This window comes from Brachypodium distachyon, chromosome 2 (assembly GCF_000005505.3).
Source record: "Brachypodium distachyon strain Bd21 chromosome 2, Brachypodium_distachyon_v3.0, whole genome shotgun sequence".
NCBI lineage: Eukaryota > Viridiplantae > Streptophyta > Magnoliopsida > Poales > Poaceae > Brachypodium > Brachypodium distachyon.
Window position 1 is genome coordinate 46,700,848 of NC_016132.3, and position 117,757 is coordinate 46,818,604.

General features: G+C 43.7%; 14 protein-coding genes and 2 long non-coding RNA genes across 23 annotated transcripts; 11 read left to right on the top strand and 5 right to left on the bottom strand.

Moving 5' to 3' along the window:
* The first annotated feature begins 5,087 nt into the window (after nt 1–5,087).
* Nucleotides 5,088–7,622, top strand: LOC100836152. Of its 2 annotated transcripts, none has more exons than XM_014898984.2 (9): nt 5,088–5,392; nt 5,576–5,652; nt 5,892–6,120; nt 6,319–6,473; nt 6,569–6,614; nt 6,716–6,807; nt 6,899–6,995; nt 7,105–7,161; nt 7,246–7,622. In XM_014898984.2, exons 1-9 carry the CDS (start codon nt 5,249–5,251, stop codon nt 7,354–7,356), a joined length of 1,008 nt encoding a protein of 335 aa, XP_014754470.1. In that variant the 5' UTR covers nt 5,088–5,248; the 3' UTR covers nt 7,357–7,622. The 2 variants fall into 2 exon arrangements, with proteins under 2 accessions (XP_014754470.1, XP_010232137.1); XM_010233835.3 differs by having other exon boundaries at nt 5,089–5,392; nt 7,261–7,622.
* Nucleotides 7,623–8,953: 1,331 nt separating this feature from the next.
* On the top strand, nt 8,954–10,661 carry LOC112270824. Its single transcript, XM_024459149.1, has 5 exons — nt 8,954–9,267; nt 9,605–9,779; nt 10,037–10,133; nt 10,238–10,294; nt 10,394–10,661. Exons 2-5 carry the CDS (start codon nt 9,694–9,696, stop codon nt 10,499–10,501), a joined length of 348 nt encoding a protein of 115 aa, XP_024314917.1. The 5' UTR covers nt 8,954–9,267; nt 9,605–9,693; the 3' UTR covers nt 10,502–10,661.
* Nucleotides 10,662–12,282: 1,621 nt separating this feature from the next.
* LOC100836458 lies at nt 12,283–15,706 on the top strand. Its single transcript, XM_003569509.4, has one exon. It carries the CDS (start codon nt 12,662–12,664, stop codon nt 15,410–15,412), a length of 2,751 nt encoding a protein of 916 aa, XP_003569557.1. The 5' UTR covers nt 12,283–12,661; the 3' UTR covers nt 15,413–15,706.
* Nucleotides 15,707–15,977: 271 nt separating this feature from the next.
* On the bottom strand, nt 15,978–33,402 carry LOC100836769 (two pore calcium channel protein 1). Of its 3 annotated transcripts, XR_002963315.1 has the most exons (26): nt 32,889–33,402; nt 31,821–31,964; nt 31,206–31,313; nt 30,716–30,811; nt 30,046–30,155; nt 29,720–29,780; nt 29,176–29,342; nt 28,981–29,086; nt 28,794–28,871; nt 26,731–26,792; nt 25,634–25,706; nt 24,880–24,945; nt 24,352–24,495; nt 23,695–23,752; nt 22,088–22,195; nt 20,285–20,348; nt 19,630–19,798; nt 19,088–19,152; nt 18,325–18,415; nt 18,080–18,166; nt 17,795–17,866; nt 17,680–17,720; nt 17,500–17,599; nt 16,643–16,955; nt 16,374–16,525; nt 15,978–16,262 (listed from the first exon to the last, which is right to left on the bottom strand). XR_002963315.1 is itself a non-coding variant. In XM_003569510.4 (24 exons), exons 1-23 carry the CDS (start codon nt 33,060–33,062, stop codon nt 17,515–17,517), a joined length of 2,229 nt encoding a protein of 742 aa, XP_003569558.1. In that variant the 5' UTR covers nt 33,063–33,400; the 3' UTR covers nt 16,842–17,246; nt 17,500–17,514. The 3 variants fall into 3 exon arrangements, 2 of the variants coding, with proteins under 2 accessions (XP_003569558.1, XP_024314916.1); XM_003569510.4 differs by lacking the exons at nt 15,978–16,262; nt 16,374–16,525 and having other exon boundaries at nt 16,842–17,246; nt 32,889–33,400; XM_024459148.1 differs by lacking the exons at nt 15,978–16,262; nt 16,374–16,525; nt 32,889–33,402 and adding an exon at nt 31,396–31,730 and having other exon boundaries at nt 16,847–17,246; nt 31,821–32,862.
* LOC112270825 lies at nt 30,111–31,452 on the top strand. The gene is made up of 2 exons (XR_002963316.1): nt 30,111–30,236; nt 31,079–31,452. It is a non-coding gene; the product is annotated as an uncharacterized LOC112270825 (long non-coding RNA).
* A 1,801-nt stretch (nt 33,403–35,203) lies between the features above and the next one.
* On the top strand, nt 35,204–36,871 carry LOC100837078 (30S ribosomal protein S20, chloroplastic). Its single transcript, XM_003569511.4, has 3 exons — nt 35,204–35,466; nt 35,541–35,719; nt 36,269–36,871. Exons 1-3 carry the CDS (start codon nt 35,322–35,324, stop codon nt 36,503–36,505), a joined length of 561 nt encoding a protein of 186 aa, XP_003569559.1. The 5' UTR covers nt 35,204–35,321; the 3' UTR covers nt 36,506–36,871.
* A 2,754-nt stretch (nt 36,872–39,625) lies between these two features.
* LOC100837384 (transcription factor-like protein DPB) lies at nt 39,626–43,080 on the bottom strand. Of its 2 annotated transcripts, none has more exons than XM_024459545.1 (9): nt 42,880–43,080; nt 42,669–42,778; nt 41,761–41,804; nt 41,215–41,268; nt 40,981–41,121; nt 40,827–40,891; nt 40,619–40,714; nt 40,104–40,174; nt 39,626–40,014 (listed from the first exon to the last, which is right to left on the bottom strand). In XM_024459545.1, the coding sequence occupies exons 1-9, from the start codon at nt 42,981–42,983 to the stop codon at nt 39,968–39,970; spliced, it is 732 nt and encodes a 243-aa protein (XP_024315313.1). In that variant the 5' UTR covers nt 42,984–43,080; the 3' UTR covers nt 39,626–39,967. The 2 variants fall into 2 exon arrangements, with proteins under 2 accessions (XP_024315313.1, XP_014754350.1); XM_014898864.2 differs by having other exon boundaries at nt 40,827–40,895; nt 42,880–43,078.
* Nucleotides 43,081–45,482: 2,402 nt separating this feature from the next.
* Nucleotides 45,483–46,531, bottom strand: LOC100837684 (heavy metal-associated isoprenylated plant protein 4). The gene is made up of 3 exons (XM_003569513.4): nt 46,356–46,531; nt 46,201–46,273; nt 45,483–46,110 (listed from the first exon to the last, which is right to left on the bottom strand). Exons 1-3 carry the CDS (start codon nt 46,359–46,361, stop codon nt 45,803–45,805), a joined length of 387 nt encoding a protein of 128 aa, XP_003569561.1. The 5' UTR covers nt 46,362–46,531; the 3' UTR covers nt 45,483–45,802.
* A 4,533-nt stretch (nt 46,532–51,064) lies between these two features.
* On the top strand, nt 51,065–62,412 carry LOC100837993 (DNA-directed RNA polymerase III subunit RPC3). Its single transcript, XM_003569514.3, has 15 exons — nt 51,065–51,239; nt 51,348–51,492; nt 51,577–51,680; nt 54,300–54,387; nt 54,538–54,686; nt 55,789–55,935; nt 56,158–56,268; nt 58,086–58,185; nt 58,919–59,059; nt 59,429–59,466; nt 59,581–59,673; nt 59,866–59,949; nt 60,933–61,082; nt 61,760–62,108; nt 62,187–62,412. The coding sequence occupies exons 1-14, from the start codon at nt 51,171–51,173 to the stop codon at nt 61,856–61,858; spliced, it is 1,518 nt and encodes a 505-aa protein (XP_003569562.1). The 5' UTR covers nt 51,065–51,170; the 3' UTR covers nt 61,859–62,108; nt 62,187–62,412.
* A 7,076-nt stretch (nt 62,413–69,488) lies between these two features.
* LOC100831027 (aspartic proteinase NANA, chloroplast) lies at nt 69,489–74,174 on the top strand. 2 transcript variants are annotated; one of them, XM_003566944.4, is made up of 2 exons: nt 69,489–70,349; nt 73,033–74,174. In XM_003566944.4, the coding sequence occupies exons 1-2, from the start codon at nt 69,784–69,786 to the stop codon at nt 73,904–73,906; spliced, it is 1,440 nt and encodes a 479-aa protein (XP_003566992.1). In that variant the 5' UTR covers nt 69,489–69,783; the 3' UTR covers nt 73,907–74,174. The 2 variants fall into 2 exon arrangements, with proteins under 2 accessions (XP_003566992.1, XP_014753587.1); XM_014898101.1 differs by lacking the exon at nt 69,489–70,349 and adding an exon at nt 70,356–72,923.
* Nucleotides 74,175–74,464: 290 nt separating this feature from the next.
* Nucleotides 74,465–78,512, top strand: LOC100831333 (UPF0678 fatty acid-binding protein-like protein At1g79260). 3 transcript variants are annotated; one of them, XM_024459195.1, is made up of 5 exons: nt 74,465–74,754; nt 74,854–74,994; nt 75,397–75,465; nt 75,943–76,006; nt 78,145–78,284. In XM_024459195.1, the coding sequence occupies exons 1-4, from the start codon at nt 74,482–74,484 to the stop codon at nt 75,976–75,978; spliced, it is 519 nt and encodes a 172-aa protein (XP_024314963.1). In that variant the 5' UTR covers nt 74,465–74,481; the 3' UTR covers nt 75,979–76,006; nt 78,145–78,284. The 3 variants fall into 3 exon arrangements, with proteins under 3 accessions (XP_024314963.1, XP_024314962.1, XP_010232141.1); XM_010233839.3 differs by lacking the exon at nt 75,943–76,006 and having other exon boundaries at nt 74,475–74,754; nt 78,145–78,512; XM_024459194.1 differs by lacking the exons at nt 75,397–75,465; nt 75,943–76,006 and having other exon boundaries at nt 74,467–74,754; nt 78,145–78,498.
* Nucleotides 78,513–78,638: 126 nt separating this feature from the next.
* LOC100838292 (60S ribosomal protein L37a-1) lies at nt 78,639–81,136 on the bottom strand. Its single transcript, XM_003569515.4, has 5 exons — nt 81,012–81,136; nt 79,911–79,950; nt 79,751–79,839; nt 79,019–79,101; nt 78,639–78,931 (listed from the first exon to the last, which is right to left on the bottom strand). The coding sequence occupies exons 1-5, from the start codon at nt 81,012–81,014 to the stop codon at nt 78,868–78,870; spliced, it is 279 nt and encodes a 92-aa protein (XP_003569563.1). The 5' UTR covers nt 81,015–81,136; the 3' UTR covers nt 78,639–78,867.
* Nucleotides 81,137–84,042: 2,906 nt separating this feature from the next.
* Nucleotides 84,043–90,018, top strand: LOC100831633. Its single transcript, XM_010233840.3, has 9 exons — nt 84,043–84,361; nt 85,461–85,525; nt 85,687–85,831; nt 85,906–85,973; nt 86,660–87,112; nt 87,197–87,706; nt 88,152–88,364; nt 88,611–88,763; nt 89,186–90,018. Exons 1-9 carry the CDS (start codon nt 84,331–84,333, stop codon nt 89,486–89,488), a joined length of 1,941 nt encoding a protein of 646 aa, XP_010232142.1. The 5' UTR covers nt 84,043–84,330; the 3' UTR covers nt 89,489–90,018.
* Nucleotides 90,019–95,050: 5,032 nt separating this feature from the next.
* Nucleotides 95,051–96,600, top strand: LOC100831942 (probable purine permease 4). Its single transcript, XM_003566947.4, has one exon. It carries the CDS (start codon nt 95,123–95,125, stop codon nt 96,329–96,331), a length of 1,209 nt encoding a protein of 402 aa, XP_003566995.2. The 5' UTR covers nt 95,051–95,122; the 3' UTR covers nt 96,332–96,600.
* A 9,081-nt stretch (nt 96,601–105,681) lies between these two features.
* Nucleotides 105,682–108,581, top strand: LOC100838901 (transcription initiation factor TFIID subunit 11). Its single transcript, XM_003569517.4, has 4 exons — nt 105,682–106,091; nt 106,663–106,750; nt 107,686–107,785; nt 108,215–108,581. Exons 1-4 carry the CDS (start codon nt 105,757–105,759, stop codon nt 108,340–108,342), a joined length of 651 nt encoding a protein of 216 aa, XP_003569565.1. The 5' UTR covers nt 105,682–105,756; the 3' UTR covers nt 108,343–108,581.
* Nucleotides 108,582–108,598: 17 nt separating this feature from the next.
* On the bottom strand, nt 108,599–110,015 carry LOC112271174. The gene is made up of 2 exons (XR_002964143.1): nt 108,741–110,015; nt 108,599–108,641 (listed from the first exon to the last, which is right to left on the bottom strand). It is a non-coding gene; the product is annotated as an uncharacterized LOC112271174 (long non-coding RNA).
* Nucleotides 110,016–117,757: the final 7,742 nt, after the last annotated feature.

The following is a 117,757-nucleotide window of genomic DNA, read 5'->3' on the forward strand; positions in this document are numbered from 1 at the left end:
TACACATCATCCCAACTATTTTCAGTCGTTGGATATGAGATTAAGAGTCCTAAAGAACGTTACATATGTTAGGCCATCTTAGTACGTTACAAACATGTTACGTGTTACGATGGAAAAAAAAATCAGTGGCTAAAATTTAATGCAATGATTTGATCCGATGGAATAAGCCGAATAGCCTTTGCACTCCACGGGATACCATGAAAAATTTGTTCCTCCCGTTTTTATCTCGCCGGCCGGCCGGCTACCACACCAGCACGGCAGCACCCATCCACCCCTGCCAACCTGCCTCTCAAATCTCAATCTTCCTTGCCGCCAGCTAAACGAGATTGGCCTGCCACATAGTCGTCAAAAAAAAAAAGATTGGCCTGCCACATATATCATGGGGTTCGGGTTGTAGCGGCATGCACTTCTTAGCAGTTACCCGTCGTGGGAGGGTCCCATTGGTGCCCAGAACTCTAGATTGATCGATGGGTACAACAGGCGATGTAAAATTGATGGGTAAAATTAATTTGTAGAGGAGCTATTCTATGATACCCTAAAATTAATTTAGACAATCTATTTATTTTGATGTAAGGGCTCAGATGAGTTGGTATTCCTTGATACTCCAATTTGGATGCGTGGAGTATCTAGATGGAGTATCCATACATAGGGTAAAAACGTAATCCCACGAGTACGCAGAAATAAACGTCGGCGGTATCTAAATGGAGTATCCATACATAGGCAATTATTGATCTTACATATATCATATACAAGCAAAGCATCGAAAATGGCAGTGGGTATTCCTTCTAAAACTGCGGGTTGTCGTGTTCTCCACAGGGACTAGGCAATCTACAATTGAGTTAGGACTAAAGCTAGGTGAATCAATCACAGGGGTAAATAAGCTAACCGAAAATAAAGGGTAACGAACAAGCACTAAACCATATTTTTGTGATTTTCGTTAATAGAATTAACAGTAGACAAAACTATCAGACACCCAAATTAATCACAAGCAAACATATAAAAAAGGGACAGAAGCAAGTTGTTTGAGAAAGGGATAGAGTACATAACATGGCAGTACAAACATATATATTATGACAGAAAATTAAACCACACTCACTAGTACAAAGCACACACAGATCTCAGAACAAAGGACAATTATATAGTTATAATCTCAGATGATGATGCAATAGCTCACACAATTCAAGAATTAGACAAAATTAGCAGAGAAGTAGACAGGAACAGAGTGAAATTCGTAGCACATCCATGTGAGCATTAAATCGAACACTTGGCTTGCAGTGAACAAGTTCTCAAATCAGTTCACAGAAATAGCAAACTACAGGGGGAAAGGGAGAGATTTAGAGGGGAATTAACCCAAGGAGAAGGAGCAGCAGGAGTTGGAGAAGGGGAAGAGGTCACGGGTGATCGCCGGAGTCGCCGTTCTTTCAGTTGTAGCACCTAGATGGAGCGTGGAGGAGCAGCAGCAGCTTCCTGGAGACGAGGAGGAGCAGCAGCAGGTTGCTGGCCGGTGGAGTAGAGGATGGGCAGCAGAAGGTCGAGAAGGTCGAGCCGGTGGTGGAGAATGCCAGGCCTGCCTTCGTATGTGAGAAAGCTAGGGAATTAACCCCCATGTCGATTTTGCATTCCGACCCTTCTCCTTTTCTCCCTCTCACACAAGTTGGTCCTTTTCTCTTCATATGAGCCCTTGCTTTCTTGTACTCCCTCCAGAATATTGCTTCATTTGCAGCATGTCCAAAATGAGAGGAAATTGTGCCTAAATGCACAGGTCTGCAAAAAAATAATACACGTGGTGTGAAATTGTTCATTTGGTCAATATTGTACTTATAATATTCAGATTTGAGGCAAAATTAGCTCTAAATGATACAAAACGATCAACAAACTGAGGCAAAAATCATACAAATATGACTCTGATCAGCAGGCATTATAATCAGGTCACCATGGCTTGCTCGCTGATGACCGCGACACCAATATTCAAATCAGAGAAGTGAGGCTCGGGGCAACCGGAGAGTTCGGTACGGTATGGCAAGAGCTGGGAGGACGATGGCCACACAAACGCTTGGAAAGAAGTAGGATAGCATCGCGGGCTAGGAGAAGGGTGGCGACGCTCTATGAGGAGGGAGCAGGGCGGTGGGATGTTAGGTACCAAGCGTTGCCAGTGACTTTAGTACCACCTCGCTAGTGGGAGGGGGCTACGGCCAGCATATAAGGGAGAGTATCCACACTCTCATCAGTCCAGGCTTTTGGGATGAGGGGCTCTTTGCTTATATCGTTGCGTCGGATGCGCATGAACGCCTGAACATGTACAACACGAGTGGAGCTGGGCCTGTGACGCTGCCCACTGTGAGGAAGGAGGAGGGTGGCCGCGCTATGTGAGAGGAGAGAGGGAGGACATCGGCGTGGGCTGGGAGAAGGGCGGTGGCCCGCTGCGAGGATGGTGGCCGCGCTATGTGAGGGAGGCGGGCGGCGGCGCTTTGTAATTAGGAGGAGAAGGTTCGAGAAGGGCAGAGGATTTGCAAGTTTTTTTTACTTTTTACTAATGCGTAATTGTGAGAAGTCGAAAATACCCTTCCCTAATTACTCCGTTGAAGCTAGGTGGAGTATTGGGTACGGTAGAATTTGCCTCGTAGAATTAGTGATAATTAGAGGTATATTTGATGGATTATAATAAACCTTAAAATCATTTTGGCCAAATATATTTAGTGGTAATTAAGTTAAATTTGCTTTTGCTACAAACAATCAATCAGTCTGATGCGAAAGTTGATCAACCATCTGACATGGTCTAACATTTAGTTCTAGATTTTAATACAAAGTCACGTAAAAACCATTGTCTCATGTCAAATAGATTCGACTCAATATTATTTCCGAGTTCTAGGGGTTCTGAGATTAATTAGTTCTACTTTTCAAGATATATCAAGGTTGAATTCTTTTTTCTAACGACCTATCATATAAATAGTAGAACAACACATCTATTGAGTTCAAAAATAAGATGATTAAAATTGTTTCCCGTGAAACCATGCAAGTTTTAATACACTAATATTATTGTGTATATTTTACGAGTCAAATTGATAGAATTCTTTTTTTGCAGGAAAATGATAGAGATCACCTTAAGCTTAGTAGGAAGTACGCTATCTATTATATAGCGAGGCTGCGAAGTTAGAAAAAAGAAGACCCGTGCATGCCCTAGCTGCCACCCAGCGCCTGCCTCCAGATCGGTCTCGTGTCCCGGTCCGGCCGGCCGGCAAGAAACGACTCCCTGCCGCTTCTACGTTTGGTGCAGGTCTTCAAAAATTAGGTTTTGGTCAACCGGCAGCGGATCTATGGTGGTGATGGCGCCAATACGCGGATCAAGAATAAGGTTTTTCTGACTCCTCATCCACATCGTTGGCGGCGATCCTACCGGTGGCATTGAGGAATGCGGGATGCTTTTTTTGGAGTGGTGGATCTGGTTTTGTGTTTTGCATGTCGTCTACGTGAAACAGTTAGTGGTGGATCTGATTTTGTGTTTTGCAGATCGTCTATGTGAATCAATTTATTGGTTTCTTTTCCGATCGATGAGATTCGGCCAGCTTCGACTTCATCGTGGAGTCAGTGTGGCCCGATCTTCTCGGATCTGTTTGGCCGGATCTGGGATGGCCATCCAACCCTCGTCGTCGTTTTCTTCCCCTGGACGGTGGTCTGTTTCTCAGAGCACTATTGCCGGCATCTTCTGGCTCCGACTGACGACTTCCCGACAACAACGTTAACAACGGTTTCCTGATTCCGACGTGCTTCGGAGGTCCAAAGGAAGCATCGCTTCGCTCACGGCATGCCACCGGCGAGTGCAAGAGGAAAGCAAAGGCGTTTACATAGAAAAACTTGCGTGTAATTTTCTTTTTTACTTTAAAGATGGTTCTCTAAGGGTTGGTTGATTTTAATATATGGCCGTGGCCTTGTCACAATAAAATATATAGCGAGGCTGCGAGGGAATATCATTTTGCGTCATTTTAGTTTGGAGATGGATACATAGCAAAAAGACAAAGCCGTGGCCGGTCAATCTCGTACGTGGAGCAGCAATTTTTGCTGGTCGATCGACGTCGTCGTTGTTACGCTCGCAGCTAGCGGCGGTGCCGTGCGGCGTAATGATCTTCAATTCGTCGCAGGGAGTGAGGGGTTGGTTTACCTAATGCTCTAAGCTAATTCGCACCTAAATCTCAAACTCCCGATCCATCTCCTCCTCCCGTACACCTGTTCCCCCCCAGTCAAAGCGGGCTTCTTTGAGATGTGGAATCAGTAGAGATCAGGCTGCCACTGCAACAACTGCCCTCAAATCGGCTTTGACCCTGCCCAGGCCCTCCACACTTGCACGTACGCGTGCTCTCTGCTACGTGTCGACTTGTTTCAGATCCTTCTAGCAACCGGCCGGAAGACAGGAAAGGATACGAGACAAGTTAATTATGTGTTGGCCCAGAGTTAACCTATGTGAAACTTGCATGATATTACAGCATCAGTTAATTTCTCCAATGGGGATGTGATATGGAAGGCAAAACGATGCTGCGTGCCTTGCCAGTTCTTTAGCATTTGGGTTCCTTTCCGACAATGGGTTCTTTAACATTTCGAGCCCTACAAACTCGTGACATGATCTTTCTTCTGTGGTAGCTGTACAGGCTTGAACTTTTTTTAGGGGTTACATCCGTACAACGTGGTATTAAGTTCTGTTTCTACCTACCATTACGATCTCGTATAATATCTTACTGTCTGCCGATATACTGATGGTCACAAGAAGAATTAACCCGGTTAATTAATTACTCATATATACTGGTCCTGTCACCCGTGTGCATCCTTGGGCCACAGGAATGCGTGCGTGCGTGCGTGCGTATGCATAGAGTATGTTTTATCGACCCAAGCACAAAACAACTCAACAAGAACACAAAGAGGCTAAATTAACCACGAATAGAGCCGTTGCCTTTTAGTTTTTTTCCCTCCAATAAGCAACCAACCCTAACTACTCCTACACTCCCATAACGCTTCTGGTGAGAAAAAAAGGGGCGCACGTACGTACTCCCCCCAAAACGCCCAAACCCAATACCACCGTCGCCATGATAAAATCAAATCAAAGCCCTGCAGTGTCTATTTATGTATGCACACACCACACAGTACTGCTACTCTATAATCCTGTGATCCCTTCCCATCATCACCAAGATCGATCTTTCTCCTTCTTGCTCTTGTTTCCGTGCATTGCAAGGAGTTGGTTTTATACCTGTGCAAGAAGAGGATGCAAGAGGCTTCTTCGTCTTCACTTCCGGCGCTGAGCACCGCCTACCAGCCTCTACCGTCTCTCTACTTGGGGTTCGTGGCCATATGGGCGGCGTCGGGACTCTCCTGGGCCTTCAGCTCCTGGAGGAATCGGCACTTCCAGGTCCCTTACATTTCAAATCCGGCTGTTCAATTTCGAGAATTCTAAAGTTCTCCTGAACTTGCATGAGTTTTAAGCAGAGTTTTTTCACTATGTAACTCCTGTTTCAGCGTCTGACTAAACTTGAAAGAGACTATTACACTCTTTTTTAATTAGTTTTATAATTTAGTTTCTTTTTTTCTACAGGCAAATAACCTGCAGTGGATTCTGGCTTTGGTCCCCTTGATCAAAGCTCTGCAAATGGCACTCTCATTTCTCTTCTGGTGAGCAATCTGTCCCTTTTTTTTTCTCTTGCAGAAAAGGCAGTCTGACACTCTGAATGGCTGATGCCTTTCAGTATAAAGTTAGATCCTTGATCCCTGAAAATTTTGTAAACAAATCCCAGAATTCGTATAAGAAGTTGTTTTAACCAAACTGTTTGTAGCGACACATCCCAGCAATTGCTTCCAAGAGCCACCCAGAAAGGAATGACTGAATTTGGGTACTGTACGTGCACATGCAGGTACTCTTGTGTAAACCTTCAGACATGCTCGCTGTGGATGTCGTTCGGTGTGTACGTGACGGGGATTCTCTTCCAGACTGCCTCCTTCGTGTCCTTCATGCTCATCTCGCACGGCTACTGCATCATGTACGAGCGCCTCTCAATCAAGGAGAGGCGCACAACTGCGGGTCTCGGATGCCTCCTGTACCTCAGCCTCATCGGCTACAAGGCAGCAGTTCCTTATTTCACTGTAAGTACTCCTCCGTTTCTCCTCTTTTGATTTTTGCACAGGATGTTTTATCTTCTTCTGTCATGCTGTAACATTTCTTTCGGTTTTATATTATACAGTGGAATTCTATTTTAGGCAATTATATAGAAGAATTGTAGAATTAGCTATCTAAGTCCTGTTCTGTTTATCTTAACTGTCTATGTTCTGATTTTGGAACAGGTGTTTCTTTTGATCAACTACTTCGCGTCATTTTACATCATATTCCGAAGGACGTCCCAATGCCTGCTGGTCCTACGTGAACAGCTGAATTTCGTGGAGGAGGAAGACATCCATTCACTGCACGGGACACTCAACACGAAGTACACAATGTTCAAGTATGTTGCTACTCCTTATTCCTAACGAACTCTTCATAGTGTTTACTCTTAAAACATTCATTCATGTGCTTGGCTCCTCCTCTTCTTCTCTTCAGGAGATTTCAGGGTACAATGCAGGTGGCAGCAGTGGCATTCATCATGGTACAGAATACAAATTGGGCATCGGCCGGCATTTTCTTATAGGCCATCCTCAGCTGTGTATGCCAATGTTTACTGAATTCTGATACATGTTGTGATTTCAGGTGTACATGAGGGCTGATGATACGCCAGATAACTACTGGTTCCGGGTGTTGGTGCGTGAGTGGGTGCAGTTCTGCATCTTCATGTATATCGGGTGAGTCAAAATTATCTCAGATGGAGTTAAGAGCAAGTGAAACACCCAACAACTATTGAGCTGAATTCAGCTAGCTTCCCAATTTTTTCAGGTGGAACTTCAGAATCCCTGAGGCATCGCTCAATCTGCCGGTCATGCCCTTGATGAAATCAAACTGGGAGATCACAATGCCTCCCATTTACAGCGTGGTAAGTACGTTTGGTCCTGTGTTCTATGCGAGGTTTCTTTAGCATCTTGCATTCTTGTGGTCTGGAAAGTTGACTGAATCGTACCATGATTGCTACTAAAACGACACAGGAAATGGATGCAGCTGATTTCAGAGGCCTCGTCTCAGATCAATGGCATGTGGGAGTGGTAAGGCACCACCAAAATTACAATTATTCGCGTGTTAGTTCTAAAACATTATGATCCCAGAATTACTGCATCCAAATCTAACAGCTCGCGACACTGCAGAGGAGTGCTCATGATGACTCATGTTGTTCTTCACAACCGCTGCTGGTGCTAGTTCAGAATCCTAGCCCAAAGATTTCTGGTGCCACCACAGCTTGAGGTTTCAGTTGAACGAGGACAAATCAGGTTCATTTCAGAGACCGGGAGATCCAGAGGATGACATCAACCAACTGCCTGAGCCGGAAACCGGCGCAGGAATAGTTTACTCGAAACAAAGAAATGTTGGACAGATATAGTAGCTTCAGTGCTTCACCCCATTTGGGCAAATTGTTAGCACTAGGAAAGAATCTGCAGTTTTCTGTGGATTGACAAACAGAGATGTGTCCATTCATACAGCAGTGAATCTACCTTTTTTGATCTCAGACTATCCTTCTATTTCAAAGTACACGAAGATTTTCCTTCAAATAATGAATAATTAATAAAAATGACCATCATCTCAGCCGTTTGTAACAAATCTAACGGCTCGCATCAAGAAGATTGGTATCAAACGACCGCCACCAATTGACAGCTATATAAGAGTAAAATACTCCCTCTAATCCTAAATTGTTGTCGAATGTATCTAGACGTTTTTTAAGAATAGATACATCCATATTTGGGCAAATTTGAGTCAAGAATTTAGGATCAGAGGAAGTACTTTTTATTGTCGGATCTCGACGATTGTCGTCTGGAAAGTTGGCACTCCAAGTGTGCATCTTCGTGGAATCATGAATGCTTTGTTTTTTGAATACCGAAGACATGTCTTGGGTCGTTGATGTTCAATGGGTTAGTGGAAATCAGGAAGAGCAGCGCCCTGCTGCTCTTTTCTCCAAGAACAAAAAAATAAATTCTAAACGTGCAACTAGAAGACGTGTCGTAAGGATTGAAATTAGAAAAATTACCCCCAAAGTGCCGGTCGATATCGATATCCCACAGCATCTGTCTGTCTCGTATCCTCAGTCTCTCACCGTCTCTTGTACGTCAGGGAAGCACCGGAGTTGGGTGGTCTTTCGGTGGCTAGGACAAAGACTCTTGGACTCTACGGTGATTTCCCTCGTCGTCGTTGCGACCACGACCTCACTTCGGGCGTGCCCACCGCGTCAGGACACTCATGACAAAAACTATTCTTTTTAACTATAACACTGATGAGCGAGACAGTGTTAGTTTTATCGTCAGTGAAAACGATGGTTATTTTATTTCAGAAATGCAAACGAAAGGGTTGACCGTTGACGTTTACTTTGAAACCCAGGACAGGACATACGTGAGCAGGACCTTATCATCAGCCATTATACTTGCCATTTGCTCTTCTTTGTTGTCCATCAAATTTCTTCGCTTACTGCTTTGCTTCATCTTCTCTGCCAGACACTTGTGGCAACAGAATACATCCTTCCGTTTTCTTCGATGAACAGGACATTACAAGGAAGTTGCCAGGAAAAAGAACGAGTAGAAAATTTCCAAAAAATAAATCGATGGAGTACTTATATTGGAAGAAAAGAGATATGTTGGGTGTTTCCCCATTCTGTACTGTACATCAACAGGTACTAGCAGCAAACGTGCATGCCATGCCGGTGGTCAATTTGTTTCATCTAGTCTAGACGCTAGATCGGACAGTTCCGTCAAAAAGTCTAAAATCTGACAGCTATGAGCTATCAAAGGTTTCAGAAAATTCAAGACAATCCACAGATTTCCGACCTCACTCGCAGCAGTCGAGTCTCCGCTCTCCAGTCCACCCAGCTACTGCTATGAACGCATCAAGCAGGTGCACTGCATCCTTGATCTTCCTTCTTCACCGGCTAAACCCAAAAACCGATCGAAATGGCGCAAACACCCAAGAATCTCAAGCTGTCCACTTGCCACCTCTGCTTCCTTCTCCTTGTGTTCACCGCCACCCTCTCCGCCGCTGTCTCCACCTCCCCCCAGCAATCGATCTGCTCCTCACTGACACCCGCTGCCGCCGGCCGTACCGACGCCGACGACGCCCTTTCACTCACCCGGCTGTTTAAAGTCCGGTTGTTTAATGTCGAGAATTCTCAGGTTTTTCTGAACTTACATGATTTTTAAGGGTCATCTGAAGAATTATTCACTAATACATATACTTACTATAGAAAGATGAACCCATTACAAGAGAGGTGACGTCATAGCCTTTTTTTTGGCTTCGTCCTGTTTAGTCCATGTGGGCCTCAAACCATTTTGATGATATTGTTGCTAGCCAACCAAATATAATCCTCTCATTAATCTTGACTGGAGTATTAAATATAACATCTAATAATGGTCTAAATAATTTGGATAATGTGCATAACCTGTTGTTCCCCCTCAGATAATGTTATCAGTATATAATAGATTAATTTATAATTTAGTTTCTTTTCTACAGGTGAATAGCCTCCAGTGGATCCTGGATTTGGTCCCCTTGATCAAAGCCCTGCAAATGGCATTCTCAGTTCTCTTCTGGTGAGCAACTACATGAGGGTCGATGATGAACCAGACAACTACTGGTTCCACGTGTTGGTGCGTGAGTGGGGGCAGTTATGCATCTTCATGTATATCGGGTGAGTCAAAATTATCGGAGCCGTAGAAACCAGGCAGATGGTGCGCATGTGGGCGCTCTGCTTAGTTGCCTCAATTTCTCTCTTGTAATGAACACTGTAATCGAGTAGGGGTGATGAAGTAATGAAGCTCTTTCCCGTTCAAAACAAAAAAATACCGTAAGATGAACTTGTTCAAAGCAAGTAAAACAAGTTCGAAATCTGCATTCTGATATACAACCTGCTCTTGAGCTGAATCCAGCTTGGTTTTCAATTTTCAGGTGGAACTTCAGGATCCCCGAGGCATCGCTCCATCTGCCGGTTACGCCCCTGATGAAATCAAACTGGGAGATCACCATGCCTCCCATTTACAGTGTGGTGCGTACGGTTGGTCCCGTGTTCTATGTGAGATTTCTGCGGCATCTTGAATTCTTGCTAAAAAGGTAGACTGAAATGTGTCATTGTTGCTACTAACGACACAGGAAATGGACGCAGCCGATTTCAGAGGCCTCGTCTCAGATCAATGGCATGTGGGGGTGGTACGGCACCACCAAAGTTTCAGTTATTCTTGTGTTAGTTCTAAAAAGTTATGATCCTCGAATTACCACATTCAAGTCTAACATCTCGGAACATTGCAGAGGACTTCCCATGACAACTTATGTTGTTCTTCGCAGCCGTTGCTGGTGCAAGTTCAGAATCATATCCCAAAGGTTTCTCGTACCACCATAGCTTCAGGTTTCAGTTGAACAATGACAAATCAGGTTCATTTCTGAGACCGGGAGACGCCGAGGGTGACATCGACCTACTGCCTGATCCGTAAACCGGGGCAGGAACAGACGAACAGTTGACTCGAAACGGAGAAATACTTGATGTGTGTAGTAACTACAGTGCTTCCCCCCCCCCCCCCCCCCCCCCCCATTTTGGAAAAATGAGCACTAGAAAAGAATCTGCAGTTTTCTGTGGATAGACAAACAGAGATGTGTCCATTCCTTCATTTTTTTTAATAAAGGATGATGTGTCCATTCCTACAACAATGATCTCGAGTATTTTCTCTCTTCGAAGTACAGGAAGATTTTACCCGCAAAAAAAAAGTACAGGAAGATTTGTCATATTGGAAGCATAGGCTTCAAAATGGATGAGCAGCAGTGCAGCACTAACATCCTCCAGATACGGTACATAATATTTGGATCATCAGATATTATATTTAATGGTCAGGATTTAACGAGGGGATATATTTGATCAGGTCGCAATAAAATATCAGGTAGTTTAAGGTTCACATAGGCCAAATATATTGCTCATCTTAAGAATCAAACAATTTTCATAAGAAAAATTTCTATTAATTGAAACAGCAAACAAATGTATAAACTTAACTTCTTTGAATCAAATAAGCACTGGTACAGCCAACTCTGTATTCCACAAGGGCAAGTAACATCGGGTTCGGTACTTTGGCACTTCAAGTGTACCGAAGGACTCGCCCCTTTTTGGGGAAAAAAATCTAGCTTCGTCGAACCATCAATGCTTTGTTTTTTAATAGCGAAGACTTGTCTCGGGTCGTTGATTTTCATGGGTTAGTGGAAATCAGGAAGAGCAGCAGGCCTACTGCCCCTTTCTCCAAGAATAAAAATCTACAAATGTGTAATTAGAAGACGTGCTTGTATGGGTTGTACTTGTACATAGACGGCAAAACACTGTCAATTGTCAAATACGGGGAAGAACGCTGTCACAAAACTAGCTCCCCAAGGTGAGCGTCGATACCACGTAATCTGTCTGTCTCATGTATGCTCTTGTCGTCTCACGTACGTCAGGGAAGCACCGAAGTTGGATGGATGGTGAGAAACAACCTTCTCCCTCCGTCCAACGAAATATGTCTTAAGTTAAATTTGTATGTATCTAGACATGACTTAATATATAAATGTCTAGATGAATTCAAATTTAATCAAAATTGTGACATCATTTATTGTTGGACTGAGAAAATACCATTTTTAAACATTTTAAAGACGAGAAGGACTCTACGGTGATTTTATCGTAGTCGTCGTTGCGAAAACGACCTGCCACTCCAGGCCTGCACGCCGCGCCAGGACGGTCATGACAAATCTTTTTTTTTTCTGAATCACCCAGGCATCCAATGTATTTCTGGACGAGTCTGGACGTCGGGCATTGTTAGCTTTTTTATTTCTGGCGACGTGGGGCATGTTCTTTTTGTTACTCTGATAGAGCTAGACATTGTTAGTTGCTGCATCGTTCCCTAATTAATTTGCATAGGCTGTTTTTAAGAGCACGCGGAAGTTTCGTCATTGAAAACGAAGGTTATTTTATTTTTTATATGCAAACGAAAGGGTTTGACCGTTGACGTTTACTTTGAAACCAAGGGCATGACATGTGTGTAGGACCCATCATTAGCCATTATGCTGGCCCTTCGCTTTTCTTCCTTGTCCATCAGATTTCTTCGCTCATTGCTTTTTCTTCCCTGCCAGACACTTGTGGCCACAAAATCATTTCTTCCATTTTCTTCCATGAACAGGACACCACAAGCAAGTTGCGCAAATAAAAAACTTGTAAATTTTCAAGAAAAAATGAATGATCGAAACTTACGAGAGACGTGTTGGTTGTTTCCCCATTCTATGCTGTGCATCAACTTGAATTGTATAAGAGTCCATAGAGATACACATCATTTATTTTGGGACGGAGGCCACGCCAGTGGTCAATTCGTTCCATGCCGTCTAGATCGGGCAGCTATCAAAAGATTTCAGAAAAGTCGAGCCAATCCACAGATTTCCACCTCAGTACAGTGCAGCAGTCGAGTCTCCGCTCTCCAGTCCACCCAGCTACTGCTATAAACGCATCGCACAGGTGCGCTGCATCCTGGATCTTCCTTCTTCACCAGCTAAACCAACCAACCGATCAAAATGGCGCCACCACCCAGCAATCCCAAGCTCTTCACTTGGCACCTCTGCTTCCTTCTCCTTGTGTTCACCGCCACCCTCTCCGCCGCTGCCTCCCCCTACCAATCCGTCTGCTCCTCCCTGACACCCCCTGCCAACCGCCGTACCGACTCCGACGACGCCCTTTCACTCACCCGCTCCTTCCAGATCTCCACCGGCCACTTCACCGGCGGGGACAACCTGTTCTCCCCAGATGATGATGATGACCTCTACAACTACCGGTCATTCTCCCTTTTTCCCCACGGAGCCTTCCGCACAAACGACCCGGCTCTCGTGCACCTCACCGCTACCCTCACCGTCACCGGCCCACGCAATGCCAGCAGCACCTACCGGAGCCCTGGCCGTCGGCACCGCTATAATTACACCATGTCCCAATCCATTTCCTTCGTCCTTGACGGCTACTACTCCAACACCTCACACCAACTCTGCATGGTCGGGTCGGGCACTGAGCTCGCCGCCGACGGCTCTCTCAAGCACTACTCCGATGTCGTCCTCCGCCTCCGTGTCCCTAGCCCTCCCAAACTCAACGACCCCTTGGTGTCCGGCAGTCTAGAGGGATCCAGTGACTTTGGGACCGTCAACCTCCTCGCGTATGCCGAAGGCGACAACTACAAATACGCCGCCGAGCGCGCGCCCTGTGGCAGCCCACCGACTACGCCGGTGAGGGGCACGCTCCAGGCGCTCGGAGGCGGCTTCTCGTGCGCCCACCTGAAAGAGCAGCTCATGACCTCGTATAAGCTGGAGCATGGCGGCGTCGCAGACACGTCGACGAGCGCCTCATCCCCGCTTCTGCGGATGCTGCCGCGCATGCACATCAACCAGATGCAGTGCACCGCGGATGGCGCAGTGCGCGCATACATGGTGTTCTCCAACAACACCGGGTCCGAGAGCCGTCAACGTAGGGTTTTCCACCACTACGGTCAACACCGCGTCTTAGTCGATGAGGAGGCTGTCGTGGCCGACGGGCACTGGAACTCGACTCGTGGCGTGCTTTGCCTTAGGGCGTGCCCGGTGGTGCGCTCGGCCGTGACATCTGCTCGCAAAGTGAGCGAGTGCGGGATCGGGATTAGCTTCTGGTTCCCGGCCGCGTGGACCATGCGGGACAGGAGCCTCGTGGCCGGGATGCTTTGGAACTCAAGTCAGGCTGGGAACGGCAACCACGGTGACGCTGGACAGATCTCCGGTGTGATATCAGCGTCGAGCATCGACACCGACAACCAAAGAAGCAGCAACCTCTCAGATGTGAAGTACAACTACAACGACACCATGATTGAGGAGGCGAAGAAGCATTATATGAAGATCAAGAAGAAGCAACAGTTCAATGGGTTGTTCCCGGGTAACCTTACTTACAATGACTTCGAGCTTCGTTTCTACTCACGAGGTGGAATGGGCAGTGGAGAAGCCTATCCAGTCACGATTGGTTCGGTGATGGTCCAAGGGGATAGGCTGGCCGCCGACAATTCCGTGTCGGTGGTTGACACGAAGCAAGACCTCCTGAACGTCAGCTATGATATACGCCACTTTGTTCCATCTGATGATTGGGTACGTCCTCCGAATGTGTCGTTGTACTCATATACCATGCAGGAAAGACGGATCTCGGCAGAGGGTGTTTATGATCCCAAGAGGGGCATCATGAGCATGGTCGGTTGCCGAGAGCTGAACGTCTCGACGGACTGTCAGATACTGGTAACATTGATGTTTGCCCCCCTGGACGCCAGGGCACAGGAGTACGGCAGGGGAGCAATCAGCAGCCTGAGAGACAACAAGAACGACCCCCTTTTCTTCGAGAAGATCGACATCCATTTGTACGGGATGTACATGGAACAAGTGTCCGAGGCGATATCGAGGATGGACTTGGAGAGCATCATGCTGGTGGCCTCCACAACGCTGTCATGCGTCTTCACCGTCCTGCAGATCCTCCACACCAAGAAGAACCCCGAGGCGGCTCCGGCCACGTCCATCACCATGCTTGCCATTCTCACCCTGGGGTACCTGACCCCTCTCGTGCTTAACTTCGAGGCCCTGTTCGTAAGCAGGAGGACCCAGTACTATACGTTCTCGAGATACGCCGTGCTCGAGCTGAAAGAAGTGATGATGAGGGCACCTATGCTGATCGCCTTCGTGCTGCAGCTACGCCTTATTCAGCTGGTGTGGTCCGGCCGCCGGGGATCGGCCGACCAGAGCAAATCCGCGACGGCGCCGCCGTCCGCGTCGGAGAGGATAGTGCTGCAGATATGCCTGCCTCTGTACCTGCTCGGAGGAGTCCTTGCCGGGATCGTCCACGTGGTCAACGTCCGCGCAGCACGGGAGGACTCGCTGGTGGTTCGCATCGGCGGAGAGCCGGCCACGATCTGGGAGGACCTCGTGTCGTACGCGGGGCTTATACTGGACGGCTTCCTGCTCCCTCAGATCATCCTGAACGCGTCCTTGGCAGGCTCTGGAGTTCGAGCGATTTCGCCATGGTTTTACATGGGGGGCACCATGATCCGTGCGATGCCTCACGTGTATGATGTGGTTCGGGCTCGGGTCTACGAACCGAGCATCAGCCCCTCCGACGTATATGCGAGCCCTCGCAGCGACCTCTTCGGCGTTGCGTGGGACATCGTTATACCGTGCGGAGCAGCGCTGCTGGCCTTGCTGTTGTTCTTGCAGCAGCGACTTGGAGGCTCGCAGAGGAGGAGATCAGGTGGGTATGAGATGGTCTCTAACCTCTAGCCTAACACAGGGCAGTTGTGGACTTGTGGTACGACCATGTGGGATAAGTATTGGAGTAGAGAAAAATGTGTTGCCTGACAGCAAAGAAGAAAGTATACCTCATATATACGCGAACTAAATGGAATCTCGGATTATAGGTGCTGGTCTAGCCCATTTGCTCTCCATTATTGTTCTGGATACAGTACTATACTGAATGCTCTTAAGAAAAACATGGATTGGATGGATAAAGGGTTTGAACTATAAAATATTTTGAATTTGCATTTTTTTTTCATGTAACATTATTAACTACTTCAATCATGATTCAATCGGAAAGCACAGGTTATGACGCATTGGTGGCTTAGACCATCAAATTCACCCGAAGAAAAGAAAATCCCCTAACGCTCTTGCTCTTTGTTGAAATGTTCCCATGTAAGCCCAATGATTCTTACTATTTCTAATGATTCTTACCATCAAATTAACCCCAAGAAAAAAATCCCCTAACGCTCTTGCTCATGCTCGAAATGTACACATTTAAAAACTTATGTGCAGAATTAGGTTGAGAAATGTGCATATTACTATTTCTAAATTGATGACCCTGAAAAATGATTCTTTATTGAAATGGATTGGTTAGTTAGACACTTAAGAATTTGTGTGCATCATAGGTTTACAAATTTGCAACTTGCTAAATCTCAATTTTTCTTACAACTCCATAGCTTTTTGATGTCATAGAATTGGTAGTTTTGTGAAACTTACTTGTTAAGGTCTGGTGCATTTGATTCACAGTGAAGTCCTTTAGTGATTACTTGAATTGACCCTTTCTTACTGCCTTTTCCACGGGATGACAGGAACAGTTGAATGTCATCGCCAAACTCTGGAAATGGCCAACACAGAAAAAACATAGGAATTAACGTTTCAATGAGAATAGCAAAACATAGGGATAATGGCGGAGAGAAGCAAAGGACTAAATATACTTTAGCATCACCTTTACAGATAGGACCCAGCTAGCAGCTAGGATTTCTCTTCGTTTAGTTCTCACATAGGTAATGATCGGGTTCAACGTCCACGGTGTGAGTACGCAATGAAAGTTACAAAATAAAGACTGAGTCCAACCATATGTTTATTTTCCTCTGAAATCTGGAGAAATGTGAATAATGTTACAAAATAAAGTCTGAGTCCAACCATATGTTTAAATTTTGCATAGTCAAGATATGCTAGATAAACAATAAGGAAAAGTGCGGCATTTAAACTGACCTTCAAAACTTCAAGGATTTCTCGGTGGTGGTCATCCGGCGTATAGCTAATGAGGTTGCCCAGTGGCAAAAGTCGTTGCAGGAACAAGAAAGTTACCACTTGGTTTAGTTTCCCTCTAGGGTGCATCTTGAACTTGTTGGACCAAGATGTACCCGCAGTGGTGCCTCAATATATGAGCAATGGACTGTCTCAAAAAAAGTGAAATAGCAAGCAAGAAAAATCTACCACAACCTGCAGTATCATATCAATTTCCAGTACTGTTCCTCTTGTTTTATCCAAACTGCTAATTACACTTTGGAGTGATACAACATAACTAAACATAAGAAAATAAGATAATGTCAGGTATCTCGACTGGGATAGTGTATACAGAAATTTTTACAACATAGTAACCGTATTGAAGCGATACAATATGCCTATTCAATGTGTTTCTTGACACATCAAGTTCATTGCCAGCACTACTCAAAAGTTTCACATCTGTTACATACAACAGATCACCCATGCTCGGAAAATTACTGACTGTAATGTATATTTTTTGACCTGGAATCTTGTGTATTATGTTCTTTTCTTGCTTTCATCCTTGCAGAACCAAAATAAATAACCGAAGCTGTAACAATTTAAGCATAAGAAAGGCAACATTAATTGAACGTAATTGTGCAAATGATGCGGGTGCGATCTAGTGCCAAGTAACCTATCCAGTAAGCAGAAGACATCAACAAATAACAGAAACTAGAAATGAGTTAGTAGTGTCGACATGGATCCTAGTATCATAAAAGTACACAGAAGAACTAAGTTTATTAATTCCAATTCTTTTAGCACAATTATGTGGGAGTTCAGTGGAGTGAGAAGCGAGATAGTACCTTGAAGATGGGCTATCAATCAGAGTTCTGAGATCCATCAAGTTCATTGCTCAACATATGGTGGAGCAGAATATCAACCATGGTACCCTTTGACCTCACACTACAACACGTAAACGATAAGGCTGCAAGCCTGTAACAGTATGTTATTACATAATAGTAAATAATAATGATGTGCATTACCGCATAGATCGGCGTTTGTTTCTTCCTCCAGATGTAGGATCCTGCAAGGATGAGGAGTGCCCTCAAACATGAGCTACTCAATCCAGATATGAAGTAGCAGAAATATTTATCTCACATGGATATCAGCTTCTCCAGCTTTCTCCAGTTCCATCTCAGCGAAAAATGCCTCCAACACAAATGCTACAATCTGACAAGACAAAGCGATAACAATTTATTTAATCAGTAACTAAAAATTTATTAACAAATAATAAGGTTTAATTCCTGGAAATATCCACTTCTCAACGAAGTTCTGACCATGCACAGATCAGTCATTCATCATCTAATATTATGCAAAGTTAGAACCTTATATTATGGATGTTGCTGGATGAACAAAAAAGTGAAAAGCTACTTGAGACCTTACCAGATTAAGCAGCAGTAATATTGAAATAAGGTAAAAGCTGACAAAATAAATCAGGCTCCAAGAACTTCCAGTCAGTTGTTTGTAGCTCTGAAAATATGAGAAAGGATAAAGAAACACATGTTAACAATTACAAAAAAATAGTTCAATATCTTTACACAGTGGTCTTCAAAAAAATTGTTGTAAGCTAATGGCAGGAAATCTTGACCCTATTAGCTCATTTTATAGAAACAGAGCAATATTCTTACCTCCATCCACACGTGCCAATTGCCCATCACTAACAAATTGAACAGAGTTACCATACCACTTGGATAATCATTGAAGTTAAAAAGCAGATAGCTGAACACGTCAAGGTATAAAAAGTGAGAATTATCTGAAACAATTATAGCTTAGCTTAGAGTCTCTTTTCTTGTTTTGCTTTCTTTTGTAGATTAACTTGTTTTAGTTTTCTTTGGTAGGCTAGCTTGCAGTTTTATTGGCTTTCCCTTTGTAAGATTTCACGACGTCTCAGCGTTCCCCTTCTAATACAAAATGACACGCATTCTGATGCGTGTTCGAGAAACAAAAATCTGAAACAAATATCTCGAAAACATGGTTAAGGTTTTACTGTTTTAGCATAGCAGTTATGTGGGCCTCGACCAAGGATCAAAAAAGGGATTTCAAATGTCACCATAGCAAGGCTGGTAGCCACCTAGTAAGTAACTGGGTGTTTACCAGCAAATCAATAACTCATTTTGATCTATTCCCTCTTGCTATTTCATTTTAAAAATTCCTTCCTTAAATTATTGCGTTTGTTTGGTGTTCTGTGTTCTATGAGCATTAAATCTTTGTTTCATGTAAATAGTATGAAAGTATCTCTTGTCAGACTGATATTAATTTGCTTATCCTGGCCGGTACAGCTAGTAACCGCCGGTTACAGCATTACCACCAATACATCTGAATCCTTGGCCACAACAAACTGTAAAATTCTCAGTGGAATCCCAACAAAGGAGCAAGAACAAAGAAGGATACTCGTTATCGAAGAGACTGGTTTCTTCCAGTGTAGGGTTGCCTGCATACACAATGCCACCAAAAATCTGCAAACAGAGGAACCTCAATTATCAGCTCAGAAATAGTAAGATGACAAAATTACCAATGGTATTTCAACAATGAAGGCACCCAGTTCAGATCAGGAAAAGCTCAAACAACAATACCAACTAGTACATGGGTAAATCTGTGGACAAAGAAAAAAGAGCGATTACTGGCATAAATAATGGGTTTCTGTATATAGGCGGATAATCGTTCCACTAAATAAATTGACAACCAACTTGAATATTTTTTTTCACATCATACTTAATCAAGCAAGCATGTGAAATGAATAATAAGCACAAGGCTTATGTTTCTCTAACAACACAAGCTTTGAGGTGAATTAGTTAGTACTCCCTTCGATCCATAATAAGTGTCTCAGATTTTGTACTAACTTAGTGCAAAGTTGTATTAAATCCGAGACACTTATTATGGATCGGAGGGAGTACTTAGTTAGGGCATAAAACTTAATATGGAAATATTCCAACCTGCAACCCTAGGGAGCAGTACATGCAAAGAACACAGAATACGATCCCCAGATATGGCATCAAACTAGACATCAGAGTAAGGAATGTCGCAACAAATGCTCTGAAACGGCGAACTTGCAACAAAATTCTTGTTAGGCGCAACACCCTTCCAAGGAGAAGATATCGAATCCTGGCGAGCAAACATCAAAGGAAAGTAAGTTACATATTTGACCGTGAGCTAGAGCAAGCGAACAAGAAATAGTTAGATTTTTTCAGATCCGATATCTCGTTGGAATGTTTTTTTAGTAGATAAATGTTGAATTGGTAATTCCAATAACTATAGCTTAGGACATCACTTCATGTATCTCAACATGATATTTTGTGTTGCAGTTTCTTGTATTACAGAGGAGCCAAACTACATGCTCCCTAAATCACCATCGTATTAAGAATCTTATTGTAGTTTGTTTAGCTGCCTGATTCTAACCTGGTGGGCCTTTTCAAAGAGCATGCAGTTTACGGTTGGGTTTTGACCCCAATACCACTACTCATATAGCACATGGAGGTCATTTATTTTGGTTCAAGAAATCAAATAAGAATAGCATACTAGAAAGATTGATCTGTATTTATGACATGACTAAATTTTGTAAGTAATGGATCATAAACACAGTGAACTTACCATTCTCCATTTGAAAGAAATGGAAGCTTTGATGGGAAGGCGAATGTTAGAGTCTCTCCAATAACTAACAAGGAAAACAGATGTTAGGTACTACAGAATTTCATTTTGACACGAATATAATGCAAGACATACAAGGTTCCATTCAAAAGGAGCTCTCACGGATATGAAAGGAGGTATCAAATCAAACAATAGTACATAGTAGTTGTTAACTTATTTTCTGTGAGAACTGCACAGAAAAAAGAGAAGGGCTGTGGTCAGGATGCTGGTGGGTATCAGTTGCCCGTTACCTTAACCATACCCGTTTAAATGGGTACAGAATTTTTCGCTCATATGATGATGGCTCGGATATGGGCAATTACCCACTAGGCTGGAGGGGAAAACAGGTAAATCAGTCGATCCCCATTCTTCATCCCCGATCCCATCTCATACGGCCGACCGGCGGCAGCCGACCGCCGAGGCGCCGACGGGGCTGCAAGGCAGGGTCACGGGAGGCGGCCACGGTGGTTCGCCACCACGCGCTCCGGCGGCAGCCGCGTCGCGCTTCTGCCTTCCTCTTGGTGCTCATCACCTTCGCCGTCTTCTCATCCCCCAACCTCGTTGCCCACCACTGCCGGCGGAGGAGAGACCGACTCCGGCAGCGCCGAGTCCGTCGAGGAATCCGGCGGCGGCGGCAGCTCCACGCGCTCCCGCGCCCGCCGCGACCTCAGGTGATTAGATTGAATCAGCAAAGGTTTCACACCTCTCTCTCTGGATTCGCTTCGATCTGCTCTGCTTCGAGCGCGCGCAGTGGACGGAGGTCATCTCCTGGGGTTTGGGGAACTCGAGCATGGGGTTTGGGATTCTTTGTTTTCAGTACCAGCTTGTTCTGGAACCTGCTTGGTTTCAGTTAATCAGTCCGCCTGAGGAGCCTCTCTCAACCCCTCCTCTTCTCTCTTCTCTTTGTTATCTGCACTGTAATTAGTCTCCTCTGCTGCTGTTCTCCCCTTGCTCCATGACGACATTTGTATTCCACGCTTTCTTAATTAATGAATCACAGCGCTGTTCTTGTTCAAATATTGGTTACTTTGTACTTTGGAGAACCATTTGTGTTGCCAGTGCAAAATCATGCTCAATTTATGTGCCTTTCTCAATTCTAGCTATTCCGTATTTGTTTTGCCAGTGTTGCTCTTCATCTAGAAGAGATGCAACCAGTAACAAAAAGAATTGTTGTTTAGCCTGGGATTTTGCTGCCATGCCTGACGCCATGCGGGCTCTCCCACGAAAACTAAGCTCATGCCCAAATTGCCCATTATCCAATGGATATGGGTAAAGTGGTTAATGGATAATTTGGGGAGGGTAAATATAGGGATTTCATTCTATGGGTACGGGGAGGGCAACAGCCGGGTTAGGCCATACCCTCCCCAACGGCATCCTGAGCTGTGGGATAGACAAAAGCTTAGATTTGACAAGCACCATGCATCATTGTTTGTGTGTGTGGAAAGTATGGCTTTATATGTTGATTATCCAATGATCCTGATCAGCGAATAATCAGTTATGTCCTATAATATATGCCCGTAATCTTTTTCTTTTCCGCAAATATATGCCTGTAATCATGCATTCGCCTACACCAGCCATGCAGGTTTCTATCCTTTTTATACATTCTGTAGAGTTGTGAACACAAAACTTCTCTTTCTAATCAATGTTTTTCAGATCAGATGGATTTTCCTTAATAATGCAAGATGACAGGTACCGGTGGAAAAAGAAAAAAAATCATGGCAGAAGTGAGATTAAACTCAACCAACAAAAGAAATGTGATAAACTTACATATAGTCCAAGTAAGCACAAAATCAAACTTGTTTTGGCCTTCCATCCAATAAGCGCCAAATCCTAATGAAAATATTTTCAGCGCCATCTCGGCAACATAAATCCATCCTGCAAAATATTGTTTCATGTAACATATGATTAAAATCTCCAGGAATCAAGCCTTTGAGGATGAAAAGGCATCAATAAAATATTTCAACTGATTGGTTAGGTGCCAATAGGAAAGACGAGGGGACAAGGATGAAAAAAGTTTACAAACTGCAGTTTAAGATGATAATAAAGTTCCAGGTTATTCGCTAAGCAAACCCATCTAGGAGTCTGGAAATGAGAAAATAAAAAATGTACCTTTATGATTCATTTATACAATCTTCACTAAATATATAACGAATGTACAGAGTAACGACAGTACCCTGGCCATTTACCACATGATAGGAAAGAGAACCCTCGAATCCACTGTTCATGTTATACTCAACACTTACCAGATATACTAGTCACTGTAGAATGTAAACCGATAATGTGAAGTCCAAGTGTTGGCATACACCGAAGGCACCAAGTGAATGTGGTGGGCAAGTGTGATTCTGCATAATGCAGACTAAGGCTAACATGTAGAATCTGGACCAACATTTAGGCCAATGCTGGCATAGTGTTGGGCATTAAGGCACTAAAATTCTACTCCCTCCGATCCAAAGTTGTACTAAATCAGCGACACTTATTATGGATAAAATAGGTAGCATCTAGAACCAACCAGTTCATCTTTTATAATTGTAATTTACTTCTGAGAACACATTACTGCAATTTATGATGTAATTATAATACTGATTCATATCATCTTGGTACTTCAAATATGTATGTTGCTCGTGTTCTGTTCTTTTTAAACCTTCCACCCATTGTGATCTGTCAAGCTTCATGCGCTAGCCAACACAACCAAAAAACCGATCTGATAGGAAGGGCAAGGCAATTCACTTATACGCTTCATGGACGGAGGGGGTAACAACAATTTTAAGATAAATTGTGAAAGCCAGGACTTGAACTTGAGACCTTTGGCTCTGATACCATGTCAAGCTTCATGTGCTAGCCAACGCAACCAAAAGAGCAATCTGAAGGAAAGGGCTAGGCAATTCACTTATACACTTCAACAAAACATGATTCCTTATGACTTACGCAGTACCATGAGAGCCTAAAACAGGAGTAACACAAAGATGCTATAAAAGGCCATTCTACCTGAGAAAAAACTACTAGCAAAGGAAGAAAAAAAATGAAATGCTTGGTAGCTATCAAGGTCAAGATAATGTACTCCCTCCATTCGGAAATAGATGACTTTTTGGACAAAGACGTGGTCTCCAACATGCAACTTTCACATTCATTTTCATAAAAAATATGCTAGTGCAAAATAAGAAAATTAAGATATGACAAAAAATAATAATGACAGATCTAATTGTACTATTTTTTACCTAAACACTTTGAATATATTAATAGTCAAAGTTTGACTACATGCTTTCTAGGGCATCACCTGCTTCCGAATGAAGGTATTATTAGGTAGAAGTAAATCCAAGATAATTAACATATTGCATACATCGTAGTTGAAACAAAGTTCACCACAAGATGCTTACCCAGGAAAAACTCAACTTCTTGCCACACTTCCTGTGAGGAGCTGTTCTCTATATCCAGCTGCAAAGATTACATTCAACTGTTCAAGATATTTCGCTGGTTTGTCAAAGAAAGTTTGCAATTGCAAGTTTAATAGTTCCAATTCTTAGTTGCACTTATATTTGAATATATAATGTTTTAACCAAAATAAGATTAAAGAATTATATGCCATTTAGTGGAATCACAAATTAATCTAATATAATGGCTTTATCAGTTAACCACCATATACTTCAGCATATTTGCTCCAAATGATAATGACATCTTGGGTTCCTTGAAAAATGTTCGAATTTTTAAGAATTGGGATTCTTTCTGAGTTATAAAACTGTACCGGAAACATATGTCAGGAAGTACATGTTAGAGTAATGTTAGAGGCGTATATAGTCATATGTGAGCCATGTAATATCCTCGTTGTATAAGGGGTTTTATGCATATTTACCAAACCAGTACGTGTATATATACTGTTAGCCGACTTTTAAGAGGACATCTTTTGAAACAGACAGAGTATCATTTATTGGTCAAATCATCACTTTACTCCCACCATGTATAGCATTTATAACACAGTTGTTGATTTAAAATTGTGTAAAATATAAAAGATGAACTATAAGAAATAATGCACATACCGTTGTTTCAATAATGACGGCAACAAGGTTCATCAGAAGAACAAAAACAATTATGTACTCAAACTGGCGGCTCCGCACAAAAGATTTCAACCTTTCACATAGTGGTGCATGGTAAAAAGATGGAAACTTTTCCAGATAAGAAGGCTGCAAACATGTGTACAACAATAAGTCAAATAATTCAAAATGCTGTTTACAGACACAAGATTAACATTTAATATTATAAGTTCAAACTTCAAAGTTTTTCTATCCCTGGTAAAATAAAATTGCATCTGTATCCATGGCAACCAAACGATTCCAGCAATGACCGTTGATACATTTGCACGCAGCGCATTATCATAAAATAAACGACGTTCTTACAGTTACAGTTCTCGAACTTTTACTAAAATATAAACTACAAGTTAACAGGCAAAGGTGTAAATTGGAGACAACATCAATTAAAAGATGACATGTATTTTAGAAGGGAGAGGACATAATTCTCATAACATAGCAAGGTGCAGAATCATGATCATCAAAGTAAGTGCAACATACTGGTGGTTCTTTCTGGAACTTTATTGCAATAGTATTGCATAGGTCAGCAAATTCTTCAGAGGTAACCTGGGCAAGAATAAATAAATTAGAATGATCTGATATGTAATATCATAAAATGCTGATATAAGTTAATTTCCAAATTAAAATATCACTGAGGTAGAAGTGCATCACTGGCACTCTAGCAGCATCTTTAAATCACTAGCACTGAGCACGCTAGCAGCATTTTGATTGGTTGAATCAGTCTTACCATGTAATTATTTCTTCAGAGGTTGAGATCACTAGCACTCTAGCAGCATAGTTAAGTGTCTGATTTGGTATGGCCATTCTTTGTAATTTTTACAATGATTTTCTTCTCGAAAAGAGCATATACTTGCAAATATTATCCAAGATAGACTAGATTGCCTAGGGAGGATCTAGGTAACTTCTCATTGGTAGAAGAAATAGGCACCCAAATTCGAGCTGAAGAGGACTCAAATCTGGGTGGTGGGGGTGTACAGACACACATCCCACCAGCTAAGCTAGGCTGGGTTCCTTGCAAATATTGCATTTTGAAAATCCAATTCATGAGGTCCAGCAGAAACTCCAAATTTCAGATCCACAAATATTTATGCACCATCTCTGGTATATGTACCACCAGCTGGAGCAAGCAACATTATGAGTTTATCACTAAGCATACTTTTCTTCAATGGAACTAAAATTATTGCTGACTTCATAAAACGAAAACATGCCAATTGAAGATAAGTTGAGCACATACCTTGAAATCACCACTCCGATCAAGCTCAGTAAAAATTAATTCAAAATCTTCCCTCGAGGTTTTAGGTAAGGACCTACAAAAGTGAGATACATTTAGTTGTAAGGGAGAAAATTGACTCCAATCAGGGGTTCCAATCTCAAGGCGATGTACCAGTAAGAGTGCCAGAAGAAGAGAGAATATAGAAGCATGAAAAAGAAAGTCAAAGAAAGAATAGGGTTTCCCTCACCCTTGTATTCCTAATCCATAGACCAAGTTTGTTCTTTTTACCCTTACTTTTCCTCCCACACAAGGGTCACTTGTAACTCATCCGTCGTATGAAGAAAGAGCTCTCCCTTGGGTGAGACCCAGGCTTCTTGAGGTGATCACTCACGCCCAACGATCATTCCCACATGTAGGCATGGAGAGGAAAAGTCCAGAAGGAAGTCTGCTTTGTGGCAATGGATTTTCCGATGGCACTGGCACTAAGTAACTCATGCTCAAGGTTGCAACTCTTAACAGGATTACGCCCCTCTCACTTAGGTGGTCATGGCCAAACCTGGTTAGAAAATATCGTTCTCTATCTCTCGCAAGGCCATGGTACATGCTCATTTTTACCTTCCCTACTATAATCCCGATGCTCGATAGCACCGCAACACATTGGCCTAACCAACACTCAACCGACACCCCCTCTCTTATGTTTTTTTTACTATGGCAGCCATACTTGATCTAGGAGCTATCAAGAATATGACAATTTCTCAATACAAGGAACTAGCTTGAACTGGATACTTTGGATACCCCAGTGGCATGGAGTTAATTTATTTTGGACCTGAGTTGGGTCAAGTTTTTTTCGCAATGTTTGTGCTGTTCCCTGAAGGATCTCAAGTTTACCAAACACGTAGCTAACAGATTCAGGTATGAATATTCCTAGAAGTTTCCTGGATAAGAAAAAAAATGCAACACATATGTTGATTATGCATGACTGTACGTCTGCTTGTAAAATAGATGGACAGACTACCCCACAACAGGGATCGTCAAAAAGACTTACTAATGAACAATACAATGTAAGAGGGTGCTTTGATAAGGATATGCAGTGTAACGTATGAGGCCACTTTGGTTACCTGTACTTGTTGAGCTCATTAAGTAATGATATGCACTGTTCCTTGTTGAGATAACCCTCACCCTGATGTAAAAAAACAAGCAAGATCAACAACCAACAAGAAATTATATCTCATGAATGAATGCAACGACAACTTGGTACTCCTGCTATGTGAAACTGTTGAAAGTGTGAATATATAACCCACCTTTCCTTCCCAGTATAGAATTTTAGATGAACTAATTAGTTGGTGCATGAAACAAGACGCACATTAGATATATCTTGATTTTTATTGTAGCTTTACAATTTACCTGTCATAGCTTGTTTTCATTCCATGGGTCATTTTGTTTCACCAGTGATTTTGTATTATTCCACAGAGGTAAATACACCCGCAGTCCTACTTTTATTGACGCGGTGTCAGTTTAGTCCTAAAACTATGAAACTGAACACTTTAGTCCTAATTTTATGATAAGTGGTGCACCCGAGGTCCTAAGTTCGTTCGGGCGCGTCTGACTCGCCTACATGGCACGTTGACCGCGTACACATCGGCTCAGGGGCGTTTGGCAGGAGTTTTTCCACCGCGACGGTTGGGAATTTTTGCAGAAAACCCCCTGGCGGAGGAGGCATCCTTTTTATTTCTTCCCGCTCCGTTCCTCTCCCTTCTCTCCTTCGTACCCGACGGCGATTCTAAGGCGAAGTAGTGGCAACTCAGTGGCGACCGGCGGCGGTATAGGTGACGAGCCGGTGGGGACACGCTGGTCGTGATGGCCCCTACACGGAGGAGCTGGCCATCGACCTCGTTGTCATGGCGGCGGCGACTGAGAAAAGAGGACAAGGAAATAGAGAGATCGAACAGAAAACATAGAGGACGAGGAAATAGAGAGATGAAGATGGCCCGGTTTTTATACGGGTTTTTTTGCAAAATTTCCCAATGGCAAAACTCCCGCCAAACGCCCCTGAACCGACGCGTACGCGGTTAACATGCCACGTAGCCGAGTCAGACGCGACTGAACGAGCTTAGGACCTCGTGCGCACCACTTATCATAAAATTAGGACTAAAGTGTTCAGTTTCATAGTTTTAGGACTAAACTGACACCGCGACAATAAAAGTAGGACCGCGGGTGTATTTACCTCTATTCCACATGACAAAATGAGTTACACAAAAAGCAAGCTTGTCAGGAGTTTCAGTGCCAGAACATTTTTCTCAAATTGGTAAAACAACAGATATGAACTGACAGCTCATTTTCTTCGAATTAGTGGAATATCTGCTATCTCGTTTTTAATAATAGCTTTACAATTTAGTTAACATAGTAGCTTGTTTTCATTCCATTAGTCATTTGGTTTCACTAGTGATTTTGTATTGTTCCACACAATAAAATGAGTTACACAAAAAGCAAACTTGTCACGAGTTTCAGTGCCAGAACATTTTTGTCAAATTGGTAAAACAACAGATATGAACTGACATCATATTTTCTTCGAATTAGTGGAATATTTGCTATGAACGATGGACTTTCTCTATGAATTGCTATGACATCGTAACAACACTTGGGAACATTTCTTATTAATTACTCCCTCCAATCCGATCCAAGACACTTATTATGGATCGGAGGGAGTACAAGAACACCAGATATAAACTGTTGGAAATTCACACAAAAATAGTATCATTTTGTTTTGACTTTTTGCTGAAAAAGTATTTTAATAAACTATTTTTTACAAAAAATGGATTTGTTTAGAAATAGAAAAATAAAATGCAATTGTGAAAGCCCACCAAGCAGTCATCGTGATAGACGGAAGGAAGCTCCGAGGCTGACACGGTTCAGGTGGCATATATAGAGCCGCGAGTCGCCCCTCCCTCGTTGACACGATTCCCTCACTAAATCGGTTACCTCGAAAAGATTAGCCTTACTACCCCACTATTTGTCTAACTCAGCTTCTTTGATTCCCCCAGATGAAAAGTGAAGAACTATATTCTGGTGAAGGATTACTTGAACTCCACAGGCCAATCTAAAAAGTAAATAGGAAGTTTACCAAAATACATTTGTTAAAGTATAGCACATCAGTTCCAGGAAAACATAACAAAACACTCACATTTGTGTCGATAAGATCAAATGCCTTCTGTAATATACTTTTCCTTAAAAAGTCCACCTGACCAAGTTGCTTTGCTAGCTGGATCACAGATAATGCCATGTTAGCGCTCCACTTAGTAAGAATGCGTCAGAATTCAGAAGTAAAGAAGTAAGGATCAAGCTACTAGGGAATAGGTAAAAAAAAGTACCTGCTCTTTAAAGCTTTCATAAATGACAGCAAGAATCAAATTTGTAAGGAAGTAAACTCCCAAAAGCACATAGACGATAAAAAATAGGGAATACCAGCGAGATATCCTGCTCCAAAATGTGCAAGGTCAACTTCTGTGCATGTAGACTGCATGAATTATCATAAAAACGTCAGATATCAGTGATGGTCGTCTTACTTGTAAGCAGGGACCCATACGTCAGGATTATTGGAGGTGGTGAAGAGGACAAACATCTGATATAGTGTTGCGCCATATGATTTAAAAATGATCTTTCCTTGTGGAGTGTCCTCAAATGTTACATAAGCTAACCAGCTTGCAAATAAGAGGAACAACAAAGAGAGCGCCTACATAACGCAGATAACCCAAAGTTATACATCAAAAAGACCGGTACTTAATGCAAACATTAATGTGAACAACTGAACATGCAGAAGCACAAGAAGTGGTGCATGGTAAAGTGAATAGATATAACTATAAGAGAAGAACACATTAGCGTCCATGACTAGACTACGAAAACTATACTCACAAACTGAATATGCTATCGGGAAGCACAAAGGACTACAAAGAAAGTTATGCAATTAACCCCCCACCCCTATTTATCAGTCAGTGTCATCCCACAGTCCAACAGCATGTGCCACATATCCTTTACTATCTAAGGACTTATAACCTTGTATGTCTTGCAGTGCATTGGAGTGTGGAAGTTTGTGTATACATAAAACCTTACCAAAACATTAAGGTATGTCCCAATAATTCCGGCGAGTGTAATAGCACACATTCGCAGTTCCCTATTGCAAACAGAAAACATTAGTAACCGATCTGTCAAACACATAACTATGACCTTTCTTAGAAAAAATAGTATGTATCTTAGCAACAACAAAATATAATTTTGCCCGCTATTGAACAAAGAACACGGTTAGCATGCACACCAACTATGTATCCTGTATATTTTTCTCTGCTTCTAAACAGTACGACTATTTTTTGGATATTTGTTGCAAATCACTAACCTACCAATGTTCCACAGTTTGGAACAGATAAAAAAACACAGCATACCTGATAGTCATGATCAAAAATGCTACACGGATGTAAGGAGCTACTCTGAAAGGCAGGGGACTAAAGGCAAACACCAGTATGTCACATGCTAAAATGAAGAGGAGGAGAACCTACAAGGTAATGCAGAAAAATTGGTGAGCCATGGTGAGCAAGAAGGAAAAGACAGTAATACACGCGTCTAATACAGCAAGGTAATCTAATAAAACAGAAAATTTCATGTTTGAAGACACTGTCAGAATTTGGAAGAACTTGAAGTGTGAAAAGTGAGTAAAGAATATAGGAAGTGTATCTAAAAAGGGAGAACATAATTTTCTTAAAGAAAATAACTTTAGCTCATTCTTACCAACATATAGTTTCTTTATTAAAATTTGGTAAATCTGCACACACGTAACCATCATATCAAATAAGTAATAACTATTTTTTCTTGTGCCATACGGTGTTAAGAAAGAAGGGACAGAAATATTCAGCATCACTTTGCTGCCAGTTATCTTTCTGATAAACCCTGGGCCCCTAGAAAATTAAATATTGGCCTCTATTTCACCTTGGGCCCCTTTGATGATGCATAGAAAATTAGAAACTACATTCAAATAAGTCAACTTCTGTGAATTATCAGATGCTCTAAGTTCTCTCATATTTGCAGAGATAATATAAAAAAATAATGCTTTGTTACCTTCAATTTATTCATGTTGCTCTTCCAGAAAATATTTAGACCTTCATAAGAAAGTGGATAAAAGATATCCAGTACAAGAATAACAAGTGTAAGCCCCTGAAGTCCAAAACAAACATGTACAGATCAGTACGTCTGATTCAGGTTTTCAGTCCTCCATATAGATCACTACATATTCTTTGATGAAGACGTGTGTATTTTCATATTATGAAGAATTCATGATAGATCCAACCATATGATTTCTAGGATAATAGAATTTAGGTAGCTGAATGTACTAAAATACAAATGGTCTGGCGTAACTAGCTCTGCAAGACAACTAAAAATTCATCACAGTTTTTAAGCCAAGATTACTTTGCTAATTTTCAGGTGATGAGGGCCTGACTTCAACTGCCTCCTAATCTACTATCGATTGTACTGCTTCAAGATTTCTACAATTAAGGTTTAGACTCCAGACACTGCATATAAGCACTACCCTTATAAGGAAAGCCCCTACCTCATATATCAGAGATTCAGTTTTGCTGAAGTATGGCAACTGCCCAAGAAAGTAAAGATCCCTTTGATCACAAGCATCCTGAGCATCTTTCCAGCACCAGAGAGGCTTCTGAAAACACAAACAAAACAAATTCATGATCATTACCATAAGGGAATCATGACATTGTGTGTACTTTCTTCTATATTTTCACCGTGGCAAGCGTTTCGTTGAGAGAATGAAGTGGAATATAATGGAATGGTTCTACTTTTGGAGGTGATTCTTGCATTTGGTTCCTGAAATATAGAAAAGTGGAACGGAACCACATGGTTCCTCGAAAGGGAATATTCCCCTAATATGCCTAACCATCCCATTCCTCAAAAAATGTAGGAATGAGTTGGTTCCAGGTGGAGCAATGATTCCAAGTGTTTGGTTCTTGAAATATGCAAAACTAGAACCGTTCCATTACATTCCATTCCTAAAGGAACAGAACTGTTCCATTCCATTCCACCTCACTCATTCCATTCCACCTCACTCTGCAACCAAACACTACCGACAACGCCTAGTTATTTACAATGTCAACCTTTAGTCCTTTACCTAAAAAATATAATGGATAGGTTCCACTTTCTGAGAACTAACCTCGAGAAAATTCAAAAGAATCAAAGCAAAGAGGTTAAGTGACCATAACCAGTCCAGCCGGAGATACACAAAATAGAACCTCATAGCCCTCTCAAACTTTGTGTCATTCAAGACATCCTCAGGGATGCCAACACCATCTTCTGCCTGCAAGGTATGGTAATTAGACTCTCGAGCAACTCAACAATTGCAATGAAAAACACAGATGAAGGGTTAGTTCCAGATCACAAAAGAAGCCAGAACACATATTCTTCCAAAAAGAAGATTTTGCAGCACAAAAGAAGCCACAACACAATTGCCCCATAATGTCTTGCAGAAGGAAATGGCACTTGCTACACTAAGGCCCTTATTCTAATGTTGTCTAGGAGATATGTTAAACTCAAAGCTTCAAACAAAATGGCATAATAGATCGTGATCAATTACTAAAATTTTTGGCACTTCATCAGATACCACTCGTGAAACACAAGCACACTACCTAACAAGTGGAACAAATCATACCACATAGATAGATCAACAGCCTCAACTTCGCATGAACTCTAACCAAGCAGAAAATATATGAAACCACTCAAATCAGCACTCCACTCCAGAGGCAATTAAAACTTCAAGTCACTAAAAAAATCACTTGCTGACATCTAATATTCTGGTTGAATTGATGAGCTTCTCGAATTGAAGTCTAGAACACCATAACACATTAGCTCAAAAGAAGAAGAGGACATCTAGAACCACATGAATATCGGCATTGGGCCGTGAACGATGCCCAAAATTACTTAAACGGCACATCAAGCAGTGCCACTGCTTCCTATCGTCACACCGAATAGAGCGCAAGCTCCAAACCGTCTACGCGCAACAACCACAAGAGCTCTGCGCCAAATCTCAGCATGCCGAGCTTGGGCAGACAATTCATCAAGCACTTCTCCTACGCATTCTCACTCGCCAGTCACCAGCCAGTAGAGCCAACGCCCCACGAACATCTCGATTGTCGATTCCCGACTACGCTATGCTATTCGCTTAATGAAACAGAGAAAGTAGAGCAGAGGATGGAGGTGCGCGAGAGAGAGAGTGGGAACCGACGAGGTCGACGAGAGCGGCAGCCTTCTGGTAACGGTCGCCGTACGCTAGGGCGTCAGACCGCCGGCGGTACTCCCTCGAGCTCCGCCCGCCGCCGGCTACGAGGTGGCTGATGGAGGACGACGAGCCGCGCTCCGCCTCCTCCTCGGCGATGAGAGGCGCCTCCGCTCCCCACATCTCTCTCTCTCTCTCTCTCTCCCGCGCCTAGACTCGGATGCAAGTGAAGATCTGAAGCTAAGAGCAAATTTGGAAACGGAACTGGAAGCGGATTAGTTTAAACGAGTGTTGCGAGGAACTGGAGTGCGATTAGAAGCGATTGGAATGGATCGTGCTGAGGTAGTAGTCAGCCACGTTGCAGGCAGCTCCTCTAGGCTCTCTGGCTGCCGCATATGGAATGGAACACACGTCGTCCGGGATCTCGTGGCGATTGACGCGCGAGCCAATAGCGCACAACAGGGAGATGGGACACCAGCGAGGCAGCGCGAGGAACTCGGCTTGCACGCGTGCAGCGCTCTGTAAAGTAGCCCATTGGTGGAAACCGCTGTTCGGTGTCAGATCTAGTATTGTGTGGCTTTCGGCACCGTTGGGGATCGGATCGGATATTATTCGGAATTTCGGATGTCGGGATGGGGGATAAACAATGAGCGGAATTTGCGCGATCTTCCACGTGGTTAGCTAAAAAATATGCAAAAATCGTTTGTACTACTAGGTACGTCTGAAAGCAAAGGGCTGTGGGTTGCAGCCTTGTAGGTGTTGAAGAGCTTGTGCAGTTTTCCTGATTTCATGTTTGCTCCAAACGACTTGATTTGAAGCTCGACTTTGCAAGTTAGATCTAATAAAGCTCGACTTGTAATTTTCCATGCTCGACAACCGTCTCAACATGCCATTACACGCGACACCCATGAAGATTTCCAACGGAAATTGTACAAGTATCTACAGGCATAATCTTTTATATCTAAACATGAGAAACTCACTAATTGATTTCTCTCAATATGCAAGCATGCCACATTATCACACTTATTTGATTTCTCTCAACAAGTAAGCATGTCACGGCATCACACCATTAATTTGTTCACACCTATTTAGTGGAAAACTCATATGTTTTTCACATACATACATGCTATTTTTTTCATCAAACTATTTACACCAAGTGAATAATCTATAATCTATCTACAATTTCATTATACATTTTCGATACTCTTTTGTTGCTACTTTTCACTCATGTATGTTAACTAAAAATTTCCTCAACAACTCACGTATGTTAACCAAAAATGTCTGCAACAACGTGCGGGGCATCATCTAGTATATAAAATATATGGGGGAGCGATGCAGAGAAACGAAAAAATACACGCGATCTACCGTTATTGTTCTATTGCATCAATAATACATGGATCTTAGAAAATTTGTGCTTTCTCAGGTGTATCTGTGTGGGTAAGCAAAAGTGAAAAAGGACACGACACATTTTGTATTTAATAAATGAGAAACAATGTAACTACTCTTTCAATTTTTTTTCATATACTTTTCGTCCTCCAGCTATAGAAACTGGGCATCTATGATCCTTCGCTCATGCAAGGCTTTGTAGAAAACAAATTGACTTGGTGGATAAAAAGAAAAATGATGAGCGAAGATGCAATTTCAAGACCAAAATTGTGATATGTCGACATTGTGGCCTCTTTTTTATGGGGTGAGCTATGGAGGGACCCACTGGCGTCGACAGTGAAAGGAACAGAAAAGGTTAAGTGATTATTTACATAAATTATTCAAGAGTTGGAAAATGAAAAATCTAGGTTACGTAGTATTTTTGGATACTTGATAAGTCGTCACACACATTGCACATTTGTCAGCCTCGGGAAATGGCATGCACGCCTGAGAAAGGACAAAATCATTTTGTCTCGCAAAGAGAGTTGCACATGTTGACTTCTAAAAAAATCTATAACCTCTAATTTTAGTAGGGATTTGATTGTTATTTTTGTTCACTCGGTTTCAATCTCTTGCATTTTGTTTGCTGAATCAAAAGGCCATATTGTCATTCTAAATTATATTGAGGGTCATTTCTTTTTGACTTCCTGGACCGTCTTTTCTGAGAAGCTGTCCTCATCCAGCTTTCTGGAGAAGTCGCCACCTAAATTTAATTAGACTATCAAAATACCAAACTAGTTTGGCCTAAAATACTTTGAAGGTCTAGCTAAATCTGTGATGCAACTTCTTCAGACGAGAGCAGAAGCCGGGAAGCCGAGAACAGCATGATACTCCTGTCAAAACTCCAAAGATAACTGCGCCTTCATAGTTGAGTTCCCGTCTTAGCGTGAAACTGGAGTATGCCAACCTTCCGTCCACCGCCCAGAGCAATCTATAGTTCTATACCCCCGGATAAGATAACATCACCGGCACAAGCGCGGGCAGCAACTCGAGCTCCTCCCATCTGGGTCTCCAGCCATGGCCACCGCCACCTCCTCGCTCTTTTCCCTCTCATCTCTCTCTGCCTCCCTCCCTTCCCCCTCACGGGCGCCTGCCTCCCTCTCCCTCCGCGCCATCTCCCCCCAGGCCCGCTTGTCGACCTCCTACGCCGCCTTCCCCATCGGTACGCCACTTCTCTCGGCTTTCCTCGAGAAAGTTTCTGTTTATTCGTCAGTGACTGAGGATTCTTTTCGTCAGGTGGGTTCGGGGCCTGGGCGTCAACGGGGAGGAGGAGAGGGCTGGAAGTGGTGTGCGCCGCCGAGCCGCCCAAGACTGGGAGACAGCCGGACTCGGTCAAGAAGAGGGAGCGCCAGAATGACAGGCACCGCATCCGCAACCACGCCCGCAAGGCCGAGATGCGCACCAGGATGAAGAAGGTATATAATGACTGATGGAGGGCGCTTTCTTTTCTCCTTGCTTACGGTTTCTTCCACTTGAAGTGTATTTCAAATTGAGGAGCCACCGCTTCCTTTTTTTGGCAGTCTAGTACCCCTTATTGTCAATGTATATGTATTTGATGCAATGTTAAGCTATAAATGGATTCTCTTTGGTTGGACGGTGGGTGATTAATTGGATAGCGCAAGTGGGTTTACTACGGAATATCGTCAACAGAATAGTCTGAAAAGGGACAGAAGTAATAGATCAACAGATTTAATCTCCTTGGAATCTTTCATATAGAATTATAGTTATGTTAATAAATCTTATGGCATGAAAAAAAATCTGGTTGCGTGTATGAAAGTGGTTTCATTTGTACAAACATCCTTTTATTTACTCCCTCCGATCCTAAATTCTTGCCGTTGTTTTAGTTCAAATTTGTACTAAAATAACGACAAGAATTTAGGATCGGAGGAATATTTATGAAGCTCTATATCAGAAGCTTCTTTTTGTACGAAATCAAATTTCATAATTATTTGCTCTTTGATTAGGTTTTCAGAGCCCTTGAAAAGCTCAGGAAGAAAGCTGATGCCCAACCTGAAGAAATCATTGAAATAGAGAAAATGATTTCTGAAGCATACAAAGCCATCGATAAGACAGTGAAGGTTGGGGCCATGCACAGAAATACTGGAGACCATCGCAAGTCCAGGCTGGCAAGGAGGAAGAAGGCCATCGAGATACTCCGCGGTTGGTATGTTCCAAACGCTGAACCTACTGCCGCTGCCTAGGTTCTGGGGAAATCACCATCCGGAATTTGCATCAACTTTGTTTTCATCACATCTTACCAATTTGGACAGCATATGGAACGAGCTCAATAGCTTGCCAAGTTTTCTCCATGTCAAGTATTCTGTTTATATCTTTTGGTACTGACTACTATGTTTATGTGCTTGCTATTCACTAGAAGCCTTGACACAAGGGCCATCGCTTGTCTTGCATTCCTGTTGTTGTTCACATCAGTGTTGTAAACCTTCAAACCAAAATTTACTTGTTGTATGTGTATCCAGATATCTTCAGCTAGACTCAAATGTTCAGTACCAATGTTCTCTCTTGTTACTGCCACCATTTTGAAAATACATTTGTATCTAAGGCGGTTATTTTCTGTGGCACTCGAATGGGAAAACACGACCGTGGAAAGACATTCCTTCATGAATGATGTATTGCTGTAAGCCTGTTACTACGAAAGCTTGATGTAGATGGTTTTAAGGTTTCCTTGGCTCGGTACCTTGACGTCTTTATCAATATGATTTTAGATACAGTACATTGTACTCCCTCCGATCCACATTAATTGTCTCGAATTTGCCCAAATATGGATGTATCTATGCCCAAAATGTGTCTAGATACATGTAATATTTCGACAATTAATTAGGATCAGAGGGAGTACGTTGTTTAAGCAGTCACAAAAGCTTGTTTGTCAACAGATGCCATTTCTCTGAACTGCAGCCACCTGAGACTTGTTCAAAGTTCAAACTAATACGTATGCAAATTCATCCACTTCCAAAAACAACATTAATAGTACGGTGGTAATAACAGTATCAATGCCAACACCTCACATCAAACAGGATATTGCATATTACTATTATACTAGGTAGCTTGATATCCATGACCCATTCTCTTCCAGATTGTAGACCTTGACTTTGGACAAGCCAATCCAAGAGACATCCCAGTTTTGCCTCAAAGACTCCAAGTCATCCATTTGCAGTATGGGACATCTACCACATGGTGTGAAACACTGGAAGGGTCCCTACAAGTCTGTTAAGCAACTATCACAGCACTGAACCATCCGGCAAGCTTGACTGATGACTCGTATTATATAGGCCTCCCTTCTACGCCTATAATTCAGTTAACAATTCCAATAATATGGGTATGCTTATACAAGTTATCTTCCTTCTGCTGCTCAGTCGAACTGGGCCTGCAAAGGCCGTCGTCTCTGTCGGTGAGACTGACCGGAGGCGTTGCTAGCATCATTTTGACGGGGCGCGTTACCAGACAACGTCTTGCAGGCTGTCGACCCGGTTATGCGGCTGTTGCTTATCGGCCGTGCTAAGAGTTGGCGTCTCTGCTCGAAGCATTTGCCATCGGAGAGGATGAGCATCGGCAATGCTGCTCTTGAGCTGCGCGCTGTTAGAGACGCTTACCTCAGCAGTCTTTTTTTTTTATCGAAAGCAGTCTTCGCTGAGGCAAGGCAGAAAGCAGAACAACGGATCTGAAGAAACGACATATATGCCCAATTGTGATCTTAAGATGATTTACCCGATCTGTGTTCGGACCTACTTCTTCCATTTCACAAAGGTAGGCGTATTTTGTTTCGTTAAGACAAGACTTTGAGCAATGATAACTCTATTAATATGTGTTTTTTCATACATAAAATTTATATCAATAGATTCGTCTCTAAAAGTTCTCGTTAATAATCATGATTTCGTATCATAAAAGTTACATATTAATAGAGTAATTCTTGGTCAAAACCTTGTCTTAACGAACCAAAATATGCCAACTTTTGTGAAATGGAAGGAGTATTATACAAATCCACGTCACTTATTTTGGGACGGAAAGAGTACTTGAACCAGTTTGACAATTATATCACCCAGTTGAGTTCCTTGGTCAACGATAGGGATGGCACCCGCAGGGTATAGGTACAGGTGGTGCATTCCCATACCCTTACCCGCTTATTTTGATCTTACCCGTTACCCGTACCCGCCAACGGGTACAACTTTTTTCCATACCCGTTACCCGTCAGGATAGACGGGTACCCGCGGGTAAAAATACCCATGTAAAAATTTGATCACGTAGTCGTAAACAACAATATATTCGTTAGAAGCAATAATATTTTTCTCAAAAAAAACAATAATCTTGTCATAAACAAAACTACACTAGCACAATATAAACAACAAGAACACATAGAAAAACAATGTATCATTAAAAATAGCAACACATCATGACAAAAACTGCAGCACATCATTGTGAGCCCCTCTTCTTCTCTGTGAAGATCACACTCACAGGCTAGTTACTATATGGGTAAACGGGTACATGGGTATGGGTTACGCATTCCCATACCCGTACCCGCTCTACCCGACGGGTACGGAATTTTTCCCATTTACGTACCAGTGGGTAAAGATTTTTGGCCCAAACCCATACCCTAATGGGGATTTACCCGCCGGGTAAGCGGGTAATGGATATCCATTGCCATCCCTAGTCAACGATTCCGATATAAGAATACTTCTGTCTTCCTTATGACAGATCTATCATCATCCAGGCTTCATTATATAATGTAAGACAGAAATAACAACGAATTTGTGTTTTGTATGGTCGGAACTCTGGCAGCAGCTCCTGTCCGTTCGAAAAAAACAAAAGTTCTAAATCCTAGTGCAAAACTTCATGGTTTCCGTATGAGTCGATCCTACCCAAAAAAACAAACGGAAAAGGATGTTAAACTTTTGGTCTCTGCATCAAAATGATGCACACATCTATTTTTATTAATTTATTTAACAAGTCTACCAAAACGAATACTCCATCGATCGAACAACCCAAACCACAATTCTAGACCTACTAGATTGACGAAGGATGTGGTCAAACCAGGTAAGCTTAGATGGAAGAACTAGGAAGTATGGATTAATGATTATCTTTTCTATCTTAAAAACGAAGATCTTGCTACCGACTACCTGACTACCCAGGAAAGGCTCGAGCAATTTGCACACCTTCATGAGATTTATCATGGATGCGGCACTGAAAAGAGCACTGGACATCACTCACACGTTAAGTGCTACTCCCTCCGATCCATAAAAAGTGTCGCGCATTTTTTATGGATGCGAGGGAGTACTAGAAAAATAAATAACTTGCAAGGAGGAAAAGCATCAGGACAAATTGATCATCAATGATAATCAACGAAGCTTGTGTGCAGGCTTCGGAATTAAAGCTGTTCTCAAGTTTATACATAGCAGCATATATGATAAGAATCATCTATCTTAGACCTAATAACCTGCTAGACCAAAAAGGAGACAAAATTTGCAGGTTAAAATCTTCTCAAGCCTGAGAGATTGGCCTATAAACTAGGTCAAGTTTTCATAGTAAAGATAGCTATATCTAACTATGCAAGAGAAATTGGTTATGCCAGTTCTGACACTTCAATTGCTCTATCACAAGCTCGAGTCTCTAATGAAGGGTGCCGAGGTCAGCTCTTGCTATGCTGTTATGCCTCATCCCTTCAAGTATTGACAAATCGTCATGCAACGTGAATGGTGCACTGAAAACAGAGTTGCGGACATTTGGTTAGGAGCCAGGTCTGCTAATCTGGAGGTAGTATGTATAAATTGGTAGCAAACAGAGACATACCCGGTGACCTCGAAACGGGCAAACTTTGAGTCTTCTGAAATCTCAATTTCCACACTAGCTTTTCTAGACGTCTGCTTAAAGATAAATGGTATCAATAACTAGACTGTCTAAAATCCCTTACTTCTCTATCAACAGCATATGAATCACTTGTACAGACTTCTTTTGCGCGTGATCTTTCCATATGACAGCATTTATGTCATTACATATCTAAGTGCAAGGCATTCCAAGCATTACATACCAATACCATACTGTCTAAAGCAGTCACTATTCACTAGCACTTGTCGGAATCTACATTGCTACGTGGATGGCTGGTTGTGCCTCAAGTCAGCAGTTACAAACATGGGAATGCTTGTTGACCAGCAAAAACATTGTCCTAACAAGGCCATCTGAGATAACCAAAATTGATTGAACATACAGGGCAATCTAGAATTCTAGATACGGAGAAAGGTTGCACTTAGTTGCAAATGCCTGGGTTAAGGATCTCCTACAGTTGTGGAACAAGAGAAAAATAATACCTTGACCAATAAGAATGGAAGTTGGATACCATTAGCATTCTCTGCTGAGCTCTGCAGTGTCTGGTTACGTAACTTGATATTCTGGAGGTCATCAAACTTTGAATGAACAAGAAAGAATCAGCAAGCCATATCAGACACACCATTATATATAATAGTAAGATACATACAAAACCCAAGAGAAGATCCTGCATACTTGCAAACAACTGACCTGTTTTCCAATTTCCTTGAGGAGTTTCTTCTTGTTCTTAATCCTGTTGTTGAGTTCTTTGCGAACTTCCTTTGGAACAGAACATGGCAGCAATTAAGTCATAATCGTATTCAATTATTGTCCGTATAACCTGCAAATAAACACAAATACTTACCTCCAACTTCTTTATTGTTTCATATCTGTAATTTGAAAGGCCCATCCATTTTATCTCCTTTTTTTCTTTTGCAATAACACGAAGTGCAATGAGAACGTTGAAAGCATCATACACTCTCCGCCTAACATTCTTCTCCTCAAACTACAAGGATAAGTTTATTTCCTTTAGCACATATGTTCTCCGGAGAGTGAAAAAAGAGGTTCGTATAAATACGATGTAATAATAGGAACAAACCCCTTGACCAATATGTGCCATGGACTTCAGCTCTGAATAAACTTCGTCTGCGACCTGGAACAGACAGTAGCTAGTTGAGGTAGCTGACAGCCAAAGGGGGAGAAAACAGATCATTTCTCAAACATATAACATGGCAGCAATGTAATTGAACTACTGTTTTTTATGCCTTTCAGCATTTGGATGACAGGATAATTATTTTGCATTTGGCATTCAGGGCTATCTTTGTGCCTCATAAGCTCTCCTGAGCTTACCTGGCCTCGCTGTGGTTACTGATTAGATGAAGCAATCCAAGGCAGAGTAACATGGCACACGGAAGTGATTTATTTTTTTCTCGAGCACGCCGAGCGGCGTGTCTTTTCCATTAAGAAGAAAGCGCAAGTACAGGCAACAACAAAAAACCTAGCAGGGGCAATACAGAAAACAAAGAAAACAGAAAAAGAAGAAACGGAGAAGAAGAAAAAGCCTTTGGCAACTATACAAGGAAAGAAAGCGGAAGGAAGTGATTTATCATGTCCAATCAGTGAAGGGTACACGCATTGGAGATACCTCATTGTATGTCGTTCTCCCTTTGGCCTCAACTTTCTCACAAACTGCAAAGTCATGTAATGCTCATTAGATCACAGTACCAGTGTTTATGTTTAAGACTGAATCACCAGGTTAGCAACTTGAGTTTACACTCATGACAGGAAAACTACCTCCTCAAAACAACAAAATGGCAGATAAACATTTATAACAAGGGCATGACATCTCCATTGCACATGTTTGACCTTACGGAATTTCTATCAACACAACTTCCTCTGACTTCGACCAGTGTAAACCAAAAGGTTTAGTTTCTTCTTCTTTATGGGGTTTTGGTTGTTTTGGCTGCAAGACCCGCTCGTGTGTCTTCGAGAGAAAAAAAGTGTAAACCAAAAGTTAACCGCAATGAATTGTGATTTGTGAATATCTCTATATACTCAAAACATTATCTGTAGTGTACCGATGGATGACAACCCATATCAGGCTACATACATGCGCTAAATACCTACATGGCATCTAGATCTAATCTGATATAAATTTCCTATGTTTCAGACCAAATCCACAAGAAAGCAGTCAAACCACCTATAACTATGCTGTGAATTCCTCAGACATCCCCTGCAGCTTGTAGCCTAAAATGGGGTTTGTACAATTCAATCAACAGTAACCAAACCAACATTCATCTCTGGACCATCCTTCAACAAACGGAAGCTAAAAGAAGTTCATAGCCTGCTGCAGCACAGCCAAACCAAAGAAAGAACTGTTCACCACCGGTTCTCCCACACATCCTCCCTGAAGAACACACCAAACTACGCATCAAATCGCCCAAACTGGTTCTTACGGAATCGTTCCATCAACATCCAAGCTGAATACGCACGATTAACCATGCCAGTTAATTACTAAAAGCTCGAGCCTTAAGCATGGAGTATTCATCTGACCTATCTTGCTGTACTCGCGGAGCCCCCAACCGGTGATCCGCTGTGTCTCGGCCTTCTCCTTCTTCCTATTCTTATCACCCTCCTCCTTCCTTTCAGCCGCATTGCCGCCGCTGCATGAAGAAACCCAGAAGGATCCCCAAGCCTAAAGCCTCAATACAAGGTTTTGATCAAGGAATCGAAATCAAGGACAGGGTCGTGAACTGGTGATTACCATTCGGGAAGCGGAGGGGGCATGGAAGCTTCGAGAATGTGCACGCCGGTCAGGTCTAGTGAGGCGGAAGCAGCCGCAGCAGTATCTCCGCGGGGAGGCGCCATTGCGGTTCGAGTGGTGTTCGGCCGTCTAGAGAGGGAGGGAGAGAGAGAAGAGACAGAGGGGGAGGGAGAGAGGGAGGAGCGAGAGAGGGAGGAGAGAGAGATTGTGTAAAAGTTGCTTTCTTTACCGAAGTAAAAGGATTCTTGAAAATATTTGCTGTTCACGCCGTTGATTTCTGTATAAATTTATTGTATAATTATTATAATACATGTCCATTTTAGTCGAATTGTAATTTTCATCCTTAAATACTCATACTCGTGATTCTCTAAAAAATAATATACTCGTGCCTCCTCTTCGGAGAACAGATGTTTCTCATGAGTCACAAAATATATCTATTTGTGCGTTTATACCGAGTATGCCGATCTTTCGCATTTAGTAGATATCATTCCACACAGCTAGGAGTATAAAGATTGACTATATTCGTGCGCAGGAGGGTACGGAAGAATTTAAACTCTTTTACTGGTTACAGCTCATGACTCGTAAGTTAGCACACGTAAACTTCATTCTTGTTTTTTTTTTAAACTAACTTCATTTTTGCTGGTTACAACTCATGACTCATGCTCCGGCAGCCATGCACACCGAAAATACGTGTTTGTTGGTTACACCTCATTACTCATGAGGCAGCACAAAAACTACATCCCATTATGCAAAATCATGTATGTGATCAGTCACAAACTAGATTCGGGAGAGGAGCGCATAATTTTTGTGCTAGATGAAATGTATTAACATCAAAGATGTGCGCCGCTAAGTATTGCAAGTTCTACTCAGGAAAAAAAAACTATGATTAAATCTTTGTTGTTTGGGGAATAATAATTCTCTTATATGGGTTCGAGCATATAATTAAACGTGGCAAAGACTAAGCAACAACGAGTCTTCATCTGGTCAAGAGAAAGACCCAAACGTAAGAAGAATAATATGGGTCACTTAGTAGTTTAGAAAATCTTATACTTCTATCCTCCCACCAAAGTCATATGTGGTCATTTGTCGTGGACCTTGGGCTATAAATATCTCGCTAAGGGGTGTGTGTGACTCTTTCATACCGTCTTGAATCCATTCAAGGAAGAGCTCCTTCACAGCCCACTAGGTTTTGGGAAGGAATCCTTTGAGAAATTTTGCCTAATAGGAACACCACCAGGTTCCAAGGAGTTGAGAGTCAAGCCTGTATTCGGTGTTGAAAAACATTTGTGGACATGGTGACCCTTGAGTAAAATACACCACTAGTCCATGAACTCGGTAAAAATGAACACTTTAGTTCACGCACGCTTAAATCCCTAAACTGAGACTATTGTGTCACTTTAGTCCAAACACATTTTGACAAGGCTTAAACACGCCACGTGGCCGCCACGTCTGCTTCGGCCAGGACCGCGGGATGCTACTCGATTTTCTCTATGCCAGAGCCGCCCGCGAGGGGAAAGTCCACAATGCTCAATTTTGACGAGAGGATGCCGGTGAATGGATCGCCGAAGCTGACGTGGCAGACACGTGGTATGTTTAAACCTCGCCAAACCTGTTTTGGACTAGAGTGACACAGTAGGTCCAGTTTAGGGGTTTAAGTGTGCGTTTTTCGAGTTCGTGGACTAAAGTGTTCATTTTTGTCGAGTTCATGGACTAATAGTGTATTTTATAAGTGTCCCTTCTTGTGAACTGTGAACCAATGAAGGAATATGGCTCTTGCAAGTCTGGTTCTAGATACGTATACTCATGCCGTGTATTAATCTATTTGAATAGTTGTGACCATGGTCATGGTCAAGTTTGGCAATATGCCTGAATATAAATTTATATGGAAACGGAGTCACGAACGGCATTACTTGAGTTGAGTCAATACCACAACATAGTGTTGCGGGCATTGCTTATGAATGTTGTATGAGGTGTGACATGTATGTACGATTGTGAATTGACATGTTACAATGACGGATGTAGGGGAGACATGTTGTCTACCTATGATATTTTAGATATATCTTATCTGACAATTTGATTATTACAACTCATATGTTCAAAAGAAATGATAAAATTTGATTATTACGACTGAAATATTAAACCTGAGAGTTGACCATTGTATCATGTAGCTTCATTCCAATAGATATACCTCGAATGGAAGTACACCTATTGACTTGGACATTTTCCAACTCTCAACCTCGGTCAAATGTTTAGAAAGGAGTGAGTTTTGTTATTCATTCTTGAGTTATGAAATTTTTTTACCCTGTAAGATCCTAAAGTTATATATGCACGCTCAATTCCAAATTACCTATAGCCTTCGTATGTTTTGGTTATCCTGCATTTCTATCTTCACCTTGTTCTAAAAGTAGCCTAATTGACTTCTAGGCGTGAATCATTATATTGCAGAAATCATTTGTTTCAGAGATAAAACCAATTATCGGTAAGTGCATATGGAAGTTCTAGTATCAATAGCGTATAACAACAGGTCCAGTTTGTCAATGCCGACAGGTAGCATCACCTACTTGCAGCATTAGGTGAAGTTGTGAACCCCACACCACTATAACTTATACAAGTCGATTTGTCATGAACCCAACGATTGCAGCTGGTACGCGAGTGGTCGAGCAAAGAAAGTTGAGACATATCATTCTTGCCCACAGAAATCGCGAAAGATTCAGGAAAGAGAATAATGTGCACGAAAGCGCGCTGAATCTAGCTAGCTTTCTGCTTCTTTTTGAAGTAAGATAAGGAACCGAATCTGTTGAACGGATGAACACGATTTACACACGAAGTTGATGTGCCTGGCGGGAGGAGTGGCTTAATTTGCAGTGGTATATATATGGTGGTGGTGCTGGGAGCCTGCTGTTGACGATCGATGACCTTGAATTCAGACGATGGTGCAGGAGCCGGGTTGGTCGTCGACGATGCAGTAGGGTGGCTGGTACGCCTTGCTGCAGTGATGCATCAGCTCGAAGCACTCTTTCTTCTTCTTCTCCTCCGCCTCCTTCTCTTTCTTCTTCTTCTCCTCTTCCTCCTTCTTCTTCTTCTCCTCCGCCTCCTTCTTCTCGTCCCCCACCGTCACCACAGTCGCCGGGTGCTTCGCCTTGCGCAGCGCGTCCACGATCACAACCACGTCCACCTCCCCGATCACCGTCAGCGTGTTCTTCTCCTCGTCGTACGCTAGCGACTTCACCCCTGCCATCATCCATGGAGATGACTAGTCAGTACCAAGACAAGAGACACTAGCAAACCATGGCCTCACAGACAGACAGACAGAATACAGACCTCTGATCTTTGACACAACCTGCAGGATGCAGGATTTGCACTTCCTGCAGACCATCGGCACCTTCAGCACCATCTGGTTTCAGAACAATTAAATCATGAACACTAACCCATAGTTACTAGCTATGGAGGAAAGAACATGCGAAAGAAATGCTAACCTTCATCGTCGCGGCAAGATTAAAGTAACTAGGATACTGGCTTGACGAAGATTAATTGGCACTATACTGATACGTGCCTGCAGTAAGCTCTCCCAAAAGCCCCCTTTCCGATAGCTAGCTTTATACACAGATATGTGAGGATACTCTACTACATAATGCCACTGCCACAGTCTGGATTTTGGACTTGGTCGATGGTAACAATCATTGCGGTAGTGTGAGATAATTAATTTAAGCAAAATTAATAATACTATTGGAATCGTTTCTTTCCTGCAAGGAGATTTGAAATTAATTTAAGTCAAGTACTTAGTCAGAGTAATAGGTGCAGCTCACATATTCAGCAGCCGAACTCGGTGGTTCATCGACATGGTTAGATTTATTTTGAGGTCCTACGATTTTCAGCACCTTAATTATCTTAATTAGGCCTCCGAACCACTTAGATTAATTGGCGTGTTCTTGGAACCAAATGTGGCGGCAGTTAAGCATGTACTCTAACAGCTTGTTTACAGTTGAATTAGTATATGGCTAATCATCAAATGGATCACTAATAATACGGCTACGACCGGGTTGCTGTCTCGTTAGCTATGGTCTTATTTTTTTTATTACTACTTGACTGACCAGCAACCTGGGGATCGAGCCGACTTGGTGGCACGTAGGTACGTAGGAAAGGTCAGCAACTATAAAATACCGCTGCGGACAAGCAGAACCGGCATGGGTACTGTACTTAGCAGTATATGCTCGTATATGCAGGTTATTCTATTGGCGCAATGTCTGGTGAGAGTTGTTGATCTCTTCTCTCCTTCACTGGTCCCTGGGTGTTCATCTTTTTTCTTGGGTCCTGAAGTTTCTTGCAACCAAAGGTTCTTGCATGATGCGTTGGGAACGAGGATCTCACTGAGCAAAAATAGTTCAAAGATTGCCAACGTACTCTGGCATACTACTAGTCCCGGTATTCTTTTCCAAGGCCATTTACAGTGAGTCGTATCTTAACGTTGTTTCTTATTGCATGATGTAGGTTTAGATACAGTTTTTCAGTGCATGTTTGTACCTTAAGCTTTTTGCCTAAGGCTTTGGAACACTGATTTTTTATAATACAGCTAAGATACGATCAATCTTGAAACATTAGAATGTCTAATTGTTCGGATGGGGATTCCGTTTGGTTGGGTTTGGTATAAACACGGTTGGCAATTAATTTCAGGTACTTTCTGCGAAACTTGTTGGCATGTATATTAACTAGCCGGTCCGTGACGAACCGTAGAAAGTATATCAATTATCAAAGTACTCGTAGGAGTACCATTTTTGCGGTGACGATGAAGTACCATGATCCTATTTATACGGATTCAAGCACGGAACATGGTACAAAGGACGAATACGTACGCTCTCTAGGAACTAGGATCAGATGAAGAAGAAACCTTGAACAACAAAAGAAAACAAGGAAGATGACAAGGACGAATACGTACGCTCTCTAGGTCAGGCTGGGTCGAGATCGTTTGTTTATCCTGGCCAGTTTTGTCCTGGATATTTTAGTACCGCGCGTTTGATTGCTAGCGTAAGATCAGGACTCAGGATTGGCTTGGCTGGCTCATCTCTGCTTATCTTAACAGTTGATCGCTAGACGGACAATGAGAGAACGGCGCTCTTGCGATTCGAGTCTCGAACTGTCGAAACGGTAACTGACTCGAGTGAGAAACGTACAGTGAGCTAGGAAATCAAATATGGTTCTGTAGACGACCGACACCCACACAGCTGCAGGTACCGTAATGCTAAAAACTCCTCCCTCTTATTTTGTAGTCGTACTACCTGTCACGAACAAGCACATATCTGAGTATTAAAAGAAGTGATAGTTGCCGTTGCCGTCCTGGTCACCGATTTATCAAATCTTTCGGCTTAGCTCTCTTGAACGGGAGTTTTACTGCTGGTCTGCACTGTAGATTGCGCCGCGGGAACGGTGTTAATTACATGTCCAAGTGGACAACACCGGCCGGCGACGTCAGGCCACAAGGCTGAAATCTTTGTAGCCTGCCTGACGTCCGTGCGCAACGAGACGGTGGTTGGGAGGAGGTCGGTAGAGTAGAGACGAGGGAGTAGATTGAACCGCAGGAACATCCGTAGTAGAGGTTGGACGTACGGCGGTTGCAATTTGCAAATCATGCAAATGCAACACCAGCTTCTCCATGCTAGCACTCGATGTAATCGATTTCTCATTGATCACTGATCAGTGCGTGCTTGCTCACTACATCGGCTGGCCAACGAGCACGTTTCGTTTACAAACTACCGGTCTACAGTATACATTGCGCTTGTTCTAAGAATCAACAACCGGTGCATCTTGTTGCTCCCCGCCGTTTTTTCCCACCTCCCGATCCGCCACGGCCACCCCTCCGTCGCAGACCGGTCACGCGACGAATCCAAGGAAACTGCGTCCACGACAACACAATTCCAGCTAAGTAAATCAATGCCCCGAAACTGAAAAAAAAAACAGAACGAACACGAGCACGCGCGATCCGTGCCAGGAAGGAAATATTCACCTGATGGGCCGCGCGACGACGGCGTGGCGCCCGAAGAGCGCGCGGAGGAAGAGGCTGGCGCCGTGGAGGAACAGCACCACGCTGCTGCATCCGACCAGCAGTTCCAGCATGGTTGCTTGATCGCGGCTTGGCAACGACCAAGGGGTGTCGCCGCGCGGGATGGGATGATCTCGTTTCGTTGATGACTTGGTGACTTGTGTTGCGTCGCGGGAGGGGAGAGGTTACTTTGAAGCGAATAAATGGCCTGGGAACGACGTGAGGTTGCTTGCTGCTTGGAATCCCTGTGGTTTAGTTTGGTTTAAAGAGGGATCGTGGTCGTGGGAGAGATGGACGGGGAAAGCAGAGCGTCTCCTCTCCTTTTTTTTTCACCCCTGTTCTACATTTTGTTGCCGTTGCTTTCAGGGATTTTATTATGTGTACTAGTATTTTATTCGTTTCGTGCTGTTTGGAGCAGACCTGTCCGTCCATAAATAAACAAACAAGAGAAGGGGATAATGATAGGAACGAAAGGGTTAATCCTTCTTCCAAGAGAAAGAAGTCAGGTCAATAGGTCATCATCATCCTCATCACGGCTATACTACTCCTAACCGATGAGATTTTTTTTGTTAATCATCCCCAAAAGAGTCTACAGCAAATGAATGGACGGTCCTTGTGCGGATGAACGTGTGGTGGAAGCAGCCACTGCGGTTTAGTAATCACTCTGATCCATAACTAAATTAACCTGAGACGTGTATTGTGGATTACTTTTGACATGAAGCTCCCTACGTCTGTTTTTCCTTTTCTTTTTGTTGCAGGGAGCCTCGTACGTCTGTTGAAGTGAAAGAGGATGTAAATTCAAGGAAGTGCTAATCGGACGATCAGTAATTTTACGTTGGATTGGGATCATTCAGTGAGCACAGTTGTACTTCCTCTGTCCCATATTAAATGACTCAAATTTGTCCAAATATGGATGTATTTATATCCAAGAAGTGTATAGATACATGTACTCCTTCCGTCCAACAAAAGATGTCTCAAGTTTGTCAAAATTTAGATGTATTTAGACATGACTTAGTGTATAGATGCATTCAGATTTAGTCAAAGTTGAGACATCTCCTTTGTTGGACGAAGGGAGTAATATTTTATCACTTAATATGGGATGGACGGAGAGAGTATTTGATACCCCGTGTTACGGTAGATTTATGGCTATGGTGTTCGAAAAAAGGTTTGGACTCAAAGCCTGCTAACCAGTTATTCCATCTGTCCAGGTTTCGAAGGCCTCCGAACATGATTCACAGATCATCTAAGCCCGCTCTCAAATGCCTCTCTCTTAACTATGTGTATTAGTTTCTTTTATTTTCACTTTAATATTAATTCCTTTGCTTGAATTGAGACATTTTTGCTTTGGTATACTAGTGTTATATTTCATCTTTGTACTAGTGTTTTTGACATTAAATCTATATTTATTTTTCCCTTTGTTTTCTATGACTTGGTTATACCATTTTTCAAGAGGCCACTTCTAAACCCGGTTGGAGAGAGTATTCATTATTTTGTACTACATCGTCGCTGAGTTTTCAATTTGTGAAGAAAATTGAACAGATAGTAGTTGTAATGGCTGATTCAATCTTACAGCAATAATTAGCTAGTAGTTGTAGTTCTGAAAAAAAGGTAGCAAGTTGCTATTTTATCCATCCTTTTACAATAGACACATATATTTCAACATTCAACTTTTACAACCAAGTAGACTAATAAATGTCGTTTGGGTACCATAAGGACTATATTTGTATTCGAAAAGAATGAACGATGTAATTTGTATATCACATAAAAGATACTCTCTCCTGTCCATAATAAATCAGCGACTGAATCAGCGACACCTATTATGAATCGAGGAAGTACAATATATTACTAATGCAACTAGTGGTTGAAGTAAAAATTTAAAATGTGTGCACGGGGTCACTGTTATGGACGGAGATTGTATATTTTGTATAAGGCACCAATGTAAACATTTATTCAGTGCATTAAACGTTGCAGGCCATCAAATCAAGAATGTATAAATTCATATCAAAAAATGAAAACACCAACCAGGTTAACACACAAACAAGGGCACTGAGTCAAATTGGACCGTTCCGTAGCGCGAAACCGAGCCGTTGGACCCAAAAATGGACGCCCAGGATCGCGTACGGCCCTTATTCCGAAGGCTGCAAGCCTGCAACCGCGCCTCCCTCAGGTAGCGAGGGTTTAGCAGGTGCTCTGAAGCTACCGCCGACACCCGAAAATCTGAAGCCAAAAAGGGAAGGCTCCCTCGCCGACGACGACCATGGTGTCGCAGCACGGCATCCTCCTTGCCGTCGGTATCATCTCCGACCACTTCGGCCCCCTCGTAGCTGTAAGGCTCCCGCCCACCTCTTCCCCTCCTGTCATTCCCTGCCTACTTCCGTGTGTCTTCGTGCGTCCGCGTGTTGCCCTAACGCCGCCGTCCGACCCCCTCTCGCAGAAGGTGTGCGACTGCCTCCTCCGCCACGGGGAGCTATCGCTGCAGGAGATCGTGCGCCGCCTCGAGCTCTCGCCGGGACAGGTGAAGAACTCTCTCCTTGTCCTCATCCAGCACAACTGCGTCCAGGCCTTCTCGGCCCCCAAAGGCAAGCTCGTATGCAAATCCATTGATTATATGATCTGATTCGATGCCTTCACTAGTCTGTGACTCCATTTTTCCGTGGTTGTAGGGCGCGATAGGACTGTGACTCTTTACTTGGCCATCTTCGATAATGTCCTGCACCGGCTGCGCTTCTCAAAGTTCCTCTCTGTCATCCGTGCGGACATTCCGGAGGTCCTTACTTGGATTTAGTTTCAGTTCAAGCTTTATTACACTTGCATGTTAAAAACTGGGATAGATTCAAACAGCAACCGACGTTCTCTGAACACTGAAATCAATGTGGAGAGAAGATGGGTACTTTAGAATTTTCAACCTATGAATTTTGCCTTGTGATTCTCTTGGGTAGATGCATCTTGACCTCAATTAATGGTCCAGTTGATGACATGGTGTAATTGAAATATCTCTGAACCCATCCAAAGATTATTAAAACGTGCTAAACCAATCCTAGGCATGCGAACAATTTAGATCGGTGTCCCTAGGATTTCTTCTACTCCCTGACGCTGGCAATGGACTCAATTCATGCATGATATTTAGACACACTGGAACCACTGTTGGCATATAGCAGTTTGTTAATTCTTTCTATCTGGAGTTTAGTATCGAGCATACTCGAACTATTATAGTGGTGAACTCCCAAACATATTCTTACTCCTTCAAAGATCATAGGGGCTACCATATTTTTATCGCTTAACCCTTTCTTTGTAATGCAACATGGCCCGTTTCATATCCTTACTCTTTCAGCTTGAGCATTCCAATTTTAATCTAGTGCTCTGTTTGCAGTTCTTCAAGGAGTGTATATCCATGCTATGAACCCTTCCTACCTGGCTTTGTTTTTAGTCTAGGTGGTTATTATGTGCTATGTTTCTTAGCATTGCTCTGTTTCTCTCCTTTTCACAGGCTTATGCTCTGATAGGCATGTGTTTGCTGGCTTGTAAGCTACTAAACCTGTATATCCTATGGTTTCTCTTAATAGAAATCGGAGGGAATCCCCCTCATTTAAAAAAAAAGAAGGTTCTGTATTTGCATTCTCAATCCATCATCTGAGTTGAGCACTAAGCTTTTTATGCTGTTGGGCATGGCTGTGTGTATTCCTGTTTCCAATGATCCCCGCACTTACTGGAACTAGAATCGATCCTGATGCCAGCTAATGATGTCCACCGGATCCAATTTATCCATATTATTTGAGCAATGTATTTATAAGATGCAAATATAGTTATGATTTTCCTGAACGATTGACGTTTTATCCTATATTTGTATTTGTATTCAGATTCATCTAGAATATATGGGTACACATGGGATTAGATTTCTGAGTTCATATGCACCCATTAGGGTAATACTTTACTTTACGAGGGCTTAGGATTTGAGTATATGACCCCCCCCCCCCTTCCCTATATTAGCACACAAAAATTTCTGTGCAAAGAGATCATCCTATGTGCATTGTACAAAAAGGATTAAAAATAGACTTACCTTAATGAAGAATAGTGCAATGATAATATCTCACGTTTTTGTAGTGTACATATGATGATATGAACATAATTTTGCACAAATTTTTGCTCGTACACACACTTTTAACATGTTCTGACACTATAATCTTTTGATCTTTGTTTGAAGTACACAAGTGTACTATCACACAATAAGGGGTGCATATGGACATGGGTTTATATTGAACTTTTCTGGATACACATGTGGTATAGACTTTTGTCATCTGAACCGTATTTTATCTGAACTATTTGTATTCTATTCAATTTGCTAAATTAATATATGTGTTTCATTGTAGTACAGTGTTATAATGGCCGCTACTCCCTCCGTTCCTTTTTATAAGATGTTGTAGCTTTGTCCTAAGTCAAATTTCTTAAAGTTTGACCAAGTTTATAGAAAAATCCAAACATCTGCAACTTTAAATTAGTTTTATTAAATCCAGGACAATAGAACGTCTTATAAAAAGGAACAGGGGGAGTAGCTTCTAGGCTTGATTCTTCTGACGATGTTGTGCCCATTGCGCATTCTCCGGCCATGGTAACAGAGGTGGGATGACTGGCAGAGGGAAGAGTGCTGTTGGCCGTGGAGATGAGAATGCCAGAAGGAGGAGGGTGGAGAGCAATGGTTTGGATCGGAACATGAGCTAAAGACTACTCTGAAGAAAAATAGCATAATTTCCCATGCAAACATCTGCTGAATCCAGTGTTCTTTATAGAGCACATGCACAAGCTTTTAGTGAGAAAGAATAAACCACCAGAGGACTATGCAGTTGGCATGGAGACTGATTCTAGGGTTCGCAAGTGCAGGATCATTCAAGATATGTGCATGGAAGTACCATGCACAATGGCCTAACAACTTACTGCTTAACCCAGGAGGCTGAGTCTTACATTGCTTAATATTAACAATGATAACTGGTAGAGACATTATAGGTTGTTGTAAAACAGGGTTTTATGCACCATATCATTGCTAAATGCTAAGTCGATTGATTAATGCTTAGTTTGTTGGTTGTTTAATAAAATGAAAGCTATGTTCCTTATTTAAGTTCTTGCTTTGTTGTTTGACTTCTTTTGGTGTTTGACAAGTACAATAGCAACTATTGGTTTGTGGTGGTTGGTAAGAGAAACTGAGAAAACATACTGGTCTGAACTTACCTTCTAATAGTTGCAGTGCTATTTTTGCCACAAAAAATTGTCATCCTTTCGGGGTCGTTCTCAATCCGAAAAAAAACTTCATTTTAACATTATGGCTAAAATCATTCGGTGCCTGTAACATTCTTTCACTTTTTGACCTTATGTGTGAAGCTTATTTATCTTGCAGTCAGAAGTTCTTATTGAGGGATTACTTCAGAACGGCAGGCTAACATTTGACCAGCTTGTTGGGCGCACCATATCTAAAGTACCAGAAGGTAGTTCCTTTTAATCTGCCAAAGGTTTTTATTGAATCATCCTTTGTTCTTTTTATGATAATGTTTTCTTCCCTTCTCTTTCGCTTTTTCAGTGATCATGACTATTACTAAAGTTTGTTCCCCTGATATTGGGTTATTACTATTTTTCAGGCAGCATACGACCAGCACGGGAAGAAATACGAATGAACTTGAACAAACTTGTGCATGCACATTTTGTGGAACGTTGCCCAAAACCTGAACCCTTTATCGACCCACTTGTAGTTCAACAACCTACATCTTCAAGGAGAAGAGCCCCAAAAGTATGTAAAGCTATTATGTGTGTATTACCTCCTTTTGCAATTTTGGTCATGTAACAAGGCTGCTCTTTACTTTTTTTTATATAGGTTTTTCTTTGTGAACTAACGCACACAGTGATTAGTAGAAATGGACTAGACTGGTTAGCATAATTTTGAACAGGCAACTGAACCGGTGAGTGTCTTTGTTCAGCGGTTCAATTGTTGGTTCACTGTTTCGACTGGCGGTTCACTAAATCATTATTAGTGGTATGACAAAGAAATTATGGGTTAAGTAGACCTGATTCCAAGGATAGATTAACAAACTAACTTGGTCCAGTTGATTTCAAGGATAGATTACAACAAAAGAATCCTGGAAGTCCCGGCTCAAGGCAGATCTCCAACTCCTTAGCTACAGGATCACAAAAGAGGGCCAGAAAATTAAACTTACCAGCATCTTAGCTACCCTGTAATTTTTTTCCTTTTCTTTTTAGGGGACCCGCGCCCCATCTCTTTTTCCTTATGTACATATCTAAAGCTGTAACTATATTTCATTAATACAAACACAGTAGGAGCCTCTCCTGCTGTTTTCCCCGGTCAGAAAAAAAGTTGATTTCATGGACGCGGTGTCTCACGTGTGAGGCTTGAGGTCCCAGGATCGGCACCTGTTGAGGCGATTTTTTTTATCACGTGTACACTTCTGAGTGGCTGGACCGGGGTGTGTTTAAAGCAGAACCAGCCAGTTTGACTTGTGTTCTCCTGTTCTTACCGGCTGAGCTGCACAGGCAATTTTCTAACTGAGCCAGACTGGATGAGGCTCCGGTTAAACTGCCGTTCTGATCTTGTTTTTAAAACTATGCTGCTTAGTTTAGTACTTCAGTCTTGTAATTAGATCACTTCGCAAATGGAATACGTTAGCTCAGTGATTAAGGAGTTCCGGATCCTTCTTTTTATGCCAGGCTGTTGATGAAAAAACATCCTACACTTAACTCCGAAGTCATAACTTATAACACTATTGAAAACTGGTCATTTACTAGTACTAAGATTTTGATAATTTAATATATTACTGTTCTATGTATGATGATAATCTGTTTCATGACCTGACAGATGTATCTTTGGTTTGGTACAGAATTTCGAGAAGGTTATTTCACTTGAGCAGAAAATTGTCAATACTGCAGACCTTTCTGATGCAGAAAGATTTTCTGAGATCCCATACATCATCGAAGATGCATCAGATGTAAATGGTTGTTCTCGTGACCCTGTGGATAGTGCTAAGGTGCCGTACTCCTTTTACTTATTTCCATTGCCATGTTATTACACAGTGACTTCATGCTTTTATCAAAATAATGCTACTGTTTTGCATCATGTTAAATTAGAAAAAGGAAGTTTGTTAATGACAATGCATTGTCTGAAGTATTAGTGGGGACTGACAAATGAAGCAACTAAATGAAATGCGCTACTTATATCTTCTTGTAAATCTTTATTGTTATTTCAACAGCGGAAACGCGGGGCCTTTGAGGTAGATGAAGAGCTCAATTCAACAATTGCAGAAAATGAAGTACTTTGGCGGGCAAATTTTGAACAATTTACATTCTGTCTAAAGAAGAAGGTATGATGCTGTTATCATAACACTACGTTAGATAGCCTATTTATGTAGGCTCACATATTCGTTTCTTTTAAGCACTGATGTTCTTTTTCCCTTGTTTGCATCGGGACTTCTGAAAGTAAAATTCCTGTTCACCAAGGAAGCTAATCTATTCTGCACAATGTCAATTCATTATATGTAAATGTTGTAAATAAAACTAGAAAATAATTGTACATCTGAAAATGAAAAAAATTTATTCAGTAAAAGGAGGACACCTCTAAAAAATGATATATGTTCAAGCTACCTCAGGGGGTGCCTAAGTTCTAAATGTACGTTCTTTGTAAACATATAAGAACATTTGCAGTGTACTGAAGCAACATTGGTTTATAACCATGCCACCTTAAATAGAACTGAGCGCTTTTTGGCCCAATGCAAGCCGGTGTTGCTTTAGAGTGAAATCCAGTACATAGAAAAAGGTCATTAGCCCCCGTTCATCTCTACCCTCTACCCAGTGTTCATCTCTCTCCTAAAGTACTACTGCCTCTGGGGTATCTCCTGAAAACAAGCAGATTGGGAGCAATGGAAGCACAACGAGCAGAACGGGGGGTAGTTGAGCTTTGTGGCAGGGGCGATGCTAAGTGGCATGCAGTCTGGACAAGTGCCAGCTGCTCTGTGGAGACGAGTGGGGCAGCAGGGAATGACAGAGATTAGCAGCATGGACGCCGGCAGCTACAGCGGCCATGCTGACATGTGTGGCCATGGGAGTTTTTTTGTGCGCTGTGTTTTGCTTAAGCTTAGAGTTTGATGCTATGGTTTTATTCATCTTGAATTGATGTTTCATCATATAAGATGGACTCACTCAATAGATTCTCTCTCATCTATTGAACCTGCTTAAAATATACATCAGACATGCCCTAAAGGTTTACCTATGATGTAGTACAAGTCTTTGTTTGAGAAAAGAGAAACTTTATTACCCAGCCTCCGCACCACCTAAGGGTACACACAACCAACTTATTACAAGAAAGAAACAGAAATTGTGCAGAAAGGCCTGTGAGAAGCGGCAAGTTACATATAGCATGAAAAACAATCATAGCCTGCAAGGCTGCAACTATCAATTCCTGCACAAGAAAAGGCTCGTGCCAGAACCCTTCGAGCTAGTAAGCCGCCTCTGATGCTGTCGCGTAAACAGCTCAAGGCGCTGCCAGTCTGCCTGTAACGCCACAATTCACCAATAGACCATCACCCCCAAATACAGTGTCTCCAGGAAGCCCCCGGCACCAAAGTGCCTCCGCTGCCTGGTCCAACAAATTGGACCTAGGATTTTCACTCGGGTTCATCGATGTAGTTTCTGCCAATCATCAACCAGACGTAGCTTTCGCCTTGTCCACATCTTCACGTGCCTACCAGCCGCAGTGCCAGAACCAGCATTCTGGAGGCCACCACGGATTTTTGTCCAGACAAAAATTCTCAGATCACATGCTGCTAACCGTCAGCTTCCCACCGTCAACTCTCAGATCAGGGGCATGGTTGCCATCATCATCAGTCAGACAACCACCCCGGGTGGAGCTCGGCGAGAGTTCCTGCCGCTGTCGTCCACTGCATGGTCTTTGGCCATGTCATCCTCCGGCAGCATGGGGGGTGGGGGCGGGGGGATGGAGGAAGCTATGGTTTGGAGGGGGTGGAGGAGACAGTTAGATTTCCATAAGTTCAGTAAACAGTGCCAATTACTCATTTATATATGGGCTGATATAATTATTTGCGTGTGCATGAATGATGCAGCCAAAGAAAGCATGCAATTTGACTTTGTTAATACCAACATTTTTCTTCTTCTTGTATTCAAGTTTTGTGCAGACAGAAAGAAGCTAAAGCTGAAAGTTGGCACACATCCTATTTGGGAGTCATTTTGCGAGGCTAACTTAACTGAAAAGGATACCGACTCTGGTATTACCAATATCAATAGCTCAAGTATCCTTTCAGTATCAGAACCAGAAACATGTCAATTTTATTTTATGGCTTTACCTTCTCATATTTTTTTTATGAACATAATTATTTTGATCAATATCCCAGTTTTGAATATCAGTTCTGGTCTTGCCTTTTGGTTTTGAGCATTACTAATGGTTTTGAGCATTACTAAACAATTAACCAAAAAACGCTAGTCGTCTGTTTGATCTATCTATTTTAGATTTATAGCTTCGCAATGTTCTTCTATGAGCCAGAATACTGGGAGAATGACATGTAGCAGTTTATTCCTGTACTGGCATATGCTCTTAAAATAACTTTGTTTTATCATTGGCTTCAGTTTTCTATTCTCTGTTCCATTTGAAGCAGAAATAACAGTTAAGAAATATAAGAGGATAAAACAATCTGTCCAATTAAGTTAATTTCATACACACTTCAGAATCAGTACCAGCATAGTGACTCCTGACTCCTGAGATACCAAATAGGCAAGTAACCAACTGAAGTACAAGTGTACCATGACTCCTCACTGAAGTTAGATGACTTAAATTTAACTAATAGTTGTCCATGCTATTTTCATTAGTGTTTCTGCAAAAATTCTCAGTACCTTCTTTGAAAACATAATATAATTAGAGGGGAGGAACACCATCCTCTCAAGCACTGAGTCTTCTTCGTAGTTTTGTTTGTCAAAAAATATGAGAGGGTTCACTTTTTGCAGTGACATCACCAATAAATGGTATTTTGGAGAGACTAAGACAAAAGGAAGGAGGTGCATCAATGACACTGGATCAGGTAACCAGAGTTCTGGAGGATTTACAGTGTACTACTTCCAATGAGAACCCAGAAGCCTATACTTTTGGTAAGAGTTATTGAAAAAGTATTGTTGATATTCTTACCGTGCATAAGCCTGATACATGAAAGTTATGTTGGTGAATTGCTCTAGCTTGCAGAAATTGTCTGCATGCTATGTTTTGTTTGTCATACTTGGCATTGTATGGTTGTTACCACAAAGAAACTGGTTCTGATTCAGTCCAATTCCTGTATTAATAAAAAGGTCAGCTTATGTCATGAAAAAGGATATAAAAACTGCTGGAAATCATGTTATAGAAACCTAGTCTCCTAATTACCTGTCTTCCATTCTAATAAGCACTTGATGTAATGTTCAAATTTGCTACGTGAGCCTTGAGTTTTTTTTTTAAGTTGTCTGACAGTGGTACTGCTTTTGTAGATTTACGCAAAATGGTTGAATCATGTAGAAATGAGGAGGTACAAGATTGCTTTACTGTTTCATACTTTATTTTATTTTAAAAGGTGCTCCCGTATTCATTACCTACCAACATCCAACATTGGACATGCATATCTTCTATCTGTGCATTATAGATAGAGTCGCTTGTGAAGAAGAAATACGGACAAGCAGCTTTTACAATCTTTAGGCTGTTGGTCACACAAGGCGGTCCAGTTGAGACAGATCAAGTAAGCACTCTTCTACAATGAGGAAATTTTAGTACTATGCTCTGTTATTGCTTTAATATATTTCTCTCAATAAAGCCCATGTTATGCTTCAATCTTAGTTATGTGCTGATGTATTCCTATTTTATGATTGTTTACTTGATGACATGGTTTCCTGTTGCAATGCACAACTCTAAACTTGATAGCAAAATGCAGATTATTGACACGACGATTCTTGACAAGCAGATTGTTCATTCAACTTTGTACAAACTATGGAAAGACGACTACGTAGATACAGAGGTCTGTTCCATAATTTCATAAGAAAGTAGCACTGGTTTAGCCTCCTTGCTTTACATGTTCCTGGTGCCTTTTGTCCAACAGATAACTTCACTGCTTTGATTATCATACCTGGCAGGCGACCCTTTAATGCATAATGATATAATGATATACTGTAATACTTTCAGCATACATTTTTTAAAATATTTATAGGCATTAACAAAAAAGAAAAGGGCAATTTGAGCATTTAGGCAAAAGCTTGGAACTTCTCACAATCTTGATCAGAATTTTAGATACAAGAGTAAGTATAGTAAACTCTGATCGACATGCTAAGTACTTAAGCGCAATGAATATCCAGTTCTATATTCTGGAAGGATTGCTAGTACTTCACACCCTACCCTGGGCAGTGCTTCATTGGAGGGCGTGACCGCACCCTTCCCTGGGGTACGTGATGCTCTGGGCGAAAGCTTTTTGAGTTGACGGGTGTCATTGGGTTGACTCCGGTGACGTCAGTGCCCACTGGTGTCGCTCTCCTTTGCAGGCATCGCCAAAGAGCTAGTTTGATAGTTTTTCACCCTACCCTGGATGAAAGCCTTGAGCTGATGGGGGTCGATGCCGCTGATGTCGGCGCCCAGGGGTGCCCTTCTCCTTCGGAGGCGTTGCTGAAGAGCTAGTTTCTCACCCTACCCTGGGCGGATGTTGTATTTTGGTGGTGGAGGCTAGCTGCATGGCTGGTGGTTGCGACATCGAGGGGCGCGGGTGCTGCCATCGGGCAGGCGGTGCCAGGGTTTTGTATGGTTGTCCTCTAATCAACCGCGCTCTTGTATGGTTTTCGTCCTAGTTTTCCTTATAAACGGCAAGTCTTCTATTCGAATCAGCAGGAATTCCCATAGTCTCATTTTCGTGCTTCTGTTCACAATATATATTGATGCATTTTAAGTTTATATGACGACAAAAAGATATGCTTATTTTTGTGCTTCTGTGCACAATATTCCCTATCTCTGCAGAAAATCTCTTCTGTAGCGGGAACAGGATATGCACAGTTTTATGTATGGAGAGCGAAAAGTACATTTCGGGAACAGTTCATCGATAATCTCTATCATGCTGCATTAAACTTGCGCCAGATGGTGAATTACATAGCTGAACTTCTACTCGAGGTTATCTTCTGATGATCTTCCACCGTTACAGTTCTCTAGCTGTAGGCTTACCTTGCCTAAATTAAACGTTTTTCCTTTTATTCATACATATCACGAATTCATGATGCACTTCAGGGTTTGTTGATATATACCTCATATGTACATCATCATAGCTCATACTACATCACTGAATAATGTATGAAATATCGTAGCTGCAGTTTCTTTACTGAATCATATGTTCATAAGCTTGTCTGATTGGGACCAGGTTGTGCCTTCCATCAGTTTACCCCAAATGCACAGGAAGATGATTTAATTTGAAGTCAATAATTTCCTTTGCTCCCCTATAGAAAGTCTTCATTAGAAATAATCCATGACGGGTATTAATCGGAAAGTGACATTTCAATGCATATTCTTACTCCAATTGGCCAAGATCAATTTAGAATTTGTATCACTGAATTTGGACTCTTGTTAGTTGATACACAATACATATTGGCATGAAAAAGAATATGGTCTGTCTGTAACATTGGAATTTGCAGGAACAGGGCCTAGTTGCTGCTGACGCAAAATCAGATGCCGTAACATCACATTATGAATTTTTACCATGTTGACATTAAATTCGTTGTCCTCGAGCATATTTTACTTGCACTGATGTGTGCGACCTCACCTAATGAATTGCCCCTAAACTTCAAGCATTGCAGGGTTCAAAGGATGACACAAAGCTGCGGAACAGAAAGAACATTTTGATCCTGGCCCTCACGAGACATGATGACTCTCTCATGCTGTTCCATGATTTTTGAAAGCACTGGAATCCGTGTTGCCAGCATTTCTAGTAATACTATAAAATGTAAAAAAAAGTGACCATGTTAAGTTGGAGACTAAATTGACTAAACATTTCTGAGCATCTTTCAGCTTTGGCACCTTTATTTATGTACTATTGGTGAAAATGTTCTTATTGCATCTTAGTGAGTTCTACAAGGAATCTACCCAGGCAAGGTGGGTAGCTTGTCTGACGAGTTATTGACCAGACTGGATGCTCAACTTAGGAAGGTATGCATACGAGCTCGCCCTTTGATATCTTTCATCCAAACAAGTTAATTAGGTCATGTTATGCATCTTTTGCTCCAGGGTTCTTTAGGCCAAAAGGATGGTAATATTAGTTCATCTCCAAAAGGATGGTAATATTAGTTCATCTCCAAAGCTGAGTTCCATCCTTTGACATGATATTCTATAGATTTATGAAGTCCTTCAGTAGGTTAACATCGTAGGTTCTATAATACTTGTCCATAAAAAGTATAAAATTGAAGTTCCCTAGTTTTATCGGACGCTAATGTATGATATTATTCTGCGTTAACCATCCTTGATGTCTTGTTGACTGACGACGTTCTTGCTGTACGTTTGGTAATGCCACTTCATTTGAGTTTTGGTTGATTCACATCACTAGCTGATGCTAATGTTGAGATTGGAAATTCATACCTGCGGTTGTTTTTATGTTCATCTTCATTATTTAGTGGACTGCCCTAGACCAGCACATTCCATTTCTCCCTTGCGTCACGTAGCCAAGGTTCTACTCCCTGCGTTCGACAAGAATTTAGGAACGGAGGGAGTACATTGGATGGGACTGTGTTTTTTCTGTCAATTTTTGTGGCAGTTTCATGTTCAAAAATCCACCCACTGCATTTTTTTTTCCTGTTAATCTTTTGCGGCAATATCAGGCTCGAAAATCCTAGTTTGGTTATTTTCGTGATATTCGACATTCACTGGTAAGCAAACCCACATTTCCACCGACCTCATTGTTTTCCACTCGTTATCCGGGATGTCAGGTTATCCAACCGTCAGCAAAGGTGCCCAATTGCCACTCCTACCGGCAGGTCACCGATGATTGCAGCGGATAATCCCAATAATTCGCAAGTTGCAGGGAACCCTGATACTGCGCCACTTGGAACGACTGCCACGACAGGTCGCGAACGCGTCGTCATGCACGTATACATGACCATGGACTTTTGCAAGCCATGCACTAGCACCGTATCACACCCATGTGCATACATGAAAGAAGCCTACTGCGCTAAATGCATAATACGGCGAGGTCAACTGCTGCAGTTAGCTGGAAACAAATACTGGAACTAGTTACAATAATAATCCACCACTGACTCGCCTTGTTCCATGGGGAATGTTCGGCGGCGTACCAACCACCATAAAGAACAGTGGGAGGAAGAAAGGCTGTACACAAGGGATCCGCGTACAGATAAAAATTGTACTTGCCCATGATTGTGTTGTACGTATCTGCACCAAGGGAATAAGTACTGCTGGTAGTGTGTCTAGTACTCTAGTACTGGTAGCGTGTATAGCTTTGGCTCATCACGCGTCTCTCCATTTCTAGGGTGTCTTCGTTTTTGTGTAGTCCAGCTGGTGACATTTGCGCATGCTGTTTCCAAGTGGCTTCTGAAAGTTCCGAGCTGTGTCGTTCCTGATCTACGGCCGTGGGCATGGACCCATTTTTTCCTCTCGTCTCCATGTACCTTTGTACTTTCTCCTTTTCTTTTGAAACCTTACTTCTATTGCACGATATATTGCCTTCCTAGCGTGAACAGAACTTTCCCAATTAGGCATTGCAGAAATGTGTGGATGCAGACACATGCCACGTTTGCCATTAGGGCAGATTCGGAGTCACGAAGTGGCATGCAACTGTAAAAATAAGCCCTTTACAAACAGCTCTTTTCTGAACCTGAATTCGCAGCGCTCGGCCAAGTTTTATGTCGCTTGAAGGGAAGGCTCCATTGCTGTGGCTGAGTGCTGCTGATCCTAGCTAGGCCTGCTACAACAACCCATTTTGGGTTTGCAATGCAAGCAATCCGTTCTGGTCCTGTATGCCCTGCGAAAGATGAGTATTGTCAGCTCCAGTAGAATACCATCACGCTCCTTATCAGACCTGGGATTGCGGGGTTTGTACATATTTTACACCCGGACACTGCATGATGATAAGACTACTGATCGCGCGCCTACCATGCAGTGAGATCCGGGATACGCGTGCGACATAGTGGCCACACGAAGGCAGACATCCTCCTGTAACATGGACGACTCTCATCAACTCAAACCTATCTAGTAGAAGAAATCTGATCACGGAATCCATTTATTGCTAATCAACCGAACAGAAACACGCGCACGTCAGCCGTTGAAATGACCTTGCCCTGTGGATCAGATTGCAGCCAAGCTGTAGTAAGTTGGAGCCAGGACAATTTTAAACTCCCGCGCTGCTGTACAAAACACATGTAGCGGTGTCCGGTGTGTGATGGTGTGGTCAAATGGACGGTGAGCTGGAGCTGAGACACCAATGGGGTAGCAGCATGTGCCCGCCACAGAATATTTGCCTCATTGGCATGTGGCCTTGCTCTCCCCTCCCCCATGGCATCCATATTCGCCGATAGTCACGGACAAATTTGGAGCCGGCGGCGTCGCTTTTGGGCTGATGAGCTGTGGGAGTGGGATTCGGGGTGGAAGCCGCTTGCTTTGTTCGTGCTGACCCCCGCCGTAACACGGAGCTGTGTGTTGATCGAAATTGGCAGAAAGACGGGATGTTGTAAAGGAGAAAAGGCAGATCGGTGGCACTGCACGTTGATTTCTCTGATGAATAAGAGATCTCGATGAATAATCGTGCTACTACGTGAGAGCAAGCAACGTCGTGGAACTGCTACAAATCACTACGTACAACAAGCCCCCTGACAAAAACAACAAAAACAGTACTGGTATCATACAGTATCTGTCGTGTCTGACAGGAGCTGTACAAGTACTTAGAGCACGAGTCCCGAGGACCAAATGTCCGGCGATGATTCGTGAGAGCCGAGACGGGCGGTGTCTGATCGCGTCTTGGATGTGGTGGTGATTCTGGCCGGAGAAATATACAAAAGGCCTATTTTTGGCGTGGCGCTGGATGATCCCATGTGACCATGACTAGGACACGAATTTGTTCGTTTGTTAACCAAAGTTAATTCAGCATTATGTTTTTGTTTCGGTGATTTTGTACTCTGAGTACTTTCGGGTTGGTACCTTCTGCCTCCCTCTCTGGCTGTGCTCCGTCCGGGCTGATGACTCTGCATGCGTAATCAATCGCTTCCTAGCTGGCAAATCTGATTTTCAGAGGGACATCAAATCTGGATATCTATACCAATATATTAAATTAGAGTTGGTGGTGATGGTACGTCACTTCACCGATACGGATCTGCCACCGTTGTCCCACGCGCCTTTTAATCCCGGCTCCCGCGGTTCTCAAGCGCAGAAAAAACACGTACCGTTCAAAAAAAAAAAAGAAAAAACAGAACCCTCCTCGCTCCTCCTCTCCTACGAATCTCACCCCCACCCGATCCGGATCTCACCAGGCCCGCCGCCGCTCTTGGTCGCCTCCACCAACTTGTGAGCGTCGGCGGCGTCCATATGTGGAAGGCGGCTGCGGACCCGCGGCTCCGTCGCGCGCCCCGACCGCCGCCTCCACCGGCTTGTGTGCGCCGGTGGCTCCCCGCGGGACTTGGACGGCGATGGGATGAGCCTGAGGCCGGGATGGCGGTGGCCTCATGCAAGGCAGCAGGGACCCGGTCGGTGCGAGCCATCAGTGGCCCTCCCGACGGACAGCGGCGCGCGGGCACGGCGAACGGGCAGACAAGGCTGTGAAAGGGCGCACAGGCGTACCGGGCGGCAAGTGGGAGCAGGCGGCGCACGGGAGTGGACGGGCAGCAGGAATCTATGGGTGGAGGCGGTGCGCACAAGCGGACGGCCGCACAATGTTCGGTGGCGGGATAAATCGGGACGGGGAGAGAAGCGGGCGGCCGCGCAATGTTCGGTGGCGGGATGAATCGGGACGGGGAGAAGAGGAGTTTGCACTCAGGGTGAATGGAGAGAATAATCAGAGGGAGAGCGAGAGAAATTGAGAGAAGTTATTTGAGAAGCAAAATAGAGAGTAGGAGTAATAGAAGAGCAGAAACGCTGTTTTATACTGCCGGTTGCTTTACATGATGGCTGCTGCTTGCTGTCTTGATACCGATGCTTGCTGTTTAAATTTTAATGAAATTGCGGTTAGATTTTATGCGCAACCAACGGAGCTACCAGTGTGTTTCGTCAAGAGTACTGCCTCGATCAGGAACTTCTAGAGGTTGGGCGTACAAGACCTGCGACTGCGAGGAGGACGTACGCGGATCAAGGTCAAGTTATATGCGCAGGATAAAGATTTTGGGTTGGGCACTTGGGCCCAAGGTCAAGTTATATGCGCAGGATAAAGATTTGTGAACGAACGCGAGCGGCGAGACTATGAGAGAGAGTCAACGTGTCTACAAAAATGATTAAATCCAAATTGAGAGATCAAGCCTCTCTAAGCGCTGTCATGCATAACAATCCATCCCTGTGAACTACTACCATATCCTAATGATAAACTATTAGAATTAATTCCTTGAGACGCACAAGGAGATGGAATGGAGACAACCATGCCCGGTGCGCTCCTAATTCGTCCTTACATGCATGTGAGAATCCCAAAAGCGTTGATTGGGCGTGCAATTATCGCCATGATGCACGTACCCGCCGCTCGCAACGAATGGAGGCCGGATGCCTTGTGCTGAACGGAAGAAGAAGAAGAAGGAGAAGACGCCTTCTTCAGTTTCTTGTGCGACTTTTGCTGTTGGTTGCGGTCTCGCAGCTCGATAATGCATTGCAGCTTCGGCGCTGCCGAATTCAGCGCCGGACGTTACGGGCCGGCACCAGCTGGCCCAACATATAGGAGTACGTACGTACACACCGGTAGCTAGCTAACTAGGGCCGGGCGGCGGCGGCTGTACAGCGCAGAGGCACGAGGCATATATGGGATCAGCGCGCCGCGGTGCCAAGCCCGATGATATCGCGAGGCACGGCTGGCGCGCGAACGGCGAGATTCCAAAACCAGCCGAGGTGGATGTCTATAGTGCACCGAACCACCGAACGAGTAGACGGATTGATTAGCTGCAGGCCGATTGGAACTTTCGCCGTTCGGTGCATCTATCGACCATTCACCGTGACCAATGCACAATTAAGACCCGGAGAAACCAATTTTTTTCTTTTTCTTTTTGGAAACAGTTTTTTTTTCACAGATACGTACATACTCACCCATGAATCCTCACGCACGCATGTAATCCTATGAACACCTTTGACTTTGAGTCACTGAGTCAACGGATCTTGAGGTCGGTGAATTCATCATGTGTGTCTCGTTGTTAATGAGTACGTTACTTATTACTGAAAGAATAGCGTCAGTAAAATCTTGTGATAAATTCAGGTAAATGTGAGTTGCCAAGCCTAAGACAAGGGTTGTCTGTCTCTAGTGATTTGAGGCTCCAGGAAAAAATGGTAAAATAAGATCTAGAATTTTAAATGAATCCATATGATCACTATAGTTAGCATACTTTCATTGCAAAATCTATAATACATGGCATGATGCACCGATGGTTTAGGACTTTGGGAGTCGGAGGACGCTAGCGAACGACGATATACGACAGAAAGGGCGGGCGCATTTAGCCAAACAACAACAGAGATCAGGAGATGATAAGGTCGAGATTTGGAAGACGAGTAGACGAACAATACAAGTCTCCTGCACGACTCACGAGAAAATGAATAGATGCGAGTCCGCGACAGAATACAGATCGATCGATAGACTCACTGAAAACCGAGCGGATTGATCCGGTCCGACTAGGAGGGTACACGTTGTGCACAGGCCAACAAGGTGAGCATAGAAGGCCTGGACAGGGACATGGGTTGTTGTATTTTTTTTTTCTAATTAAATATGCACATCATGATTCATAAGTGTAATTTGGGGCCCTATGCAGGCGCTCACCTCACACACCCCGCCAACGGCCCCATCCATGACTTGAACTCGGTGGGCTACTTTCACCACAAGAAACCTAACCAACTGAGCATAAGTCTTGCTCCTGCACTCGTCGCCGCTGTGAGCGAGGCTTGATGTTTCCTATGGACCTTCGAACCATGTCATGGCCAGAAAGACGTTGTTGACGTAGAAGCCGAGAATTAGCTAGGTGCAGCAACAAAATGCCGATGACAGTGACCTGAGAAACATGTTGTTATTATCTCGAAGAAGAAGGCGACAAAAGAGCTAGATGACCACTCCAAATCTAGCCAAACAAATCTGGAGAGACCTGGCCTCAATAGATCTGCGATTAGGTCAAATGTGACCAAGTTTTGCCGATCGGAGAAACAAAATGTGACAATGAAAACTAAAAAGTATATCCCCACCCCCCGTCCATGGCTACAGTGGCCATGGTTTTAGCGGGGGAGGGGGATTGCAATGTGGCGCAAAATGGTGTTGGCCTGTGCCGATTGTTTCTGACATGCCGGGCCCGCCTAAGAGCTGGTTTTGTCACATACATTGTTGCGTTCTTATTTGCTTTTAGCTCTGAGCGTGGATCGTACCTTGTACTACATAGCAATTTTGCCCGTATACACCGGTGTGGGTAGTGTTGCTCTTATCCGGAGAATAAATAGGACGACGTACACTTATTATTGCGTAGCCGCGCTGCAAATATAGCTCGAAGTAGCGAAACAGAGCGACGAAAGCGAAGGACGAAGGAAAACACAAAACGGCTGCAGTTGAGTGTCGACATACGGCAGGGTCGTTGCCGTGAGGTTGCGTGGAAGCTTGGGTCAAGAAGCACAATCTGGGTTTTGGAATAGGAACGTGATCAGCTCGAACCACAAAATTGTTTTGACCTCCAGTGTGCGAAATGTATATGAAAATCGAGATTTGACACGACGCAGTGTCACGGGGGACGCATCAACTGTTTTTTGCATGGGCACCATCTCGTGACATCCAATCCCCAAACATGGACAGGGACGATGCTCAAGAAGCTGCTAGCAGCAACTCACAAGCAATTGGGGCCGGAACTATAACAACTTGGTACCCTGTTCAATGCAGGTGATCAGTGGCCACGGAGCAAATGCTCTAGTGTTGCTATGAGTACAGTCGAGGATCCGGATCTTTCACGAGGAATTAGCGTATCACATACCAAAAAAAAAACGCTCGAAAGAATCAACGTTGCACCTCCAAATGCAACCGGAGTCAACATTTCAAAATCAGAAGCGGAAACAAAACACCAGCATGAAGGTTACTTGCGGCCGAAAGAAGAAGGTTTTTCAGCCTTTCTCACCGGTGGCCAGGCCCACGGTGACCCACTAGTACGGGGCGCACCCGTGATAACGGAAACGGACCCCCAAACTGATATCCGGCGTAACGGGGGAAACTTTGACCTGACCCGCGGCGAGCAGCCAGCAAGGCGCGCACAACGGCACAAGCGCAAGTGCCGAAGCGCGTCGCGTCGCACCACCCAGCTCTGCGGCCAGGCCAGCCAACAATGCCAAGCGCGGCAGGTGCCGCCCGGTCTACGCACGGCGCCACCCTAAACTTAAAAACTCTAAAGCTGCGTCCCCCCACGCAAGAGCGCAAGATAAATACGCACTCCAAAGCGGCACACACACGCACGAGGCCCGAAACGCGAGCGCAAACAAACGCACCACCGCCGCGGCGCTTGCAAGTTGCAGCGGCAGCAGCAGCTCGACTTGTCTAGGCTGCCTGGAGCCAAGAGACATCAGACGCGCGCATTATTACATTGGCGCGTACCGTCGCCGGCCGCTGCGGTGGCGTGACAAGCTAAGAAGGGGATCAAGATTCAAGAAGCGAGCGCGCGGCGGGCGCCGGCCGTCGTCAATGGCGGGTCGCCGCCTGACGCTGCTGCTGCTGATGGCGGTGGCCGCGCTCTCGGCGGGCGCGAGCGGCAAGTCGGCGCGGTTCGAGCTGATCCGCAGCGGGCCGGCGTCCTTCCAGGAGATGGCGCTCCACGACCGCGACCGGGTGGCGTCCTTCGCCGCCGCGCGCGGGCGGCGGCACGGGCGTCGCGGCGCCCGGGAGACCGCGGCCGGATCGGCGTCGTCGTCGGAGTCTGCCTTCGCGATGCCGCTCACGTCCGCCGCGTACACGGGCATCGGGCAGTACTTCGTGCGGTTCCGCGTGGGCACCCCGGCGCAGCCGTTCCTGCTCGTTGCCGACACCGGCAGCGACCTCACCTGGGTCAAGTGCCGCCCCGCCAAGGCCGCGGCCGCCTCCACGAACTCGTCATCGTCGGCATCGGCTTCGTCCCCGCGGCGCGCGTTCCGGCCGGAGAAATCCAAGACGTGGGCGCCCATCCCGTGCGCGTCCGACACCTGCAGCAAGTCCCTCCCCTTCTCCCTCTCCACCTGCCCCACGCCCGGCAGCCCCTGCGCCTACGACTACCGGTCAGCCTTCTCACTGCTCATCATTCGCATTACGCACAAAGATTGATTTAGCACCAGTAGCACGAGGATTGGAATGGCGATCGGTCTGGGCGGGGCATGGTTTGGTTTGGTTCCCCGCATTGATGAGACGCGAGCAGCGGGAGCGACCATTAGTGGTTGGTTGGTGGGCGAGTCGGATGAATCTCGCTCGCATTGCAGAGCTCTCCTCCGGTCCGGGCAACGCGATGCAGGAGGGGGCCCCGGCCAGGGCCGCGTTTAATGTGCTGCCATTGATGATGCACGCAGCTCTGCTCCGGGCAGCCCCGGCCTGCCTCGCCTTACTGATACTGTCTACTAGTACCAGGCTACCAGCACCCAGTTGTACTACGAGTCTACTAGTGGCAGAGCACGGCATTGATGACTTCGGCCATATAGGTCGACGGTGTCCCTCTTCGTATGTGGACACTAGCACTTCGTATATGGAACTCCCTCCCCCATCTTTGAATCGCTCATCATCAATATGCCGCTGGTCTCAGGCGGCGGCGAAGTAGTCTTTGATCCATCTGATCGTCGCTTTCCCGGGGAGCATATTGAATGCGTCTTGCTCACACTCCATCACACCCAAGGACTCCCCTGTCGCACACACTGACATAGGATAGCCATCGTCCCTCTGCTCAGGAAGGCCATAATTAAACGGGAAAGAAAGAAAGAAAGAAAAATGGCATCCTAAAACCTATCCAAATGTTCTATTCGGTGGATATGGACATTTTGCATCCAAAATCATCTTTCAATGGCATCCCCTAAACGGACAAAATGACATGTTTGTCTGGACACATCCCCAAACTTGTCCCAAATTTGGAGGAGGTTTGGGGTGTCTGGACATTGTCCGGTGCTCTTTTTTGTCCGTCCGGACCCACAACAAGAGATGGGAAAAGTGAAAAGTAAAAGAGAAAGTATAAAGAGAAGAAAAAACTAATTTGGAAAAGAAAATTGGGGATGCGGTTGGGTGATGATGGTGGACATGGGAAAACATATGTCCCCTTGCTACTCCAAATTGCTACTCCAAATGACAAAAAGGTACATTTTGGGACAAAATACGGGTTTCATTGCAGCGGCTCTTATATCTCCCGATCGAGCTCGCGAAAGCGGATGGGCCCGACCGATCACATTAGCTGCTGCTGCTGCTGCATCAACATGCGCGCATATGCATTGGATCCCAACAGCGCCGGCCAGGGAGGGGCCGCTTCTCTTCTCCCATGCCGCGCAGGACATCTAGTTTTTTTTGTGTGTATTTCATATCGGTGTGGGTTCGCTTGCCGCATGTGCACGTTGCCGGGTGTTCATATCTAGGACTGGCAATCTGTTGTTTAAACAAGAGAACGGCAGCCGCCGCGCTCCTTTCGTTTCGACTCAGGCAGCTAGCGGCGAGCAGCAGCCGCGGTACTTTTAATACTCGTATATAGTACTGCTCGACTTTGCTTGCGGCGTCATGTGCACGATGGATTGGGTTATACTCCATCACCATCAGTGTCCGTGTCACGGTGTCAGGACAGTGAACATATTCCTTAGGAAAGGAGACACCGGAAAGGGAGTTTTTAAAACATCAAGACCGTATACGGTTGCAGATTAGTCTAGGGATTCCACGACAGTTAGGTGTACGTACGATATATGGAGGTCGTGAGGGATAGTGGGCACATAACATGGCGTCTCGCTGAAGGTCCAAAGAAAGAACAAACAGCGAGCACGCACACCCATACTGTCATGGACTGGGGTTAATAACATGCGTGTCGCCAACATGCAGCGCTTGTAGACTGTTCTTGTACTGGCCTACAGGGAAATCTTGTTGCCTGCCTGTTTGTGAAAGCAAGACATGTGGAGCGCCCCACTCTCTCCTCTCCCTGCCTACTACTACTCTGTATCAAAGGATATGGAGTAATACCAGGCTCTGTTTCTTCAAAGAAACCATGTTTCCTGCAGAGATTTTGCTATCCAACGTCAAAAGTCAAGTTTCCTACCAAAGCATATGTGTATCTGATCAATCAGTTCATGGGAGTGCAAAGAAAGGGCAACTACCTCAACCGGTAAAGCTAATAAATTATTCCGTGGGAGACTTGGACCATACCTGGGCCACGTTCTGTTTGGTCAAAACTGTTTTTTTTTTGCGGGGGTCTTTTGACCAACATAAATTAGCAATCCTCCGGTTCAAATGCGCTGTACTGTAGTACTGCTCAATCAGGTAGTGGTAAAACAGATGAACTATGCGGCGCTGCTCACCAATCAGGTCGGCATGCAGCGCCATTGACGCTGGTGAAGAGTGAAGACATGACATAGTGTCCGTGTTAGGTCCACCTTGTTGGGATCCTTTGCGATCAGTTCATGGAAAGGCATCACCCTTTCCACCTGTTTAATGATTGTGCTGGAGACTGGAGAGGAGAGGATCGCTTGCAAGCGAGTCCTTTGTACTGGTGCACAAGCATACTCACCGAGTATATCCTAGTGGGAATTGCACGGTTTCAGACAGGCGGTCACCCGGTCAAACCTGGTGTTTCAGGAGATGTTTTGATGAGATTACGATCAAGTAGCTGCACTTTACGAGTAACATAACATAGAGTATTTTGTTCGAGCGAGTGATGAGATCCTCGAATCGCGGCATGTGCCCGTGCACGTCAGATCGCAGTCGCTTATTCTACTGGATGTGTTGCAGGTACAAGGATGGGTCGGCGGCGCGCGGCACGGTGGGCACGGAGTCGGCGACCATCGCGCTGTCGTCGTCGTCGTCGTCGTCCAAGAACAAGGTGAAGAAGGCCAAGCTCCAGGGCCTGGTCCTGGGCTGCACGGGCTCCTACACCGGCCCAAGCTTCGAGGCCTCGGACGGCGTCCTGAGCCTGGGCTACAGCAACGTCTCCTTCGCGTCCCACGCCGCCTCGCGCTTCGGCGGCCGCTTCTCCTACTGCCTCGTCGACCATCTCTCCCCCCGCAACGCCACCAGCTACCTCACCTTCGGCCCAAACTCCGCCCTCTCCGGCCCGTGCCCCGCCGCCGCCGGGCCCGGGGCGCGTCAGACGCCGTTGGTGCTCGACAGCCGGATGCGCCCCTTCTACGACGTCAGCATCAAGGCCATCTCCGTGGACGGGGAGTTGCTCAAGATCCCGCGCGACGTCTGGGAGGTCGACGGCGGCGGCGGCGTCATCGTCGACTCCGGCACCAGCCTCACGGTGCTGGCCAAGCCGGCCTACCGCGCCGTCGTGGCCGCGCTCGGCAAGAAGCTCGCCCGCTTCCCGCGCGTCGCCATGGACCCCTTCGAGTACTGCTACAACTGGACCTCGCCGTCGCGCAAGGACGAAGGCGACGACCTGCCAAAGCTGGCCGTGCACTTCGCCGGGTCGGCGCGGCTGGAGCCGCCGTCCAAGAGCTACGTGATCGACGCGGCGCCCGGCGTCAAGTGCATCGGCGTGCAGGAGGGGCCATGGCCCGGGATCTCCGTCATCGGCAACATCTTGCAGCAGGAGCACCTCTGGGAGTTCGACCTCAAGAACCGACGGCTCAGATTCAAGAGGTCGCGGTGCACGCACTCGTGATTATGGGCGTGCAGCGCGGATCGCTCCAACCACTAGTTCTGTTTTTTTTTTTCTCCTTGTGGTGGTGGTGGTCTGCTCTCGCTGATTAATTATATTTTTTTGTCCCGTGTTCAGGTGCTACTGCTAATGCGATGAGAAATGTGCTTCGCAGAAATGATAGTAGTAGTAAGCTGTAAAATAAGTTTTATGTTCTTTTTTTCTGCCCATTTGGTGTTGTTCATCTCGGTGAATATAATGTCTAGAGCTCGATCGTTAATTTGTTTCATCATTGTGCATTGTGTCAGCCGTAATCCTTTCAGTCTACATTTCTACACGCCACGCCTCCTCGGAGGCCCTTTCAAAACATTTGACTCTATCAAATCTGACGTGTGTTGAGTGTTGACACGATGGAACGTGACCAAACGATGGTCTGTCAATCCATGAATCTGGTGCCGATGGATTAAGTTCTAGATATATTCTGAAAATATGGGGCAGATTGCAGTAGAACCAAATTCGGGTTTTGTCTAAAAAAACATTTGTAAAGCTGAACATCACAGCCCAATAAAATAGCCCAGATTGGGATCGGGGCTTTGGCAATGTCATTCCAGCAATCCAGCACCAAAGTGCCCCGAGAACAGAGAGTCCCAAAGTCCCGAGTTCCTGACCAAGAGAAAAACAGAAAATCCGGCCGGAGACCCCGAGAAATGGCAGCCGCCGGCCCACCCACGCAGCCGCCGGCACCGCACCCGTCGGTGGCGCCGCTGCTGTTCCTGCTGGGCAAGTGGCGCGGGGAAGGCGAGGGAACCTTTCCCACCATCAACCCCTTCCGCTACGGCGAGGAGATCCTCTTCTCCCACAACCCCTCCAAGGTACGGTACGCCATACCTGGCCATTGGTGTCCCTTCGATGGCGAACTTTTTGCCTTTGGTTAGCTGATTCTGGGAACATGTCGACGTTGGTGCACCCAGCCGGTGATCTCGTACACGCAGAAGACGTGGAAGGCGGCGTCCGGCGAGCCGATGCACGCCGAGAGTGGGTACTGGCGGCCCACACCCGACGGCTCCGTCGAGGTGGTCATCGCCCAGAGCACGGGCCTCGTCGAGGTCCAGGTGCGTTCGTACTGCCTGCCCACTGGATTATTTTAAGCATAGTTTTGCTCATGCTAGATTGAGCATCATATGCATTTTGATTCCTACTTTATCATTTGTAACTTGTAAGGTAGGCTGCCCATGCTCAGTTTGATGTCTGCATAGGGCAGTTTATTTGGTTCATATCTGAAGATTCTGAACTGGCTACTGAACAACAACTTTTAGTTGCTTGCACAAGTAGATTTAGATATGTGAATTACCTGACCTGTTAAACTGTGCTAAGAAGACATTGAAACCGTTGTCATTACTGGTGTGGAGTTGTGGTCAATGCACATTTGTGGACCCTTTTGGGTGTGAAAGGAGTCCTATGTTTGTTAAACTTTGGTTTTAGTTTCTTCTACAACTTCGCTTCTAAAATTGCAGAAGGGTTCATATGATGCTGAAAACAAAACGGTGACGCTCCAAAGCGAACTTGTTGGCAATGCATCAAAGGTACTTCTCTCGTATTACCATCATCCATTTAGGGTGTCTATTACCACACCACAGGATGTTCAAATGGTTAACTTTGACTTGACTTGCTTCTAGTATGCTGAGACATGGCTAACTGCAAAGTTTAAGTTCAGGGTTTTCTTTTTTGCTTTCACCCTCCGAGGCAAATATAACAATTTTGCTCTTCGGGGATCAACTCTGTGCTTACACCGTGTGATCAATCTGTCCAAAAGAGGTAATCATCTTTAGTTAGTCAACGACTCAACGCTGAGTAGGACGGGATCATATTGTTCATCTGTTCAGGTTTAAACTGACAATATTTTAATCTTCTACACAGACTTATAAGTTGTGAGTAGCTAATACTGAAATTTTGCACCCAGAAATCCACATTTGAAAGGAATGAATATAGTTGCAGATTTGCTAACTCTTAAAGCAATGCCCTACTATCCTTTACAGTCGTCTCATTTGTTTAAAGTACAGAACTATGACATTCAGATCTGCTGTGGTCGTGAATAGAAGTACCCCCTCTTCTAAATATCTACTAGTAAGTCCGCACGTGCACGCACGTCCCTCAAGTTTATGCACTATTTTGTTCTCTGATAAAGTTTATGCAATCAACAATGCCTCGTAAAATTTCAAGTACAATTAACCTGCAAGATCATATACTATATTGGTAAAAATCAAATAATCCACCATATACAGGTTAAAGTACCAATCCTTGGTCTACAGCAACACACATGTATCCACCTTGATGAACCCACTGATCACAAGCGCCTCCTTGTGTCTAATCCAGATGAATATACACGAATTGATTCTATAAGCATGCAAAAGCTACATGTTCGAGATTGAATTCTGAGTACCATTTGTTGATAAAACAGAGAAAGAGAACAAATGGTTAGCATAAGCAAAATCTTCGTTCCCAGAAAGCTTATACGGAGTATAATAAGATGGTGCATGAAAATGCACACAATAAAGGACTTTCAGTGTCGCAAAAATCCTGTATCCATGGGAACTGAAGTTGGAACTTAGAATTGTGATGATTTTTCCAAGATAATCCATCAGGTATTGTTCTAGCAGATGCGAAATGAATCATGGAGAATGCTAAGTAGTAACTGTTAATGTATTTCATACACAGCTTAGCCCCAGCCTTCAGATACATCATGTGAGCTATCTACCATTGCACACTAAGCGTGTTATCACAACTTTCTTTCCTACCATCACTACCAACGCTTTTATTTTAACACTTAATCAAGGGTTAGCTTACTACCAAAAACCACTGTATGGCAGACTGCATAATATACATGATTTTGTAAAAGGCAAATAACATAATCCTACTCCTAAAAAGGGGAAATCAATGAGCATTCTGCAACAATCAATTCCCTAGTTGCTGCAAAGCTAAAATCCTCATATTTTCTCTGCTCCACAATACAATAACCGTCATACTCATGCATATGATGAACTGCAGCCGCACAACTGTGTCAGACCTCGCGTTTTTTGCTGCCTCCCTGAGCTCTGCAAATCCTCCTGCAAGCACACGAATTATCCTCATCTGGCCATTGGCTTTGGTACCTCACATGGGAGAGTGCAGGCCACCGTTGACAACCACAAAGCAATTAGCTCGCTCGGTCGCTCCCCTGTGCTTCTTCTCCCGTTCGTCCACTCTGCACGATGGAAAATGAGATCGCTCGGTGGCTGCGAACGGGATCTGCAAACCTGGGTGTCAGGCCGGTTATTGGAAAGGAGGAGTATGACGGGGGGGATACAAGGACTCGATGGCGGGCGCAGCGCGGCTCCATGACTCCATCCATTGGGGACCCAGGTCGGGGGCCCTACCGCGGGATCGGTCCCATCACTGCGAGCGGCGCGTGGGGAGGGGGTCTGGCGGCAGCAGGCGCGGGCGAGCACGGCGGCGGGCCAGGCTGGCGGCGCCAAGGCAAGGCAGCGGCGGGCCTCCTTGTCCTATCAAGAGGTTGCATTGTTCGTGGACAACAATAGGAAGAGGTCACGTGATTAGCGCGCGGAGCAGCGTTGGAGAGAGGGTCGGGAGAACAGAAGAAAGTGGGCCGTTTGATTAGCGCGTATGGATGATTCAGATTTTATTTTCCTGCCAAGTTGGTGCCTTTATAAGTATATAAGTAGACATTCGTTTGGGGTTGTTTTAAGTCAAACTTTGTCAACTTTGACCGACTTGTAGAAAAAACCAAAACACCAAGCTATTATCATTAGGACTACTATTAAGTATATTTTCATATTGCATTGGTTCGGTATTACATATGTTGGTATTTTTATCTATAAGATCGGTCAAAATTGACGAAGTTTGAATTAGGACAAACCCAAATGTGCAGATATTTAGAAACGGGCTTCAATTTTGTGGCAGTTTTCATTACTTCACAGCATTTCAGACCAAATGTAAACATTCAAGTCTATCTTGAAGACACTACGATATGAAACTTCATAGGAGATGACGTCAGTGTGTTGCTAGTGTTTTGGAACTCTGCTCTATGCCCATATGGTTTGAATATTGTAGTGTCCTAATAAGGTGTCTACAACGAACCTCCTGTGCGCCTGTATAATTGGACTGTACACTAAGCGAATAACTCCAGCCATCTACAGAGCTGAAAGATACATTTGGTGTATACGTGCCATATATTATGGAAAAATAATATTGCGTAATTTTGCCAGGTAAAGCAGATCACCAGGGCCTTTAAGATGGTGGATGGGGAGCTCTCGTACGTTGTTCAGATGGCAACAATCACAAACAGTCTACAGCCACATCTGAAAGCCCTTCTCAAGAGGATTTGAGATATCTCCTCGAGTCCAGTGGAATCTATGTTTTGAAGAATGATATTTGAGTATTTCTTAGTAAGTTTGGTACTTAAAAGTCAAATTTGACTTAACTAGAAATACCCTTCTTCCAAACTTACATTACGGGAACCTGCTCGTAGGAGCATGATATGTACGAAAACAAATGACATTCATTTCTGACCTGTAGTAAGAGATATTACAGGGCTCTTAACTTGTATACATTTTCTTGGAGATGTTGCTATGTAGACAAATGCTTTAGGAAATTTTCATTCAGTGCGTCCGTGGGGTAGAGATTACAACGCATTTGCTGTGACCCGTGTTATTGTATTATAGATGATAAATCACGAGTTAAGGTACCACAAAAACAACAGTAAGTAAAAGACCAAGTAGGTAACACAAAACGAGCACAGCATAACAGATCCACCAACGAAGGTTGCAATATCGACCAAGTACAAACTGTAGCATCATGCTTTCAAAGACCCTAAAGCAGAAACAAAACATACTAAAGATATCCTTGGTTAAATAGCCAAAATACAGAAACTCGATGTCTTTAACTCTACTACAAAACCCCCAGGATTTCTGAAGATACCAGCAGCGCCATCAAGCTTCAGTCTGCTCCCTCAAGCGACGGATTGTGCTCCTGACAGTGACCGCACTAGCAGTGCTGCAAATACATATTACAGCATTAGCATCAGAAAATACAACGATAACAGGCTTTTAGAATGAAAAGGTGCAAGCAACGATAACGTACTTCATTGTGTAGGCGCCGCCAGCCTTGACCTTCCCGCAGTCCTTGCATCCCCAAATTCCAACTGCTTTCCTCTTCACTGCGAACTGGTAATAATACGAACCAATAGATTTAGTTGAGACAAATGAATATGCATTTCCTTTTCTGAAGGAATACATGCCTACAGCAACCATGTAGAAAAACAAATGTGACAACTGAAGATTAGCAAAACAGACGGGAACATATTTAAGGAAGCTTCTTTCATGTGCTCCATGTATTCTAAAGTTCAAGAAGGCTGTTCGTGCAAATGACAATGCACAACAACAAACATGCTTGCCAAAATGAAAATGCCAGAAACATAGAAATGACAAAACGAAGTTAGACATAACTGCTTGCCAAAAGATGATACAATGGGTTAATGGATAGAGATACTACAAGTATGAGACCATATATTACAATCAATCATCAGTCAGTACTTCAATAACACTAGTAAACTATATCAGTTCAATGGGTTAATGGATAGAGATACTACAAGTATGAGACCATATATTACAATCAATCATCAGTCAGTACTTCAATAACACTAGTAAACTATATCAGTTCAATGGGTTAATGGATAGAGATACTACAAGTATGAGACCATATATTACAATCAATCATCACTCAGTACTTCTATAACACTAGTAAACTATATCAGTTCATAGAGAGCAGAAAGCATTCACACAAATGCATAACCAGGTAGATGAAGAGACATACCTTCCCACAGAATTCACAGAAGTACTTAGAGTGCTGAGACACCTCCATCTTCTTGATCTGCTTACGCAAACTGGCACCATACCTAGTACCTAGAACGTTACGGTTGCTTAGTTTCAGAAACTATCAGAGACAGATGAAGTGAAATGTAATAAGTTTATACCATATTTGCCAACAATTCCGGCCTTCTTGGTGCGCTTCGTCTGAGTAGACAATGTAAGACAGCAAATTACACAACAGCTTAATAAAAAAGAACAGTATGATAGGTGCAAGTGATACTGGCTAGTAACGTCTAAATTTAAAACAGAATACACAAGACTTATAGGCAACAAGAGGAACATATAACCTCAAAATATTGCAGTGAAATAACATTGCAGGCCTCCTGGAACTAGTGTAGATATAGGAAACAATTTCATTTGCTACAAAACTTTGGTGATGCACACATGATTTTGGTACATCATTAGTTGGGCTACATTGTTTAACAAACGTACCAATACCAATGGTTCCCTTTTCAGATTTTGTTTGCAAAATATGGTCACAAACCAGCACCAAAAATCACGTCATTTACCTCCATCAGGGTCACATATTTTGACTTAGGCTAACATTTAGTATACTGAGTAAGCCTCGCTGTGCAAACCTTAACATCAAGTAAACTCCTAAAACAATAGGATAGATGATGATGAAGTTCTGAGTAGTGCTACAGGCTAACTTCAATTTAGTGGGTCTGTGAGAGCTCTGAACATGAACAAGTCAACATCCACCACGTATCATGCCCAATTCCCTGGGAAATACCTCCAATCCGGTCAGTAATGTTCTTTGAATTCTAAGCACAAATCCTCAATACCGACAATATGGGGTAGATGGCTAACACAATCTTCCCCTTGAGCAGAAGCTAGCTTTCCCACAACTAATGCAATTTTTGTCCCCCTGAGGGCCTGCTTGGATACTAGTAAGCATTCTACACACCTAATTTTCATCAAACTGAACACGTCGATTGGCCCGAAGCAAGTTCGCATACACGAAGCACAACTCAGGGGGTTAACAAAGATTAGAGAAAAGGGAAGTCGAGAAACATATGACATAAAATTAGTTACGGATGTAGGACCTGCAAACACTTCGATTTCACGAGATATGTCCCAAGAGATATATCAAACAAACAAGAATTCGCTTGATACGCCCTATGACATCGAAACGTGGCAATATCGCCCAGATCTACGAAAACCAACTGCGAAGGAAGAATGGGCGAGGGGAACAAGGGCCGTACCATCTCGGCGGTGGGTAGCGGGAGGCGTCTGCTGCGGCGTAGACGGCGAGATGGCGGCGCGAGTGCGAGGGCTCGGGTGGGAGGCGCTAGAGCGACTTTATATACCGCAGGTTAGGGTTTCGGGTGGAAGTGTGACTTGGGCTGTTGGGCTATTAGATGGGCTTACCGGACGGTTTGGGCTCGGGAAAAGTGTTTTTGTTTCCTTTTTCCCTCTAAACAAAGTAGCATTCGCTAAAAAAAAAAAAGTAGCAGTTCAAGAAGAACTCATCTGGCCCAGATCTTTTGTCTCGAAAAAAAATGCCAACATTCTGTACCAATGCAGGTTGATATGCGGGAAAAGTCAAAAGTCAAAAACCTTGGATATCAAGCAAAGAGAACACAACATGGTGGTCTGCATGAAGAAGTGCGACATATCTAGTGAAACTCACGTACGGTACACAATATTATTCTAACTAGGACCAAAGGTGAAAATCCCACCGACCACTTTAACACACTTTTGCACATAACACATCCTCCCCACCATTGAGTTTAAATTGTTGGCGTGACCTCCTTTGATCAGAAAGTTGCGTGTTTGATCCAATGGGCTACAAGAATAGTTTACAAATTTGTACGGAATGTCTTTTTTCGATGGATATGTTGCCATGAGGATGGAGATATTCAAGCGGACACCTGGAATGGGAAGTACGCAAACCATGTAGGGTTCTTTTAGTTGCACGACCACCACCACGTGTACAGACCATGTTTTTGGCCTGGTTAACTAAGGTCCGAATTTTCATATGGAACAACGACCGTCAAGACAATGGGTCAACTGGTAAAGACCACAAGGAAATGGAAGTGAAATTGGACTATATGGCGTAAGAATGCTCGGGCTCACAACGAGAACTGGCCCGGGTGGGTGGTGTAGAGAGATCAATCGAATGGGTCGCGACAATAGGATCGTCAGATTGGTCAGTGGACAAATAGATGGTATGAGACTAAGAGAGCTCGAAGTAGTTATGTTTTGTTGTTGTTGTTTTTGTGCGCAAGTTGCTCTTGATAATAACATGAAACAAAAGATTTAGGAAATGGTAGCAGGCTTTTTTTTTGTCCCCTGTTTTTTTTGGACGTGTGAAATGAAAAAGAAGAAAACGACCAATATGACACCTCGCTTTATTTTTATTCCCCCTCCACCACCTTTTTCCTTTTCTAGGCAAGTGGAGCATCACATAAAATAAAGTGCTTCTCCTTGTACGTGTCAACTAGTAACCAGTATACTAGATGTCCTTCTTAAGAAAAAGAAAAAAGAAAAAAAATAAGGCGGCCTTTACGACGGATGAGTGTGGTACTGTTGCACCTTTTCATTTCTCCTTATGTCTAGAGATAGAGAAGAAAAATATATAGTTTCTTCATTCGATATTGAGTGAATCAAATTTACCCAAATATGAATATATATCCCTAAAACGAGTCTAGATACTTGTAGTATCTCATCACTTAATATGGGACGGAGTAGTACTACATATGCATGAAGGTCCGGTGCCCGTGGAGAAACACACGTCATTGCTTACCTTAGCAGGCCCTAGGCTCCTACTTTGGCGCCCACGAGCCTGAGCCGGTACAAGTGTGCCCGCCAAGAAGCATCCTCAGGACTGCGCGACTGCGGTGTGACGATCGTCGTAGAGGACTGCAGGCTGGGGTGCGTCAGGCTCGCCTTTACCTTTTGACCAGCTAGCTTCCATCCCGCTCTAAGGCTATCACCATTTTGGCCAGACAGGGCCAAAAGCTTCTCTGCGCCTCGGACCGGGTACAGATCACTTTGGACAGAGCCACAAAGCAGGTGGGCAGTTTCATATTCGTTTTGTAGCGATGATGTTCTCCTGCAGCAGCATGCTCGGCGCGTGCCCTTGTCCGCCACTGTGGTGTCTTCTTGGACTATAAAAGGAGGCCATTGACTTTCACCCAAAAAAGGTTGGCATTAGAGTTAGGCTAGGCATAGAGAGCTCGAGGTAGGAGAAGGGTTGGGGTTCCGGCCGCCGGAGAAGAGCAGTGTCGACTTCTCCCTCCTCCCCGGGCTACCGTAATATAGTCTAGAACTCGCCCCTCCGGCCACTCCTTGTAATCTTTCTTGATCCATCCACCATAGTCAATACAAACTGAAAGCAAGACGTAGAGTGTTGCACCTCCGGGTGGTCCGAATCTAAGTAAACGATCGGAGTTGAAGTCCTACCGGTGAAGTTCGGGATGCTTCTCGTGCCACTCCACTTAAACAAAAAAGGGGTGCTCGCATTTCCGGTGTCCGTGCTCGCACACACGACAGTACTATACGAGGAACAAAGATATAACTTACTGAATATAATAAATGACTAAACTTTTTTGAAAAACACGCCTATAGTAGAAACAGATTTTATTCAAATAAAGAGCAGATATTCATAGGCTTTTTTTTAGAAACAGATACTCCTCACGTTGGAGGGCTGAAAAGAGACTAAAAAGCGTAACCTCTTCTGTTCCGTCCGGCCAGCATTCTCATCCCCTGTGAGCCCAAGCACCCCCAATCATCGTGTACACCGACACTACTCCTGTTTGGTGCAGATCAGATTAGTTGTTCAAATAAAGAAAAACTCTTCGCCTTAAGTCTTACTCCGTACTAGCATGGTGTCTAGGTTTTTTGGTTGTCAGTAACGTAAACACCAAACCAAGAGTAGTCGTTTGACATTTCCATTTTTCTTTTTCTTCAAATTTCTTAGCATTTTGCATTTTTTTGGATGCGTATTACAATCTCGTCCCGAGTGCATTGTTAGTTCGTTTTCACGTGTTAGAGACAGTCGACCACCAATCTTTGCTTGCTTCTTTCTTCTTAAACGATACGCTACGCTTTGTTTTTTTGTTATTACACTCTGGAATTTGACCGAAGTGAAATGCTATGATTAACTACTCCTGACGCCTCTCTTTTTTTTCGAAACCTGATATCTCCTTTTTTGAGTTGAAGAGAAAAAGGCAAGGCCTATAGTGAAAGGCTACAAATATTCGGCCGCATTAGGCGAAGCGGCTTTGCCTTGCTTTGTTTGCCCCCCACTAGATTTCAGGAGCCCGCTTCGGCCGCGTCGCTGCTCCGCCCCCACAACGCGCAACCCCTTCCCACCCGTCCGATCGCGCACGACCCCCCAACGTGGCCGCGCCCCCCGCCGTATAACCACACGCGGCCCCGCCCACGCCTCCTTTCCTCCTCCGGCAGCGGCGGCCGGAGCAGCCTAGGGTTCCGGCGAGCCCCTGGCCCGATTCCCCGGTCGAGCTGGAGGACACGCGTAGCACCGGCTTCTTCTGCGGCGACCTGTGGTGCGGCCTCATGGAGCCCAAAGGCGCGCCGGGACACAACCGTATCCTTCTCGCCTCCAAACCTACTATTCGCTTCCTTGTCCATCAGCCATGCACCGAGTTGTGGATCTGATGGATGTTTTTTCTTTTGTGTGTTTCCCTGCTTCTTCTATGCGTTTGTTTCATTGTTTGTTATTGGAACTTGGAAATTTGTCGTTGTTCTTAGACTGTTTTGCTATTTGAGTGCCGGTGAGTTTGGTGGTTCCGTTGCTATCTAACTCCATTGTCCCTCTTTGATCCATGACGGATACTATGTGCTCCTAGTTTTGCCTTCTCTGATCAGACTTCTGGATTTTCGTTTGGACTTTGTCTAGTTTAGTACTGCTAGTTTTATCTTTTCTGTTTCGGCGATGCGTGGGTTCTACTCAACCCAATTACTCATTTTTACAATTGTTTTTGTTTCACAAGCATTCTTTTCCTGCTTTTTGTTGCTGCAAAAGAAGCGTTGGTTTTGATCCAGCTTTATTAGGGGAAAGAAAGCGACTTTTGATCCATTCGTGCTGCGTCAGGTCACGGTTTCCAAAACTATATGGATTACGTTGCTGAATTATGGTTGAGTGTGTAGGATTTCATGAAAAGTCCGATCCATTCAATCGTTCATTGACATAATTGAGTTTTGCCGCCCTACCATGGCAGGTGTCTGCAATTTTATATTCAGAACTGGAATTATTAGGTGCCCCTCATATGTCTGGTTTAAAAGGATGGTGAGAGCTGAGCCAACTCCCATTTATTCAGACAGCTACACCAATAATATGATGTGTGCCCTGCAAAAAAAATAAAAAATGACGTGTGCACTCAAGGATTCGGTTGCCGTATACATGTATTGGTTAGGTCTAGTGCTCCATGGTGTTTGCGAAATAGCAAAATACAGAGTTGTTAAGTAATGGTCTTCCGTGCAGCTGCGCTTAATTAACGTTGTGTTTGTGTGTATTTCTGTTGGTTTGATGAGTTCAGGAAGGCAATTATTGAACATTATTGGACTAGCTAGAGAAATGTTTATTGATCAATCTGGCCTTGTTGGCTTATTTTGTTGCCACTCACGGACCATGGCCTTTACTAGTATATATTCTGTTTGCAAACCTTGACTTTTGTATCTTCCAGCTATAGAAGAGGCAGTAGAGAACTTAAAGATTGATGCTAGCACGAAGGCAAGCAATGGCAACTTGGTAAGATTCTCATTCCAATATACTTATAGTATACTGCCTGCTTATCTTAGCGTATGAGGAACACCTTTATTTCCTTCTTTGTTCCTTGTTTGGTTGGCTGGGCTATATCTATCGTGTCCTTGCTGATTCCTTTCCATTCCTTTCATGCCCAACCTTTGTAGCCTGCTGCAAAAGACGTAAGTTCTTCGGACGCGATATCATGTATTTCCTCGGGAGATGTAGCTAGTACTGTCAGGGAAACTGAAATGAACCAAGGAACTTATATGGGGGACCAAGGGATGTATTACTGTGGATATTATTATCCAGGTGGGTTGATCAGTGCTATGACCTGAAATCAAATCATACTGCCTACACGTTTTGATGGTTTGATCATTTAATAGGCTCGTTTGGAGGATGGGATGAGAATGGTTACTACGTTGGGTCCAATGGACTAGAGATGCAACCGACTGTAAGTTATCAAATAGTGTACTTTATCAAGTATGATTTATGCCTTCTCTACAGTAGTCACAAGTGGTCCTGTCTAAAATCAAAACAGTACTGCACTAAGTGCATCTCTGTGGTGGTATGGTGGTACTGACTAGCGTTGCACTTATTTGCTTTCATCTCCCGTTAGCCTTTCCTTTCCCATGGAAAGTGGCGAGCTTTGGTTTTTAATATCATTATTTATTCTTCCATTGGTATCATCGTGCCAAAATATCTCCCCGCACACTTTTATGGAAAAGATCTTTGTTTATTTTTTCCTTGGTTGTCATCACACCATATGCTGTCCTGAGCACATGATTACTTTATTCTAATGACTGGCATAAACAAAGCTAAGTATTGCTATCGAATTGCACATCTGTTTCCAAGCGTGGGCATTTTTAACGTTCCACACTATACAAGAATCTGTGGTCAAGCACGACTGCTTATTTATTTTGATCCAACCCTTGAATGATGGAGAGCAAATTATGAAATTACTGTTCAGAATACTCAATTTAACAGTTGACATTTGCATTGCCCCATTCTGTTTACATCCTTATCATTGGTTCCTTCGTCTCATCAATTCCAGGGTGAACTGCTTCTTAAAGGTGCAGCTGTCGAAGCTGACATGTCGCTAGAGAACTGAGCTTATATCTGTTTTATAATCCATTTCAGGTGGTTCAAGCGGATAATGGCTCTTATTTGTGTTACTATCCGGGTTATGAAAATGGATATGCTTATGGTTCGGTCGTTCCTGGAGCCATTGCTGGCATGGATGGTCAATATGTCAGCAAAGAGCCATATTACTCTACTGCAATTACCATGCAGGATCCTACTTCACCTGGCATGTTTGCTCAACCAGTTGCTTACGGAACTGAACTACTCCCCGCATATACATGGGACCCTTCTTATGTTCTTCTGGATGGGGTTCAGGGACATGCTGTTGACGTGCATAAAAAAAATTACCCTGCAAGATCAAACTACCCTTCTAGTAAGCATGCTGTTCTATCTTCTAAAGCTTCGCGCGGCACGAAGTCTGCATCGAGTGCAATCAAAGGATCGTCATCAACTGTAGACACAGTACCAACCTCTGCCAATAACCATCCACCATCAAAGTTTGCAAACAAGGTACTTACAGATTCCTGTAAATCATAACATAGTGCTCTTGGTCATAAAGTAGGAAACATATGTTTATAGGCTTGTTTATGCTAGGCATCTGGTGCTTCCATAACAAAAGGGGATCTTCCATCTAGCAAGTTTGTGGTGCATACTAACCAAGGAAAAGGCAACCTTTATCAAAGTAAAGGCATCAATTTGAATGAAAGTGGTAGAGGCAGTGAGAAGCTTAAGGCAAGAAGCAAGCTAAATGGATATGGTGACGGTGATATACCAAATAACTACATTGACGACTCAAAAAATAATTCGAGCCCAAGAGCTGATCCTTCTGGATTATCGAGTGTACATGATGCTAATGATGATACACCTTCAGTTGTTGAAACAAACAGAGATTCATATAACCTTCCAGCTTTTGTTACCAAGTACGAGCAAGCTTTATTCTTCGTGATTAAATCTTATAGCGAAGATGATATTCACAAGAGCATAAAGTACAATGTCTGGGCAAGTACTCCTAATGGAAATAAAAGGCTCGACAATGCCTATAAAGTTGCACAAGAAAGAATGGCTGGAAAAGGAACTAAATGCCCTGTGTTCCTCTTCTTCTCTGTAAGTTAATAACACTACCTATTCCACAAGCATTTCTCCCAAGTAGTATGGTGTCATATCTTTTTCTGGATTGCGGTATCCATTCTTTTTTTTAAGTAGCTGATTGTTGTTGAGTGCTTAATTCCATATAGGTAGTGCACATCGAGAAGCCATTCTATTTTGTTCTCTCTTTATAATATGTGATGACTGTGTGCGAGTACATGCATTTGGTGATTTTGTTTCTCTGGTTCATGTAACTAAGATCTTAGGATCTCATTTTCAGTTGCCATCAGGTTTAATATGCAGAAGGACTTCCTACATATTTTCTAACTTCTTTTTGTTTTTTTAGTTCAAGTTGTTGCAAGTAATGAGTTCCATTCCACATCTTTGAGGGAAAATATAATGCTGTTTGATTATGGTAATTTTGTTTTGTTTGCTCTGTTGACTATTATACTATGATTATTAGGTTAATGCTAGTGGCCAGTTCTGTGGCGTGGCTGAGATGGTTGGCCCAGTAGATTTCAATAGGAATATGAACTTCTGGCAACAGGACAAGTGGAATGGATTCTTCCCAGTAAAATGGCACATAATCAAGGATGTGCCTAATCCACAATTTCGACACATAATATTGGAGAATAATGAGAACAAGCCTGTTACAAACAGCAGGGACACACAAGAGGTACTACTATTACTTTCATTACTTAAGTGGAGTATCCTGGTATTATTACAGCTAGCAATTGGATCTCTGCTAGTCAACTCATCTCTCGAGTCTTGCAACAACCACAGAATTTTGTTTGTACATAAGATATCATGTTGTTTCTACTTAATGGAGAAACACATTATCCTATTTGTTCATAGCAAAAAATGACTTGTTTGTTTTGAACCTATGATTGACTTATGAAATGTTAACCTAATTGAATCCCAGGTCAAGTTTCTACAAGGTGCAGAAATGCTGAATATTTTCAAGAACTTCTCATGTAAAACATCAATATTAGATGACTTCGACTTCTACGAAAACAGGCAGAAAGTAATGCAGGACAGAAGAGGCAAACCAATTACTACATTGGAATACCCCATGGTATTTGCTGAACTTGTTTCTCTACAATTATTTTCATCAGAAGGACAGCATGTGTGTTGTCCTTAAGAATACCATTTGCCAAAGTTTATTAGCAGCCTCTGATGGAATGCCAGTTCTTTATTTTGCATTTTGCTTGTGGCATCACAGTATGCCTAACGATAACAAGAATGACACTTGGCTTTAGTTGCTATTCGTCGTGTTTCTGGAACATAAAGCTACTAGATTTACCTGTTTAGCTGTTTAGTGATCACAATTGACAACAAAGTTTCTTGGTCCATGATGGCATGATTGGTGAAAGAGGGTCACAATTTTAGAATGGTCAGTTTGTAGGGACATAGGATATTAAATCCATATCTTGTCATTTGCATAAATATTGACAGATGGTGGTTAGCTGTACCTCACTGATATAAATATTTTGGCAGCCGAAAGATGAAAAACCTGCAGAGTTTAAAAAGGAAGCTCAATTTCTAAGTACTGTGGAGCTTAATAAAACCAAGAGAAACGAGGAGCAGAGCAGCAATGTTGCAGAAGATGTTGATACAGCCAAGGGAAGTGAGGAACAGAGCAACAAGGTAGAAGCAGATGTTGATACAGCCAAGAGAAGTCAGGAGCAGATTGTCGATACATCAAAGAAAAGTGAGGAGCAGAGCAACAAGGTTGCAGCCATAAGTGATACAGGCAAGAGAAGTGAGGAGCAGACAAGCAGTGTTGCTACATCAGGATGATGACAGAAAGGGTGCTTGAACATAAGGATAATTCAGAAACGGACATCCAAATTGAAACGACAATAAACTTGCTGTGCGGAACATCGAGAAATGGTCAATTACCCTGGAAGCCTTTCCATTTTCTCATGCAAGCTGAGAATGAAAAAAGAGAGAGAAAGAGTTCAAGCCTGGGAGCTGTCCTCCCATGAGAAATGTTCGATGACTGGGAAAAAGGCTCCATCTTGCTAGAGATCTACCCATAATTACTGCCTCTGGCACTGAGGCACTACAGCACCCTCATCTATTTTTCAGATATGAGGGAGTATTTCAGTCTTCTTTCTCTGTCTAATCTTCTGCTAAGTTATTGGGAATCAAGTTATTTGGGTTGTGGGTGTTGGGTTAAATTTTTAGGTGCTACATGAAGAAAAAGAGAAATGGAAAATCCAGAGAGATTTTACTTGTTAATTCTAGTGTAGGATGCCCTTATTTTGTAAAGATTTCTCCCATTAACCGAGAAAAAGGAATAAAGAACGAAAACCAGTTCATCTCTACTCAGCAAAGGTCATCTGTGCTGCGACCTTTCGTTTTCACTTGGGTCTTTCTGGTACCCAATGGGTGCTTGATCCGGACATTTGTGGTCGTGGTCATGGCCGGTGTATATCTCAGGGCACGACGAATGTTTATGTTCAAAGCGGTGCACCTCTTTCCAGTTTCCAGGATGATCTTGATCGATTGAGAGCTCACATCCAGTCTTTTACTGAAAGTGACGCCCATATCAGCGTGTTCTCTGCTCATTTCCTACAGATGGCGTGTGCGCGGTATGCCTACAAGATCATGTCTTTATTGTCTTTTGAAGTGTGTGCTACATGGATTCTGCTTTTGATAATGAACCGAGCGCGACAACGCAGGATAGGGTGCTTTCCTGAATCGGCACTCTTGTCTACTTCTGTGAGAGAAACAAACAGAGAATTGTGGTTTTGATGGTTTGCTTGGTTGGTTTTCGAGCATTCACGTTCCCACACTTATTCCTCAGGAAAGCAGGAAAGGGTTGTCTTGCAGCTGGAGCAATTTGCAGTAGACAGACGGGGAACTGAGAACCCTAGAAAGTTCATTGGTTTCGCTATAGATGATCTGGGTTGAAACTTCTTTTTTTTTTGGGAGAAGGGTTGATACTAATGCAACCTTCGTTCCTGAAATTCCAAGAGAGGGTATATGATTCCCGCGCGACCATTATTTATTGAGATAAATTAACTTATTTACGTCGGTCCAATGCTCTCCACCGTGTAAAGTATCTAAAATATGCCACATAGATTAAGAAAAATGGTGCGACAACCTATTAACGCTGATTGGAAGAGAAAGTTCAGTCGCAACATGTTCTGGTTTACCCTGACGAGGTCGCCATGGTCACATCGGAGGAGCTCGATCAAGGTATACGTGGCCTGCTTAGTTAGTGCAAAAACTTTAAACCAGTGCCAAGTAGCCTAAACAGCTAAACCGGTCAAAAAATAAAATGATGCTTCAGTAAGGTTAGACTAAAAAATAGATTAGGTTAAATTGTCCCAAAGACAATAGTTTGGGGGAATAAATGGATTTTTTTTCAGACTGCTGCCATTGTGGAGTGCAACGGCGATGATTTGGATAGGCAGCCCATAAGATGCACGAGTATATCGTTTTATATTTGAGATCCTGGAATCAGGCCATGAATCATGATTGAGAGATAACTCAAGGAATTTTCAGCCCAACCCGTGACTACTAAATATTTGGGTAGTTATTGGCCCAAGACCAAAACGTGTTCAGTTTTTTCTTTTCTTCTTCTTCTTCTCTAACCACCAAGGATGAATTCTTATCACCATTATCCTACTAAAGTGCAAATGTGTATTCTGTCAACAATTAAATAGCATCTATTTTATCATGCCATGCATAAAATATCCAATTCAATTAAACCATATTTTTCCTAGGCATGAATCCAACTAGAAGGTTAATTTTGTAGATGAACAAACATTTTAATATATTTCGGTCAAAAAAGCAAACAAACATTTTAATATGTAATAGCTAGGTTTTTATTAGTGGACTTACAAAGCCAATTTTCTTTCACAACGCACAAGTTAATATGTACTGTATTAGCTAGGTTTTTAATATGTACTACCTATTTGACATAAGTAGTGGGTTGAAACTTCTTGATTAGCAAATCTTGAGTTTTATCTACCGCATCAGCAATCCATCCCCGCCAAACATCATTTATTAGGTTTGGGAATCAAAATATACATTTGTTTTTAAATCTTGCCTACACTACATGTACAACTTGGTCTTTTTATTCGTATTTTCATACTCCAATTGGAGTACCATTTATTGCACCATGTATTAATATTCCTTCAACCTCTATGCTTTAGCTCTACCTCTCCTTGAGCTATACGCGTGCTGGTAGCATTAAAACGGTTTGAGTACGAAAAGTAAGACCACGATGATTAGTTAGGCTTTGAAGGTCGAAATGTATAAATATTTTGATAAAACTCTTAGTGCCTATATATGGGGATGAAAAGGTGACATCTCTCAAGCAATGTAAACAAAGACAAGATTAGAAATACATGACAATGACTAGTGAAACCAATTTTTAAAAATCAGCTACAATTGTAGCAAAACACTGAGCGATGAAGATCTGCTTATCTGTATCTAGGGCTGCAAATTTTGACCCTCAAGGCAACCTCTGACCCTTCTTAGTTCAAACAAATGAACTAGTTTTCTAAAAAATTATGTCATTTTAAAATTTTAGTTCATTTGGTTGAAATAAGAAGGGTCGGACGTAAAAAAATTTGCAGTTCCATCTGTATCTGAAACGACATAAGCCGGGTTAATAACTTACGTACTCCTCTACAAACCCAAGGTAATCAATTCTATGCAGGCCCATCCAATCCGAGCAAAACCGCCCATGAGGCCATGAGACGATGACAAAGTAGTACATCCGGTCAAACCTCACAAAAGCAGAAAACCCAGCACCACCAGATTGGCACATCGCACACATGGGTAGCCGAAAAGCAGAAAACCGTGCCGCTGTTGTCCCGGGACGGAGCTCGCTCACATTGGGAAAAAAACGCTCGAGCCCAGCCGCTGAACCAATGTAAAAAGACCACAAATAAGGAAACACGGCACATGACACGCAGGGGCCGGGCGGGGCGGGGCGGCGATGGAGATGCTGCGCGCTAGTAGAGACCCTAGTAAATGAAGGGCCGCCGCTAGCGTACAGGGTGCATCGGCCGATAACCATTCCTAGGCTCTTATCTAGGCTGCCACTGTTCGGCCGAGTGGTCCTACATTGCAGACGCAGAGAGAGAGAGAGAGAGACCATGTGTGCAGTGCAGGCTGCGATTGTGTGCTGCTTCCCTGTTGATATATGCTGAGGCGAACCGTCTCGGGCTCTCGATCGGCTTGTGCAGACGAAGAACAGCTCTGCCGCAGAACTGACGCTAATGTCTGATTGCCTGCAGCGGCAAGAAAAGGTTGGTAGCCATCAGAGCATTGATTTTAAGCAAGCCTGCATTTGCAATTAGTGGACATGCACGCCCATGTCTACATGTGTTGTGGATGACACCCTCGCAGTCAAAAAGGCCTGCCTGCATGCTACGGAGGACGGAGTAGCGTATGTATTAAGTTCATGCCTATCCTGAATTCGCTTCTGTTCAGGGTGCACAAGGCCGGGTCGACGGGAACGTCGGGAAGGCTCTGTGGCCTGTGGGAGAACGAACACGACTGCACGCTTCGTCTGTAGCCTGTTCGCCTGGTAGCGGCAACAGGAACAGCCGCACTTCGTTGGTCTATCTGGAAGGCGCGTACTAATGCTTGCTTTCAACGTTTATTTTCTAGTGATCCTTCTAATCTGGTTTTCTCTATTTGTCATTGGTTGGAATACTGGGCGGGCTTGCAGAAGCCTAAGGCTCGACGACATCTCTTCTGAAGAGGGTGGTGACTGAAGCTATTGACAGAACTCATGGCTGGGGGTGTTGCATCGCCTTGAAGTTTAATTCTGTGGTGTAGTGTCTGTTTCTGGTAGCTCACTATGGAAGATTATGTTGAGTTGTGGAGGCTAATTCTGATGTAGCTCAATCTAGCTTTTCCTGAGTTCTGGCTGTGTATTTACATTCTGTAAGACTTTGAAAACCTTGTGGACATGCGGTTTCTTGAATGAAATCGGGAGCATGCTTCCTTCCAATAAAAAAAACCCTACAGGACCTTTTTTCGTAGAGCGGCTGTGTGCTAGCTACAGGTACATGCCCGCCGCCCCCTTTCTTTTCGGGCCACGTCCTCCGGCGTCCATCCGATTCGAATGAGCCAGGCAACGGCCGACGATGGCCACACGAGAAATACCTCCGCGCTATGAGATGGCGATCCCCGGTTCCCAGCCCGCATGACATGCAGCACGACAAGCGTGGCCGCCAGATGAGTTTGAGACGACATGCATGACAGTGTGTTGTAGTACTTCAGCCACTTCGCACGGAAACTTTCCGCGATCCGCACACACGGCGTAGGGTCCTAGGCATGCTGGTGCACGAAAGAATTAGCTGCAGGTCGGCAGGGCGCTGGGCTTTTGTCGTGGCCCAAAGGTTTTCGTCACGTCTGTACTTTTTTAGAGCAATTTTTTTTTTGGGAAATTTTTTGAGTGCAATTGCAAGGCGATTAGAGCGAGTCTTCTGTTGTGGTTCTGCGTGCGTGCGATGGTGACATGCAGAATTAAAGCAGTTGGCATGCGGTAAAACGGGGGAAGCATAAGTGGTTCTAGCGATCCACCGCATGCACCGCGTTCACCGTTCTACCTCAAAACAAAATCTTGTTTACCAGTTGTTTTTCTTTGCCGAACCAATCTACAAACTGATGGAGTTAAGTAACAAAAACATGTCGAAGCAGCTGTTAGCCATCGAAAATAAAAGTGAAGTACAAAATGGATGACATTTTTTATGAATCGGAGGGAGTACCAAATAACAGAGGACTCGATCGTTTCCTCCCGTGGGAAAATATGCAAATTACAAGATGTGTGATCACAAATTCACAGTAACCACCGAGACACCCTAAAAGCTGGTTCTCTTGGCCAGCCTTTTACGCCGGCAAGGTTCACATGAGCTTTGTTTTTCTTCTGGTTACGGTCTACTACGCCATCTAAATTTGTCAAACGTGCACGACGTTCCATTCTACACATTCGATTACTCAGAAAAATTAGCAACTTCAGGATAAGATACTGCATGAGCGCAACTGCATCTCCACTCCATCTGCAAATGGTGCAAACATGGCCCTAGCCAACATACACCCCATGCGATTGGTCATCCGTACAATTTTAAGCGTAATCATCTAGTGTACATTACGTCACGACGTAGCAAGGAGGATATATACGAATGTGCTTAGCAAAACAAACAAGAGAAATCCCATCCAAACAAATTAACTAACAGCCCGGTCTGCCGGTGCCTATTTATTCGGCTTTGGATTATTCTACTCCCCATGACAACAAAAAAGTTTTGTAATCTCCTCGCCACTCTTTCTCTAAAAAAACAGCGTGATCTCGCGCAAATCCCCCCACTTATCTCGCTTAAATACTCCCCCACCACCACCCCTTTCCCTCCTCACCCCACCCCAGCCCAAGTCGTCCTCAACTCACCCATCACTCACTCGCCAATGTCCACCCCGCAGCCCGCGGCGATCCTTGACATGCCTGCGGACGACTCGAACAATGGCGCCACGGCGGCGCGGCAGAGGCGGAGGCGGCTGCTCCTGTGCGCCAACTACGCGGCCCTGCTGGGCGGCTCCGTGGCGTCCAGCCTTCTGTCCCGGTACTACTTCGCGCACGGCGGGCACGACCGGTGGGTGGCCACGCTGGTGCAGTCGGTCGGGTTCCCGATCCTGCTCCTGCCCGTCTACGCCTGCCGTCCCTCTTCCCCGGACCAGCCGCGCCCCTTCTCGTGGTTCTCCCGGCGTCTACTCATGGCTTGCGTCGTCATCGGGCTGCTCATGGGCGTCAACAACCTGCTCTTCTCCTACAGCTCCTCCTACCTCCCGGTGTCCACCTCGTCGCTGCTCCTCTCCACGCAGCTCGCCTTCACGCTCGTCCTCGCCGTCGTCATCGTGCGCCACCCGTTCACCTTCTCCAACCTCAATGCCGTGGTGCTCCTGACCCTCAGCTCCGTGCTCCTCGCGCTCCGGTCCTCGGATTCCGCGGAGCAGCGAAGCCGGGCCGACTACTTCGTGGGCTTCGCGGTGACTCTGGGCGCGGCCGGGCTCTTCGCGGCGTATCTCCCGGTCATGGAGCTGCTGTACCGCAGGGCGGTGTCCGGCGGGTCGTTCAGGATGGTGGTGGAGGTGCAGGTGGTGATGCAGGCGGCGGCGACGGCGCTGGCGGTGGCCGGGATGGTGGTCGCGGGGGGGTGGCGGGAGGAGCGGGCCCGGTGGGACCGGTCGGCGGCGGCCTACTGGGCCCTGGTGGCGGCCCTGGTGGCCACGTGGCAGGCCTGCTTCATGGGCACGGCCGGCATGGTGTACCTGACTTCGTCGCTGCACAGCGGGGTGTGCATGACGGCCGTGCTGACGCTGAACGTGGTGGGCGGCGTCGTGGTGTTCCGCGACGCGTTCGGCGCCGAGAAGGCCGTGGCCACCGTGCTCTGCGTCTGGGGCTTCTCCTCCTACCTCTACGGGGAGTACAGCACGCAGCAGCAGCGGCAGAGGGCGCTGCAGGAGCGCGATGGCGGCAAGGTGGCCGCCGCGAACAACGGATCGCCTGCTGCTGCTGCTGGCGAAGCGGACAAGGACAAGAGTGTTGTTGTTACAAGTGGCGGCCTGGGCGTGGGAGGAGGCGGAGGCGCTGCGGCAGCAGCAGTTGAAACCGTTTGATCGAGCCAGCGTTTTCTTTTCTTTTCCCGTCTTAGAGCCATAGTATATGGTGGATGGAACAGCGTCGAAATGTCAAGGGCAGTTGTTTTGTGCATGGCGTGGCACACGAATTAGACACGCATTGGATGATGGCACAAGTGACGAAGGTTGTGTACATAGTGATCGATCGGTGGACCGGGCATGAGCTAGGGAGGGAGTTGTTTCTAAGGTTTTACCGCTGTAAGTTTGGATGGATGAAATGAAAAGGATGGATCGACTAGTACCTAGAATATACAATGTGTTATGCAAGTAGTACTACGTAGTACTAGCTAGCTGGAGATGCAGGATAAGCTGTCAACGCGACGTGTTAATCGTCTTCACGTACGGATACTCTATTTTGATTCCTTAGAGAGGCATCGATCTCCTAACAGAACAGGGAAATATTCCCTGTTTCAAATGATGCCTTGTTTTGTATATGTACATACACATGAACAGTCCTACCACAAGCACAGTTTATATGTATTCATGCTTGCGTGTCCGTGTGAATGCGATCATCGTCGTGCACATATAAATGTCCATTTACTATTCGGGTGATGTTATCTGGCCAACCACTGCCAATATTTGTTAGGTCTCTTCCAAAACATTGTCATTTATGTACTCCTATATTTGTATTCAAAAGTGGCTTATTTGGATCACACACAAGTCACAAGTTCTAAGGAAATGAAACAAGCCCCATATATATAGTGTGGGACAGAGGGAGTATTATCTCCAGTCTCTTAGTGCATCATTAGTATTAAGGTACAGCCTTCACGGTGCATTAGTGTTAAGGTACAACCTTCCCGTCTCTTATATATTACTCGGTCCGATCCTAAATTCTTATCTCAAATTTGCCCAAATATAGATGTATCTATTCTTAAAAGACGTCTAGATACATGATACATGTAATATTTCGACAACAATTTAGGATCGAAGGAAGTAGTATTGTATCTAAAATAGTTGTACATTTGTGAGAGAGATTTAATGTCTTTGTATTGGTTTGCATTAAGAGATAATGTATTGTACAAAAAATGGTTTCCTCCTTTTTCCTTATTGACAAGGCGTCAGCAATAATTTTTTTTGAAAGTGGCGTCAGCAATATGGTAAATATTGTATTCAGGACTTATTGGGTGTCCAACACTCCAACTCCAGAAGTCCAGATTAGAAAACAGGGTAAAGAAAAAGCGATGCGAGTTGAGTTAGTTGATGGGAGTAATCACGAAGTCCACACACATCAAAGTGGAGTACACATACTCGTCATACAGTTAATCTGTACTCACACGACCAATCATGTCTCAAGCATTTGGGGTTCTAGGATACCTGGGGCATTCGCCTCGAGAGAAATAATCGAAAGTCAGAAGCAACATAAAAAGAAGCCGCCAAAGTTGCTGTGCGGGTGTGGCATTAGTCAATAAATCATGCGCTAATGCATGATATTTTTACAACTGAATTTTAGTTAATAATATATCCTACTGAGCAAAGCTTACGTGAGCATCCAAACGAGCCAAGCGAAGTATCCCCCGGTGATGACTAATACTAATACTCTCTCCGTCTCATATTAATACCGAAATATTACACGTATCTAGACAATTTTTAGGTACAAATACATTCATATTTGGACAAATTTGAGTCATTTAATATGTGACGGATGGAGTACGTTGTTGGTGATTGTTGATCCGGAAGGTGCTATATATGACCTAGGAAACACCATACCTATTGGGGTCAGGATAAATAAATATCCCTATAATATGAAGAGCGCCATGTAAGTTATCCTTCTAGCTAGTCGTGATGCTACTTGAAATTCTCTGCGACGAGGGACTTGTGAAACTCGTGCTACAGTTCTGTTTATTTTTCCTCGAAGGAGAGTTGATGGCTTTAGTTCGATTTATTGTTGACCCAAGAGAATGAACTTAGTTAGTGGGTGGGAAGTTAGCTAGGAGGTTATGATGCTCCATCATTTTTTGGCACATCACCTTGAAATAGCAGCACTACGTATAAATAAGGACGGGCAGTTAAGGGAGCACAAATATGTATGGATGATCGAAGTTTTTGTATATGCTAAAAAAATCCTGGATTATAAGATAAGTTCCCACGGATGGGCCTGTGCTTAGTGGTGACTATTTGTTCTTACCCATCGGAGTTCAATCTTATGATTGATTTGGTGTTAAGTGGGACATGATATTGATGTCTCTAATATTTTCAAGAGAGACACATGTGTAGCGCTGTGGGGTGAATATGATACAAACGTTTTTCTTCTGATACCAATACAGATTTAATTTTAGCATTATTCAGCCGTATCCGAGATTATCCAATAATCGATCAGATAGTCATTCGTTGACCTTATTCAACAATGATCCAACATGCTTAGGTTTACGTGAAGCTCAAATGTGGCATGTCAATATGGGTTCTGGGAGGGTATTGCGAGTGATATTCTAACTTATGCTTTTTGTTGTTGTCGTAATACATGTGGCACTAGATGAATATATATATGTTAGTTTTACGCGATGTCTGATTAAATATACATTATCGTTGCCAAGTTAGGCCGAAGTTCCATACGACAATCTGTTGGATCAGGGTCTTTCATTCTGTGAGACCAAAACTCCAAACGCTTCCTGAAGGTAGTCACAAACTCACCACAGGCACACCATGCATAGTGAGATATAGCCGTGCAAGAAGATCGGATTTGTCTTCTAGAATATTACTAGGACGATCGACATGTTCCACCTTGATATGCTTTCGGAGATTTACCTTGTACCATGTCCCCACCATTAATATTATGTCTTTTTCCACTGTATCTTTTGCATAATACTTTTTTAGTGCCTCTTGACATCTAATGCAGTGTTGTCCATCCATGTGGCCATCATCCAAGAATGCCCTCCATTGGATAAGCATTTATGCAAAAGGTACATATACAGCCCTAGAAAAACAGCTGTAATTCTATTTATCTTTCATTTGCTCCAATGTTTTTTCAATAGTATAATTGTCAATACGATGGATATAATCAAAGCAACAAAGCATGCAGAAAATGAATCTCAAGTTGTCAACCTTTTGAGACGGGTGGTGATGGTGGAGCTTAGGATTCTATGGACCTACTCCAAATGGAAGACTACCTAAACCTCTTTACAGTGAAGTAGCTAGGGAGCTAGTGCCAAATGCATCAAAATTATATTAGTACCACAAACTATGGTAATTTCCGGTTGTACTCTTCAGCATTTTTTTATTGTCTTAGATATACTTAGTAGTAGTTAACTTCCTTTTCACGGTTTCCCAGATAAAGTAAACCTCTGACCATTGTGTCATAGGATAAATTGATAGAACTGTACTTAGATCCACTCTTTGAATCATGTAGTGTTCCTTTTTTTTGAACGCTTCTTGTAGCGTTCCTTAACTCTGTTCTAGGAAACTTTGCTCAGTTCCCATTACAAATTCAGGATGAAGAACTTATCATATTATACTCCTTCCGTTCGTTAAATTAGGCCGTATATTGTTTTATTTGATCAAGCCTTTGACCAAGATTTACTTTATTAATATATTTTTAGAAATAAAATTGATATCATTGGATTCGTATTCAAAAGTACTTGTTTATGATTATGATTTATATCGCATAAGTCACACGTTAATGGAGTAATCTTTGGTCAAATGCTCGGTAAAAATATAATATATGTCTTGCACCTGGATAATAAATGTGGGCAGCAGTACTAATAGTCTCCGTTTCTCATGACGAGTTAGCTAGCCCTGATCGTGCTCAGCCATCTCGACAATGATTTGGTCGCGGTACGTGCAGAGGTACACGTCCGAAGCAGCACAAAAAGCCGGAGGCGGACACACTCCCTCGACAAGAGGTTTGCAGCCAGGATACGAAGAAATGGGCAGCCTCTTTATGCCAAAAAAGGCTGACTCACTTTGCATTTCTGTGCGTGCGTGCACGTATGCAGAGAGAAGGTGGGTACTGGACTGCTGTGGGTGTTGACAGTTATATTCTGATCACTACCGTCTGGGGGCAGGCGGTTAGTGGAGGGAGGGGCCAGCAGCACCAGGTTTTATATAGCATTGACAAATCAGGGGGGCGATCATGAGCTGATTAGTGGCTGGCCCAATCAGGGCAGAAGAGAGAGATGGCGATCGTCTTGACTACGCACAGTCATGCTGCCCGAGAAAAAGGAAAGGCGCCGCACCACCACTTGGGTCATGCAGCACTTGACTTGGTTCCTCTCAACGCCTGCCAGTATCATCTGCTTCTCCCATTGTGTTGTACTACTGGACACTGACAGCTACCTTTGTCGTCGCGCGTGTGTGTCTCCAGTGCTATTTGAGCTCCTTCCGCTCCCTTTTCTTTGTTTCAAATTTTGAGTTGAACCAGTTAACTTAATTTGTTGTGAAAACGCCTTTCGCACAGCAGGAACGATCGAGTGCTAATTTGATTATAATTAATCTCCGATCAATCGTATGCTTCTTATATCTGACTAATGACATCACCTTCTTGTTCAGACCATCTAGCTGCAGAGCTTCTGAAGCAGTGATCCAATTCATTGTGATCTTTAATTAATTCATTATATAATGCATGCGGTGATTAAGAAGAAGCTAGGCAAGTTGAGGCCTTTTATTTCCTTTGTAGATTTGTCTATGTCGCATATGAAAAGAAGCTCTGTGGTTATGCACCTCGATCGAGAAAGCCACTAGTTGTTTTCACCTACAAAGAGTCGGCCAGTACGTGTGCGTACTTTTGGAACTAGTTAGCACTTATCCTCCTAATCCCAAATAGTGCTTACATACAAGTAGGGTGACCTGGACCCCCATACATCTTGAATGGCATGTGAAAGCAAAAATGTAGCTAGGCTCATGCATCACCGGACCATCTCCTTCATACCTCCAGAAAAGGAAAGGTAAAAAAAAGTCTTTAATTAGTCGATCCTGACTCTGGCCAAGGCCGACCTAAGCATGGAAAAAAGAAGGGGGAACGATGTTCCTGTAGCCGAACAAGGCACCCGTTTTGACATAAACTGCAGGTTAATTAGTTCTCTCCAGAAAACCCTGTAAGACAGGCTGTAAACTTGGAACTGTACCGGTTGACATTGATCTCTTACACACGACAACGATGACCGACCACTCGTAGCTATAGCTGTTGATGTGTGCCACTTGGTTCCAGTTCCGATACTCTAAGGTCTATACGCACGCTTCTCTTCCGTCATTGTCAAATCAGATAGCACAGTCGATCGGGATGTTAACCTACCGAGAGTAAGTCAGCTCAAGAGATCGTACAAGCCAGCACAGAGAGAATATCCCCACGCAGGCGACGGTGCAGATCAGTAATTAGATCTCGCTAGGCTGCAAACATGCATCTTAGGTTTCGCCTAATAAGTACGCAGAATTAACCCCTGCCCAGTGCTCGATCACTAAACTCCGAGTCTAAGGAACCACCTTGCTTTGCAAATTAAGATCCCTTGTGCACTCGCAGCATACCTTCGCAAAGATCCCTTCTGAGGGTATGCAGCAGTTAGCTAACGACTCTGGAGATCGAGTTGGATGCTTGGAGCAACACACTCTATATATAACAATGATGATATGACTCAGCAACGCACATAATATAGGAGTGCATGATGACCCGCTGATGAGCTCGAATCACCCTCTAATTTTCTTTTAATTTGATTTTCTCCCTGATAGGACCGGCCGCACGGACGGACGTAGTGACAACGGACAACCACCAGGCTCCATAATTTTTCGCTTTCCCTGTTTGGGATCACTATTTATTCTGAATTCGTCCAGCGGTCGAGACAAAGATGACCTAGTCCAACACTTAGTTAATCCGATGTGCTCGCTTCTCCGGCGAAATGGGGGTCGTAGTCTCATACGTAGGGCTAGCTGGTTGGCCATAATATTAATCTCTCAGCTCTGTAATGCAAGTAGCAACTGCAGCTGCAACTGTTGGATGGGGATGGAGGGGTACTCTGCTTTTTCAGCATTAGAGAATGGTTCTGCTGCATAGATTGGTCATTGGTATAGTAAATTCTTGTGTCAAGTTAAACAAACGTGATATACTCCCTGCTAATTTAGCTTTTGCACAATAATGGAGGCGCCTTAGCTGCCAATTCGGTGCTTTACTGACGGGGAGATTCTCCAGAGTCATTGGAGCCATTTTTCTTTTCAAATTTGACAGCCCAGCCAATGATCTCAACTCTATATCAAAGTCAGAGGTACTCTCTAGTCCCTAGTGACAGGTTAGCCCTCTAATACTCGATCCGTCCGTGTGACACGCTACATGTCGTTTTAGTAGATGCAGAAATCAAACATTTTAAGATTTGATCACCGATAGCCAAATGTATATCATAAAATTTATACTTCCTCCGTCCAACAACGGATGTCTCAACTTTGATTAAATTTGAATGATCTATACACTAAGTCATGTCTAAATGCATCCAAATTTTGACAAACTTGGGACATCTTTTGTTTGACGGAGGAGTACCTGTTTTTATTTACTCGGACATACTTTCATCCAAGTACCAACCGCACGCGAAGTGGTGAAGCTTTTGACAGTTCTTCATAAAATTTGTTTTTGACAACGTTTCATGATCTCTTCTGTGTTTACTTTGAAATCCTCTTAATAACACCCCCTCTACAAACAGAGCCAAGCTCCGCCACTATATGAGCGTGCAAACAAGTTTGACTAACATAATTGAAACATGAAGAAAAAACTATTCTATTGACATTCGGAGGTGTAGCTTAATTTTTCTTAAACATTTACATGCTGTTTATCTTGAATTTTTATTGTGGATTTTTTAATTAACAACTTTTGCATGCTATTAAACATAGGCTAGTATAAACAAGAGAAGTATTACAAAGTGCAAGATTTGATTTCCACATATATCAATCATCTAAAAAAATTATGTTAAAATTTTGAAACATTGTAAAAAGAATGAAATGTCACATTAAAAAAGTTCTAACTAAAGAAATGTCACATAAAAACTGTAAGCAAGAAAAAAGCAACAATACTCATGTATAAAGAATGAAATTAAGAGTAATCAGAAGTAAGTACAATTAACAGGCTACAAATATAGGAGTGATTAGGGAATGTTATAAAAATTATCTGTAACCGTTAGATCATGAATAACTACAGAAAAAGATTAAACACTTTTTTTTTCTCGAACACACCGAGCGGCGTGTCATTTTCATTAAGAAGGAAGCGCAAGAAGCGCGAGTACAAACGAAGGCAACAAAAGGTGAGAGCCAACGGGCTCAAAACAACAAAAAAAGAGAATGGAAAAAAAGGCCAAAGCCAGTATACAGGGAGGGGCTCGGATGAGAAGTATGCCAACCAACTCTTGTTTTTTATTCCAGTAGAAATTGATGTTCAAACTGTAAAACTGAGAGCTAAACTGAAGATCTTGTTAAAGCTTAAAGCAACACTGTGTCGTGGAGAGAGTAGTATTTTAGGATGATTTTCCCTCGATGCTTAGAAGGAAAATACCTTAATTTGGCTAGTGAAAGTAGTTAACAATGTTAATGAGTGAAATAAAGGTAATAGGCACACAATTTGGATGCTAAAGGATGCAGTGGCATTATATAGACGCTTAACTACATCATGGGAATTCAGGTTGTGTTTGCCCTCCTTTTTGAAAAAAAAGGGTTGTATTTGGCGTTGCATATTTTCTTCCGAAGGCACTTCCAGTTCCATGCATGGTTGACAACATGTCCTTATTTGAATTGGGAACATGATACCAGCCCAATACGCAAACACATAAAGTTGAAGAGGCGTTCTGTTTAGTTAATCTGGATTTATTCCTCTTAATAGTGTGCTCCACATAGATAGATACCACACGTAGCACAAAGTAGACAAAAACAAAACTCATAATGAATGGCCACTAGAATCGCACAAGAGCGGGGAATGCTCCTGGCCACGGGAATCGCAATTCGCAAAGCAGGGTTATACACCATGAAACGAGTGCGAACAAAAAGGCCTCAAGCTCGTCTCTGTCTCCGCGGAAAGAAAGAAGAGAAAAAGGAATTAGAGGAAGAGAGAGGCATATATCCATGCGCCCCATATAGCCCTTGCTAGCGGGCAGCGCGCACGCACCGGAGATTAAAGATCATTCCACCGAGCCACGCACTTACCCGTGTTGTCTCGGCTCGCAAGGGCTCGACACATCGGCATCGCCGTGTGCACTTCCCGATCTGCTGTTTCGGTACAAATTTGAAACAAGAATTTAGGAACGGAAGAAAACGATCGATCCCCAGCAGCGACGCAGTATAATATTCCTACGACGTCGGTTCCGTTCAATCTTCCAGGGACATAACACAACACAACTTGGGCTGGGGGGCATCTTTCCGGAGAAAGCGAGCCGCGGCCGACGGAAGGGGGACGAGGAAAGAGCAGCAATCATGTGCGGGACAGAGGAACAGCTCGAACGAATATTCACGATCGGCTCGACGAACAGCGAGGCGAAAACGACGACGGTGTTTTGTTCTGTTGTTAGTATTTTACAGAGCAAGTGATGGGCGCCAAAAAGGACCCTTCTGTCGCCCTGTGCTGCAGATGGCACCTAATTCAGTTGGGGTATATGGATGACTCCAGTATTATATATATGTGATCTGGTGCGTGCAGTCGGGAGGTAAGAGCTTTGATCGGCGATGCAAAGAGGAGGTCAAAGGCTAGCGGGAATCCTATGCGCGCCGTCGATTAAACAAGGCAAGCCACTACATGGGATACGAATTGTACGAAAGCTAGGGCAAATCCTATCCTAAATTCCTGTCCGGTTGGGAGTTACTATATATTAGCTCCACCGCACGGGTCTCATGGTGCATCCGTCAAAAGATTGGTGTCAAGGGACGGATTCGTTAGTTCTGGGCGCAGATTGGTTGGTTATCGTCAGATCGACAGCAGAGTTAACAGATGCAGCATTTTTCAGTTTCTTAAGGGAGAAGAGACATCTATCATTTCCAGTCTAGCTACTGGTTTCGTTGTGTTGGAAGCAGGCGTTCATTTGGTATGGATTAACAACAACATAGTGTGGACATGTGGTGGTGGCCGTAGATACTACGAAGAACAATGGGTTTCAGTTGTTGTAGGTTGCCAGGTTGGGTCGATGAGCACATCAGGCATGCAGCGATCACGCTTGAATCCCAGGGTATTATGTCGCAGAGAAGAAAAACGGATGTCAGCCCACCGTCTTGACCCATACCAGCAAAAGACGAAAACTGCCAAAACAAAGCCCAGTTTTTTTCAGTAAACTGGAGCGACTAAGGAAGGCCAACATCTGTTCCTCAAAAACAAAAAGGCCCACAGGAAAATAAAGCCCACAAGGCAAAACAAAACCCAGGCCGGGTTCGTGTGCCACTATCTGCCCGACACGCGTGATCTAGAATCGTCTTCCGTCTGTCAAGCTCCGCGGCCCATCTCGAGCACTCGCCCCGCGGCCATGAAGGATCCCTTTGAGGCGGCCGTCGAGGAGCAGGAGTCGCCGCCGGACTCGCCGGCGCAGCCCGAGGAGGACGCCGCCGCAGAGGCACCCCACGCGATCTCCGAGGATTATGACGGCGGCGCAGCCTCCGGTGGCCCGCGCGCCCCGCCGCCGCGGCCGCAGCCTTCGTCGCATGCCGGGCCCTCCACCTCGGTCGCCCCGGCCTTGCCTAGGACCAAGGTCCGGCACCAGAAGGAGCAAGATGACGACGACGACGAGGAAGACCACATGGAGGTTGACCTCGACAAGCTGCCCTCCGGCACCAGCGACCCCGACAAGCTTGCCAAGATGAAGTCAGTGCCTGTCTATCCCTTCCTCGACCTAGCTTTGGCTTATTTGATGCTAGAAATTTGCTTCTTCTTTTCACATTGTAGCTGATTTCTTGGTAAAAGAGATGGGCGTTTGTGAATCAGCTATTCTGTGTATCCTAATTTGGCCCAAGTTAACCACATAAAGATCATTTGCAAGCAGGAAGTATATAGATGGCTATACAATCCAAGCTTTGGCCAAAGTGTAGCATGTTAGCATCATTCGCCCATAATTTTTGTTTAGTTAGTTTGTGATAGTTGCACCTGTTCCAGGGATGGTTTATGAATAGTACTAGAAAATAAGCTTTTCTCTGTTGTTAGACAAGTAACTACAGTTACAGATCAAATTGGCATTCTTCACTTCTACTCCTTCGGTCCGGTATTAAGTGTCGCGACTTCGTCTAGATACGCATGTACCTACATACTAAAACGCGTCTAGATACATGCGTATCTAGACAAATTTGCGACACTTAATACCAGATGGAGGGAGTAGGATTTATATTCCAGAAAAGGGCTCATATTGTGTGTATCAAGTGCTGAATGCTTCCTTTTATAGTGCTCTACTGTCCCAATTTACTGAAGACCAGATGAACCGGTATGAGTCATTTCGGAGATCTGGATTCCAGAAATCGAACATGAAAAAGGTATGGCCCTGTTCCATATTTCACTGAAGTTAACTTGAATAATTTAAATTGAAGAATCTGATACATCTATCATGCACACCTGTCTCAATTTGTCTCATTGTTTGCATTTATATAAGGTATCTATATAATGTTATGTTCATATTATAATCTTGCTGGGCTTGTCTTAAGTCTTAAGCCTATCCCATGTCTCTGTTTTCCTGTTACAGAACACTTTATTTCCCGACATGTTTCCTTTCCTTTGTGAAAGGTCGTTTTGGAATTATACCAGTAGTAAATAGTACTCCCTCCGTTTCTAAATGTAAGAAGTTCTAGCATTCTCCTAAGTCAAACTTTTTAAACTTTGATCAAATTTATAAAAAAATCTACCAACATCTATGGCTCTAAATGAGTTTTATTAAATCCATCATGACGTATATTTTTGCAATATATTTATTTGATAGTATTTATGTTGATATTTTCTATAAACTTGATCACATTGTAAAAAGTTTGACTTAGGACAAAGCTAGAACTTCTTATATTTAGGAATGGAGGTAGTACATGTCTTGAATTTGTCAAATTGTAGATGAAACTTCATTAGTGCTTGCTTTCACCCTGGTTGGACCCTGTTTGTTTTCTCATTGCATATCGTTAGCATTTGTCTTTACTGATTAACTCTGCACTTCCCTCAAAATTGAAGAAAAGACTGGCAACATATCTGTTTGTGCTAGTAAGTTATAGGAGGCTACAAGGGATTCTTGTAGAACCATTCTGCAGGTTGATTTAGTTTTCTTGCTAATATTTTGTAAAGTGGACGATGGCCTTGTGTCTGGAGCCATCAGGTCTAAAACGCTCCACTGGTGGCAGGGACAAATGGCTTCATGCATTTGCTGTTCAGTGATTCAGTCGAGTGTGTGCATAGATTTTAGACTTGACCTTTTATCTCTTGTTTTTGCCAGCTATTGGCGAGTATTACTGGAAGTCAGAAGATATCTATGCCAACAACGATTGTGGTATCAGGAATAGCAAAGATGTTTGTTGGTGAGGTTATTGAAACAGGCAAGTTCAGAGTACTTATCGTATTTACATTGTTTCTTATAGAACTCTACCACCTATGACATCGATGTATGCAATATTTGTGGTTATATGTGTTAGCATGAACAAGCAACATATCTGGGGTTTTATATTTGTTGATTAATTAAGTGTTTATGGTTGTCCCTGCCAAAAGTCCTTTCTGCTTTTCAGCTCATGATATATTGTATGAAACACAATTTCTGTATCCCCGTCCTATGCAAATTAGGTTGGCATAACAAGCAAAGTATATGCAATTTTATATTTATTAACTCATTATAGGTTTATAGCGAGCCTTCTGTAGTTTTTCGTTCCAAAAGTCATTTCTGCTTTCCAGTTCACGATATATTATTGTATGAAACATATTTCACGATATATTAGATGGTGTTTTTGAACAATTCAACCTGTGTATTGCAGCTAGAATAGTTATGACTGAGAGGAAGGATTCTGGACCCATCAGACCTTGCCACATCAGAGAAGCATACCGAAGATTGAAGCTTGAAGGGAAGATCCCAAAGCGATCTGTTCCAAGGCTCTTCCGCTAGAATTGAAGCTTGTATGTTGATGCCACTCAGAACCTGTATGATTCTATTCATTTTACTTTGGTTTTCAATGTTCTCTTTATTTGCCATCACAAAATGAGCAAAGAACAAGCTGAGTCCCAAGGGGAAGTATGATGCTGCTGCTCTGTATTGGCTGTAAGGTCGTGTCTGTTAACTAGCTGTACCGTGGCAACAATCGTGTCCGTTGAATCTGGTGGCAATTCATTTCGTGACATGATCCATAAAAAATTCTAAATGATGAAATGAAGTGAGCATTTATTAAGCAGATGTTACTCAGAAACCTGCAAATAAAATAACACTGCAGATTGGTATGTAGGAGATCTAAGACCAAAGCACGTGCTAGTTAGTTACTTTTGATCAAGTAGCATGCATGTACGTACCTAATAAAACATGTGTTGTCTGTTGCATATCTCCACTGATCATCAACTATAGGGTTGGGATATTGCACCTTCCACACCGGCGACATAGGTAGTAACAACACGCAGATACTCCCTCCGATCTTAAATTCTCACTAAATTCTTATTGTTGTTTTAGTTCAAAACATATTAGTCGTAATTTATTTATCGGAGGGAGTATCTGTTAAGAAAGGCAAGCCAATCTGATACTGGGGATCAAATTTGCATATCAGAAGCTAAGAAGAAATCTGAAGCTGATGGTATGCAAACATTGTGTAAGAAAAAAAATGGGATATGCGAATACTCAAATGTACCTGCACAAGTATAGTTTTGCAGTTTGCATCCCGGTTTCCCAATTTTATCTATCAGTTCTTAATACACTCAGGATAATCCTTTGGCGCAACCGTCAAGAAAAATAACCTTCGTTTGAACTTGTGAAACTGTGAAATATCATATTAATAAATGATTACAAGTAGAGGATGCAGATGCAGCACCATGTCGGAAAAAAAATGCACAACTAATTATATCCAGGTTTTGTGAAGCGCTAATATTTCAAGTCGTAAAGAGAAGCGATGAGTCAAATATATAACTGCACACCAAGAACATAAAAATGGACCTGGGAGATTTCCGCTTCCCTGCTTGCTCAGTGATCCTAACAAAAATATACTCCCTCCGTCCCATATCAAGTGACTCAAATTTTTGCCCAAATATGAAGGTATCTATGCTCAAAAAACGCTAAAAAAATGGGCCCGAGGGAGTAATCACTAGCAACACGCAGGTTTGCTGCAACGGGGTATCTGGATAGGAAGGTGCAGCAGCTGCGCACTACTGCCCAATTCGGAGAAGAGGCGAGGCACCGCTGGGAAGCTGCACGGTCTCAAGCAAAAGCTGACAGAAAGAAATGGGGAGAGATCGCTCACCGTCTTATCACGTTAGTGTCATACCCGAGGCGCTCCTTGTTGCCGGACGCATCTGCCATGGAGTCGACCCTGAGAGCAAGGGGAGAAGGTCAGAAGGGGTACCGCCTTGCCGCCGCTTGCCTCACCGCTGAGGTGCTCCTTTGCTCAAGAAGGGTCTGCTGCGACATCAGCGCTGAGGGCATGAAGAAAGGTTTCTCACGATAGGAGCAGCCGCCGGAGTACAGAAGGGATGGCGGCGGCCTGCAGCACGGAGAGGGCCGGCCGTGGTGGTTTGGTAGGGGAGATGGAGCGCTGCACTTTCCATGCGACAGGGGAAAACCCGAATCCGAACGTTTTTCTCTCTAGCGTCTCGCCTCAGCTTCGAGTTAGGCCCAAGTAGCAACCCAATTAATCAGGGAGCAGCAGCCCATAGGAGACATACAGGTTCATGCGGGACTCAGAGTGAACGGCCAGGGACGTCCTACACGCCCGATGAACGGCTCGCAGGTATGATAGCTTTTTGTTTTTTTCTTGGCAGGTATGATAGCTCGATAGAGCATCTGGACAGCCCAGTTTTACTTTCCTAAATGTATTCTTCCTACAATCTGGGCCTTGGCCCATCTGACCGCCTGCCCTGCTGCCAGCCCAACCGAACCGCACGCCTTCTCGCCTCCCTGCACGGCTGCACCTTCGTCTGCTTTCTTCTTCCACGAGCACACCAAGCGGCCCCTCCAGAAACGCACACAGCGGGACTGCCCTGCTGGCTGCTGCCCACTTGCCCAGATTTGGAAACCCTAAAAAGAAAAAAACTAGCCCAGATTTTGGATGGACGGTTGTTTTATTCTTCAATCCCTGTCTCAAGGCAATTTTGCCCGCCCAGCTGCGTCCTGCGTCCCCTCAAAAAAAAAAAAAGCTACTCCACCTGCGCCCCTGCCCGTGCCCAGTGCCGCTGATCTCTACTCCAGGTCCAGCGCCACCGCCTTTCATCCCCAACGCCGCTCCCTCCTCCCCATGCTCAGCACCGCCGGCCACTTGCGCCCCATCCCATGCCCCCTCCACCCTCTCTGCCCTTTCTCCCTCTCTCCTACCTTCTCTCTCCATGGTCGAGATACGGCGGCGGGGACTCGGCGGCGAGGAGCGCCCCTTTGTTCTCTCTCCATGGCCGAGCAGAGCGGCCCGGCGGCGGTCGTGCCTCGAGTAGTGAAGATGGGCAAACGAACGAAGAGTGACGGGTGCGCGGGGCAACGGCGGAGGAGGCAGCTGCAAGGGGCGACGGCGGAGCGCAGCGGCGATATAGCAGCGGACGAGAGGACACGAAGAGAGGAACTCTTTTGAGTTTTGACGGACGACGGGAGCGTTTTCTTCTTCTTATTCTTTCGTACTCGCGGAGATATTTCGGTTTTCGTGTGGTTAACTAGCTTGACGGTGCTACTAGTAACAATTGTGTACGTTGAATCCGGTGATTTCGTTCCAATTGGTGACATGATCGATCGAAAAAAATAATCTGTGGTAACAATAGGGTCCGTTGAATCTGATAATTTCGTCCCAACTGTTAACATGATCGTCCAAATTGTTAACATGATCGGCCGAAAAAATCAAAATGATTTTCATCCCAATTGTTGACATGATCCGCCAAAAATATCCTAGTAAAATGAACTGAACCTTATATACGTCCTCATGCTTGTGTTGTATGATTAATGACTGAGGTTTGAGATTACTCCCTTTGTTCCGGTTTATAGGTCCGATATCACAAGTTGCGTTCTAATTTTCTTAAATGATCTCCTCTTTGCCCTGATTTTTGTTTCTTCGGATCCCCTCGTTTCCTGCCATAATTTCAGGCACTTACTCCTTCCCGCAATTTTTAGGCTCGTGCCAAACAATTAGCCACCCACGTAGGCGTCGATTCTAATGGCAGTATGCAAGGCTTGTGCTGAATAGTCATCACACATCACTTCTCTGAGCTGCCGACTTCGGCTTTCCAATGAAGAATCAAACCCAACCACAGAGAGCCAGCGGACACGCCGAAATGACCGACTAACAAAACAATCAGCACTCCCTAAAAAAAATAGCGCAGCCTAAATTATGCCCACAACCACCCTCGTTGCCACAAAAGATGTCAATAAAGACCGTGTGGACAGGCTGCCAAGAACCACTACACCAACAGCCGGTCCCACTTCCAAAACCGAAAGCGGCACCATCACCAAATCCAAGATCTGATATGTGGTTTCCGCCGGATCTCGTCGGCAAGGAGAGAGAAGAGAAAGAAATGGATACCTTAGAGAGAAGCGGGGGCGAGAGCGTCAAGAAAACAAAGATCTTGCCGGCAGCCTCCCTCGGTGATGATCCCCTCAGTGAGATCCTTATTCGCCTTCCTGACATGGCGTCACTCACCAGCGCCGCCCTCGTTTGCACGAGCTGGAGCCGATTGGCCCGCCTCCCAGCCATCTTTCGCCGCTTCCTCCCACTTTGAAGGCCCCCTCTCATCGGCTTCATCCTCATCAATTGCAGCCATAGGCCCTACCACTGCCCCGACTACTGTTTCATCTCTGCCAAATCCCAAAACCCCAATCTGACCTCCGCCACTGCTGATAGTGATTTCTTGTTCCAAGACCTCCCAAACCTTGATCCAGACAACGACGGTGAGGGATACTACGACAACAACTGGCGCCTGCGCGGCTGCGACGGCGGCCTACTCCTGCTCTCCCGTAGAAGCAACGTGCGGGACCTTGTCTCTATGACCCTCTTGCGCGCACCGCCGTCTTCTTCAGTGGCCCCTCGGGCTTGTTCACCAACCTGGTCCGCTACGCCATCATAGTTGACGAGGCGAATGGCTCGTTTCGGGTCATCGCCATGTATAGCCGGATAAGCAAATCCTTTGCGGTCTTCTCCTCCTGCACCCGCAAATGGGACAACATAGGTAACTCGTCTGCGCTTCCTTTTTTTCCATGCCAGACCGACGGCATGCCTACTGGTCGGTTCGTGTACTGGAGATCGGACACCCTAAAGTGCATGTCCGGCAGTATCAAAGAGAAGATCTTGGTGCTCGATACGGAAACCATGGTGTGGTCAGTTATCAAAGCGCCAGTCCCTCTGGGCGAATAGTACTGCATTTCGGACATGGAAAAGCACGGTGGGTTGTGCATTGTGTCCAGCAAAGAACAATGCATACAACTCTGGATCCGTAACAGCAATGATGAGTGGATGATCAAGAAGGAGGTATCTTTGATGAGAGAGTTTGGGCACTTGAAGAATCTTCGTCGTGGCGAGTGGATGAAGAGGTTGCGCATCCTGGCAATGAAAGCTGACTATGTTTACATGGAGTTTTGGTCCATAAGGAAGCCTCATTCCTATTTTCTTGTGCTCAATCTGAACACCATCAAGCTGGAAACATTTCGCAATAGCTCGAGTGAGCCTTTTAGAGGCCCTAGGTTTCCATTCTTCATGCGGTTGTCACCTCTGCCAGCTCCAGATGATTACAAGGAACTTCAAGCTGCATGATAGGATGGGGTAGGTAATCTATTGTTTGATATGTTCATATTATTGTTGTGCCTCTTGCCTCATGTTTGAAATATTTGCCAAAAAATTGAAATGATTTTGCATGTAAGGAATGGAGATGGTAGACACATCATTGCCACCGATTGATATTTTCATAGGAGTAATTTTCTTCTTCTTTTCTATTTAATTACTAGTGTAGATTGCGCACCCAAATCATTATTTGGTGCCTAATGGAGCCAGTGTCCGTTTGCTAACAGTGCAACATAATACTTTGTTAGTATTTCAGAAGTGCAGCTCCCCTGATCACCAACCAATTTTTGTAGAATTCTAGAACTAATTTCTTCATTTGAGACTTGCTTACCTTGATTTGATCAAGTTGTAGCTCTTGCTTGTTTAGTTGGATATTGGTATACAATTTGTAAGTTTCAGAAACAATTGTTCAGGAACTATGGCAACTAAGATTTTTGTTTTCTATTTCTTCATTTGTGATATGCTTACCTAGATTTGATCAACTAGTAATCAGTTGTTTATTAACAATTGTTCAGTTTTCTGAGATATTACATACTGTCACAGTCAACCACGTACAGTGAAAATGATTACTTTTGAAATAGGAAAAAAAAAGGAACTAAGGCAACAAAGTGGTTTTTATTCCTAGTTGATCACTTCTTGTTTTAATAATCACCTGAAACTTCACTTTACAGTCTACAGTCTGCAGCTAAGTTCTTGCACGTACGGTTGTTGTTCAGTTGTTTATTAGGATTACATCTATTTGTAAATTGTAATTGTTTTTAACCTCTACATTGGGTCACAACTTACTGGTGCAAGGTCATAACATGTAAATTTAATGTATTTTTGGCAAACTTAAATTCCATCATTTTTGCTAAACCGAATAATTTTGCAGAACACATCGACTATTTGATTACTTCAGAAAAAGGATGCATTTCTCTATGCTTGTTATATTTTGCGGTGGCTTTTGGTTTCTAGTCTCTAAAGGTTCTTCAGTAATGCATAGAAATCACTACGTTTTGAATGGTTAGCCTGTGTGATGTGGCAGAAAATAAATTTAGTTTGCATTTCAGGTCAAGTTGTTACTTCCGGCTTTGCTTAGAAGAAGACAGAAGTTATGTTAATTGCAGCATGAGACGAGAGCATCATCCAGACATCTGTTTGAATTGGAGTTGCAGAGGATGATTAGATCGCCACGTTTTTCCTATAATCTGAATTCAGTCCTTGTCATGGCACTATTTGCTGTTAATTAGTTTTAATCAACCCTTCCTATCTGAACTGAAATGGTTAATTTTATTTCAGTCGTGCTGTCATGTTGCACCAGTTTGTGATAGCTTAAATGCTTACTGCAGTTCAGTAGAGCTCTGTCTTTTGTTTTTCCTATTGTGATGGCGTGTATTGCCATGCCCATCAATTCGAATGATAGAAATCAATGCAAATATATGGAAGCATGGAACGTAAAAGTTAAAATTATTTGAAATTATATCTAAATGTTAGTAAGATAAGAGGGAATGTGTTTATTTTGTGGCAGAGGTGAATATTTGTTAATAGTTGTAGATGTTTATTTAATTGTTCTTAAGATATGTGGGTTTCAGGTTTTCCGTATGATAATGCATGGTCCAACCAACTAGTGGCCACTGAATGATCTACGCCCTAGAAAGAGTGTGGTGTTTAATGAATTTCGGGTTTCACGTAGGGAAAATATTCAATCAACTACCGTCTACTAAATTTTCTGTGAGAATAGCATCTTCATAGAACGTACAATTCGGTTAACAAAGAGGGGTGCTTAATGGTTTTAGGTTCCAACATCCTACGTTGTTCAGTTTTAATTCCTAAACAATCTCGGACATGTGGCTTAATTTGTGCTTAATGAATGTGAAAATTTTAAATGCATGTCCAATATTGAAAAATACAGGTGGTTTGTTGCACCAATCGTGATTTACACAACTAGATTATCGAGTTTTCATTTGTCAGCTTGCCATCTCACTCCAATTTTCCTGAGGCCAATACCCTGATTTGAAAGCAAGCTGGGACGCTCCTAACTGATTTGAAAATGTCGATACAAAGAGCTTTGGTCCTAGTGCCATCATTAGAAGTTGTTCATGTGTTAGCCGAACAATAGAACAAGGGACACCAATACGGCGCGACGGTTGCGCGTTAGTGGTCGGGACGCCTGGCAAAAGCAACATGCAGCAGCATGGGTGCATGCATGCATGCAGTACAGCACATATGGGAGCTGGCAATAGCAATCGAAGCAGTGTGTGCATAGTGTGCATGCGCACGGACGATAAAAGTGGCATGCAAGATAAATACGCAAAAGATCGTAAGATTCAAAATGTTTTAACTCTTAAACCATGAACTCGATTTACAATCTGTCTTTACGGTTAATTTTGTCTCGACGAAATCTTCGAAATTAGATCCCATGTTGGTACGTTCAGAAAACTTTTTTTTGTCTTAAAAGTTGCCTTCTAATAATATATGAAGTTGCCACCCTATTATTAACAAATTACTATGTGACAACTTTATACAAAATACTGTGGCGACTTGTCAATCGAAGGTATCGTCCGATAATATGTAAAATCTAGACTTGATAATATATGAACTTGCCATCCTATTGATAATATATTACCGTATGGCAACTTGTGTATCAATTGTACCGTTCGATAATGTGTAAAGTCACCGCCTGATAATATATGAACTTGCCACCCTATTAGAAACATATTACCCTGTGGCGACTTATGTATCAAAATTACCATCCGATAATGTGTAAAGTCACCAACGGTTCCGTCTAATAATACATGAAGTTGCCACCTTATTATTAACAAATTACCACGTGACAATTTTATACAAAATACTGTGGTTTGTGAATCAAAGGTACCGTTGGATAATATGTAAAGTCACCACTTGATAATATATGAACTTGTCATTCTATTGGTAACATATTACCATGTGGCAACTTGTGTATCAAAGGTACCGTCCGAGAATGTGTAAAGTCACCACCTGATAATATATGAATTTACCACCCTATTAGTAACATATTACCCCATGGCGACTTGTATATCAAAGTTAACATATGATAATATGTAAAGTCACCACCTGATAATACATGAACTTGCCACCCTATTAGTTACCGTGTGGCAACTTTATATAAAATACGGTGGCGATTTGTTTACCAAAAGTATCATCCGATAATATTTAAAAAAACCACCCAATAATATATAAAGTTGACACTCTATTAATAATAAATTGCCACGTCATAACATCATATAAAATAGGGTGACGATTTGTGCATCAAAATTACCATCCGATAAGATGCAAAGTTGCCACCTAATAATATATGAAATAATACTGTGTTAGTAATACATTAGCACATGGTAACTTTTTTAAAACAAGTGTGGTAACTTGTGCATTACCGTATGGTAACAAAAAGATCAAAATAAATTTTCAACAAAACATATCTGAGAGAGATCTAATTTTAAAGCTCTCGCCGATACGAAGTCAACATTGAAAACGGACCGTGGATCGGACAAACGGTTCAACGTACAAAACATTTTGAGTGTTCAAAACAACGACATGCAAAGAATGCATCTTGCTAAAACAAACATGAGTGAATGCATGCGATCAATTCGCGATTGGCAAAAGAAAAGAAAAAAAATGCATGCATGCATTCAGGACACAGCGCAGTGGCAACAGACAGCATGCTAACGTCCGTCGCGCCACCGGACAATAGCGCGAAGTTACGTGCGATATAAATTCCGTAGAATAATACCTGCTTCCTGAGATTCAATTGCTGATCCGACGGAGTGAGAAGAAGAAGAAGAATCACGCTTGCCCTGTCTAAAAGAAGAAGAATTACGCCTGTGGCCTCATTGAGTGGGCTCCATGCCTCTATCCTATGGTTACTTTGGAATTTGGAAACAAGGACCGGAGAGCGGTAGACAGACCAAGAGGGATAGCTGTTTTGATTTGTGACATTTCTCATAGTCTGCTTCGCTGCAAGGTTCGATAGTCTCGGAATTGCCCTTGTCAAATGTTTAGAAGATCGGAATAAGCATGCGGCAACAAATTAAAGAGGAATGCGTGGAGAAACAAGCGCCTCTTGCCGGACCCTCCCACGGCGATGTCCGCGTGTCAGTTTGTCTTCCCCGCGAGATCTTGGCCCAACCATACGGAGTCGATAGGAAGGAGCATATCAGCACATGAAGATGGAGGCAGCTCGCGCGCAGGCATGTGCCCGTCGTCCACCCATGCTCCTGCGAGAGGAAAAGCTTGATGGTTTCAGTGAAACCTTAAGAAACTACTCGCATGCTTATAACATTAGCTTCATCAGGAAATCTATCGTCCTGACAGAGCCAACTCTTACCCAATGGATCCTCCACTTGAGAGCGAGAAGAGGAATGCCCTGAACTCTTGATTGAAGACCGTCTTCGGAAGACTGAGCACTGAAGTTGTGAAGCACTACCATGAAATCAGGGGAACAGGTGGTACCAAAAAGCGACAGCAAGTTTTAGCTCATTAGCCACCCTCGCTCTTCTCTGCTTTAATAATGCTCCATGGCTAATTAATTTGGCGCGTCTTCCTGTCTGTGTTACTCCCAACAAC

Excerpts from the sequence above, each read along its gene's own strand:
- LOC100836152 (XM_014898984.2), top strand. The coding sequence starts at position 5,249 with ATGCAAGAGGCTTCTTCGTCTTCACTTCCGGCGCTGAGCACCGCCTAC. Across the intron at positions 6,474-6,568 it reads ACGAAGTACACAATGTTCAA|GAGATTTCAGGGTACAATGC; the intron begins GTATGTTGCTAC and ends TCTTCTCTTCAG. Across the intron at positions 6,808-6,898 it reads TGCATCTTCATGTATATCGG|GTGGAACTTCAGAATCCCTG; the intron begins GTGAGTCAAAAT and ends CAATTTTTTCAG.
- LOC112270824 (XM_024459149.1), top strand. The coding sequence starts at position 9,694 with ATGAGGGTCGATGATGAACCAGACAACTACTGGTTCCACGTGTTGGTG. Across the intron at positions 9,780-10,036 it reads TGCATCTTCATGTATATCGG|GTGGAACTTCAGGATCCCCG; the intron begins GTGAGTCAAAAT and ends TTCAATTTTCAG. Across the intron at positions 10,134-10,237 it reads TGCCTCCCATTTACAGTGTG|GAAATGGACGCAGCCGATTT; the intron begins GTGCGTACGGTT and ends CTAACGACACAG.
- LOC100836458 (XM_003569509.4), top strand. The coding sequence starts at position 12,662 with ATGGCGCCACCACCCAGCAATCCCAAGCTCTTCACTTGGCACCTCTGC.
- LOC100836769 (XM_003569510.4), bottom strand. The coding sequence starts at position 33,062 with ATGTGGGGAGCGGAGGCGCCTCTCATCGCCGAGGAGGAGGCGGAGCGC. Across the intron at positions 30,156-30,715 it reads GCAACATGAATAAATTGAAG|GTTCTCCTCCTCTTCATTTT; the intron begins GTAACAAAGCAT and ends ATTACCTTGTAG. Across the intron at positions 29,343-29,719 it reads GGACATACCTTAATGTTTTG|GCGCTCTCTTTGTTGTTCCT; the intron begins GTAAGGTTTTAT and ends TGCGTTATGTAG.
- LOC100837078 (XM_003569511.4), top strand. The coding sequence starts at position 35,322 with ATGGCCACCGCCACCTCCTCGCTCTTTTCCCTCTCATCTCTCTCTGCC. Across the intron at positions 35,467-35,540 it reads CTACGCCGCCTTCCCCATCG|GTGGGTTCGGGGCCTGGGCG; the intron begins GTACGCCACTTC and ends TCTTTTCGTCAG. Across the intron at positions 35,720-36,268 it reads TGCGCACCAGGATGAAGAAG|GTTTTCAGAGCCCTTGAAAA; the intron begins GTATATAATGAC and ends CTCTTTGATTAG.
- LOC100837384 (XM_014898864.2), bottom strand. The coding sequence starts at position 42,983 with ATGGCGCCTCCCCGCGGAGATACTGCTGCGGCTGCTTCCGCCTCACTA. Across the intron at positions 41,269-41,760 it reads GGAGAACGACATACAATGAG|GTCGCAGACGAAGTTTATTC; the intron begins GTATCTCCAATG and ends TGTCTGTTCCAG. Across the intron at positions 41,122-41,214 it reads TGGCACATATTGGTCAAGGG|TTTGAGGAGAAGAATGTTAG; the intron begins GTTTGTTCCTAT and ends TTATCCTTGTAG.
- LOC100837684 (XM_003569513.4), bottom strand. Across the intron at positions 46,111-46,200 it reads GGTTGTGTCAAAGATCAGAG|GGGTGAAGTCGCTAGCGTAC; the intron begins GTCTGTATTCTG and ends GGATGATGGCAG.
- LOC100837993 (XM_003569514.3), top strand. The coding sequence starts at position 51,171 with ATGGTGTCGCAGCACGGCATCCTCCTTGCCGTCGGTATCATCTCCGAC. Across the intron at positions 55,936-56,157 it reads ACCCTGTGGATAGTGCTAAG|CGGAAACGCGGGGCCTTTGA; the intron begins GTGCCGTACTCC and ends TTATTTCAACAG. Across the intron at positions 56,269-58,085 it reads CATTCTGTCTAAAGAAGAAG|TTTTGTGCAGACAGAAAGAA; the intron begins GTATGATGCTGT and ends CTTGTATTCAAG.
- LOC100831027 (XM_003566944.4), top strand. The coding sequence starts at position 69,784 with ATGGCGGGTCGCCGCCTGACGCTGCTGCTGCTGATGGCGGTGGCCGCG. Across the intron at positions 70,350-73,032 it reads CCCTGCGCCTACGACTACCG|GTACAAGGATGGGTCGGCGG; the intron begins GTCAGCCTTCTC and ends GATGTGTTGCAG.
- LOC100831333 (XM_010233839.3), top strand. The coding sequence starts at position 74,482 with ATGTCATTCCAGCAATCCAGCACCAAAGTGCCCCGAGAACAGAGAGTC. Across the intron at positions 74,755-74,853 it reads TCTCCCACAACCCCTCCAAG|CCGGTGATCTCGTACACGCA; the intron begins GTACGGTACGCC and ends TGGTGCACCCAG. Across the intron at positions 74,995-75,396 it reads CGGGCCTCGTCGAGGTCCAG|AAGGGTTCATATGATGCTGA; the intron begins GTGCGTTCGTAC and ends CTAAAATTGCAG.
- LOC100838292 (XM_003569515.4), bottom strand. Across the intron at positions 79,840-79,910 it reads CGGAATTGTTGGCAAATATG|GTACTAGGTATGGTGCCAGT; the intron begins GTATAAACTTAT and ends GTAACGTTCTAG. Across the intron at positions 78,932-79,018 it reads GGCGGCGCCTACACAATGAA|CACTGCTAGTGCGGTCACTG; the intron begins GTACGTTATCGT and ends ATGTATTTGCAG.
- LOC100831633 (XM_010233840.3), top strand. The coding sequence starts at position 84,331 with ATGGAGCCCAAAGGCGCGCCGGGACACAACC. Across the intron at positions 85,832-85,905 it reads CTGTGGATATTATTATCCAG|GCTCGTTTGGAGGATGGGAT; the intron begins GTGGGTTGATCA and ends ATCATTTAATAG. Across the intron at positions 85,974-86,659 it reads GACTAGAGATGCAACCGACT|GTGGTTCAAGCGGATAATGG; the intron begins GTAAGTTATCAA and ends AATCCATTTCAG.
- LOC100831942 (XM_003566947.4), top strand. The coding sequence starts at position 95,123 with ATGTCCACCCCGCAGCCCGCGGCGATCCTTGACATGCCTGCGGACGAC.
- LOC100838901 (XM_003569517.4), top strand. The coding sequence starts at position 105,757 with ATGAAGGATCCCTTTGAGGCGGCCGTCGAGGAGCAGGAGTCGCCGCCG. Across the intron at positions 106,092-106,662 it reads GACAAGCTTGCCAAGATGAA|TGCTCTACTGTCCCAATTTA; the intron begins GTCAGTGCCTGT and ends TTCCTTTTATAG. Across the intron at positions 107,786-108,214 it reads TGGTGAGGTTATTGAAACAG|CTAGAATAGTTATGACTGAG; the intron begins GCAAGTTCAGAG and ends TGTGTATTGCAG.